This window comes from Coregonus lavaretus (genome assembly GCF_964263955.1).
Source record: "Coregonus lavaretus genome assembly, chromosome: 40".
Classification (NCBI taxonomy): Eukaryota; Metazoa; Chordata; class Actinopteri; order Salmoniformes; family Salmonidae; genus Coregonus; species Coregonus lavaretus.
The window spans coordinates 13,427,630-13,541,224 of NC_140027.1; the positions used below are offsets into that span (position 1 = coordinate 13,427,630).

Genomic DNA, 113,595 nt, shown 5'->3' on the forward strand with positions numbered 1-113,595 from the left:
CTATTGCTTGACCCAAAATAATAACGTTCTTACACTTTGCCACTGTCAGATATAGGCCTCCCTCTGTGCGCTAAAAGTGGACGGGACATTAGAATCCTCTAATTAATACTCCCTGTCCACTCGAAGTGGCTCATACTTTCTTACTAAATTGCATACTAAACATTTTTTGTTATATATAACACTACATGGAATGGGCCCATTTTAAGCGGATGTGGGTGGCTCTTAAAAGAGCCTTTGGGTTCGAGTCGGGGTGTTGAGGTTCCGAAGAGAGTGGGTTTAACCGCCGAAACCGTACAGGGTGCGTCCCTGACGTTTCAGAGCGTAGACCACGTCCATGGCGGTAACGGTCTTCCTCTTGGCGTGCTCGGTGTAGGTGACTGCGTCACGGATCACGTTCTCCAGGAACACCTTCAGGACACCGCGGGTCTCCTCGTAGATCAGACCGGAAATACGCTTCACGCCGCCGCGGCGAGCCAGACGGCGGATAGCGGGTTTGGTGATTCCCTGGATGTTATCGCGGAGAACTTTGCGGTGACGCTTTGCGCCTCCTTTTCCGAGTCCCTTGCCGCCTTTGCCTCTTCCGGACATGGTGTGTTCGCTAGTTGAGTTCAAGTGAATGAATGACTTCAGCGCCGGTGCGCTATTATCTGCGTTTGGTCGACCTGATTGAGGCCGGCGGCACAGAAAGCGCGCCTCTGTTATATGTTCGGAGGCGTTGCAAAGGGGAGGGCGCTCGTTCTAGGGGACTAGGGAGGAGCGATTTCAAAGATGACGTGAAAGCAACTAACGTGCGCGGGAAACATACTCAAATACTGATATAGGCTATGTGGAACACAAGGCCAAACTGTGACAACTGGGAGATCAGCTAGTACACTGTGTCCCTCTCCTCATATTGTTGTTGTTGTTGTTGTTGCACCTGATTCTACTCATTGAGGACTTGGTAATTTAGGTGACAGGTTGTTCAATCAGCTGTGGCTGTCCAGGCCTACAAGAAAAATGGGTCCTGTTGGGGGTAGGCTACTCTACCGCTGGAGTTGGGAAACACTGAACTAGTAGGATCAGTCTGTTTAGCTATGGAAGGACGTGTCGTATTGACTGTCATTAATAACATCGCTCTTCTTCTTTCTTCCCTAGACAGCACTCGGCCTGACAGTAAGGGGGCCAAGAGGACCTGGGGTGCGGATGGGAGGGGTGGTGATCCCTCTGAAAGCTGGAGCATTTAGAAAATAGTTGTCATCATCCTTATGCCTAATGTGTGTTGCAGCCAAACAACACACACTGTTTGTGTGACTCCCTGACATTACGCTATGATGTAAGCACATTTGGGAATGTCTTCTATTTTGTTGCATAAAGACGACCGTATGCATAAACGGTGAGGCCGAGAGTGGCGTACCTTTACACACACACCCACACCCACACCCACACACACACACACACACAATGAAGGGATTGATTTCCTACCCATACAGAGGTGATAGTGATGTGCCAATATTGTATGGTACCTTTCTTTGCAAACCAATAATAAAGCTTCTTATAATGGGGATTATTGTTATGATGTTGATCATTTGTATTCCCGCAGGATAGCCTCAGATGTGTCGTCAAAGGACGGCCACAGAAAGAGGGCCCATCTCAACTGTTCATTTCAAAAGGGACAAATTGGAGGGGGGCACTGATGCCATAAGGGCCCAAGAGCACAGACTGCCACTTTATCATTCAGTGCAGTTTAACATCTCAGATGTGACTAGCTTTCATAGGACAACTTATTGTTGCCATAATTGTCACTTACCTGTACTTACTGGCTGCCGGCCCTCGGTGGAGTATATCGAGGAACAGAGGGTGCCTTTTAGGATAAGGACTAACAAGGTTTTGACTAGGTGGGATACAGCTACGACCGGAAGTGACTTTTCCCTAGCGGGTTAGGAGAATTAGGCTAGAGTGCAGATACTTGACATGTACAGTACAACAACAAATCACAGAGGGCCTGTTACCACACCCTATAGGCTTGACAATAATAATATAATAACATATCGTAATAATAATCATATATAATCATCCAAAATCACCTTTGACTACAGTGACATTGGTAGTAAGTAGGCTACAGTATAATGGATAGCTACCCAACTGGGACAGAAAGTGGAAATGGAAGGGGGACACACTGAGGAAAACTCCTAACGACATAAAAACACAGACACTTCAGTGGAACACACAGGGCAAGACGGGAAGGAAGACGTGGAGAAGGACTATTGAAGAGGAGACGAAGAACACCGGAATCATCTGGAATCGAGTGAAGCAATGGGCCCGGAACAGGGTTCGGCCGAGATGCACTGTTGACGCCCTATGCTTCATTTAGGACCTCAAAGAAATGAGTCAACTCCTATAGGGACTAATTTCACCACCACCTGCTGGACCAGAAGTCATGTGGCCAACACTCTGCCTGAAATCATTAAGAGCTATAAGGAGTCCATCAACTACCTGGTCAGTCAAGTCATATAGGGGGGGATTTCATGGCCACCTGCTGGAGCAGAAGTAATGTTTGCCAACACTGGCCTTAAAATCATTAGGAGCTATAAGGAATAAATCAACTCATCATTCAAGTCATATAGGGAGGGATCTTAGCACCACCTGCTGGATCAGAAGTACCCTTCACCGTAGGCACAAGAGAGCCATCATCTCTCAACCGGTGCAATTTCCATAAGTATGTGGTAAAAAAAACAACAACAACAACTCATCGTATAGGCAGTGGTTTCAAAACTCTAAGCGCATGTTCAAGTAGAGCACACCAAATCGTACAGGTACTTGTTCACAACACTGAATCAGTGTTTCATCTAGAAATACATGCTTCGCATTGCAATACGTGTTCTTGTAAAGTCATTGCTTTCCACAATGCAATGCTCACATCACTTTCCGTGTGATATTGTTGTTCGTTTGTTCAAATATATTTGACTAGGACTTAATCCGACTGCTCTGAATTCATAATCACTTCACGGTTTGGTGTTAACCTACCGATTTTCAACTGCTTTGCCTACTGCAGATTAGGAACACTGTCATGAAAATGTATGGGTGGGAATTCTAAAATGAGGGTAACTCCCCTTAAGGTAAATGTCGGTGTTCTGAGTGGCAAAAAAATTAAATAAAATGTTTTATTACATTTAGATATGTGCATACTGGCTGTCCTTAGGCAAACGCATTTAGAAGGGAAAGAAGTGGAACCAAATCATACTTTTCTTGCTCTTCAATCAAAACAAAACCTTCACAAAGTGGTGCGTTTTGCCCCAAAATGACCCCTGAGGATTAGTGTGTTCTCATTTGTCAGTAATTGACCCTGACATACTCCCTTTAAATGGTACTATTTTACTCAAACATATACTGTAATGTACTACTATTATGATGATGACTATTATGATGTAACTTCACGTTAAGTAGAGCAAAATGCTGATATTGACAAGATCAGAGACGTAAGGTATGTCTCAAATGCATCCCCTATACCGTAAACATGGATCCAAAAGGAAGTTGCTGGGGTCTATTGGATGAGGGGTGTACTGAACTGTGCCTATAGCGTGTCAAAAGTCCCTCAAACGGGAAATATCCCTTGGCAACTGGGCAGAGGCGCTGTCCATTTCAGCACCACGGAGCTCCCCTATTACCCGTGTCGTGAGTGGAGATGCAGCACAAGCGATGTCCATACAACGGTGCTGAATACAGCTACGCATGCGCCGATCCTGCCTTTGTACTTCCTGATGGTGGCAAACTACCAGCCCTCCAGGAAACCTACAGCACCCGATGTCACAGGAAGGCCAAAAAGATAATCAAGGACAACAACCACCCGAGCCACTGCCTGTTCACCCTTCTATCATCCAGAAGGTGAGGTCAGTACAGGTGCATCAAAGCTGGGACCAAGAGACTGCAAAACAGCTTCACCAGCACATTAGAGGCTGCTGCCTATATACATAGATTAGAAATCACTGGCACTTTAATAAATGGAACACTAGTCACTTTAATAATGTTTACATATCTTGCATTACTCATCTCACATGTATATACTGTATTCTATACTATTCTACTGTATCTTAGTCTATGCCGCTCTGACATTACTCGTCCGTGTATTTATTTAGATATTCTTATAAATTCCATTGCTTTACTTTGATTTGTGTGTATTGGGTATATGTTGTGAAATTGTTAGATATTACTGTTAGATATCCCCAAAAATTGTAAAGTGGTTATCCCACTGGCTATAGGGTGAACGCACCAATTGGTGAGTCGTTCTGGATAAGAGCATCTGCTAAATGACGTAAATGTGCCCTTGAGCAAGGCACTTAACCCTAATTGCTCCTGTAAGTCGCTCTGGTTAAGAGCGTCTGCTAAATGACTAAAATGTAAATGTACTTGTTAGATATACTGCACTGTCGGAGCTAGAAACACAAGCATTTTGCTACACCCGCAATAACATCTGCTCAACACGTACAGTTGAAGTCGGAAGTTTACATACACGTTAGCCAAATACATTTAAACTCAGTTTTTCACAATTCCTGACATTTAATCCTAGTGTAAATTCCCCGTCTTAGGTCAGTTAGGATCACCACTTTATTTTAAGAATGTGAAATGTCAGAATAATAGAAGAGAGAATTATTTATTTCAGCTTTTATTTCTTTCATCACATTCCCAGCGGGTCAGAAGTTTACATACACTCAATTAGTATTTGGTAGCATTGCCTTTAAATTGTTTAACTTGGGTCACACATTTTGGGTAGCCTTCCACAAGCTTCCCACAATAAATTGGGTGAGCCTTCCACAAGCTCCTCCTGACAGAGCTGGTGTAACTGAGTCAGGTTAGTAGGCCTCCTTGCTTGCACAAGCTTTTTCAGTTCTGCCCACAACTTTTCTATAGGATTGAGGTCAAGGCTTTGTGATGGCAACTCCAATACCTTGACTTTGTTGTCCTTAAGCCATTTTGCCACAACTTTGGAAGTATGCTTGGGGTCATTGTCCATTTGGAATACCCATTTGCGACCAAGCTTTAACTTCCTGACTGATGTCTTGAGATGTTGCTTCAAATCTACACATAATTTTTCTTCCTCATGATGCCATCTATTTTGTGAAGTGCACCAGTCCCTCCTGCAGCAAAGCACCCCCACAGCATGATGCTGCCACCCCTGTGCTTCACGTTTGGGATGGTGTTCTTTGGCTTGCAAGCAACCTCCTTTTTCCTCCAAACATAACGATGGTCATTATGGCCAAACAATTATATTTTTGTTTCATCAGACCAGAGGACATTTCTCCAAAAAGTACGATCTTTGTCCCCATGTGCAGTTGCAAACCGTAGTCTGGCTTTTTATGGCGGTTTTGGAGCAGTGGCTTCTTCATTGCTAAGCGGCCTTTCAGGTTATGTCGATATAGGACTCGTTTTACTGTAGATACTTTTGTACCGGTTTCCTCCAGCATCTTCACAAGTTCCTTTGCTGTTGTTCTGGGATTGATTTGCACTTTTCGCACCAAAGTACGTTCATCTCTAGGAGACATAACGTGTCTCCTTCCTGACGGCTGTGTGGTCCCATGGTGTTTATACTTGTGTACTATTGTTTGTACAGATGAACGTGGTACTTTCAGGCATTTGGAAATTGCTCCTAAGGATGAACCAGACTTGTGGAGGTCTACCATTTTTTTTCTGAGGTCTTGGCTGATTTCTTTTGATTTTCCCATGATGTCAAGCAAAGAAGCACTGAGTTTGAAGGTAGGCCTTGAAATACATCCACAGGTACACCTCCAATTGACTCAAATAATGTCAATTAGCCTATCAGAAGCTTCTAAAGCCCTGACATCATTTTCTGGAATTTTCCAAGCTGTTTAAAGGCACAGTCAACTTAGTGTATGTAAACTTCTGACCCACTGGAATTGTGATACAGTGAATTATAAGTGAAATAATCTGTCTGTAAACAATTGTTGGAAAAATGACTTGTGTCATGCACAAAGTAGATGTCCTAACCGACTTGCCAAAACTATAGTTTGTTAACAAGAAATGTGTGGAGTGGTTGAAAAATTAGTTTTAATAACTCCAACCTAAGTGTATGTAAACTTCCAACTTCAACTGTATGTGACCAATAAAATTTCATTTAATTTGAAACATACACAACAACCATGTTTCCCACTCAGTTTCAACATGTTGAACTATTTACAAATTGATCAATCACAGTGAGGTGAGTTTTAAAAGCACATACTGTTTTGATAAGTATTTGATGTGATTTTCATTTGCATTGATGTCAGAGTGATTAGAGGGACAATAGAGCCTGAGTACCAGGCCATTGGCTACCTGATGATCGTTAGCGAGTTGGGTACCACTAACGCATGTCCAGAGTGCATAGATTACCATGACTCAACAGTCACAGATTTTTACTGCGGTCATGACTCATGACTGCCGGTGTGGTGATAATACGATCACCGCAACAGCCCTAGTTACAGCCTGAATTCAAAATGGATTAAATATTATTATTTTTTCTCACTCATCTACACACAATATCCCATAATGACAAAATGAAAACATGCTTTTGGAAATGTTTGCTAATTTATAAAAAAATGAAATGCATAAATCTCTCATTTACTTAATTATTCACACACCTTAGTCAATACATGATGGAATCACCTTTGGCAGCGTTTACAGCTGTGAATCTTTCTATGTAAGTCTAAGAGCTTTGCACACATGGTACAATATTTGCACATTCTTCTAAAGAAAAATCTTCAAGCTCTTTCAAGTCGGCTGTAGATCATTGCTAAACAGCTATTTGCAAGACTGGCCATAGATTTTCAAGCCAATTTAAGTCAAAACTAACTAGGCCACTCAGGATCATTCAATGTCATCTTGATAAGCAACTCCAGTGTATATTTGGCCTTGTGTTTCAGGTTATTGTCCTGCTGAAAGGTGAATTTATCTCCCAGGGTCTGTTGGAAAGCAGACTGAACCAGGTTTTCCTCCAGGATTTTGTGTGTTTGAAATTCACTGCTTGACTGAGGGACCTTAAAGATAATTGTATGCGTTGGGTATAGAGATGAGGTAGTAATTCAAAAATCATGTTTAACACTATTATTGCACACAGAGTGAGTCCATGCAACTTATGTGAGCTAAGCAAATGTTTAATACTGAACTTATTTAGGCTTGCCGTAACAAAGGGGTTGAATACCTATTGACTCACTACATTTTAGCTTTTCATTTTAAATTAATTTGTAAACATTTTGAAAAACATAATTCCACTGAAATTATGGGGTATTGTGTGCAGGCCAGTGACACAATATCTACATTTATTCCATTTTAAATTCAGGCTGTACACACAACAACATGTGGAAAAGGTCAAGGGGCGGGAATACTTTCTGAAGGCACAGTATGTCTAAATACAGACAAGGCAACAGACTATGGAGGGTTTTATGCACATCCAAACTGTTCACAGGAGCTGGATAAAGTTCCAACATAAAGAGAAAGGGGGAATGTCCACCCGTTATACTGCTCACAAATTGTATTGTATTGCATTCAAGCCATGGACCCATGGACAGTGGAATCTTTCTAATAAGTTTGGTTTTAAATCAAATTAAATGAAAAACAATCAGTTTTTTAAACCAACAACAATATTTCTAAACAGGTTCGGGTTAGAAGCACTATAGCATAAAATCACTTCTCTCGTTCCATGGCACCTTGTGCACACGTAGGCCTAAATGTCTTTACGCATAACATTTGCACGTCTATACCAAATACTAGGCACCTGTCAATTGCATCGTTGCCTAGAGCGAGGCAGATATATATTTTTAAAATCAGCTGTTGATATGTGAATTATAAAAGCATGAGGGCAAAAACCTCCAATATTTAAAAGCACTCTAAGTAGACCATCTAAAACCCTTTTAATCATAGGTTACGTTTGGCTAATGGCCAGCATAAAAAGACGCACCTATACGATGCTGCTAAACCAGCCTTGATTAAAAAGGAGGATAGGCTATGCTTGGTTTTTAATCAAATTAAAAGAAAAGGGGGAAAACCAATCGTTTATTTAGGTTTCTAAATACGAGATTCACCGGCACAAAAGGCACGTCTCTCCTTCCCTGGACACTGTACGTCATGGCTGGATAGGCTGCGTTTCCGCTCTAAAAATCCATGCCATTATCAACTGCGTTACCGTTAAGAACTACTTTTTGTGGATCTTAAAACTTCCCATTAGCGCTGCATGAAATATTCACTTTTGCACTTGTTTTTAAGGACACACCTCAAATATTGCCACCCCTCCTACCTCAGTGCAAGCGAGCGGATGTTAGACAGGTAAATTGCTGAACCTGGCGTTAGGGCTGGAAAATGCCAGTGCGGCAGTTTTTCCATGACGAAATTGCAAACTAACGTGCATTTGAAACTTGCGCCTCCTTAGCGCCAGCCAAAAAAGGGCCCAGGATGTTAAAAGGAAATTTATTGAACATTTTTATTTATTTTTTTAACTACAGGATGGTAGCTCTCCAGCAACAGGATTGGAAAGCCCTGCTCTATCCCAAATGTACATTGTATTATTCCAATGTTTACAAACAATAATTTCTGTAGCCCCATGCCATAGCCAGGTATACAAAAAAAGCGGTGGGGCTGCCATTTCGCTGAAAGATTAATCCCAGACTGTAGCCTTAAATCTTTGAACAGATGAGGGGCTCTAAATTGGAGGAGGACAGACTCTTTCATATGACTTGTGAGAGAACATAAACTTCTATGTTGCAACTGTGCTCTGCTTGACCATTTTCTGGCGGGCACCCCTGGCACCTGAGGCATCAACCACAGAGAAACCCCCTGCAGAGTTGGGGAATCCATGAGCTGCCACATATTTGCGGTAAGCTTCACGAATAATGCAAAAGGCTTGTGTGTTGGCATAGGGGATGTCTGTAACTGGGTCTTTGTACAGTGCAGCCTTGTGGGTGACAGGACAGACTTCCTGGGTGGGGGGCTGGGAGCCAGTCCGCACTGCCTGGGGGAAGGCAGCCTCAAAAGCCTCCTCGTCGCTAAAGGTGATGTAAGTGCGGGAGCAAAGACCTCCCATGGGCTGCTTGGAAGGCATGGGACTTGGTGCCACAGGAGCAACGGACTGCGGTGTGTCCTGGTCGAACCTTAAAAAAATACAAACAAATGAACTTTAGTTAATGCTACATACAGTGAGGGAAAAAAGTTTTTGATCCCCTGCTGATTTTGTACGTTTGCCCACTGACAAAGAAATGATCAGTCTATAATTTTAATGGTAGGTTTATTTGAACAGTGAGAGACAGAGTAACAACAAAAAAATCCAGAAAAATGCATGTCAAAAACGTTATTAATTGATTTGCATTTTAATGAGGGAAATAAGTATGACCCCCTCTCAATCAGAAAGATTTCTGGCTCCCAGGTGTCTTTTATACAGGTAACGAGCTGAGATTAGGCGCACACTCTTAAAGGGAGTGCTCCTAATCTCAGCTTGTTACCTGTATAAAAGACACCTGTCCACAGAAGCAATCAATCAATCAGATTCCAAACTCTCCACCATGGCCAAGACCAAAGAGCTCTCCAGGGATGTCAGGGACAAGATTGTAGACCTACACAAGGCTGGAATGGGCTACAAGACCATCGCCAAGCAGCTTGGTGAGAAGGTGACAACAGTTGGTGCGATTATTCGCAAATGGAAGAAACACAAAATAACTGTCAATCTCCCTCGGCCTGGGGCTCCATGCAAGATCTCACCTCGTGGAGTTGCAATGATCATGAGAACGGTGAGGAATCAGCCCAGAACTACACGGGAGGATCTTGTCAATGATCTCAAGGCAGCTGGGACCATAGTCACCAAGAAAACAATTGGTAACACACTACGCTGTGAAGGACTGAAATTCTGCAGCGCCCGCAAGGTCCCCCTGCTCAAGAAAGCACATATACATGCCCGTCTGAAGTTTGCCAATGAACATCTGAATCATTCAGAGGAGAACTGGGTGAAATTGTTGTGGTCAGATCAAAATCGAGCTCTTTGGCATCAACTCAACTCGCTGTGTTTGGAGGAGGAATGCTGCCTATGACCCCAAGAACACCATCACCACAGTCAAACATGGAGGTGGAAACATTATGCTTTGGGGGTGTTTTTCTGCTAAGGGGACAGGACAACTTCACCGCATCAAAGGGACGATGGACGGGGCCATGTACCGTCAAATCTTGGGTGAGAACCTCCTTCCCTCAGCCAGGGCATTGAAAATGGGTCGTGGATGAGTATTCCAGCATGACCCAAAACACATGGCCAAGGCAACAAAGGAGTGGCTCAAGAAGAAGCACATTACGGTCCTGGAGTGGGCTAGCCAGTCTCCAGACCTTAATCCCATAGAAAATCTGTGGAGGGAGCTGAAGGTTCGAGTTGCCAAACGTCAGCCTCGAAACCTTAATGACTTGGAGAAGATCTGCAAAGAGGAGTGGGACAAAATATTTTATTCCCTCACTGTAGACTCCCTGGCTAAATAAAGGTTCAATACAAATACTATTAAAATGTAATAAAATGTCAGCAACCATCACCCTACTAACAAAGGACAATAATAGCTTTATTGTAAACAATGCTGTACTCTACTCCAGGTTTATACTGTGGCCACTTGGGCATAATTAAGAATGAGACATTGCATGACTTCTTGTATTTTAAATCAATATATATTGTAAAAATAAAGAAAACCCCTTGAATGACTAGGTGCATTCTACATTGTAGAATACTAGTGAAGACATCAAAACTATGAAATAACACATATGGAATCATGTAGTAACCAAAAACATGTTAAACAAATCAAAATATATTTTATATTCTTCAAAGTAGCCAACCTTTGTCTTGATGACAGCTTTGCACACTCTTGGCATTCTCTCAACCAGCATCACCTGTAATGCTTTTCCAACAGTCTTTAAGGAGTTCCAATATCCTGAGCACTGTTTGGCTGCTTTTCCTTCACTCTGCGGTCCAACTCATCCCAAACCATTTTAGGTGGTTTGAGGTCAGATGATTGTGGAGGCCAGGTCATCTGATGGTCAAATAGCCCTTACACAGCCTGGAGGTGTGTTTTGGGTGATAGTCCCACTAAGCGCAAAACAGATGAGATGGCATATCAGTGCAGAATGTTGTGGTAGCCATGCTGGTAAAGTGTGCCTTGAATTCTAAATAAATCAGTGTCACCAGCAAAGCACCCCCATACCATCACACCTCCTCCATGCTTCACGGTGGGAACCACACATGCGGAGATCATACGTTCACCTACTCTACGTCTCACAAAGACACGACGGTTGGAACCAAAAATCTTACATTTGGACTCATCAGATTAAAGGACAGATTTCCACTGGTCTAATGTCCATTGCTCATTCTTGGCCCAAGCAAGTCTCTTTTTCTTATTGGTGTCCTTTAGTAGTGGTTTCTTTGCAGCAATTCGACCATGGAGGCCTGATTCACGCAGTCTCCTCTGAACAGTTGATGTTGAGATGTGTCTGTTACTTGAACTCTGTGAAGCATTTATTTGGGCTGCAATCTGAGGTGCAGTTAATTCTAATGAACGTATCCTCTGCAGCAGAGGTAAATCTGGGTCTTCCTTTCCTGTGGCGGTCCTCATGAGAGCCAGTTTCATCATAGCGCTTTTTGCGACTGCACTTGAAGAAACTTTCAAAGTTCTAGAAATTTTCCAGATTGACTGACCTTCATGTCTTAAAGTAATGATGGACTGTCGTTTCTCTTTGCTTATTTGAGATGTTCTTGCCACAATATGGACTTGGTATTTTAACAAATAGGTCTATCTTCTGTATACCACCTCTACCTTGTCACAAAAACTGATTGGCTGAAACGCATTAAGGAAAGAAATTCCACAAATTTACAAGGCACACCTGTTAATTGAAATGCATTCCAGGTGACTACCTCATGAAGCTGGTTGAGAGAATGCCAAGAGTGTGCAAAGCTGTCATCAAGGCAAAGGGTGGCTATTTGAAGAATCTCAAATATAAAATATATTTTGATTTGTTTAACACTTTTTTGGTTACTACATGACTCCATATGTGTTATTTCATAGTTTTGATGTAGAAAATAGTAAAAATAAAGAAAACCTCTGGAATGAGTAGGTGTCCAACCTTGACTGGTACTGTCATCTTTTCACTCCCTTCTCTACATTCTCTTCCTCTGATTCCGCTGCTAAAGACACTTTCTACCACTCTAAATTTCAAGCCTCTGCCTCTAACCCTAGGAAGCTCTTTGCCACTTTCTCCTCCCTGCTGAATCCTCCTCCTCCTCCTCCCCCTCCCTCTCTGTGGATGACTTCGTCAACCATTTTGAAAAGAAGGTTGACGACATCCGATCCTCATTTATTAAGTCAAATGACACCGCTGGTCCTGCTCACACTGCCCTACTCTATGCTTTGACTTCTTTCTCCCCTCTCTCTCCAGATGAAATCTTGCGACTTGTGACGGCCGGCCGCCCAACAACCTGCCCGCTTGACCCTATCCCCTCTTCTCTTCTCCAGACCATTTCCGGAGACCTTCTCCCTTACCTCACCTCGCTCATCAACTCATCCTTGACCGCTGGCCATGTCCCTTCCGTCTTCAAGAGAGCGAGAGTTGCACCCCTCCTCAAAAAACCTACACTCGATCCCTCCGATGTCAACAACTACAGACCAGTATCCCTTCTTTCTTTTCTCTCCAAAACTCTTGAGCGTGCCGTCTCTAGCCAACTATCCTGCTATCGCTCTCAGAATGACCTTCTTGATCCAAACCAGTCAGGTTTCAAGACTGGTCATTCAACTGAGACTGCTCTTCTCTGTGTCACAGAGGATCTCCGCACTGCTAAAGCTAACTCTCTCCTCTCTGCTCTTATCCTTCTAGACCTATCCGCTGCCTTTGATACTGTGAACCATCAGATCCTCCTCTCCACCCTCTCCGAGTTGGGCATCTCCGGTGTTGCTCACTCTTGGATTGCGTCCTACCTGACAGGTCCCTCCTACCAGGTGGCGTGGCGAGAATATGTCTCCGCACCACGTGCTCTCAGCACTGGTGTCCCCCAGGGCTCAGTTCTAGGCCCTCTCCTATTCTCTCTATACACCAAGTCACTTGGCTCTGTCATATCCTCACATGGTCTCTCCTATCATTGCTACGCAGACGACACACAATTAATTTTCTTCTTTCTGTCTGGCAGATATATCAGTGTGGATGTCGGTTCACCACCTCAAGCGGAACCTTGGCAAGACGAAGCTGCTCTTCCTCCCGGGGAAGGACTGCCCGCTCTGTGGTCCTCTGTAGCTCAGCTGGTAGAGCACAGCGCTTGTAACGCCAAGGTAGTGGGTTCGATCCCCGGGACCACCCATACACAAAAAATTTATGCACGCATGACTGTAAGTCGCTTTGGATAAAAGCGTCTGCTAAATGGCATATTATTATTATTATTATTATTATGATCTCGCCATCACGGTTGACAACTCCGTTGTGTCCTCCTCCCAGAGTGCAAAGAACCTTGGCGCGACCCTGGACAACACCCTGTCGTTCTCCGCTAACATCAAAGCGGTGACCCGATCCTGCAGGTTCATGCTCTACAACATTCGCAGAGTACGACCCTACCTTACACAGAAAGCGGCACAGGTCCTAATCCAGGCACTTGTCATCTCCCGTCTGGATTACTGCAACTCGCTGTTGGCTGGGCTCCCTGCCTGTGCCATTAAACTCCTACAACTTATCCAGAACGCTGCAGCCCATCTGGTGTTCAACCTTCCCAAGTTAACTCATGTCACCCCGCTCCTCCGCACACTCCACTGGCTTCCAGTGGAGGCTCGCATCTAATACAAGACCATGGTGCTTGCCTACGGAGCTGTGAGGGGAACGGCACCCCCATACCTTCAGGCTCTGATCAGACCCTACACCCAAACGAGGGCACTACGTTCATCCACCTCTGGCCTGCTAGCTCCCCTACCTCTACGGAAGCACAGGTCCCGCTCAGCCCAGTCAAAGCTATTCGCTGCTCTGGCATCCCAATGGTGGAACAAGCTCCCCCACGACAGCGAAGTCACTGACCACCTTCCGGAGACACTTGAAACCCTACCTCTTTAAGGAATACCTGGAATAGTATAAAGTAATCCTTCTTCCCCCACCCCCCATTAAAAAAAAAAATATTAAAAAAAGTGGTTGTCCCACTGGCTATCATAAGTTGAATGCACCAATTTGTAAGTCGCTCTGGATAAGAGCGTCTGCTAAATGATGTAAATGTACTGTGTAATATATATATAGTATAATGTGTATATTTATGTTGTATATACAGGACACATTTTGTAAAAGAGACCTACAGTGGAACAAGTATTTGATACACTGCTGATTTTGCAGGTTTTCCTACTTACAAAGCATGTAGAGGTCTGTAATTTTTATCATAGGTACACTTCAACTGTGAGAGACGGAATCTAAAACAAAAATCCAGAAAATCGCATTGTATGATTTTTAAGTAATTCATTAGCATTTTAATGCATGACATAAGTATTTGATACATCAGAAAAGCAGAACTTAATATTTGGTACAGAAACCTTTGTTTGCAATTACAGAGATCATACGTTTCCTGTAGGTCTTGACCAGGTTTGCACACACTGCAGCAGGGATTTTGGCCCACTCCTCCATACAGACCTTCTCCAGATCCTTCAGGTTTCGGGGCTGTCGCTGGGCAATACAGACTTTCAGCTCCCTCCAAAGATTTTCTATTGGGTTCAGGTCTGGAGACTGGCTAGGCCACTCCAGGACCTTGAGATGCTTCTTACGGAGCCACTCCTTAGTTGCCCTGGCTGTGTGTTTTGGGTCGTTGTCATGCTGGAAGACCCAGCCATGACCCATCTTCAATGCTCTTACTGAGGGAAGGAGGTTGTTGGCCAAGATCTCGCGATACATGGCCCCATCCATCCTCCCCTCAATACGGTGCAGTCGTCCTGTCCCCTTTGCAGAAAAGCATCCCCAAAGAATGATGTTTCCACCTCCATGCTTCACGGTTGGGATGGTGTTCATGGGGTTGTACTCATCCTTCTTCCTGCTGCTTGCCTATTGTCCTGTAGCCCATCCCAGCCTTGTGCAGGTCTACAATTTTATCCCTGATGTCCTTACACATCTCTCTGGTCTTGGCCATTGTGGAGAGGTTGGAGTCTGTTTGATTGAGTGTGTGGACAGGTGTCTTTTATACAGGTAACGAGTTCAAACAGGTGCAGTTAATACAGGTAATGAGTGGAGAACAGGAGGGCTTCTTATAGAAAAACTAACAGGTTTGTGAGAGCCGGAATTCTTACTGGTTGGTAGGTGATCAAATACTTATGTCATGCAATAAAATGCAAATTAATTACTTTAAAATCATACAATGTGATTTTCTGGATTTTTGTTTTAGATTCCATCTCTCACAGTTGAAGTGTACCTATGATAAAAATTACAGACCTCTACATGCTTTGTAAGTAAGAAAACCTGCAAAATCAGCAGTGTATCAAATACTTGTTCTCCCCACTGTACGTCTCAATATGTCTTCCATGTTAAAATAAAGGTTAAATAAAAACATCCAAATAGTACTTGATTTCAGCAACAAAGCTCCTAAATCCTGTCCGTGTGTTTGTTTGATTTAAGATAGCAAAGTTGCCTTTCATACTACTGTAAATATGATGTTCTAAAATCAGTGGAAATGGGGTATGCAGTACCTTGTAAAAAAAGAAATGGACCATTAAAATGCCTCCATTAAAACGTCTTAGATGTAAGGTCCCCTGCGTGGTTCTGGTACTGGTTCTGACCGACATTTCCACTTATAAATCAATCTGTGGATACCTTAGATCGAAATGACTTGCATTGAGCCCTGGTTCCCACGGACACGGTAGTATTTTTTTCTGAATCTGTGTGATGTAGGATGTGAAATCTGAAACCACTTGAAGCTGGGATGTCCCTCCTACCATTTCATTCACTCATCTGACTGTCCAACTCCTGGCTGAACCCTACATCACAGCCACTGACAAAGCACATGCCTGCAATTGTTACATCATAGCGCAGCATGAGAGCATGGTTTCATCAGGTAGTACATTCAGAGATCGATTTATAGCCATTAATCTAAAATAATTCATAGATTTGAAACAAAAAACACCTTCTGTTTGTCATAGACGGACATTAATATGAGATGAAAGGCGAGTTCCTAACAAGCTCAGGAAGCCAAGCTAGAGCTCATTGAGACATTTGTTGTGGCTGTTTAAAGAACACTGAACCCTGGATTACAGTTTCTCCTGGCCGAGGTTTCTCGGGTTCCAGGCAGGGCCTCGGGTACGGATGGACCTGTGAAAACTCCTTTCATGTAAATAAGTATTCATCAAATGCATTGTTAAAAATGCATCAAACTTTTGAAGAAAGTATTTTAAAACCATTTATCCAGTTACTGGAATGCTTTTAACAATCTGTTTACACTAGCATTGTTACATTCTCCAAAAATGCTAGCCAGATTGAGTTTCAGTATTTTTTACGAGACAATACTGACATTTTGTCAATTTCTCAATAAAGGAAAACAAAACACTCACACCCCTAAAACTGAGTCTCCTTACCCTTCCACATCCACATTTTCCTCTTTAAAGATGGAGTTGGGCACCAGGGGCATGAGGACAGAGTGGTAGCGGATGGTGGGGCCCTCAAATCGCCGCTTCTTATGGACCCGTTTTTTCTTGTCGGCCTCAAGACGCTCGTAGTTCTCTTTAAAAGAAAAACACATACAGAAAGTCAATTAATGTGACCCTGGCCAAGCTACGTCCATATTTTGTCCCATTGTTCAGTATGCACAACCATGTGTCATGTCTTTTAACACTAGGTCTTTTCTTTCTGTTAATTATTCGGGACGGGCATGAGACCCATAAACTGTGCATGGACAAATCTCCCATCTGTCTCATTCTGTGAGACATCTCATTTTCCTTCCCTGCTTTTGTCCTTGAACCTCTATTTTAAATAGATTTGTAGACAGGTTATTTCCCACCAACTTCACTAATATCAACTCATGTAATAGGGATTAATAGGAACCCATTGTAATCAAATCAGGTAACATGAGCTGTTAACTTGTATATTCAGGTGCCTGTGTCTAATTGCTATTGAGGTAGTCTAAACACCTGCAATTACAGTTTCTTGTTACTGTTTCACTGTGCCTATGTGTGATGGCCATTATGGACTGTAATGTTATGAATCAGTAAACTTAGTGTACCTTGAACCACGTCGCCGTTATTGGGAATTAACAGGGCAACTCTAGACTATTGAGATTCCCCCTTAAGTCTTACCCAGTGATCGGAGGTTGATCTCAGCAGTTATTTTGGCCTCAGCCAGCAACTCTTCCTGTGCCAGGGGTCGGTCGTGGTGGGCTCCCCTCCGCCGTCGTGGGGCATCCTGCCTTTCTTGCAGTCGCAGGTTGGTCTTCCGCGTATGCTCGCTGGTCGACTGGCGCACAGACTTCCGAGCTGGGGAAGAGTTGCCAGTCAGTGACTAGGCTTACAGGGATGTTCCACTCAATACAATTTAACATGTTTTTCCACTTACCGTGGCTGTAGGCAATTCCCCAATACGTGTCTGCATTAGATTCGACACTATTGGTTCAATCACAGAGTTAGAAAAGGTAGAGGACGCACATCCTATCTTTGCCATGAATCGCTTCTGTTACACCATGCTAGCAGATACCCATAGACTTCCAGTCATTGCGCTAACGCTAGTTAGCATTGGCTCACAAAACTACCTCTTAACTTCCTTCACACTAAACACAGACCTAAAAATGGTATCCACAAGTTCATCTGACTCTGGGGAAGTAGATAAAGGGACACATTGCCAAAATCCCAAAGTATCCCTTTAATGATTTATTGCCCACAGTAGTGCTGTACTGTTGCTCAGGCTGTTGCTGTAAGTCGCTCTGGATAAGAGTGTCTGCTAAATGACTCAAATGTATAATTAATTGGCTGTTCCCTCCTGGATGAAATTCTGTGATCCCCCATAACAAGTCCCACCCAGTTGTTGCATGCTATCAGTCTTTTGTCCCAATTGTGCCTTGTCCCCTTTCTACCTATGTGTTCTTATGATCCATTTTTTGTGATGCATCAAAACATCCAAATCAAAATTTGGATTTATTACATATGTGACTATTTAAAAAAATGCAATGTAGGCCCATTCTTCCAATTTTTTGTTTTGTTTTTAATACAAGTCTGATTGGAGTGTTCGTAAGGCGTTGTGCCAGTGGAAAAATCACATTAGGTTGAATTTTGAGTGGGACATCCCATTAAGAGACAGCACATAGTTAAAGAAAATTATTTATATTTCCTTTATTGAGATTATTTAAAAGCTACAATCTGTGATTGGTCCATCCATTTCTGGACCTTCAAATTAATGATTCTTAAAGCCATTGATTCTTGAAGAATATAGCTTATAAATTCCTTTTGAGTAAAATTGTCTTACCCCATTTAAACCAAAATATATGCATCTCTTAATCCATCATTTGTAAACAATGTATAACTTCAATAGGTGTTTTTTCAATAGTCACTCCCCTCAGCAGTTTACCTAAACACATGGCAGGGCAGCCGTTGTTTTTTTTTGGATCCCAGTAGCTTTAAGTGTGGCAACAGCACTTAACACAAGCTTTGTAATACCCTGAGGAAAGCATCATTGCTTCTTACAATGATTGAACTTACGGGGCTACATTGTGACAAACCACACACAATGGTAAATCTTGCAATGTCAATTGATGCCATAGCTCATTAAATATTTTCATGAATTAGTTCTGGGTATTCAAAAGTTACATTTTTAAAACTCCTTGCTCCAGCATACTACATTGTTAATGTGAAAAACTGTGATACCACGTTAAATAGCTATCATAGAAAGCTGAAATGATGTACAGTACCAGTCAAAGGTTTGGACACACCTACTCATTCAAGGGTTTTTCTTAAATTTTTAAAACTATTTTCTACATTGTAGAATAATAATGAAGTCATCAAAACGATAACACATATGGAATCATGTAGTAACCAAAAAAGTATTAAACAAATCAAAATATATGTTATATTTTAGATTCTTCAAAGTAGCCACCCTTTGCCTTGATGACAGCTTCGCACACTCTTGGCATTATCTCAACCAGCTTCATGAGGTAGTCACCTGGAATGCATTTCAATTAACAGGTGTGCCTTCATAAAAGTTAATTTGTGGAATTTATTTCCTTCTTAATGAGTTTGAGCCAATCAGTTGTGTTGTGACAAGTTAGGGGTGGTGTACAGAAGATAGCCCTATTTGGTAAAAGACCAAGTCCATATTATGGCAAGAACAGCTCAAATAAGCAAAGAGAAACAACAGTCCATCATTACTTTAAGACATGAAGGTCAGTCAATCTGGAAAATTTCAAGAACTTTGAACGTTTCTTCAAGTGCAGTCGCAAAAACCATCAAGCGCTATGATGAAACTGGCTTTCATGAGGACCGCCACAGGAAAGGAAGACCCAGAGATACCTCTGCTGCAGAGGATAAGTTCATTAGAGTTACCAGCCTCAGAAATTGCAGCCCAAATAAATGCTTCACAGAGTTCAAGTAACAGACACATCTCAACATCAACTGTTCAGAGGAGACTGCGTGAATCAGGCCTCCATGGTCGAATTGCTGCAAAGAAACCACTACTAAAGAACACCAATAAGAAGAAGAGACTTGCTTGGGCCAAGAAACACTAGCAATGGACATTAGACCGGTGGAAATATGTCCTTTGGTCTAATGAGTCCAAATTTGAGATTTTTCGTTCCAACCGCTGTGTCTTTGTGAGAAGCAGAGTGGGTGAATGGATGATCTCCGCATGTGTGGTTCCCACCGTGAAGCATGGAGGAGGAGGTGTGAACGTGCTTTGCTGGTGACACCGTCTGTGATTTATTTAGAATTCAAGGCACATGGCTACCACAGCATTCTGCAGTGATACACCATCCCATCTGGTTTGCGCTTAGTGGGACTATCATTTGTTTTTCAACAGGACAATGACCCAACACACCTCCAGGCTGTGTAAGGGCTATTTGAACAAGAAGGAGTGTGATGGAGTGCTGCATCAGATGACCTGGGCTCCACAATCACCCGACTTCAACCCAATTGAGATGGTTTGGGATGAGTTGGACCGCAGAGTGAAGGAAAAGCAGCCAACAAGTACTCAACATATGTGGGAACTCCTTCAAGACTGTTGGAAAAGCATTCCAGGTGAAGCTGGTTAAGAGAATGCCAACAGTATGCAAAGCTGTCATCAAGGTAAAGGGTGGCTACTTTGAAGAATCTAAAATATATGTTTTCTTTGGTTACTACATGATACCATTTACATTTTTAAAAACATTTTAGTCATTTAGCAGACGCTCTTATCCAGAGCGACTTACAGTTAGTTAGTGCATACATTTTTTCATACTGGCCCCCTGTGGGAAACGAACCCACAACCCAGGCGTTGCAAGCGCCATGCTCTACCAACTGAGCTACACGGGGCCATGTGTTATTTCATTATTTTTATGTCTTCACTATTATTCTACAATGTAGAAAATAGTAAAAATAAAGAAAAACCCTTGAATGAGTAGGTGTGTCCAAACTTTTGACTGGTCCTGTATATCAGAGATATCGGTTGTGTAGATCAAGCTATGGTGCAGGTGGTGACACCCGAATTTGAATCCAGTTGTTATGCAAATTAGCAAGGCGGGCAGTGGGCAAAACAACCAAGGAGGTGGGCAGAGCCAAGCACGAGCTAGCGAGATCCTATTGGCGCATAGATTTGCATGTGTGTATCAGCCCCAGGAGTTGACTGCTGGTAGTTTCGCTTCATAAGTAACTTCTGACAGTAAAAAAAAACAAAAAAACACTGCAATTGTTGTTGGTATTTGCGAAATTACCCATAGCTATGTCTCAAAATGTTTGCCAATAAATATTTATAATTTGGTCTCAAAATGACAATCGCTACCATGCTGTCATCAGAAACAGGCTTTTCAATAAGACATACAGTGCATTCGGAAAGTATTCAGACCCCTTAACTTTTTCCACATTTTGTTACTTTACAGCCTTATTCTAAAATTGATTAAAATTGTTTGTTTTTTCCTCATCAATCTACACACAATACCCCATAATGACAAAGTAAAAAAAATAGGTTTTAGAAATTTGTGCAAATGTACAAAAAAATACCAGGAATTTCACAAGTATTCAGACATTTTACTCAGTACTTTGTTGAAACACCTTTGGCAGCGATTACAGCCTCGAGTCTTCTGGGTATGACGCTGCACAGTTTTCTGGGAAGCGTCGCTGCACAGCTATTTTCAGGTCTCTCCAGAGATGTTAGGTTCAAGTCTGGGCTCTGGCTGGGCCACTCAAGGACACTCAGACTTGTCCTGAAGCCACTAATGCGTTGCCTTGGCTGTGTACTTATGGTCGTTGTCCTGTTGGAAAGTGAACCTTCGCCCCAGTCTGAGGTCCTGAGTGCTCTGGAGCAGATTTTCATCAAGGATCTCTCTGTACCTTGCTCCGTTCATATTTCCCTCGATCCTGACTAGTCTCCCAGTCCCTGCCGCTGAAAAACATCCACACAGCATGATGCTGCCATCACCATGCTTCACCGTAGGGATGGTGCCAGGTTTCCTCCAGACGTGACGGTTGGCATTCAGGCCAAAGAGTTCCATCTTGGTTTCATCAGACCAGAGAATCTTGTTTCTCATGGTAAGAGTCATTTAGGTGCCTTTTGGTAAACTCCAAGCGGGCTGACATGTGCCTTTTACTGAGGAGTGGCTTCCATCTGGACACGCTACCATAAAGGACTGATTGGTGGAGTGCTGCAGAGATGGTTGTCCTTCTGGTAGGTTCTCCCATCTCCACAGAAGAACTCAGGAGCTCTGGCAGAGTGACCATCGGGTTCTTTGTCACCTCCCTGACCAAGGCCCTTCTCCCCCGATTGCTCAGTTTGGCCAGCTCTAGGAAGAGTCTTGGTGGCTCCAAACTTCCTCCATTTAAGAATGATGGAAGCCACTGTGTTCAATGCAGCAGACATTTTTCGTACCCTTCCCCAGATCTGTGCCTCGACACAATCCTGTCTCGGAGCTCTACGGACAATTCCTTCGACCTCATGGCTTGGTTTTTGCTCTGACATGCACTGTCAACTGTGGGACCTTATATAGACAGGTGTGTGCGCCTTTCCAAATCATGTCCAATCAATTGAATTTAACACAGGTGGACTCCAATCAAGTTGTAGAAACATCTCAAGGATGATCAATGGAAACACGAAGCACCTGAGCTCAATTTCTCATAGCAAAGGGTCTGAATACTTATGTAAATAAGGTATTTCTAATAATAATGTTTCCGCTTTGTCATTATGGGGTATTGTGTGTAGATTGATGAGGAACAAAATGTATTTAAACCATTTTAGAATAAGGCTGTAACGTAACAAAATGTGGAAAAAGTCAAGGGGTCTGAATACTTTCCGAATGCACTGTATAGCCTAGATGTAGCTATCTTTATTAATTTACTGTATGCTTTCCACCATGCATCATATTTGCGACGTTTACACGGAATTCCATTTAAACATGAGATTTTCAATGAGATTAGCAATTTTCCATGGGCACTGCGCGCCACTGACTAAATTCCCTCCATTAACAACTAAATGTACGCTAAGCGATGCGTTGGTGAGTCTTAAATCTCCCCACTTGCACTGCCTGAAACTGGCACTTCAGCACACATTTTCAAGGACACACCTCAGGTAATGACAGCCCTCTCACCTCAGCTTGCTTATGTTATACTGGAAAATTGCCAATCCTTGCGTTATGGTAGGAAAATAGCCAATACTGTAAACCTGCTTAAGTTTGGGCAATATGTTACTTTGCTGAAAATACAGATAGAGCCCTCTTACTCTCTTCAAACTCCGGAAACTCTTGCGGGGCCCTCCTCTCCACTTTGGCTTTCTCAGTCTTCTTCAGCTCCTCCGAGGGCCTCTTTGGTTTAGGCTTGGTCACCTTCAGAGGTTCCTTGGAATAAAACAATTTTGGGACTCATCTATCAACATGTGCATGGAAAATGTGCATATAGTATGTGTATGAAAGATGCATGCAAAACCCACATGAGTTCATTCACCTCAGAACTTCATACTTCGATAAATCTCACTTTTCATAAATGCCATTATCTTTAAAACGATACCAAAATCAACCTATGCATGCATGAGGATACTGAGGTCTCATGGTAGGGTGGGGGTTCTAAAATGGGTCAACTTTGAGCACCTTCTGCTCCTGAGTTTTGTGCCAAGAAGATGTTCTATCAGTGGGTTTGCCAAAGTCTGCTAAACATACACGTGGTCCTGATTCCAACCATTTCAAAAGGTTGTTTGGTAGAAGTAGTGAGGATGCAAGTGCACTAAGTTACCTTATACGCTTTGGTGACAACTCGACTCTTCCTGCGAGGAGCATCGTCCTCCAGGTCACTATCAGGCTCGTCACCCTCATCTATGTCAAAGTCACTGTCGACCTCGTCCTCTGTGTCCGAGTGCTCCCCTCTGTACTCATCATCTCCTGATTCCTTGAGGGAGAATCCAAATCAAACATACATATTAATAATGTCCGATTGAAAATGGGGAACCAGCAGTACAGCCAAATACAGTATTGTATTTACTGTATGTCTTTTTTTCTTTGCTACGGCGGCCCACATGGTACAAATGCACCCATAAATCAACACATTCTACTTTTTAAGTTCTTAACATTTTCGGAGGCCGGGAGCTATAATTGGGACCATTCATACTCTGGTTCTCTGTTTTTGTATCTGCATTAGCAGAGAGCAATCTACAATACGGCAAAGTTAGCAAACAAGGCATTTGGGTTAAGTGCATGTAGGCCGCCATCTTTATGATCGTCCGCTAGTAGAAATAAGCTCAAAAGAGTGCAGTATATCACTCACTGACTCACTTACTGTCAGTAGTCCCCACAACACCATCTCCACAACACCGTCCCCAGTAGCCCCTACAACACTGTCCCCACAGAACATTGACTTGAATGGGAATGTCTGTTCTAATAATAAAAAATTTATTATTATTGTTTGGTGTGAAAATGTGAGCCAGCGACGTATACCCATATCTGTCCTGTGTAGCTTAAGGGCTTTCATTGGTTGCTGTAATCCATACTTTTTTTTAAAAATAAATGATGAACGAGGTCTCCACCAAAATTCCCATCAGATCTGTAAATGGCTGCCGTGCAACCAAACATGAAGCTCCATCTCAACAATTAAACATTTGATTGGACAAAAGTTCTGGTTTGGAACTCGATTAGATCTCTGATATGTGTTTTAGCAAAGGCCACCTGTAATGCATTTTTTATCAACAAGTATGGATTCCTGCAATCAATCATAGGATGTTTAAAAAAAGAAGACAGTGATAAAACAAGTCAAATCAGCCAATCTCTTTGTTAATGGGACTTTCGAAGCAAACGTCCCATTCTATATTTTCATCATACTTCGTCATTCTTATTATTATTATTTGGAATGCTACTCCTCCTACACCATTTAAGCTAGAAACATCATTAAAACGTGCAGATTGGTATGGAATAGTGTACTTGTATACAACTTTTTGATATCTTCTATACATCTAAAACTATTAAACTTTGTCCTTCATTCACTTTCATGGCATTTCCTCAAGATTCTAAAAGGCCCCATTGAGACGTCATCCCTTCCAACATTCCATTACCTATAAATGCAACAATGCAACTTTTGACACAAATCAGCTACTTTGACCACTTTCCCAACAACTTAAGACAAAAAGTTAGAGCATATTGACATTAGTCTACTTCTCTGCCATTCAAATATGTTCACGGAACAACAATATATTATACGGATCTAACAATACAGCTGTTTTAGTAACTCAACAGAACTAATAGGAGCTGGTAGGGTGAAAAATTCCCTAAAATGAGGCCTGTATTTTTCATGATTACTTCAAAACTATGACAAGCTGCTGGGACATGCGGTAATATTATGAAATTGGGCTCCATGTCGGATGCAATGAACTAATTTGAATCAGAAAAAAGCGCTAAAAATGTCATTTGCCCAGCCTACTTAATGAGTAACGACGGTAGGCTCCATCTTTGGCTACCAAGAGAGTTAGCTACTGCAGCAAGCTAAGTTACCTACTTACATCGTTGAATCCGCCGTAGGTGGTCTTGTAGAATTCATCTTCTTCAGCATCCAATAACTTCGACATGCGGTTCCCCGCCGTCTTACGGGGCTCTTTGCTAAATGCTAAACTCATTTTGATCTAACTCAGCTAGATAGATTAATAGGGAACGTGCTAACTAAAAAAACTGAACTTTGTTATTGTTAGCTACCACGAAATACTGTGCATGCATCTAATGACGTCAATATGGTGCGACCTGCTTTTTCTTCTTCAGGTTTGATGGCACACTGACTCCCTACAGCGTGTTGCCGCCACCAACTGGAGGAGAGTCTTCTTCTTCTTTGATATTGGGTTGGCAGATCGCATCCAACTTTGAAGGTGCATACACCGCCACCTACTGTACTGGAGTGTGAGGCCAATCACAGCCGACCCACATTAAATTCTCTTCATTAGTCCTGTTCCTCTAAGAAAGTGAAATAGAGCCCTAGACACCACTTCCCTCCCCTGTCCTCCCCCCACTACACCACCCAAACCCCAACCCTGTCCAACCTCTCTAACCCTTTCACACAATCTCTCCCTATCTACGTCATACAGTTCACAAAATATCAACACATGCTCCACAGTTTCCTCCACTCATCACACAGACCTGTTTCATGTCTCGCTAATATCCACAACGTGGCATTCAAACCTGTGTACCCAAACCGTAGTCTACTCCACACAACTTCCATACTCCCCACCTCTTCCTTAACTGACCGGTGCACGCAATAAAATTGCCTCCCCTTACTACTAGCATTCCACTCCCTTTGCCAAAGATCGAGCCCTTTTGCCCTGATCAAGGACTTGACTTCCCTGCGGCCCAACGCGACCTGAATATCTACCCCCGCTCTCCTCACCGCACTCTTAGCCACCACATCAGCCTTCTCATTACCCCCCACACCCCTATTGGTTGGAACCCATCAAAAGCTTACCACCCCTCCCATCCTCTCCAATCTCATTAACGGCACCATCATCTCCACAAACAAGTCTCCCCTATCCGACCTGCCCGTCTTCACACTACTCAACACTGCAGCCGAATCAGAGCAGATCACCACTAAGTGGTTTCACCTACTCCACCCATCTCAAACCTATAATCACGGCCATCAACTTGGCCGCACACGCTGACACTTAATCAGTTAACCACTTACATACTCTAACATTGAAATCTGGGATATACACCCCTGCCCCCACCCTAGCACTGACTGGATCCTTTGAGACATCTGTATATAACCTTAAAAACGAATAAACCGATCATCTATACATCTTCCTTAATTTATTTAACCTTTATTTATACAGGTTTTTCTCATTGAGATCAAATATATTTTTCAAGAGAGACCTGGTCCAACAGATCTCTCCACACACCGTCTCACCTCATTCTCTCCTGCCCTCGATCATGTCCACATCTACACTTGGTTTCGGAAAAAGCCACGGAGGAATATTCCCCAATGCAATTGCCGGCCCTCTCTCTCTCTCCCCCAGTCCATATTCAACCACTTTCTGCCCGACTGTCCACCCGTACACCCTCTGCTTACCCACTCCTCGCTCCCAGCATACCCCAGTTGCCGTGACCGCAGGATGTCCTTCTGAACTCCCTTTCATCCTTGCCCAGTATGCTAATGAAAGTTAGCCTGCAATGCCTCAACAGGTGTCGTCCTGAAGGATCCCACACACAACCTCAGGGCCCTTGACTGTATCCTATCCAGGTGCTGTAGTACCGTTTTGGCTGCCAATCCATATACAAAGCGCCCATAATCCAAAGATGACCTGATAAGTGCCTGAAACATACACAAGTGTTTGTCTATCCAACCCACAATCATATCCTGTCACTGCCCTCATGAGGTTCAGCACCTTCCTACACTTAATTTCAATATACTCAACATGTCTCTTCCACGTAAGCCTCTCATCAAACCACATACCTAAATACTTAAACTCAGACACCCTACCTATATCCTGACCGTATATTTGCAGCCTAACATCTTTAACCTTCCTCCTAGAAAACACCATAAAGAAGGACTTGGCCACAGACATTCTAAACCCCCATGTTAGAGACCTATCTTCCACTACTCTTGCATCTTCCTGATCACATATTTCACATTCCCACCTCTCTTCCATACAGCCCCATCATCAGCATACAGGGCCACACCCACTCCCATCTCCTTAAATATGTCATCTATCATCAGGGTGAACAACACCGGACTAACCACACTTCCCTGAGGAGTACTATTGTCCACTTCAAACCACATTGACAATTCTGACCCCACTCTCACCCATATGACCCGATCGAACAGGAAGTCCATGAACCAGTTATAGAGACGTTCCCCAGTGCACTCAACTTGGTCAACAACCCTTCCCTCCACATGGTATTGTAAGCTTTCTCAATGTCAAAATACACAACTCTCATCACTTATTTTATTGTCAGGGCTTTGGCTATCTCTGTGCTAACTGTCACCAGGGCATCCATGGCAGGCCTCCCTCTCCTGAACCCACTCTGTGCTTGGCGGGGAGTCCCATGATCAAATCAAGCTTTATACATTCACAATTCAAGCTCATAGTTTGTGAAGCAGGATTGCATTCTATCACCTATTCTGTTCTCTATAAAGATATCACATTGGCCATTGAAGCACTAGGGAAAAGTATTTGTGTGAACGATATCTGTTCAATTCAAAGGAGCTTTATTGGCATGGGAAATATGTTTACATTGCCAAAGCAATGATTATTGACATTGTACAAATTGAGGAAATTGAAGATCAACTACAACAATATATTAATAAATGGTGTGAACAATGTAAACTGAATATAATCTAAATGTAGACAAAACTACATTCAGGCAATCTCCATTTTGAAGTAGTCAATTATCTTCTTCTGCAACTTCAATGAGTTGGAAAACAAACTAAAAGGTGCATACTGCCACCTAGCGCAAAAGTATAACAATAAAAGTGTTTTAAAAAGTACAGCGTTATAAATGTGTCCCTATGCTCAATTTACCCCAGTTGTGCCAAGAGACCACTTTTTTGGACAAACAATGTTTTCAAAACTGTTATGTTTACATGAATTCTGATTATTTCCAGGGATACACAACATCCTGAAATATATGTACATATATTTGTTAGAAAGAGTACTATATTTGTATTTTGTGTTTTATTTGGTATCTTATTATGGATCCACAAGGCAGCAGCTACTCTTCCTGGGGTCCAAACACATTAAGGCACATTACATATAAAAATAAATAAAACAGTACGTCATATAACATTACTACACTACCACATATCCACAACACAAAATGTACAATATCCCCATTCAACAATACCTGCGTTGTTTCAAAAAGTGTAGTTTAATGTTTTTTAAATCTGATTTGACTGCTTGCATGAGCTACTTAATGTGGAATAGAGTTCCATGTAGTCATGGCTCTGTGTAGTACTGTGCGTTTCCTGGAGTCTGTTATGGACTTGGGGACTGTGAAGAGACCCCTGGTGGCATGTCTTGTGGGGTATGCATGGGTGTCTGAGCTGTGTGCTAGTCGTTTGAACAGATATCTCAGTGCTTTCGACATGTCAATACCTCTCACAAAGACCAGTAGTGATGCAGTCAGTCTCTTCTCTACTTTGAGCTAGAAGAGATTGATATACAGTGGGGGAAAAAAGTATTTAGTCAGCCACCAATTGTGAAAGTTCTCCCACTTGAAAAGATGAGAGAGGCCTGTAATTTTCATCATAGGTACACGTCAACTATGACAGACAAAATGAGAAAAAAAAATTCAGAAAATCCCATTGTAGGAATTTAATGAATTTATTTGCAAATTATGGTGGAAAATAAGTATTTGGTCAATAACAAAAGTTTCTCAATACTTTGTTATATACCCTTTGTTGGCAATGACACAGGTCAAACGTTTTCTGTAAGTCTTCACAAGGTTTTCACACACTGTTGCTGGTATTTTGGCCCATTCCTCCATGCAGATCTCCTCTAGAGCAGTGATGTTTTGGGGCTGTCGCTGGGCAACACAGACTTTAAACTCCCTCCAAAGATTTTCTATGGGGTTGAGATCTGGAGACTGGCTAGGCCACTCCAGGACCTTGAAATGCTTCTTACGAAGCCACTCCTTCGTTGCCCGGGCGGTGTGTTTGGGATCATTGTCATGCTGAAAGACCCAGCCACGTTTCATCTTCAATGCCCTTGCTGATGGAAGGAGGTTTTCACTCAAAATCTCACGATACTTGGCCCCATTCATTCTTTCCTTTACACGGATCAGTCGTCCTGGTCCCTTTGCAGAAAAACAGCCCCAAAGCATGATGTTTCCACCCCCATGCTTCACAGTAGGTATGGTGTTCTTTGGATGCAACTCAGCATTCTTTGTCCTCCAAACACGACGAGTTGAGTTTTTACCAAAAAGTTCTATTTTGGTTTAATCTGACCATATTACATTCTCCCAATCCTCTTCTGGATCATCCAAATGCACTCTAGCAAATTTCAGACGGGCCTGGACATGTACTGGCTTAAGCAGGGGGACACATCTGGCACTGCAGGATTTGAGTCCCTGGCGGCGTAGTGTGTTACTGATGGCAGGCTTTGTTACTTTGGTCCCAGCTCTCTGCAGGTCACTCACTAGGTCCCCCCGTGTGGTTCTGGGATTTTTGCTCACCGTTCTTGTGATAATTTTGCTCACCGTTCTTGTGATCATTTATACTGATAACAAGTTCAAACAGGTGCCATTAATACAGGTAACGAGTGGAGGACAGAGGAGCCTCTTAAAGAAGTTGTTACAGGTCTGTGAGAGCCAGAAATCTTGCTTGTTTGTAGGTGACCAAATACTTATTTTCCACCATAATTTGCAAATTAATTCATTAAAAATCCTACAATGTGATTTTCTGGATTTTTTTTCTTCAATTTGTCTGTCATAGTTGACGTGTACCTATGATGAAAATTATAGGCCTCTCTCATCTTTTTAAGTGGGAGAACTTGCACAATTGGTGGCTGACTAAAAACTTTTTTCCCCCACTGTACATGTCATTGATGTTAGCTCTCCGTGTACATTTAAGGGCCAGCTGTGCTGCTCTGTTCTTGTCCCTCTTTGTGGCACTTGACCATGACTGGGCAGTAGTCCAGGTGCGACAAAACTAGGGCCTGTAGGACTTGTTTTGTTGATAGCAATGTCAAGAAAGCAGAGCAGCGCTTTATTACGGACAAACCTCTACCCATCTTAGCTACCATTGCATCAATATGTTTTGACCATAACAGTTTACAATCCAGGGTTACACCAAGCAGTTTAGTCTCCTCAACTTGCTCAATTTCCACATTATTCATCCCAAGATTTAGTTGAGGTTTAGGGTTTAGTGAATGGTTTGTCCCAAAAACAATGCTTTTAGTTTTAGACATTTTTAGTACTAGCTTATTACTTGCCACCCATTCTAGAACTGACTGCAGCTCTTTGTTAAGTGTTGCAATGATTTCACATGCTGTGGTAGCTGACTTGTATAATGTTGAGTCATCGGCATACATAGACACACAGGCTTTACTCAGTGCCAGTGGCAGGTCATTAGTAAAGATTACTTTTCTCAAAGGGCCTAGACAACTGCCCTGGGGAATGCCCGACTCTACCTGGATTATGTTGGAGAGGCTTCCATTAAAGAACACCCTCTGTGTTCTATTAGACAGGTAACTCTCGATCCACGATATATCAGGGGATATAAAGCATAACACATAAGTTTTTCCAGCAGCAGATTATGATCGATAATGTCAAAAGCTGTACTGAAGTCTAACAAAACAGCTCCCACAAGCTTCTTATTATCAATTTCTTTCAGCCAGTCATCAGTCATTTGTGTAAGTGCCATACATGTTGAGTGCCCTTCCCAATAAGCATGCTGAAAGTCAGTTGTTAATTTGTTTACTGTGAAATAGCATTGTATCTGGTCAAACACATTTTCTTACCCAAAATGTACTAAGGGTTGGTAGCAGGCTGATTGATCAGCTGTTTAAACCAGTAAAAGGGTGCTTTGCTATTCTTGGGTAGCGGAATGACTTTTGCTTCCTCCAGGCCTGAGGGCACACTTTTCTGTAGGCTTAGATTGAAGAGATGTCAAATAGGAGTGGCAATATAGTCCGCTATCTTCCTCAGTAATTTTCCATCCAAGTTGTCAGACCCAGGTGGCTTGTCATTGTTGGCTTTGTGATGGCCACTCCAATATCTTGATTTTGTTGTCCTTAAGCCATTTTGCCACAACTTTCATGGTCCATTTGGAAGACCAAGCTTTAACTTCCTGACTGATGTCTTGAGATGTTGCTTCAATATATCCACATAATTTTCCTTCCTCATGATGCCATCTATTTTGTGAAGTGCACTAGTCCCTCCTGCAGCAAAGCACCCCCACAGCATGATGCTGCCACCCCCGTGCTTCACGGTTGGGATGGTGTTCTTCGGCTTGCAAGCATACCCCTTTTTCCTCCAAACATAACGATGGTCATTATGGCCAAACAGTTCTATTTTTGTTTCATCAGACCAAAGAACATTTCTCCAGAAAGTACGATCTTTATCCCCATTTGCAGTTGCAAACCGTAGTCTGGCTTTTTTATGGCAGTTTTTGGAGCAGTGGCTTCTTCCTTGCTGAGCGGCCTTTCAGGTTATGTCGATATAGGACTCGTTTTACTGTGGATATAGATACTTTTGTACCTGTTTCCTCCAGCATCTCCACAGGGTCCTTTGCTGTTGTTCTGGGATTGATTTGCACTTTTCGCACCAAAGTACGTTCGGCTGCGTGGTCCCATGGTGTTTATACTTGCGTACTATTGTTTGCACAGATGAACGTGGTACCTTCAGGCGTTTGAAAATTGCTCCCAAGGACGAACCAGACTTGTGGAGGTCTACACTTTTCTTTCTGAGGTCTTGGCTGATTTCTTTTGATTTTCCCATGATGTCAAGCAAAGAGGCACTGAGTTTGAAGGTAGGCCTTGAAATACATCCACAGGTACACCTCCAATTGACTCAAATGATGTCAATTAGCCTATCAGAAGCTTCTAAAGCCATGACATCATTTTCTGGAATTTTTCAAGCTGTTTAAAGGCACAGTCAACTTAGTGTATGTAAACTTCTGACCCACTGGAATTGTGATACAGTGAATTATAAGTGAAATAATCTGTCTGTAAACAATTGTTGGAAAAATGACTTGTGTCATGCACAAAGTAGATGTCCTAACCGACTTGCCAAAACCATAGTTTAACAAGAAATTTGTGGAGTGGTTGAAAAACAAGTTTTAATGACTCCAATCTAAGTGTATGTAAATTTCCGACTTCAACTGTACATGTTGAAATTACCTCGACTAACCTGTACTCCCGCCAAGCGTCACGTCTGGAGGAAACCTGGCACCCATCCCTCCGGTGAAGCATGGTGGTGGCAGCATCATGCTGTGGGGATATTTTTCAGCGGCAGGGACTGGGAGAATAGTCAGGATCGAGGGAAAGATGAACGGAGCAAAGTACAGAGAGCTCCTTGATGAAAACCTGCTCCAGAGTGCTCAGACTGGGGCGAAGGTTCACCTTCCAACAGGACAATTACCCTAAGCACACAGCCAACACAATGCAGGAATGGCTTCAGGACAAGTCTCTGAATGTCCTTGAGTGGCCCAGCCAGAGCCCGCACTTTAACCCGATCGAACATCTCTGGAGAGACCTGAAAATAGCTGTGCAGCAACGCTCCCCATCCAACCTGACAGAGCTTGAGAGGATCTGCAGAGAAGAATGGGAGAAACTCCCCAAATACAGGCGTGCCAAGCTGGTAGCGTCATACCCAAGAAGACTTGAGGCTGTAATCGCTGCCAAAGGTGCTTCAACAAAGTACTGAGTAAAGGGTCTGAATACTTACGTAAATGTGACATTTCAGTTTTTTATTTGTAATACATTTGCAAACATTTCTAAAAACCTGTTTTTGCATTGTCATTATGGGGTATTGTGTGTCGATTGATGAGAAAAACAAAATTTAATCAATTTTAGAATAAGGCTGTAACGTAACAAAATGTGGAAGTCTAGAGGTCTGAATACTTTCCGAATGCACTGTACTTCTTGAACTGTGTATCTGAGAATGGTTGGAATTGAATATTTATTAGGATCCCCAGTTAGCTGCTGCCGAGGCAGCTTTCTGTGGTCCAAACAGGAAACAACATAACAAATACAATACATAAATATACATAGCACTACATTTACATTACAATTTAGCCATTCAGCAGACGCTCCCATCCAGAACCACCCACAGCTACTGCATTCATCTTAAGATAGCCAGACGAGACAACCACATATCACATTCGTATCCCAACCCCGTATCACATACATAATACAATACATAATAAAATGCAAAATACAATACAAAATGCATAAAAATGTCTGTGTGACTCTTCATAGTCCCCGACGTGCCGTAAGGTGTTCTTATCTGTTTTTATTGCTATCTTGAGTTACCTGGGGTGTCAGAGAGTTCCATTTAGTCATGGCTCTAATACTCTGTGTTTCCCAGCCTCTGTTCTGGACCTGGGGACTGTGAAGAGATCTCTGGTTGCATGTCTGTGTGATACTGGTGAGTATCTTAACTGTGTGCCAGCTGCTTGAACAGACAGTTCGGTAGCTTCAACAACTCGCACATCTCTCCTCAACTTTGAACCAGGAGAGATTGACATTCGCCCTCCATGTGTAATACATGCTGCTTTGTTTTGGACCAACTGCAATTTGCCTATGTCCTTCTTTGCCACACCTGACCACACAACTAGTAGTCCAGGTGCGACAAAACTAGGCCCTGTAGGACCTGTCTGGTTGACTGAGCTATCAAGAAAGCAGAGCAACGCCTTATCATGGACAGACCTCTTCCCATTTTAGTAATCGTTGAATCTATATGTTCTGACCATGATAGCTTGCTATCTAGGGTGATAACCAGCAGTTGAGTCTCTTCAACTTCCTCAACAGCCACATTATTCAATAATAGATCCAGATGAGGTTTAGGGTTGAGTGTGATTTGTCCCAAAAATTATGCTAGTTACCCATTCTAAAACGGACTGGAGCTCTATGTTAAAGGTGTCAGTTAATTATTTTACTGTTGCAGCCGACGTGTATACGGTTGAATCGTCAGCGTACATGGACACATGTACGCTTTAAATCTAGCAGCCTTTTGGAAGGTAGTCAAATCTCTGAAACAAAACTCCACGTCTTCATTACCTCAGCAGGTTATGACAGTCTCTGGTCTCATAACAGATACAATGGACATTTGTGGTGCTTTTAATAACCACTTTACCTCAACAGGCCACGTATTTAATAAAATAGCTTCTGAAAACGCTGATCCCAGTAAAGGGAGTCCTTTACTCACCTCAAGCCAGGTTGCAGAGAATGGTACATTCCAGATACACATTCCTCATTTCAACCATTAGATGTCTATGATGTACTAAGTGCCTTATTGAAGATTGATGTAAAAAAAAAATCCACTGGGGCTGACTCACTTGATCCCTTTTTTGCCCCACTCATTGCAGAATCATTGACCAATATTTTTAACTTGACAATTAATTCTGGGGTTATCCCTAAGATCTGGAAAGAGTCTCAATACTTATGTAAATAAGGTATTTCTGTTTTTTATTTTAAATACATTAATAACAAAATGTGGAAAAAGGGAAGTGGTCCGAATACTTTCCGAATGCACTGTTTCCACAGCCATCGGAGGCTAGGAGGTTCCGCCTAGCTAACTTTGAATTAGCTGGTCTGACTCTACGTCAATTTGTGGCGTAAGGATAAGTCGCAGCCCCATATGCAGCACAGCGTTGGAAAGCTAAGAACCTTCTGCAACTAGTCCCATCTATGACAAACAAATGGTATTATATCTAATTTAATAAAAATAAAAACGTTAACATAATTTGTAGATGTGAAACAAAACCAGTGTTCCTCACAGACGGACAACATTTAGGAGAAGAAAGCTGAGACGGTAAAGAATTTGTTTAGTTGCTAGCCGCCTGTGTGGTTCAGGAGACGAAGAAGACAAGAACAAATGTAATCAGTGCCCCTGAAAATGAAGGCTACCTTTCCCTACCAACTAGTTAGATGATTAATTATTACAGTAATAAGGGAGCTGAAATCTTATAGGATGTCGTTTGTTCGTAGCATATTAACTCATATTTACTAAATCTTGGTGTGAAAAGTGAATACAAATAAATAATAAAGAAAGCTGAAGATCTGAGCTTTCTAGCAGTATACAGCATTACTAGGTACTTTTCATGGCCCTCATAATAATTGATTTATTCTGGCATAGCACTACAGGTGCGAACATTAGTCCACAATGTTTACAGTTGACTTTGAGCATTATAAAATGTCACCTCATATCCCAAAGAAGAAACAAGCAAGTTAGCAGGATGAATGCTTTATATTTTCTTAGTGCAGTAAACAGTTATGTTTATATACTTTTTTCCCAACACTTGAACAAAAAAATAGCACAAGACAATTTTTTACATGCATCTTCTCAAGTAACAGCTACTGAAATTGAAATAAATACACAATCACACAAGTATTCTCAGTACCAAAACATTGAGGTTACCAAAACAATAAATACAACAAACATCTGTGGACATTATACAATGTTTTGTTTTTAGAAAGAGGTTATTTGCAATTCACTTTTCCATTTTATAAATTAAATGCTCTTGCCGTGATCACGCATGAGAATACATCAGTACCTTTCAATAGGAAAGGAGTTACACTGCCTCCCATTGAATTGAAATGAAACAAACATACCATCACATGGTAAGCCATAGATACTCAGAGCCCTCACCTTCAGATTCTCTATACTGAAGGAGAAGAAACTGACATTAAATACATCTGACAGACATCTTTAAATCTCGTTTAGCTTTTCACAGGCTCTAGATCTTAATTTCGGCTGTACTCTATAGTTCTCTCGTACCATTATTCTTAAACATAAAAAGGCAGCGTATTTACTCTGCTTAATCCCAAATTTAGTGTGAGAAGAAGAGGAACAGAACAGCAGTTGCTGTGGCTGCATTGTATTCACCTTGCGTTAAGCCTAACTCACACTCACAGGTGCACGTGTCTTCTTGCTATGGAGGCCATTCAACTTTTCCTCGGCTAGACAAAGTCAAAGTTGAGTAGTTTGAGCCGGCGTTACCGCTGCTGGTGCTACTTTCCAGTCCCCAGGCTGAGTTGGAACTCCCTAGCGAAAAGTCTGGAACTGGAACACGGAGGGGAAGAGGGGGGAGGTTGGGCGAGATCGTGCCATCTGATGAATACAGAATAAAGAAGACTAATACAGTACGAACTACAGGCTTTTCAAAAACACACTTCACTTAAACATCTTAAAAAGGGGAATAAAAATGACATTGTCTCCCCTTCTGAACCCCCATTCTTCCAGACAAAAGAAATGGCAAGCTTTGACAGGGACGGTCCATGTTGACAGTCAGTTGAGTCATACCGTAAACGTCCCTTTAGGTTAGAGCTATTAGCAGAGCAACAGTAACTCGTCATCACTATTGGTCTCAGTCTTGCCTGTGGCCTCAAGACAGGTGTCTGGGATCTGTGCAGTGTGAACCATGCTACAGTGTTCACAGGGCCCGTCCCGGCCCAGGGACATCCGGCCTGACCTGAGAGAGGCTGGGAACAATAGGTGGCGGGCAGCCTGATCCAGGCCTACCTCCAGGTTGAGGAGCCTAGAGGTCTCGCTGGTGGAGTCAGTGTCCGAGGCGGCATCCGACACGGGGATGAGCAGCTCTACGTCATCTTCATCCTCCCTGGTCCCTGCTCCCTGCTCTAGGTGCCTCAGTGGGCTGTGGTTGTGGGTCACCCCACCTGAGGAGTCTCCAGAGCGGCCCAGGGAGAAACGTACCCAGCGCAGGGTGCGGGTGACCCGGCTCAGAGCACTGCTCAGCTGGCTCCTCCCGGCCAAAGCACACTGAGGGTCTGCTGCCTCTCCCCCTGGGGTGTCCATGGTGTGGGTCTCCACCACTCCTGGGCTGGCCCTGTGCCTGGCCCGGTGGCTGTCCCTGCTGCTGGTGCACGTAGACACTGAGACGATGGCCTCCACTGCGGTTGCTGGAGGGGTCTTTGTGGGGAGGGGGGCTACAAGGCCCCCCACGGCTCCGGGGATGTCCAGGCGCTCGCTCTCCGTATCAGTGTCGTCTGAATCGAGGGGCAGCAGCCCCCGGTGGGGTCCAGTCCTTTCGGGCTCGCGGGCCAGGCTGCCGCCGTTACCGCTGCCAGTGTTCTGATCCTCGGTGTCAGCAGACACCAGGGCCAGCGAGCCGGAGCGCCGTGAGCGTGTGAAGTTGAAGAGGCGTCGCAAGATGTTGCTGTGGCGACCGGAGGTGGGCAAGCGGATGGAGGTGAAACCCAGCTGGGAGCGAACCGCCAACCTCAGGTTCTCCAACACAGACGCCTGGACCACACACACAGGGAGAACAGCAAGACTGTTAGTATCAATCAATCAATCAATCAAATAATAAATCCCTTTTCAACAGTTGTGACAATGTCCTTTACAGTAACCCAGCGTATTACAGACGACAATAAACATCAAACTCCTCTAGGGCTGACCCCAACTAAAGAAAATCTTGGTTGACTGTTCTGTCGACCAATTTATTGGTTTAAATTTTAAAACGTGTATTTTTCCATATATACACACAGCCTATGTGTTTGAATAAAATGAACTATATGCACTGAGCTTGTCTGATGCTTTAAGCACACTGTTTGCTTAAATAACTAAGACACAAATTGATTCAAGAGGGCCACACTGTAAAAAAAAAAAAGACAGCGAATGCCTGTGTCACTGTCGCATGTTTTCTCACTCTCCTCCCTGCTGCAGCGAAAAGGCACCACAGCACAGCAAATGTTTATCGCGCTGTTCGTGCTGATGCTGCAACATCATTTCAGCCATTTAGTTTCTTACTTGTTTCTCTGACTGAAAAGTTATTATACCAAAATCCCTCATTTATTTAGGAAAAACATTCTCTATTCCCTCAACCCTTGCTCTCTTTACGTGAAACATGTATGCATCGAATGCACGTGACCAATAGGGCCTGACCTATAATCACATCAATAAATTGGTTATAACAAACTCCGAACATCGTAACACATGTGACAGCAAAGTGGATGTGGAGGACGTGAATGTTTACTGGTTGCTCAGGAGGGAAAGGGGAAGTCAGATCTGTGGAAGACATTTTACTTATTTGGGGAAACTACTGGAGACCAAGAAAAAGGAGGGTATAGGAGGAAGCGGTGCAGTCCCGAACTGCTTTAATCAACTCTTCATTTTCCCATAAAATCTTACTTTTCTTTCCTTTTTGTCTATATACTGTAATGTGAATGTGTACAAGTATTCAGACCCCTTGACTTTTTCCACATTTTGTTATGTTACAGCCTTATTCTAAAATTGATTAAATAGTTTTTTCCACCTCAATATATACACAATACCCCATAATGACAAAACAAAAAACGTTATGAAAATTGTGCAAATATATTACAAATAAAAACGGAAATATCACATTTACATAAGTATTCAGACCCTTTACTTAGTACTTTGTTGAAGTACCTTTAGCAGCGATTACATCCTCAAGTCTTTTTGGGTATGAGGCTACAAGCTTGGCACACCTGTATTTGGGGAGTTGCTCCCATTGTTCTCTGCTGATCCTCTTAAGCTCTGTCAGGTTGGACAGGGAGCATTGCTGCACAGTTATTTTCAGGTCTCTCCAGAGATGTTTGATCAGGTTAAAGTCCGGGCTCTGGCTGGGCCACTCAAGGACATTCAGAGACTTGTCCCGAAGCCACTCCTGCGTTGTCTTGGCTGTGTGCTTAGGGTCATTGTCCTGTTGGAAGGTGAACCTTCGCCCCAGTCTGAGGTCCTGAGCGCTCTGGAGCAGGTTTTCATCAAGGCTCTGTCTGTACTTTGATCCTGACTGGGGCGAAGGTCATCGTTCCCTCGATCCTGACTAGTCTCCCAGTCCCTGCCGCTGAAAAACATCCCCACAGCATGATGCTGCCACCACCATGGTTCACTGTATGGATGGGTGCCAGGTTTCCTCCAGACGTGACGCTTGGCATTCAGGCCAAAGAGTTCAATCTTGGTTTCATCAGACCAGAGAATCTTGTTTCTCATGGTCTGAGTAATTTAGGTGTCTTTTGGCAAACTCCAAGCGGGCTGTCATGTGCCTTTTACTGAGGAGTGGCTTCCGTCTGGCCACTCTACCATAAAGGCTTGATTTGTGGAGTGCTGCAGAGATGGTTGTCCTTCTGGAAGGTTCTCCCATCTCCACAGAGGAACTCTGGAGCTCTGTCAGAGTGACCATCAGGTTCTTGGTCACCTCCCTGACAAAAGCCCTTCTCCCCCGATTGCTCAGTTTGGCCGGGTGGCCAGCTCTAGGAAGAGTTTTGGTGGTTCCAAACTTCTTCCATTTAAGAATGATGGAGGCCACTGTGTTCAATGCTGCAGAAACGTTTTGGTACCCTTCATCAGATTTCTGCCTCGACACAATCCTGTCTCGGAGCTCTACGGACAATTCCTTTGACCTCATGGCTTGGTTTTTGCTCTGATATGCACTGTCAACTGTGGAACCTTATATAGACAGGTGTGTGTCCAATCAATTGCATTTACCACAGGTGGACTCCAAGCAAGTTGTAGAAACATCTCAAGGATGATCAATGGAAATTGGATGCACTTGAGCTGAATTTCGAGTCTCATAGCAAAGAGTCTGAATTCTTATGTAAATAAGGTATCTTTTTTTATTTATTTTTTATAAATGTGCATACATTTCTAAAAACCTGTTTTCGCTTTGTCATTATGGGGTATTGTGTGGTAGATTAATGAGGGAAATAATGTATTTATTCCATTTTAGAATAAGGCTGTAACGCAACTAAAATGTGGAAAAAGGGAAGGGTTCTGAATACTTTCCGAATGCACTGTATAAACCTTACTATATAGTGTAAACGGCCTAATGGTCCCCATAAAGCAGTTCATGTTCAAATAAACAATCACAGTCACTGAGTAACTCATTCACCGTGCTTCAGAAGTAAGTTCAAAAGAACTTCCTCACAGTGAATCACAGTTCAACTTCTTCAACATCTCTTGTTACCTGAGGTCAGTTTGTTAGACATTACACAGTTGATCCTTGGTGTCAACAATCCTATGACAAAGATAGGCATTCATGGCCGGACTTGAAATGTGCACTCTTAACACACAGACTTAAGCGTAAGTCATGCATGGACAAGAGGATCACATCTTCTGAGGAGAAGAAGAGAGGGCAGTGTGATCTAGATGTAGACTTGCCTGGTTGCCAGAGCAGACAGGGAAGTCCTCCACCGGGGGTATAAGGCCCTGGGCGATCAGCTGGCCATACGACGGGGGAGCCTCCCTCCTCAGGAGCTCAGCCTCAACCCTGGACAGCTGGGTCTCAAATGACCTGGGGAAACATAACCGGTTAGAGGGACTCAAAGGACTGGAGTAAACACACACACACACACACCAGATCAGTTAGAGGGACACAAGAAATGGCATTTCAAAGTTCATTCAGTGTCCTTTTTGATGAAGATCAAAGACAGAAATTAGAGCGCTAACTAGCTATATGAATCCAAAGAAAGCATTTATAAAAGCCTAAAGACTAGTCTGGATTACCAATCATCTCTCGAAGTAAGTGTGAGACATACTAAAGCTGTCGTAGCAAACCAAACAGACAGAAACAAAGTGTTATGACTTCTGTGGGCACCGTATAATTGTTTAACAACAAGAGTAATAGCACAGGGTCTAAGTTTATTACCTGCGCTCAAACATCCGGAGGGAGTAGAGTTTGCAGGTGCAGCCCAGGGCGATGACCAGCAGCAGGCCACAAATGAGACTTCCTATAACCGCCGCCGTGATGACCCGTGTGGGCACGATGACCGGGCAACTCTCCTCGTCGCTCCCGTCGCCGCAGTCGTCCTGCGCGTCGCACACCCAGCTCTCGAACACACAGCGGTTGTTCTTGCAGTGGAAGTTGCCCGGCTGGCAGAAGAAGCAGTTCTTCTCGTCTGAGCCGTTGGGGCAGCGGTTCTGGTAGTTGCAGCGGTCCGAGCGCGGGTAACAGGCGCCGTTCCTGGAGCAGGGGAACTCATCCACCTGGCAGGTGCTGCAGTTGACCTCGTCGCGGCCATTGGGGCAGTGCCAGTAACCGTCGCAGCGCTGCTGCTCCGTGTAGCAGCCCCAGTTGCCCCCACACGGGATCTCCCAAGGCAGACAGAAACCGTCCACCTGGCAGGAGAGATGAGGAAGATTTCATTAAATTAGTCAAATCGAGGGCGTCCGTAACGATTCCAAAATCAAGAAATCGAAAAAGCTTAGTGATATTTTCAAGGGAGTTTAAAAGGGACATTTCACTCAAATATGACTGGGTTTGTTTTGATCTTGTCCGACGCAGTTCTAGGTCAAAGGCGGCAGGTCTGGGTTTTGTGCGCCAAACGATACACCTGATGACAACAATACGGTGTATTGATGGGGTGGACAAGATCAGAAAATGAAAGTCGTCCTGCTTTATGGCATTTAGTCCTCTGTTATACCGATCGCACTAAAAATATTTGTGTGCGTGTAGATATGGTTGTCCTTGTTCGATAGAGCCATTACATTTACATTTTAGTCATTTAGCAGACGCTCTTATCCAGAGCGACTTACAGTTAGTGAGTGCATACATAAATTTTTTTTTTTTCTTCATTCTGGCCCCCCGTGGGAATCGAACCCACAACCCTGGCGTTGCAAACGCCATGCTCGACCAACTGAGCTACATCCCTGCCGGCCATTCCCTCCCCTACCCTGGACGACGCTGGGCCAATTGTGCGCCGCCCCATGGGTCTTTGGATGTCTTTCAGCAATGTTCCTAACGGCGGATTCATTGCTACATACACTGAGCACGAAAAGCTTTCCATGACATATACTAACCAGGTGAAAGCTATGATCCCTTATTGATGTTACCTGTTAAATCCACTTCAAATCAGTGTAGATGAAGGGGAGGAGACCGGTTAAAGAAGGATTTTAAAGCCTTGAGACAATTGAGACATGGATTGTGTATATGTGCCATTCAGAGGGTGAATGGGCAAGACAATAGATTTAAATTCCTTTGAAAGGGGTATGGTAGTAGGTGCCAGGCGCACCGGTTTGAGTATGTCAAGAAATGCAACGTTGCTGGGTTTTTCACACTCAACAGTTTCCTGTGTGTATCAATAATCCTCCACCACTCAAAAGACATCCAGCCAACTTGAAAACTGTGGGAAGCGTTGGAGTCAACATCCCTGTGGAATGCTTTTGACACCTTGTAGAGTCCATGCCCTGACAAATCGAGGCTGTTCTGAGGGCAAAAGGGGGTGCAAAGGTGTTCCTAATGTTTTGTACACTCAGTGTATACATACAAATACATTTTTTCCAGCCTCTGAAATAAACAGCTCAGTGTGGGGTGGTGCTTCCTGCTCTGGCCCCGTCGTGCATTCGCTATGACTGCCAGATCTTGTGGTACCCTATGAGCAGATGAATAGACAGAAAGTCGAAACTTCCTGATTCCATCTGTGAAATGAAAATGCGCTCGTTCTAGCTTGTGGTGAGGAGATTATGTTTATGACAAAACGTAACGTTGATAATATTGTTATGACTATATACAGTTGAAGTTGGAAGTTTACATACACTTAGGTTGGAGTCATTAAAACTTGTTTTTCAACCACTCCACAAATTTATTGTTAACAAACTATAGTTTTGGCAAGTTGCTTAGGACATCTACTTTGTGCATGACACAAGTACTTTTTTCAACAATTGTTTACAGACAGATTATTTCACTTATAATAATAATAATAATAATAATACAGTGGGGAAAAAAGTATTTAGTCAGCCACCAATTGTGCAAGTTCTCCCACTTGATGAGAGAGGCCTGTAATTTTCATCATAGGTACACGTCAACTATGACAGACAAATTGAGGAAAATCACATTGTAGGATTTTTTATGAATTTATTTGCAAATTATGGTGGAAAATAAGTATTTGGTCACCTACAAACAAGCAAGATTTCTGGCTCTCACAGACCTGTAACTTCTTCTTTAAGAGGCTCCTCTGTCCTCCACTCGTTACCTGTATTAATGGCACCTGTTTGAACTTGTTATCAGTATAAAAGACACCTGTCCACAACCTCAAACAGTCACACTCCAAACTCCACTATGGCCAAGACCAAAGAGCTGTCAAAGGACACCAGAAACAAAATTGTAGACCTGCACCAGGCTGAGAAGACTGAATCTAGAATAGTTAAGCAGCTTGGTTTGAGGAAATCAACTGTGGGAGCAATTATTAGAAAATGGAAGACATACAAGACCACTGATAATCTCCCTCGATCTGGGGCTTCACGCAAGATCTCACCCCGTGGGGTCAAAGTGATCACAAGAAGGTGAGCAAAAATCCCAGAACTACACGGGGGGACCTAGTGAATGACCTGCAGAGAGCTGGGACCAAAGTAACAAAGCCTACCATCAGTAACACACTACGCCGCCAGGGACTCAAATCCTGCAGTGCCAGATGTGTCCCCTTGCTTAAGCCAGTACATGTCCAGGCCCGTCTGAAGTTTGCTAGAGTGCATTTGGATGATCCAGAAGAGGATTGGGAGAATGTCATATGGTCAGATGAAACCAAAATATAACTTTTTGGTAAAAACTCAACTCGTCGTGTTTGGAGGACAAAGAATGCTGAGTTGCATCCAAAGAATACCATACCTACTGTGAAGCATGGGGGTGGAAACATCATGCTTTGGGGCTGTTTTTCTGCAAAGGGACCAGGACGACTGATCCGTGTAAAGGAAAAAATGAATGGGGCCATGTATCGTGAGATTTTGAGTGAAAACCTCCTTCCATCAGCAAGGGCATTGAAGATGAAACGTGGCTGGGTCTTTCAGCATGACAATGATCCCAAACACACCGCCCGGGCAACGAAGGAGTGGCTTCGTAAGAAGCATTTCAAGGTCCTGGAGTGGCCTAGCCAGTCTCCAGATCTCAACCCCATAGAAAATCTTTGGAGGGAGTTGAAAGTCCGTGTTGCCCAGCGACAGCCCCAAAACATCACTGCTCTAGAGAAGATCTCCATGGAGGAATGGGCCAAAATAATAATAATAATAATAATAATATGCCATTTAGCAGACGCTTTTATCCAAAGCGACTTACAGTCATGTGCGCATACATTTTTACGTATGGGTGGTCCGGGGATCGAACCCACTACCCTGGCGTTACAAGCGCCATGCTCTACCAATTGAGCTACAGAGGACCACCCAATTCACTGTATCACAATTCCAGTGGGTCAGAAGTTGACTGTGAATTTAAACAGCTTGGAAAATTCCAGAAAATGATGTCATGGCTTTATAAGCTTCTGATAGGCTAATTGACATCATTTGAGTCAATTGGAGGTGTATCTGTGGATGTATTTCAAGGCCTACCTTCAAACTCAGTGCCTCTTTGCTTGACATCATGGGAAATCAAAAGAAATCAGCCAAGACCTTAGAAAGAAAATTGTAGACCTCCACAAGTCTGGTTCATCCTTGGGAGCAATTTCCAAACGCCTGAAGGTACCACGTTCATCTGTACAAACAATAGTACGCAAGTATAAACACCATGGGACCACGCAGCCATCATACCGCTCAGGAAGGAGACGCATTCTGTCTCCTAGAGATAAACGTACTTTGGTGCGAAAAGTGCAAATCAATCCCAGAACAGCAAAGGACCTTGTGAAGATGCTGGAGGAAACAGGTACAAAAGTATCTATATCCACAGTAAAACGAGTCCTATATCAACATAACCTGAACGGCTGCTCAGCAAGGAAGAAGCCACTGCTCCAAAACCGCCATAAAAAAGCCAGACTACGGTTTGCACATGGGGACAAAGATCGTACTTTTTGGAGAAATGTCCTCTGGTCTGATGAAACAAAAATAGAACTGTTTGGCCATAATGACCATTGTTATGTTTGGAGGAAAAAGGGGGATGCTTGCAAGCCGAAGAACACCATCCCAACCGTGAAGCACGGGGGTGGCAGCATTATGCTGTGGGGGTGCTTTGCTGCAGGAGGGACTGTTGCACTTCACGAAATAGATGGCATCATGAGGAAGGAAAATTATGTGGATATATTGAAGCAACATTTCAAGACATCAGTCAGGAAGTTAAAGCTTGGTCGCAAATGGGTCTTCCAAATGGACAATGACCCCAAGCATCCTTCCAAAGTTGTGGCAAAATGGCTTAAGGACAACAAAGTCAAGGTATTGGAGTGGCCATCACAAAGCCCTGACCTCAATCCTATAGAAAATATGTGGGCAGAACTGAAAAAACGTGTACGAGCAAGGAGGCCTACAAACCTGACTCAGTTACACCAGCTCTGTCAGGAGGAATGGGCCAAAATCAATCAAACTTATTGTGGGAAGCTTGTGGAAGGCTACCCGAAACGTTTGACCCAAGTTAAACAATTTAAAGGCAATGCTAACAAATACTAATTGAGTGTATGTAAACTTCTGACCCACTGGGAATGTGATGAAATAAATAAATGCTGAAATAAATCATTCTCTCTACTATTATTCTGACATTTCACATTCTTAAAATAAAGTGGTGATCCTAACTGACCAAAGACTGGGAATTTTCACTAGGATTAAATGTCAAGAATTGTGAAAAACTGAGTTTAGAAGTATTTGGCTAAGGTGTATGTAAACTTCCGACTTCAACTGTACACTTAGGACACCTTCCTAATATGGAGTTGCACCCCCTTTTGCCCTCAGAAAAGACACAATTCATCAGAGCATGGACTCTACAAGGTGTCGAAAGCGTTCCACAGGGATGCTGGCCCATGTTGACTCCAAAGCTTCCCACAGTTGTGTCAAGCAACGCTGCACCTTAGATGTGGAACAATTTACAAAAAACTATTAGAATGGATGTTCTGGTAACTCTTGGGCAATTCAAAAAATTGATTTCTAATATTTTAAATGTTAATTGTGATAGTTTTTTTTAATGTGTATATACATTTACATTTTACATTTTAGTCATTTAGCAGACGCTCTTATCCAGAGCGACTTACAGGAGCAATTAGGGTTAAGTGCCTTGCTCAAGGGCACATTTACGTCATTTAGCAGACGCTCTTATCCAGAGCGACTTACAAATTGGTGCATTCACCCTATAGCCAGTGGGATAACCACTTTCCAAAATATTATTATTATTTTTATTTATTTTTTGGGGGGGGGGGGGTCTTGTGTACGTGTACATATGTCTTGTGTATGTGTACATATGTGCTTTTTTCTTTGTATTGAAAACAGGGCTCTACTGCAAATGAGACCTTGGTCTCAGTTGATCCCCTGTATAAATACAAGTATTTAAAAAAAATACATATATATCTACAGTACCAGTCAAACGTTTGGACACACCTACTCATTCAAGGGTTTTTCTTTATTTTTACTGTTTTCTACATTGTAGAATAATAGAAGACATCAAAACTATGAAATAACACATATGGAATCATCTAGTAACCAAAAAAGTATCTTCAAAGTAGCCACCCTTTGCCTTGATGGCAGCTTTGCACACTCTTGGCATTCTCTCAACCAGCTTCATGAGGTAGTCACCTGGAATGCAGGTGTGCCTTGTTGAAAGTTAATTTGTGGAATTTCTTTCTTTCTTAATGCATTTGAGCCAATCAGTTGTGTTGTGACAAGGTAGGGGGGTATACAGAAGATAGCCCTATTTGGTAAAAGACCAATTCCATATTATGGCAAGAACAGTTCAAATAAGCAAAGAGAAATGACAGTCCATCATTACTTTAAGAGATGAAGGTCAGTCAATATGGAACATTTCAAGAGCTTTGAAAGTTTCTTCAAGTGCAGTTGGAAAAACCATCAATCGCTATGATGAAACTGGCTCTCATGAGGACCGCCACAGGAACGGAAGACCCAGAGTTACCTCTGCTGCAGAGGATAAGTTAATTAGAGTTACCAACCTCAGAAATTGCAGCCCAGTTCAAGTAACAGACACATCAACATCAACTGTTCAAAGGAAACTGTGTGAATCAGGCCTTCATGGTCGAATTACTGCAAAGAAACCACTACTAAAGAACACCAATAAGAAGAAGAGACTTGCTTGGGCCAAGAAACACGAGCAATGGACATTAGACCGGTGGAAATCTGTCATTTGGTCTGATGAGTCCAAATTTGAGATTTTTGGTTCCAACCGCCGTGTCTTTGTGAGATGCAAAGTAGGTGAACGGATGATCTCCGCATGTGTAGTCCCCAACGTGAAGCATGGAGGAGAAGGTGTGATGGTGTGGGGGTGCTTTGCTGGTGACACAGTCAGTGATTTATTTAGAATTCAAGGCACACTTAACCAGCATGGCTACCACAGCATTCTGCAGTGATACGCCATCCCATCTGGTTTGCGCTTAGTAGGAATATAATTTGTTTTCAACAGGACAATGACCCAACACACCTCCAGGCTGTGTTAGGGCTATTTTACCAAGAACAAGTGCTCAGAATGTGGGAACGCCTTCAAGACTGTTGGAAAAGCATTCCAGGTGAAGCTGGTTGAGAGAATGCCAAGCGTGTGCAAAGCTGTCATCAAGGCAAAGGGTGGCTTTGGGTGGTGGACAATTCTTCATACACACAGGAAACTGTTGAGCGTGAAAAACCCAGCAGCGTTGCATTTCTTGACACACTCAAACCGGTGCGCCTGGCACCTACTACCATACCCCATTCAAAGGCACTTCAATCTTTTGTCTTACCCATTTACTCTCTGAATGGCACCTACTACTAGGGCTGTGGCGGTCATGACATTTTGTCAGACGGTGATCGTAAAGCAAATTTGTATTCGTATTTTATTATGGATCACCATTAGCTGCTGCTAAGGCAGTAGCTACTCTCTTCCTGGGGTCTGGCAAAATGAAGGCAGTTTTAAAAACATTACAAGACATTCATTACAGATTTCACATCGCACTAAGTGTATGCTCTCAGGCCCCTACTCCACTACCCCATATCTACAACACAAAATCCATGTGTGTGTGTATAGTGCGTTAGTTATCGTTTGTGTATGCATGTGTGTGTGCTTCACAGTCCCCGCCGTTCCATAAGCATTATTTTGATCTGTTTTTTAAATGTTATTCTACTGCTTGCATCAGTTGCCTGATGTGAAATAGAGTTCCATGTAGTTATGGCTGTATGTAGTACTGTGCGCCTCCCATAGTCTGTTCTGAACCTGGGGACGGAAGAGACCTCTGGTGGCATGTCTTGTGGTGTATGCATGGGTGTCTGAGCTGTGTGCTAGTTGTTTAAACAGACAGCTCAGTGCTTTCAACATGTCAATACCTCTCACAAATACAAGTAGTGATGAAGTCAATCTCTCCTCCACTTTGAGCAAGGAGAGATTGACATGCATATTATTAATGTTTGCTCTCTGTGTACATCAAAGGGCCAGCCGTGCTGCCCTGTTCTGAGCTAATTGCAATTTTCCTAAGTCCCTCTTTGTGGAACCTGACCACACGACTGAACAGTAGTCCAGGTGCGACAAAACTAGGGCCTGTAGGACCTGCCTTGTTGATAGTGCTGTTAAGAAGGTAGAGCAGTGCTTTATTATGGACATACTTTTCCCCATCTTAGCTACTGTTGTATCAATATGTTTTGACCATGACAGTTTACAATCCAGGGTTACTGCAAGCAGTTTAGTCACCTCAACTTGCTCAATTTCCACATTATTTATTACAAGATTTAGCTGAGGTTTAGGGTTTAGTGAATGATTTTTCCCAAATACAATGCTTTTAATTTTTGAAATATTTAGGACTAACTTATTCCTTGCAACTATTCTGAAACTAACTCAGCTCTTTGTTAAGTGTTGCTGTCATTTCAGTCGCTGTAGTAGCTGACGTGTATAGTGTTGAGTCAGCCAGTGGCGTGTCATTAGTAAAGATTTTAAAAACGAAGGGGCCTAGACAGCTGCCCTGGGGAATTCCTGATTCTACCTGGATTATGTTTGAGAGGCTTCCATTAAAGAACACCCTCTGTGTTCTGTTAGACAGGTAACTCTTTATCCACAATATAGCAGGGGGTGTAAAGCCATAACACATACGTTTTTCCAGCAGCAGACTATGATCAATAATGTCAAAAACCGCACTGAAGTCTAACAAAACAGACCCTACAATCTTTTTATCATCAATTTCTCTCAGCCAATCATCAGTCATTTGTGTAAGTGCTGTGCTTCTTGAATGCCCTTCCCTATAAGCGTGCTGAAAGTATTTTGTCAATTTGTTTACTGCCTTGTCTGGTCAAACACAATTTTTTCCAAAAATGTACTAAGGGTTGGTAACAGGCTGATTGGTCGGCTATTTGAGCCAGTAAATAACTGTCGGTAATTGACCGTTAATTAACAAAACACGTTTAGCATCTCCTGGCTTCTATGCATAGCCTACAAGCCACTGATGCAGACCTTTGGAACATCTACATTTAAAAAAGTATAATAAATCCATGTAATATAGCCTACACCATCACAATAAATCCATTATTTATTTTAGACTGGTCTAAAGAAACATGATATGATGAAAAGTGTGTCTATTTCAGAAGAACAGAATAGCATACTCTGAATTGTCCTTATGTTAGGCCCTGATATGGCTATGCCATATGACTGTGGGCTACACTAGTTCATTTAGCAGACAAGATTTGCTTAGAATTCCATGGCATTATTTTTTATTCTTTTAAAGTATGAAGAATACAATTGAACATAGCTGAATAAAAGAAAGTATATCGCCTCCAAATGATTTCCAAGGAAGTGCGCACATTCTATTCTGTGTTGCGCGGTTAACAAAGAAACAGGTCCTCCTATATGCTTAATTTAGAGTTATTTATGCAACTGTAGCTGTGATACAAACGTTGGGCTATATGTTTTCATTTTTAATACATTCTAAGACTGCATGATGCAACTTTAATTATGATTTTAAAGAAGTCACATGAAAGGCATGATCGTTGATTTGTTTCTTGTGCAGGCTGCACACACATCAGTCTCTCATCCACAATTTGACAAGCACTTGATCATATTCTCACCATCCTCCTTGTGTGGCAGTAATGCCCCCTAAAAAATCCATGTATTTTGCGGCCAAAGTGGCCGTTGTGCCCTTGGGCTGAATATAACAATTATCATTCTGTTCTCCCGGCTGCTGTGCTCTGAAGCACCTCTCACTCACATGGCTCTCTCAGATCTCAATTCTTATTAGCCAATGCCTGTCACGTGATCGGGTCCTTCTCACAGGCATCTCAGCTAAGAAGTAGGCTACAAGTAAAGACAGACACATCGGGTACGCAACTGTGCTCTTATCGAATTCCGAGGAAGAAGAAGATGTAAGAACTGTCCACATTTACTTTTCGTCAGCCAACAAGATGAGTAGGCCTAACGAACAGCAAAAGCACTAGCCTATGTCAATCTACTATCCCCCATAGTACAAAAGTTGGCCTATTCTACTGGTCAACTTGTCCTTCTGTGCAATAAATAAATCTTCCAAACATACTGTGGGACAGTTGTGGGATGCAATAGAGCCCAAATTAATACAACCAATCACATCAAAAAACATTTAAAAAGCAATGAGACTGATGCAACAGATCAGAACGTTTAGCTTAAAATGTTGATAAACTATTAGGCTATTTCTTCACATTATAAGCGCAACAATGCACACACAGCAGTAGGCTATTAGCACAAATGTCCCAAAATACAATCAATTAGCGGGAAAACACTGTTCTCAAAAGTGACCGCAAATGCGATTCTGCATGTTATGCCTTATTATAAAGGCGCATTTTTATGTTGAAAATGATCTTCCTCAAACTTGAAACTCACGCGCTGCCCATGAATGCCAGTTAGGCTCTACACCGTTTGTAAAGCGGATTAATGTGTTTAATTGTAAGAAATTATTTGGCCACTTCAATTATGATACAAAACGTATCAAAACATATAGACCTATGGGCTAGGCTACATGTGGTGTGCGACTATGATTTGAAAAAGTCGGCAAAAAAGGCATGTGCTGTTTCTTGCCTTACTGCACACGCTGGGCATCATTCACAAGTGATAGGCAAATGTTGTCACCCCATCACCCATATTCTTAATTTAATGTTGTCTTTACATATACTAAAAAATATATGTGTGACATTAGTTTTGATTTAGAATGGGACCATTATCATGCACCTGTTTATTTTTTATGTAATCTATGCACTTAAATAGCGAATGGAGGAGCTTTTCCCGTGGTTCACTCATGCCAGACAGGTAGGCTATGCTCCTGTTGTAAAGTGAAGCAATGTGCTTAATCTTAGGAAAGTTGATAAATAAATATAGTAGGCCTAGCCTATAGAAAGCTGATGGAGTCCTCTTCTTTTTAATAGAGGCCATCAATACTGTTTTCTCACGCAATCGCATAGCCTATAGGAATGTTGCGCAACGAGCTCATGGGCTCTCATGAAGTGCTTGACTTGATTTTCAAAAACATTTGCATTGATGTCAGGGTGATTAGAGGGACAATAGAGTGCTGAGTACCAGGCAGCTAGCAAGTTTGTCAGGCTACTAATATCCAGTAGCAACGCTTGGAGAAGCTTAGTTACCGTGACTAAATGGTCACGTGGAATTTGACTGCGGTCATGACTCGTGACTGCCGGTGTGGCGGTAATACGGTCATTGTAACAGACCTACCTACTACCATACCTCTACTACGATAACCCGTTCAAAGGCATTTCAATATTTTGTATTGCCCATTCACCCTCTAAATGGCACACACACAATCCATGTCTCAATTGTCTCGAGGCTTAAAAATTATTCTTTAACCTGTCCCCTCCTCTTCATCTACACTGATTTAAGTGGATTTAACAGGTGACATCAATAAGGGATCATAGCCGTCAACTGGATTCACCTGGTCAGTCTGTCATGGAAAGAGCTGTTCCTAATGTTTTGTGCACTCAGTGGTAAAGCTAAGGTGAAATTTCCCTTTAAATATACAGTGCATTCGGAAAGAATTCAGACTCCGACTTTTCTGATAAGGATTTGTTTTTGTAATTTTTTCCCTCATCAATCTATCAATCTACACACAATACCCCATAATGACTAAGTAAAAACAGGATGGTAATTTGTTTTCCAAATCTATAAACCCCCTCCCCAAATACAGCCTTGAGTCCTCTTTGGTATGACGCAACAAGTTTGGCACACCTGTATTTGGGGAGTTTCTCCCATTCTTCTCTGCAGATCCTCATAAGATCTGTCAGGTTGGATGGGGAGCATCGCTGCACAGCTATTTACAGGTCTCTCCAGAGATGTTCGATCGGGTTCAAGTCCGGGCTCTGGCTGGGCCACTCAAGGACATTCAGAGACTTGTCCCGAAGTCACTCCTGCGTTGTCTTGGCTGTGTGCTTAGGGTCGTTGTCTTGATGGAGGGTGAACCTTCGCTGCAGTCTGAGGTCCTGTGCGGTCTGGAGCAGGTTTTCATCAAGGATCTCTGTACTTTGCTCTGCTCATCTTTCCATTGATCCTGATTAGTCTCCCAGTCTCTGCAACTGAAAAACATCCCCACAGCATGATGCTGCCACCTCCATGCTTCACCGTAGGGATGGTGCCAGGTTTCCTCCAGACGTGACGGTTGGCATTCAGGCCAAAGAGTTCCATCTTGGTTTCATCAGACCAGAGAATCTTGGTTCTCATGGTCTGAGTCCTTTAGGTACCTTTTGGCAAACTCCAAGCGGGCTGTCATGTGCCTTTTACTGAGGAGAGGCTTGCATCTGGCCACTCTACCATAAAGGCCTGATTGGTGGAGTGCTGCAGAGATGGTTGTTCTTCTGGAAGGTTCTCCCATCTCCACAGAGGAACTCCCTGACCAAGGCCCTTCTCCCCCGATTGCTCAGTTTGGCCGGGCGGCCAGCTCTAGGAAGAGTTCCAACCTTCATCCATTTAAGAATGATTGAGGCCACTGTGTTCTTGGGGACCTTCAATGCTGCAGACATTTGTTGGTACCCTTCCCCAGATCTGTGCCTCGACACAATCCTGTCTCGGAGCTCTACGGACAATTCCTTCGACCTCATAGCTTGGTTTTTGCTCTGACATGCACTGCCAACTGTGGGACCTTATATAGACAGGTGTGTGCCTTTCCAAATCATGTCCAATCAATTGAATTTACTACAGGTGGACTCCAACCAAGTTGTAGAAACATCTCAAGGATGATCAATGGAAACAGGATGCACCGGAGCTCATTTCCGAGTCTCATAGCAAAGGGTCTGAATACTTATGTAAATAAGGTATCTGTTTTTTATTTTTAATACATTTGCTAAACTTTCTAAAAAAAGTTTGGCTTTGTCATTATGGGGTATTGTGTGTAGATTGCTGAGGAAAATATTTTACTTTATCCATTTTTAGAATAAGGCTGTAATGTAACAAAACGTGTAATTAAGTCAAGTGGTCTGAAAACTTTCCAAAGGCACTGTATATATTTGTATTTATTTATTATAAAAAAAACTGTAGCTTTTCTCCCCCTGCAATAAATAAGAAGCTAGTATGCAACGATGTAAGTACCTCTTACAATATTTTGCCGGACAACTATAGGACGAATCAATTAAAATCGGCCCTAGCAAACAAACCAATATAAATTAATTGATTCTGAGAAATTTCGGTTGAACTCATGCCTACCTGGTAGGTGACGTTGAAGCCCCTTGCCGCATTGATCTTGTCAGCATAGAAGTGAACGCGCAGCTGGCCCGAGGACGAGACCACGGCCACGGGGGCACGGGAGTCGAAGGCAGTGAGGACACGTAGTAGGCGGCGAGGGTTCTCCTCCAAGCCATCATACACCTTCACGTAGTCCCCGTAGCCCGTCCCGTCCAGCTTGAAGTCCATGAAACGCAGGATCACCTGGAATCAATCCATTAAAGAATGAATTATGTTTTATAAAATGTTAAATACATATAGTCTGCATCTGGTGAGCCCTTGTCAAAAATAGTTTACTATATACACACTACCGTTCAAAAGTTTGGGGTCACTTAGAAATGTCCTTGTTTTCGAAAGAAAAGCAATTTATTTGTCCATTAAAATAACATCAGTGTAGACATTGTTAATGTCGTAAATGGCTATTGTAGCTGGAACACAGCTGATTTTTAATGGAATATCTACATAGGCGTACAGAGGCCCATTATCAGCAACCATCAGTCCTGTGTTCCAATGGCACATTGTGTTTGCTAATCCACGTTTATCATTTTAAAAGGCGAATTGATCATTAGAAAACCCTTTTGCAATTATGTTAGCACAGCTGAAAACTGTTGTGCTGATTAAAGAAGCAATAAAATTGGCCTTCTTGAGACTAGTTGAGCATCTGGAGTGTCAGCAATTGTGGGTTTGATTACAGGCTCAAAATGTCCAAAAACAAAGAGCTTTCTTCTGAAACTCGTCAGTCTATTCTTGTTCTGAGAAATGAAGGCAATTCCATGCAAGAAATTGCCAAGAAACTGAAGATCTCGTACAACGCTGTGTACTACTCCCTTCACAGAACAGCGCAAACTGGCTCTAACCAAAATAAAAAGAGGAGTGGGAGGCCCCGGTGCGCAACTGAGCAAGAGGACAAATACATTAGAGTGTCTAGTTTGAGAAACAGACACCTCACAGGTCCTCAACTGGCAGCTTAATTAAATAGTACCTGCAAAACACCAGTCTCAACGTCAACAGTGAAGAGGCGATTCCGGGATGCTGACCTTCTAGGCAGAGTCGCAAAGAAAAAGCCATATCTCAGACTGGCCAATAAAAAGAAAATATTCAGATGGGCAGTCTGAGATATGGCTTTTTCTTTGCAACTCTGCCTAGAAGGTCAGCATCCCGGAGTCGCCTCTTTACTGTTGACGTTGAGACTGGTGTTTTGCAGGTACTATATAATGAAACTGCCAGTTGAGGACCTGTGAGGCGTCTGTTTCTCAAACTAGACACTAATGTATTTGTCCTCTTGCTCAGTTGTGCACCGGGGCCTCCCACTCTTCTTTCTATTCTGGTTAGAGCCAGAACTTCTGCAAGAACTTCTGTTTCTGTGAGCTGCCAAAATGAAAAACCCTGACTACCATTTCCCAAGTCACGTGAGGTTGACTGATCATCCATTGAGGCTGTATGTGAGCAGAACAGTCACTGACTGGTCAAGACCAGTATGACCACCATTTCTTTCAAATAGGAAACCAGCTGAGATAACATGCTGATTAAAAGCATCAAACATTTACTTTTTCAGTAATGATGCAGGAGTCTAAAACTACTTGCTTAGGCAGGGAAGTAGAGGAATTACCCCGCTTCAGTGAATTAACAATTTTCCTGAATTTCTGTCAGAGTCTGTCACAGCGCTAAGGAAGTAGTTTGATTTGGCCTGTTTAAAACGAGGCAGTGCACCGATTTCTCAATTGCCTAAATATACTGAACACAAATATAAAACGCAACATGTAAAGTGTTGGTCCTATGTTTCATGAGCTGAAATAAAAGATCCCAGAAATGTTCCATACGCATAAAAAGCTTATCTCTCAAATTGTGTGCAAAAATTAGTTTACATCCCTGTTAGTGAGCATTTCTCCTTTCAATCAATCAAATGTATAAATACCTTTTTACATCAGCAGATGTCACAAAGTGCTATACAGAAACCCAGCCTAAAACCCCCAAAAGCAAGCAATTCAGATGTAGAAGCACGGTGGCTAGGAAAAACTCCCTAGAAAGGCAGGAACCTAGGAAGAAACCTAGAGATGAACCAGGCTCTGAGGGGTGGCCAGTCCTCTTCTGGCTGTGCTGGGTGGAGATTATAAGAGCACATGGCGAATAAAGCCAGATTTGCCAAGATAATCCATCCACCTGACACGTGATTTGTATTTTTATTTATTATGGATCCCAAGGCAGCAGCTACTCTTCCTGGGGTCCAGCAAAATTAAGGCAGTTATACATTATAAAAACATTACAACACATTCATAACAGATTTCACAACATATTAAGTGTATGCCCTCAGACCTCTACTCTACTACCACATATCTATAACACAAAATCCATGTGTACATGTGTGTATAGTGCGTATGTTATTGTGTGTTTGTATGAATGTGTCTATGTTTGTGTTGCTTAACAGTCCCCGCTGTTCCATAAGGTGTATTTTTACCTGTTTTTTTTTATCTGATTCTACTGCTTGCATCAGTTACCTGATGTGGAATAGAGTTCCATGTAGTCATGGCTCTATGTAGTACTGTGCGCCTCCCATAATCTGTTCTGGACTTGGGGACTGTGAAGAGACCTCTGGTGGCATGTCTTGTGGGGTATGCATGGGTGTCTGAGCTGTGTGCCAGTATTCCAAACAGACAGCTCGGTACATTCAGTATGTCGACACCTTTTACAAAAACAAGCAGTGATGAAGTCGATCTCTCTTCCACTCTGAAACAGGAGAGATTGACATGCATGTCATTAATGTTAGCTCTCCATGTACTTTTAAGGGCCAGCCGTGCTGCCCTGTTCAGAGCCAACTGCAATTTTCCCAAGTCCCTCTTTGTGGCACCTGACCACACTACTGAACAGTAGTCTAGGTGCGACAAAACTAGGGCCTGTAGGACCTGCCTTGTTGATAGTGTTGTTAAGAAGGCAGAGCAGCGCTTAATTATGGACATACTTTTCCCCATCTTAGCTACTGTTGTATCAATATGTTTCGACCATGACAGTCTACAATCCAGGGCTACTCCAAGCAGTTTAGTCACCTCAACTTGCTCAATTTAAACATTATTCATTACGAGATGTAGTTGAGGTTTAGGGTTCGTTTAGTGAATGATTTGACCCAAATACAATGCTTTTAGTTTTGGAAATATTCAGGACTAACTTATTCCTTGCCACGCATTCCGAAACTAACTGCAACTCTTTGTTAAGTGTTGCAGTTATTTCAGTTGCTGTAGTAGCTGACGTGTATAGTCTTGAGTCATCCACATACATAGACACACTGGCTTTACTCAAAGCCAGTGGCATGTCATTAGTAAAGCTGGAAAAAAGCAAGGGGCCTAGACAGCTGCCCTGGGGAATTCCTGATTCTACCTGGATTATGTTTGAGAGGCTTCCATTATAGAATACCCTCTGTGTTCTGTTAGACAAGTAACTCTTTATCCACATTATAGCAAGGGGTGTAAAGCCATAACACATACATTTTTCCAGCAGCAGACTATGATCGATAATGTCGAAGGCCGCACTGAAGTCTAACAAAACAGCCCCTATAACATTTTAATCATCAATTTCTCTCAGCCAATCATCAGTAATTTGTGTAAGTGCTGTGCTTGTTGAATGTCCTTCTCTATAAGCATGCTGAAAGTTTGTCAATTTGTTTACAGGCACACCTGAACTTTGGGAGTTTCTCCCATTCTTCTCTGCAGAACCTCTCAAGCTCTGTCAGGTTAGATGCGGAGCGTCGCTGCACAGCTATTTTCAAGTCTCTCCAGAGATGTTCGATTGAGTTCAAGTCCGGGCTCTGGCTGGGCCACTCAAGGACATTCAGAGACTTGTCCCGAAGCCACTCCTGCGTTGTCTTGGCTGTGTGCTTAGGGTTGTTGTCCTGTTGGAAGGTGAACCTTTGCGCCAGTCTGAGGTAGGTCATGAGTGCACTGGAGCAGGTTTTCATCAAGGATCTCTCTGTACTTTGCTCCGTTCATCTTTCCCTCGATCCTGACTAGTCCCCCAGTCCCTGCCGCTGAAAAACATCCCCACAACATGATGCTGCCACCCCCATGCTTCACCGTAGGGATGGTGCCAGGTTTCCAACAGACGTGACGCTTGGCATTCAGGCCAAATAGTTCAATCTTGGTTTCATCAGACCAGTCAATCTTGTTTCTCATGGTCTGAGAGTCTATAGGTGCCTTTTGGCAAACTCCAAGCGGGCTGTCATGTGCCATTTACTGAGGAGTGGCTTCCGTCTGGCCACTCAACCATTACGGCTAGATTGGTGGAGTGCTGCAGAGATGGTTGTCCTTCTAGAAGTTTCTCCCATCCCCACAGAGGAACTCTGGAGCTCTGTCAGATTGACCATCGGGTTCTTGGTCACCTCCCTGACCAAGGCCATTCTCCCCCGATTGCTCAGTTTGGCCGGGCGGCCAGCTCTAGGAAGTGTCTTGGTGGTTCCAAATTAATTCCATTTAAGAATGATGGAGGCCACTGTGTTCTTGGGGAGCTTGAATGATGCAGAAATGTTTTGGTACCCTTCCCCAGATCTGTGCCTCGACACAATCTTGTCTCGGAGATCTACGGACAATTCCTTCGATATCATGGCTTGTTTTTTTCTCTGACATACACTGTCAACTGTCTGTGGGACCTTATATAAACAGGTGTGTGCCTTTCCAAATCATGTCCAATCAATTGAATTTACCACAGGTGGACTCTAAATCAAGTTGTAGAAACAGGATGCACTGGAGCTCAATTTCGAGTCTCATAGCAAAGGGTCTAAACACTTATGTAAATACGTTTTTTATTTTTTAAATACATTTGCTAAAATGTCTAAAAACCTGTTTTCGCTTTGTCATTATGGGGTATTGTGTGTAGATTGATGAAGAATTGTTTTTATTTAATCAATTTTAGAATAAGGCTGTAACAAAATGTCAAAAAGGGAATACTTTCCTAATGCAATGTACATTAATCCTTGTCGTTTGTCATTATCCGACTGGCCAGTGTTGCCCAGAGCTCCACCATCTGATAGCGCTGTCGAAGGAGCACAGCATGAGGAGGCAATCAACGTTGGTCGCATGTCACGAGCCGGGGAAGCCGAAGACAGTGACCTCCCGCAAAGCAGTCTACACTCCCAACGAGAGGCCCGGAGCGGATACAAACAACGAATAGTTCCGCCATACTGGAGCCTGATCTTCCTGCACCTTTTGTCGCTGGGGATGCCTGTGTCTGCGGCCGCAGTGCCTACTACTACGATTTCGAAGTCGGCAACCTTCCGTCCCCGCTCTGAATCGAGCGGGGATTCTCCATCTGTCGGAGGCCTGCATCCTGTGAAGTGTGGGAGTGGGGGAATTTCCTTGTCCTTCTCGCCTGCCGTGATTTTTCGGCAGCTCCATGGTAAGAAATGTGACCGTTCCTGGTGCAAAAACAATGTCCTATTATGGTAATATTTTATGTATCATTAAGGAAAATGTTGGGAAATGTCAAAGATAAAATATAGTAAACATGATTGACATTTTATAAGTCCAGATGCATGTCTAAATAAGGAATATAGTCAATACAATGTGTAAACATGCTTTGATGAATGTATGTATTTTATTTTTAAAAAGTGTTTGTGCCATGCCACCAATATAATGAGATAAGGGAAAGAGGCAAAAGTGCCCATGAACTTTTTGGAGTAAACAACATGTGTTATTGGACTTTCAAAGATAATAGTGGCGTGGCAGTTAAAGATGTTAATCAGTGATCTTAAGGGGAGTAGCTTTGTAAGCTATGTATACATGACTGTGCATTTGTGTGTGTATATAAGAGATCTCTAAGCCAAAGAGAGACAGTTGCTCCATGGAACAAGCTCGGCTTTATTATGCAATAAAGTCTAATTCTTGGATTCACAAGCTCCGGTCTCTTGAGAGATATTTTTGAGTTGACTAGCTTTTAGTCAAATATTTCTACGACACTATCCCAGAGCTCGAGCGAATGACATTACTAAGCTGCTCCCGAATGTACTATGTCAGGACATGGAAATCGATTCTATCGTAGTCCATGTGGGTTTTAATGACATTATGAAGGGCAGCTCTGAACAGTTGAAACTGGATTTTAAAAGAGCTGATTGACTCTCTGCTAGACACTAACAAAAAACCCACCATATCTGGCCCTGTGCCCTCTCTGAATGGTGGCTTTGAAAGCTTCAGCAGGATTCTTGCTCTTCACAACTGGCTACGTGATTATTGCAGCTCAATGGGTGTAACTTTTGTTGACATTTTCGATACCTTTTGGAAACAAAACACGTTATATAAGGAGGATGGGATTCACCCAAATAATTTGGGTTCCTGGATCCTTTCACAGCATTATAAGGCTGCGTTGAGACAATTATTTAGCAATGACCCAAGCCCAGCGCAGCTAATCCCTACCATTGTGACACGGAGTTGTCAAAATGCTTCAGCAAATGTACATCAGGTGCGTCAGTAGACACAATGTGGGTAACCTGGTTTGTGTCCCTCTAGCTGCCCTGGGTGCCTCTGCTGATCCTGCAGCTGTTGTGTGCAGTGATCATGTGCCTAGGTACCAGATTTATACTGTTAGCACTGAGGCTGTGTGCCCAAGGAGGCAGTCCACTGTGTGCTGCTCACCCTGCACTAACTGCTGCAAAGCTTCCCAGTAAAGCAATAAAAACAAGTAAGCATCCCAGAAGAAAAGTGCTCAAAATAGCCCACGTTAACATATGTAGCTTAAGAAACAAGGTTCATGAAATCAAAAATTTGCTAGTAACAGATGACATTCATATTCTGACTATCTCTGAAACTCACTTGGATAATACATTTGATGGTACAGTGGTAGCAATAAAAGGTTATAACATTTACAGAAAATATGGAAATGCCAATGGTGGAGGTGTTGCTGTTTATATTCAGAACCACATTCCTGTGAAGATTAGAGAAGATCTCATGTTAAATACTGTTGAAGTAATATGGCTACAGGTTCATCTGCCTCACCTAAAGCCAATTCTGGTGGGAAGCTGCTATTGACCACTAAGTGCTAACAGTCAGTATCTGGATAACATGTGTGAAATGCTTGATAATGTATGTGATATCAATAGAGAGGTATACTTTCTGGGTGATTTGAATATTGACTGGCTGTCATCAGGCTGCCAACTCAAGAGAAAGCTTCAAACTGTAACCAGTGCCTGCAATCTGGTTCAGGTTATCAGTCAACCTACCAGGGTGGTTACAAACAGTACAGGAATGAAATCATCAACATGTATTGATCATATCTTTACGAATGTTGTAGAGATTTGTTTGAAAGCAGTATCCACATCCCTTGGATGTAGTGCTCACAATATAGTAGCCATATCTAGGAAAACCAAAGTTCCGAAGGCTGGGCCTCATATTGTGTATAAGAGGTCATACAATACGTTTTGTAGTGATTCCTATGTTGTTGATGTAAAGAATATACTGTGGTCCATGGTGGGTAATGAGGAGCAAACAGACACTGCACATGACACATTTATGAAAATTGCTTATTCCAGTTACTAATAAGCATGCACCCATTAAGAAAATGACTGTAAAAACTATTAAATCCCCGTGGATTGATGAGGAATTGAAAAATTGTATGGTTGAGAGGGATGAGGCAAAAGGAATGGCAAATAAGTCTGGCTGCACAACTGATTGGCAAACGTATTGCAAATTGAGAAATCATGTGACTAAACTGAAGAAAAATAAGAAAAAAACAACACCATGAAACAAGGATAAATGACAAAGAATGATAGTAAAAAGCTTTGGAGCACCTTAAATGACATTTTGGGAAACAAGGCAAACTCAGCTCCATCATTCATTGAATCAGATGGCTCATTGATCACAAAACCGACTGATATTGCCAACTACTTTAATACTTTTTTCATTGGCAAGATTAGCAAACTTAGGCATGACATGCCAGCAACAATTGCTGACACTACACATCCAAGTTTATCTGACCAAATTATGAAAGACAAGCATTGTAATTTTGAATTCGTAAAGTGAGTGTGGAAGAGGTGAACAAATGATTGTTGTCTATTAACAATGACAAGCCACCAGGGTCTGACCATTTGGATGGAAAATTGCTGAGGATAATAGCGGACGATATTGCCACTCCTATTTGCCATATTTTCAATTTAAGCCTACTAGAATGTGTGTGCCCCCAGGCTGGGAGGGAAGCAAAAGTCATTCCACTACCTAAGAATAGTAAAGCCCCCTTTACTGGCTCAAACAGCCGACCAATTAGCCTGTTACCAACCCTTAGTAAACTATTGGGAAAAATTGTGTTTGACCAGATACAATGCTATTTTTCTGTAAACAAATTGACAACAAACTTTCAGCTTGTCTGTTTAAACGACTAGCACACAGCTCAGACACCCATACATACCCCACAAGACATGCCACCAGAGGTCCCCAAGTCCAGAACGGACTATGGAAGACGCACAGTACTACATAGAGCCATGACTACAAGGAACTCTATTCCACATCAGGTAACTGATGCAAGCAGTAGAATCAGATTTAAAAAACAGGTAAAAATACACCTTGTGGAACAGCGGGAACTGTTAAGAGACACACACAGGTACATACACACATACAGTGGGGAGAAGAAGTATTTGATACACTGCCGATTTTGCAGGTTTTCCTACTTACAAAGCATGTAGAGGTCTGTAATTTTTATCATAGGTACACTTCAACTGTGAGACAACAAAAATCCAGAAAATCACATTGTATGATTTTTAAGTAATTAATTTGCATTTTATTGCATGACATAAGTATTTGATACATCAGAAAAGCAGAACTTAATATTTGGTACAGAAACCTTTGTTTGCAATTACAGAGTTCATATGTTTCCTGTAGGTCTTGAGGTTTGCACACACTGCAGCAGGGATTTTGGCCCACTCCTCCATACAGACCTTCTCCAGATCCTTCAGGTTTCGGGGCTGTCGCTGGGCAATACGGACTTTCAGCTCCCTCCAAAGATGTTCTATTGGGTTCAGGTCTGGAGACTGGCTAGGCCACTCCAGGAACTTGAGATGCTTCTTACGGAGCCACTCCTTAGTTGCCCTGGCTGTGTGTTTCAGGTCGTTGTCATGCTGGAAGACCCAGCCACGACCCATCTTCTTACTGTGGGAAGGCGGTTGTTGGCCAAGATCTCGCGATACATGGCCGAATCCATCCTCCCCTCAATACGGTGCTGTCGTCCTGTCCCCTTTGCAGAAAAGCATCCCCAAATAATGATGTTTCCACCTCCATGCTTCACGGTTGGGATGGTGTTCTTGGGGTTGTACTCATCCTTCTTCTTCCTACAAACACGGCGAGTGGAGTTTAGACCAAAAAGCTCTAATTTTGTCTCATCAGACCACATGACCTTCTCCCATTCCTCCTTGGGATCATCCAGATGGTCATCGGCAAACTTCAGACGGGCCTGGACATGCGCTGGCTTGAGCAGGGGGACCTTGCGTGCGCTGCAGGATTTTAATCCATGACGGCGTAGTGTGTTACTAATGGTTTTCTTTGAGACTGTGGTCCCAGCTCTCTTCAGGTCATTGACCAGGTCCTGCCGTGTAGTTCTGGGCTGATCCCTCACCTTCCTCATGATCATTGATGCCCCACGAGGTGAGATCTTGCATGGAGCCCCAGACCGAGGGTGATTGACCGTCATCTTGAACTTCTTCCATTTTCTAATAATTGCGCCAACAGTTGTTGCCTTCTCACCAAGCTGCTTGCCTATTGTCCTGTAGCCCATCCCAGCCTTGTGCAGGTCTACAATTTTATCCCTGATGTCCTTACAAAGCTCTCTGGTCTTGGCCATTGTGGAGAGGTTGGAGTCTGTTTGATTGAGTGTGTGGACAGGTGTCTTTTATACAGGTAACGAGTTCAAACAGGTGCAGTTAATACAGGTAATGAGTGGAGAACAGGAGGGCTTCTTAAAGAAAAACTAACAGGTCTGTGAGAGCCGGAATTCTTACTGGTTGGTAGGTGATCAAATACTTATGTCATGCAATAAAATGCAAATTAATTACTTAAAAATCATACAATGTGATTTTCTGGAATTTTGTTTTAGATTCCGTCTCTCACAGTTGAAGTGTACCTATGATAAAAAGTACAGACCTCTACATGCTTTGTAAGTAGGAAAACCTGCAAAATCGGCAGTGTATCAAATACTTGTTCTCCCCACAGTGAGGGAAAAAAGTATTTGATCCCCTGCTGATTTTGTACGTTTGCCCACTGACAAAGACATGATCAGTCTATAATTTTAATGGTAGGTTTATTTGAACAGTGAGAGACAGAATAACAACAAAAAAATCCAGAAAAACACATGTCAAAAATGTTATAAATTGATTAGCATTTTAATGAGGGAAATAAGTATTTGACCCCTCTGCAAAACATTACTTAGTACTTGGTGGCAAAACCCTTGTTGGCAATCACAGAGATCAGACGTTTCTTGTAGTTGGCCACCAGGTTTGCACACATCTCAGGAGGGATTTTGTCCCACTCCTCTTTGCAGATCTTCTCCAAGTCATTAAGGTTTCGAGGCTGACGTTTGGCAACTCGAACCTTCAGCTCCCTCCACAGATTTTCTATGGGATTAAGGTCTGGAGACTGGCTAGGCCACTCCAGGACCTTAATGTGCTTCTTCTTGAGCCACTCCTTTGTTGCCTTGGCCGTGTGTTTTGGGTCATTGTCATGCTGGAATACCCATCCACGACGCATTTTCAATGCCCTGGCTGAGGGAAGGAGGTTCTCACCCAAGATTTGACGGTACATGGCCCCGTCCATCGTCCCTTTGATGCGGTGAAGTTGTCCTGTCCCCTTAGCAGAAAAACACCCCCAAAGCATAATGTTTCCACCTCCATGTTTGACAGTGGGGATGGTGTTCTTGGGGTCATAGGCAGCATTCCTCCTCCTCCAAACACGGCGAGTTGAGTTGATGCCAAAGAGCTCGATTTTGGTCTCAAATGACCACAACACTTTCACCCAGTTCTCCTCTGAATCATTCAGATGTTCATTGGCAAACTTCAGACGGCCCTGTATATGTGCTTTCTTGAGCAGGGGGACCTTGCGGGCGCTGCAGGATTTCAGTCCTTCACGGCGTAGTGTGTTACCAATTGTTTTCTTGGTGACTATGGTCCCAGCTGCCTTGAGATCATTGACAAGATCCTCCCGTGTAGTTCTGGGCTGATTCCTCACCGTTCTCATGATCATTGCAACTCCAGGAGGTGAGATCTTGCATGGAGCCCCAGACCGAGGGAGATTGACAGTTCTTTTGTGTTTCTTCCATTTGCGAATAATCGCACCAACTGTTGTCACCTTCTCACCAAGCTGCTTGGCGATGTCTTGTAGCCCATTCCAGCCTTGTGTAGGTCTACAATCTTGTCCTTGACATCCTTGGAATGCTCTTTGGTCTTGGCCATGGTGGAGAGTTTGGAATCTCATTGATTGATTGCTTCTGTGGACAGGTGTCTTTTATACAGGTAACAAGCTGAGATTAGGAGCACTCCCTTTAAGAGTGTGCTCCTAATCTCAGCTTGTTACCTGTATAAAAGACACCTGGGAGCCAGAAATCTTTCTGATTGAGAGGGGGTCAAATACTTATTTCCCTCACTGTATACTACTGATTGGAGAACATTTTATATCAAGTTATATGTGAATTGTTGGGGTTAAGTAATGTTATTTATATCTGAGTAATGTTACTTACCACAAAGAAAAAGAAAAAAAAGAGGATTGTTATGATTTCATTTCATAGCGTTGTGGGAGCCAGGTCAAATTTAGTAGATAAGTGATTCTGGGTGCCGCACAGTCTGAATACCAAGGATTCTATTATGTCGAGGGAGCTTACTGAGGTTTATCTTAGAATGATTGATGGACATGATATACTGACTTGGGGACAAAGTAATAACACAAGAAGAGTGCCCACTGATGGTTACCAGATGTTGTTGAAGAAACGTGTAACATGACGTATATAAACTGAGAGGTTTTCTTTGTCTGGTAGTTGATATGGCAAGAGGAGAAGCACGCGCCTTTTGTTAGACGAACCCAGTACCGAATCTATTAAATATTTGTATGAACTCTCCATCTAAGTGTTAAATATCTTCTTGCATCATGAATTACTTGATACCCGAGAAACTCATCATAACTCAATGCCATTGGATGAATCTCAGAACATATTCCAGTCTGTGCTAGCAAAACAGTCCTGTAGCATAGCATCCGTGTCATTTGACCACTTCCGTATTGCGCGAGTCACTGCTTTAATTTTTGCTTGTAAGCAGGAATCAGGAGGATAGAATTATGGTCAGATTTGCCAAATGGAGGGCGAGGGAGAGCTTTGTACGCGTCTCTGTGTGTGGAGTAAAGGTGGTCTTCAGGTTTTTTTCCTCTGGTTGCACGTGACATGCTGGTAGAAATGAGGTAAAACGGATTTAAGTTTGCCTGCATTCAAGTCCCCGGCCACTAGGAGCGCCACTTCTGGGTGAGCATTTTCTTTTTTGCTTATGGCCTTATACCAGCTGTTATTGACAAATAGACACACCCCCACCCCTCGTCTTACCAGACGTAGCTGTTCAGTCCTGCCGATGCACGGAAAACCCAGCCAACTGTATATAATCTGTGTCGTTTTTCAGCCACGACTCGGTGAAACATAAGATATTACAGTTTTTAATGTCCCGTTGGTAGGATAGTCTTGAACGGAGATCATCAAGTTAATTCTCCAGTGATTGCACGTTGGCCAATAGAACGGATGGTAGAGGCAGGTTACCCACTCTGCAACGAATTCTAACAAGGCACACCGTTCTCCACCCCCTGTATTTCCGTCTTTTCTTCACGCGAATGACAGGGATTTGGGCCTGGTCTCGGAGAAGCAGCATATCCATCGCGTCAGACTCATTAAAGAAAAAATCTTAGTCGAGTTCGAGTTGAGTAATCTCTGTTCTGATATCCAGAAGCTATTTTCGGTCATAAGAGACGGTAGCAGCAATATTATGTACAAAATAAGTTACAAACAACGCAAAAAAACACACAAAATAGCACAGTTGGTTAGGAGCCCGTAAAACGGCAGCCATCCCCTCCGGCGCCATTATCAACATGCTAACAGTAGAATTCAGGTAAATGTGCACAAGATTACTACCGACAATACCCCTATGCTTATGAGCATTATTATGGATCCCCATTAGCTGCTGCCAAGGCATTACCTACTCTTCGTGGGGTCCGGCAAAATTAAGGCAGCTATACAATTTTAAAAACATCACAATACATTCATAACCGATTTCACAAAACACTAAGTGTGTGCCCTCATGCCCCTACCCAACAAGGTACTTTAAGCATATGTTTTCGTTTCAGTCGCCTCCATCTCCTCTAACTGAAGCTAATTGTAGAGATTTTTTTTCTATTGATAATGTAAAATTAACAGCCAAACAGAAAGACTCATGTGAAGGTGAAATTACAGAGGAGGAACTTCTGGATGCAATTAAAAACTTTAAGTCTGGGAAAACTCCAGGGTTGGATGGCATACCAGTCGAAGTATACCAAACCTTTTTTGATATACTAAGAGGACCGCTATTAGCATGTTTTAACCACTCCTATGTAAATGGTAGATTATCTGACACTCAAGAAGAAGGTCTGATCTCATTATTACTGAAACAGGACACAAGTGGAAAATATAAAGATCCAGTCCATTAAAAAAATTGGAGGCCCCTTACACTTCAGTGTTGTAATGCAAAAATTATAGGAAAATGTATAGCGCATAGAATTAAAAAAGGTATTGTCGGATATTATTCATTCAGACAGGTTTTTTACATGGAAGATACATTGGAGATAATATAAGGCAAGTATTGGAAACAATAGAACATTATGGAAAATCGGAGAAACCAGGCTTGCTATTCATAGCAGACTTCGAAAAGGCATTTGATAAAGTACGACTGGGGTTTATATATAAATGCCTGGAGCATTTCAATTTTGGTGAATCTCTTATAAAATGGGTCAAAATCATGTATAGTAACCCTAGGTGTAAAATAGTAAATAATGGCTATTTCTCAGAAAGTTATAAACTGTCAATGGAGTAAATTTATTGTGGCCATCGAGATGTTAGCCATTAAAATCAGATCCAATAATAATATCAGGGGATTAGAAATCCAGGGCTTAAAAACAAAGGTGTCATTGTACGCTGATGATTCATGTTTTCTTTTAAATCCACAACTAGAATCAATCCACAGCCGCATAGAGGATCTAGATACATTTTCTAACCCCTCTGGATTACAACCAAATTATGACAAATGTACTATATTACGTATTGGATCAATAAAAAATAACAAAATGTACATTGCCATGTAGTTTACCAATAAAATGGTCTGATGGTGATGTGGATATACTCGGAATACATATCCCAAAGGAAATAAATGATCTCACTTCAATAAATTATAATAGAAAGTTAGCAAAAATAGATAAGATCTTGCTACCATGGAAAGGTGGGTGCCTGTCAATTTGTGGAAAAATCACCCTGATTAACTCTTTAGTATTATCCCAGTTTACCTATTTGCTTATGGTCTTGCCTACGCCTAGAGAACAGTTTTTAAATTATATGAGAAAAAAATATTCCATTTGATTTGGAACGGCAAGCCAGACAAAATTAAACGGACCTATTTATATAATGAATATGAATTCGGAGGACAGAAATTGTTATATATTAAAGCATTAGACCTATCACTAAAAGCTTCAGTCATACAAAAGTTATACTTAAATCCGAACTGGTTCACTAGCAAATTAGTAAGATTGTCTCACCCAATGTTCAAGAATGGCCTTTTTCCCCTTTATTCTGATTACAACCACTCACTTTCAGTTATTTGAAAAGGAAATCATCTCCCAGATATTACTATTTCTAAAACAAGCCATAGAAAGTTGGTTGCAATTTCAATTTAATCCTCCAGAAACGACAGAACAAATAATGCAACAAATATTGTGGTTAAACTCAATTATAATAATTGACAAAAAAACGTTTGTTTTGACAAAATATTTTAAAAAAGGTATAATCTTTGTAAATGATATCATCGGTAGGACTGGTGGTGTTATGTCGCACATGCAGCTAACAAAAACATATGGAAATGTCTGCTCTACCCAAAATTACAACCAAATAATTGCAGCCTTACCGCAAAAATTTAAGAGGAAAGTGGAAGGAGGAGAAAGTAAGGAACTTGTCTGTCGGCCTTGCATTAAAGAACATAATTGGTTAAGGAAAACTGTGATAAATAAAAAGGTTTATCAGTTTCATTTAAGGACCAAAGGATTGACAGCAGTCCCATATAGATTGCAAAATAGTTGGGAAGAGATTTTTGACGTACCGATCCCATGGCATAGTGTTTATGAACTGATACGCAAAACAACACCGGATTCAAAACTTAGAATCTTTCAATTTACATTATTATATACAATTCTTGCTACCAAGTAGAATGTTATTTATATGGGGGATACAATCTTCCCAGCTCTGCAGATTTTGCTGCGAAGAGACAGAATCATTAGATCATTTGTTTTGGTACTGTCCATTTGTAGCTTGTTTTTGGACACAGGTCCAGGAATGGCTAAAGGATTGCAATATTTACCTGGAGCTAACCCTGCGGATTTCTTTTGCTAATACTATTAGCAAATTTTTGTTATTTTCAATTCACAATCTGTAGAAACAATGAGAATAGAAAGGTTCAGAACTTTTGTAAGGCATCACAGTACAGTTGAAATATATATGGCAAATAGAAATCCTATATGGATGGTGTTAAAAGATAGATGGGAGGTGTTGAATGGAATTGAAGGATGGGACTAATAACAACCAACAACAAACAATAACAAGATAACTAATAATGTAGGCACGCTGTGTCCATAATAAGTGTATGGGTTGTAGGTTGAGAGCTTTTGTGAAGGAGCACAGTTAGAAAGATATGGCATATAGAAGCAAACCGGATGGACATCATGAAAATGATCGGAAAGGTTGAGAGTAGAAGAAGTTCAGGAGAAAGAACAAACAAAATGTAATTACTGTAAAATTGACTGTGTCCATAAAATGTAGATAGTGGGTATGGGCTGGAAGTAGTGGCCTAGGCGTTGTTGTTCACTAGTTTACTCCAGTTGGGGAAAGGGTGGCGGGGTTGGAAAGTAATAAAGGGGAATATATATATATTTTTTAAGGATATGTATGTATGTATGTATGTATGTATGTATGTATGTATGTATGTATGTATGTATGTATGTATATTTTTTTTTAAACATGGGGGATTGGAAGTGATGCAGACAATTACATTGATGGAAGTTATAATCTATCTGCAATATTAAGCTGATCTACCCCCCCCCCCCCCCCCCCCCCCCAAAAAAAACTGTAGAATTCAGGTAAATGTGCACAAGATTACTGCCGACAATACCCCTATGCTTATGAGCATTATTATGGATCCCCATTAGCTGCTGCCAAGGCATTACCTACTCTTCGTGGGGTTCGGCAAAATTAAGGCAGTTATACAATTTTTAAAACATCACAATACATTCATAAAAGATTTCACAACACACTAAGTGTGTGCCCTCAGGCCCCTACCCCACTACCACATATCTATAAACACAAAATCCATGTGTACGTGTGTGTATAGTGCGTATGTTATCGTGTGTGTGTATGCATCCGGGTAGCTTGCGAAAATAATTTAGACGAATACACTGAAACCGGTGACTGAGTTTATCAGGAAGTATATAGGTGATGTTGTGCCAACTGTGAGACTATTAAAACCTACCCTAACCAGACACCGTGGACAGATGGCAGCATTCACGCAAAACTGAAAGCGCGAACCACCGCATTTAACAATGGCAAGGTGACTGGGAATATGGCAGAATACAAACAGTGTAGCTACTCACTCCGCAAGGCAATTAACAGTGGTAGGCCTGATCACAGACAACAATGAGAGCCTATAGGGAGGAGGTCAGAGACCTGGCCATGTGGTGCCAAGATAACAACCTCTCCCTCAAAGTGATCAAGACAAAGGAGATGATTGTGGACTACAGAAAAAAAATAAAAGAGGACTGAGCACGCCCCCATTCTCATCGACGGGGCTGTAGTGGAACAGGTTGAGAGCTTCAAGTTCCTTGGTGTCCACATCACCAACAAACTATCATGGTCCAAACACACCAAGACAGTCGTGAAGAGGGCACGACAAAGCCAATTCCCCCTCAGGAGACTGAAAAGATTTGGCATGGGTCCTCAGATCCTCAAAAAGTTATACAGCTGCACCATCGAGAGCATCCTGACTGGTTGCATCACTGCCTGGTATGGCAACTGCTCTGCCTCCGACCGCAAGGCCCTACAGAGGGTAGTGCGTACGGCCCAGTACATCACTGGGGCTAAGCTTCCTGCCATCCAGGACTTCTATACCAGGTGGTGTCAGAGGAAGGCCCTACAAATGGTGAAAGACTCCAGCCACCCTAGTCATAGACTGTTCTCTCTGCTACCGAACGGCAAGCGGTACCGGAGCGCCAAGTCTAGGTCCAAAAGGCTTCTTAACAGCTTCTACCCCCAAGCCATAAGACTACTGAACAGCTAATAATGGCTACCCGGACTACTTGCATTGTCCCCCCACCCCCTTTTTTACGCTGTTGCTTCTCTGTTTATTATCTATGCATAGTCACTTTAACTCTACCCACATGTATATATTACCTCAACTACCTCGACTAACCGGTGCCCCCGCACATTGACTCTGTACCGGTACCCCCTGTATATAGCCTCCCTACTGTTATTTTATTGCTGCTCTTTAATTATTTTTTACTCATCTGTTTTTTACTTAACACTTTTTTTCTTAAAACTGCATTGTTGGTTAAGGGCTTGTAAGTAAGCGTTTCACTGTAAGGTCTACACCTGTTAAAATTTGATTTGAAGTCATTGTCTCAACGCCGCCATATAATGCTATGAAGGGATCCATGAACCCAAATGATTTGGGTGGATCCCATTCTCATTATAAAACGGGTTTTGTTTCCAAAAGGTATCGAAATTGTCAACAAAAGTTACACCCATTGACCTGCAATAATCACGTAGCCAGTTGTGAAGAGAAAGAATCATGCTAAAGCATTCAATGCCATTATTCAGAGAGGGCACAGGGCCAAATATGACAAGTCTTTTATTTGTCTAGCAGAGAGTCCATCAGCTCTTTAAAATCCAGTTTCAACTGTTCAGAGCTGCCCTTCATTATGTCATTAAAACCCACATGGACTACGATAGAATCGATTTCCATGTCCTGACGTAGTACATTCGGGAGCAGCTTAGTAATGTAATTTACTCGAGCTCCGGGATAGGACATTGTTTTTTATAAAACTACTGATAGCATAAAACTATTAATAGCATTAGGTGGCGCTAACAACAGTGGGTTCCTTAAGGAAGCTAAGAGAGCTATCAATGGAATTTAAATTAACAGGCACAGAATTACTATTTACAATACCCCCTATCAACATGGGAAGCTGTGGCGGAATGATATCGCTGCAATTTAAATGGGAGTAATACCTTTGAGGAGCTTGATTTGATCAGTCATTGCCTCAGCGCTGCCTTGTAGTGTTTGGACAGGATCCATCCACCCAAATGATTAGGGTGGATCCCATCCTCCTTACAGAGCATCCTCTGCTTCCAAAAGTTGTCAAAGTTTTCTACACAAGGTCACACCCAAGGAGCTGCAGTAGTCACGTAGCCAGTTGTGAAGTGCTAGTAGCTTGCTAAAATGTTCACTACCTTGACCCAGCGAGGGCACAGGGCCAGAAATGATAGGACGTTTTTTGGCATCCAGCAGAGACCCAATATATTCTTCTAAATCATGTTTCATCCGTTCCGAGCAACCATTCCTAACGTCATTAAATCCCCCATGGACTACAACCGCATCGATCTCTGTGTGCTGACGTAGAAAGGTGGAGAGCAGTCTAGTAATATCCTGTACTCGAGCCCCGGGGTAGCACAGGGTTTTTGCTCCAGAAACCAATACGTTTCTCACCATAGAGCTGCTTAAGACAACAGCCGGCAAAATGGAAGAGGAAATCCGCCCATTCCTACACCTCGCATGATTCGAGAGACCCATCAAGGATTTACCAGAGGTGGAACCTCGCACGCCAGCAGGTTCCGGGCGTGCGTGGTGCCAAGGCACCCAGTTCGAGCCTCCTATAACCAACAAAGCCTCATTCACCGTAGAAGCCACCGGAGAGGGAGTCAGAACAGGGGCCGAAGTTGCAGGTACCTCCGGATCCGATCTCGAAGCTGAAGCCCCCAGGGATGAAGGCGCCGGAACCTCTGGATCCAGGGTGGTGAATCTGAAGTCTTCCCACCGCCAAGGAGGCCCCAATTGCCAAAGGCCGCTGCTTTCGACTTCCACGGCGAGTGACTTGACTCCATGGCTGGTTGGCAGGGTCAAGAATAGGAACGTCCACTAAGTCCTCCAGAAGCATCCCACTAACTCCATTCACCAGGGAAGGCGGAGACCCCTTCGGGGGAGGGATCCCTGCAGAGCACCGGCCAATCGGTTATGGCGAGACGACACAGCGGCGACACTTCCATCAGGTCAGAATGGCGTCCAGCTACTGGAGTAGAAGAGAAACAGAAAGTTGGGCGGATGTGGATTCCCCAGTAGCTTGAGTAAGTTTGCTACTTGTTTGCTAAGAGTAGCCACTTCGCCTCTGTAGTCCTCCGCGAGCAAACAGCTGCTACATTGAAAGTCTGGACGGTGCACATTGTCCTCGAATTGAGCAAAATAAACACAGCTCCTGCAGCGTTGAAACCGTTTGTTAGCGACCTCCATTTGAAACTACAGGCTAGCTAGGCTAACTGGGCTTCCGTGTCGCTCTTCTTGACAGGAATTTACTACGAGTTTGCTATAAGCTACAGTGGGTTTGCAAATACAGGCCGCACCCAGCCTCCTGAAACAAGCACAGCCTGTGAAATGGCAAACACACAAGCAATACACACCTTAGTCACACACATAGACACTACGAGCGGGAGATGTCCAACTCGCAAGTTGGTGCTGTAGAAGCAAGCAATAAATTGCAGGGCAGTGAGCCAAAACACCAGTCAACAAGTTAAGAAGAGACAGGTAGCAGGAGCATTTGCTTACCAACGAGCAGCGTGGCGTGAAAGAGCAGCGTGGCGTGGAAATATAGGGATAGGGATATATAGGGATAAGGTGTCATTTTAGACAAACCCACAGTTGTCTCAGCCATGTGAATACTGTACAACAATACACAAACAAACAATACAATTAACAGTCCTAGCCACATCCATTTTGTTCGGTCCTCGTTCTCAGACAGGCAAAAGAATCAGAGTACCAACCTTGCGGTGGTCGCCCGTGTCGATGAGCCAGGTGCAGTTGCTGCCTGGTGGGTAGAAGTCAGGGTAGTTGGGCGAGCTGAAGGTGCCGTAGAAGTTCCGCAGCCAGTCGCCGCAGGTCGGCACATCGCAGTCAATCTCGTCACCAAGGTCCTGGCAGTCGATGCTGCCATCACATTTGAGCGACTCGGGCAGGCAGGTGTAGACACGGGTGTAGCGGGACAGGCAGGGAAACTGAATAAAGTAATGAAGGAATTTTATTTGACAAATTTAAAAAGACATATTGTTGCCTCGGCCATGGGAGTACAACAATACATTCAACAAAAATCGTAGGAGATTAAAAACACAATAAAGTCTACAAACCTATTTCCATTGTGGTCCTTGTTTTTATCAGGTGGCCAAAAGAATGGACAGCGCACAAGATTGGCTGTACATTTAACACCCCAAAGGCACTTTATATTCAATTAAATTGGAAAATACATACAATATATACAAATACACAATCCCCTTGACCTAGACTACACAAAGTCAGTAATCTCTACCTGGTTGAAGGCACAGGGCTGGAAGGAGAAGGCTGCGGAGGGGTTGGGCTGGACGCACAGCTCCTCGTCAGAGTTGTCACCACACTCGTCCATGGTGTTGCACTTCCACGACTTCGGGATGCACTTCCCGTTGGAGCAGTGGAACTGGTCCGAGTCACAGCTGATCATCTCCGATTTTCCTGAAATTGAGAGTATTAGGAAATACCACCATTTAATGCACTGAGTGACCACTTACAAATATTTTACCATTAGTGACAATCGAGGGGAAATAATGTGGGATCATTTAGTTTAATTATGTACAATGATAGTGCCTATTGTACAAGCTGTGCACCATCAACATTATATAAGCAGTGCTTCATACAGTCATTTATAGATGTTCACAGTCCATGAGCCTCTGAGCCTCTGTCACAGACACATTTGAAAAGCCAATGCTTGGAGACAACAGAGAGAGAAGGGCATAGTGAGAGAGAGCAGTACAAAAAAACAAAAGGCTGCTTCAAGTGCATAAAGTGCCAAGCGAGACAATTATTCATTTCCAGTTTTTCCAGAGGCCGCAGCGTTCGAGGAATAGAGGCTCACATTGCAGCTGTAAGCCATTTACAACCCGTCATCATTCTCTCCTCCGAGCTCGTTAGGATACAAATGTATATATATTTCCAGTTAAAGTGTGCGTGTCTCACTAGTGTTACAAATACATGACTAATTCAATTATTTGGTCAAGGTGCGCTGGTCACACATTGTTGCTCGGTCACATTGAATTAGTGTCTGGACTGCGGTGAAGGCGCACCTTGTGTGAGAGAGGGAATTGCACACAGTCAGGGAGAGAGAGAGAGAAAGACAGAGCGCGAGAGCGGGATGAGACAGGGATTTGAGAGACTACTGTACAGGAGCTCAGCTCAGCTGTCAGCCGCACTGCCTGGCCACGGCAAAATCATCACCACCACCACTAGACGTCCGTCCATATGACACCGGGTGTCATCGCTGACCAGACCGTACAGTAGCCCTCGCTGACAGATATAAATAAGATGACTCTGCGAGCTGTGCTACCTGTTATGTAAGACAGCCTGAAGCCCTTGCCGGTCATGATGTCGTCCGAGTGGAACTTGATCCACACGTGGTCCTGGGAAGAAATGTAGGGGGCTGGGATGGACGAGCCACATGCCCGGTAGCCATCCACGTTCTTGTAGGTGCCGATGGAAACCCAGTCCAGCCCGCAACGGTGAGAGTTCTGGATCTCGAAGTCCTGGAAGCTGGGGGGAGAAATGGCAAAGGGGTTAAATAAGGTTTACAGACAGTAAAAATGATTCATGTACTGTACATTTTACTAAGTTAAAGGACAAATCCGCATTTGGGGAAAGAGCACCACTGTTCGCCCCAGCGCCTTTATTGTTTTTCAGTAAATGTTCTGCTGTTCTATGATACGTGCATTGATGTTAGAGGGAAAAAAAGTGTTTGTTGTTTGCAGTAACTTCTTGTAATATCCCAAACGGACGTGGCAGTTTCACCAATTAAGGATTCTAGCTTTTGGACACTCTTATCCAGAGTGAATTACAATAAGTGCATTCAACTGAAGTAGGTAAGAAAACCACATCACATTAATTGCTAGTCGAAGTCTGTAAACTGGATGTCACCGATATGAGCGACTTTCATAGGGTACATGCTGGAAAAAAGCAAACAGTTGAAAGAAATTCCCCAACAATAAAGATGATCACTGGTAAGACTGAGTGACTTTCCTCCAGGGTTAGAGTACATTGGATGAGACTCAATGAAAACAGTTAAATCAATGACATAGCAAATAACTCAACTGCTTTTACTTAAAAGTAAAGCATAACCACTTATATTATTAATGTGCATAACCACCACTTGAGTATAAACACTTACTACTAACCTATTACTAACACATTCACTAATTTAGTGAATTTATCAAGTGTTTGTGTGCAAGCTCTGTTGCCCATTTTTGGTCATTGATAGATTGCGTTTTCGGTTTTCATCTTGCAATTAAATCACATCCTGTAGAAAAAACAACACAAACACAGAGGGTCTATTTCTGTGCTGGTAACCATGGACACAGCACTGGAATAAAGAAAAGGCGGGTTCCTTTCAGCGCTCTGGTCGGTCCAGACAGAAAACACAATACTTGTACTTGAGCTGATGCTTCGCGAACAAACAGGACACTACAAGCACAATGAAAGCCCATCTGAAGAGCATCATCAAAATGAATAAAAAACACATTACTTCAAATGGACACATTTAAACTGTATAAAACACACAATGAGTGTGAGAGAGGGCGTTGTCATGTGCAGTATACAGTACCTGAAGAAAGATCTCTGCACACTGACATTTCATGAGCGAAGCATTCGGTCTAAACAGACCTTCATCAGAGCATTACACAGCAGCACCTAGGCCTATAGTCTACAGTACCGCAAATCCAAGCCCTAACTGTTTCAGCTGAGCTGAGCTAGTACTCTGAGGAGAAGCTAGCACGCAGGGCCGGATTAACAAATCATAGGCCCCAGGGCTTTGGTTTTTTCTTAACAGTTTTAACAGAAAACCAATATAAAATAAAAAAAAAGGTCATTTAAATGTTATGAAAAATTGTCCATTTGTCATATCCTTACCAGCAATCTAAACTTGTAGTAATCATGGCCGAATACCGACTGGACACACAGGGCTCCAGTGGGCCCCCATTGATTTTGTTAATCGATCTCATTCAGACATCATTAACATGGCATGTCATGGCAAAATGTGTAGAATTGCTGGTAATTAGCTTTAAAACTGCTAAAATTACTCTCCCCCGACCTCCTCCCCCATCTGTTGATTTGCAGAGTGGCAGACTATCTACACTCATTGAGAGCGGGCTCCTGTGGTTGGTGGTTGCAGTAAAACAAAATTAAAGATACACATATTTATCTGCTCAAGGGCACCATACTGGCTTGGGCCCCGGGGCTTCAGCCTCTGCATTAATCAGGCCCTTTTAGCGCGTGGGAAGTGTGCGCAGCCAGCCAGGCTGATGACAGACTGAGGGAGGGAAGAGGAAGGGGAGAGATGGAGAGAAGTGCTGAGGGAGAGGAGGAAGAAGAAAGGAGGAGAGGTATAGATTGTGGAGAGGAGATGGTGTTCAGCTGTACCTGATGGTGATGATTTCCCCAGGGTTGGTCCTGATGTTCCAGCTGCAGTTGATCCTGGACGGGTACTGGAAGGGCCAGCCAGGGCTGGTTATCACTCCACTGGACGCCCTGATCTGCTCCGCCATATCTCCACAGGCTGGCCAGAGAGACACACACGGACACAGACAGGCGCGCACACACACACACAAATGAGCATTTCAAGTGATGTTAGAGGTTTTGAATTATTTTGGCCGGTAGTTTTGAAAGTAGTGCTCGCAAGCCAAAACGGGTCCCCGATTGGGAACCACCTTACATACACTACCAGTCAAAAGGTTTGGACACACCTACTCATTCCAGGGTTTTTCTTTATTTGTACTATTTTCTACATTGTAGAATAAGAGTGAAGATATCACAATTATGAAATAACACATATGGAATCATGTAGTAACCAAAAAAGTGTTAAACAAATCAAAATATATTTTATATTTGAGATTCTTCAAAGTAGCCACCCTTTGCCTTGATGACAGCTTTGCACACTCTTGGCATTCTCTCAATTTCACGAGTTAGTCACCTGGAATGCACTTCAACTAACAGGTGTGCCTTGCTAAAAGTTAATTTGTGGAATTCCTGTCCTTCTTAATGAGCTTGAGTCAATCAGTTGTGTTGTGACAAGGTAGGGGGGGTATACAGAAGAAAGCCCTATTTGGTAAAAGACCAAGTCCATATTATGGCAAGAACAGCTCAAATAAGCACATTGACTCTGTACCGGTATCCCTGTATATAGCCTCCCTATTGTTATTTTATTTTACTGCTGCTCCTTAATTATTTGTTACTTATCTATTTTGTACTTAACAATTATTTTTCTTAAAACTAGGGCTATATATCGTTTCAGCATTGACATTGCGATGTATGCATCCGCAATAGTCACGTCGCAGAACGTGCGATGTGATGAAATAATTAGCGAGGAACAGGCAAAAAAGACCGAAATGGAGAATTTCGAAATGCATCGTCAATTATGTGGAAATATTTTGGCTACAGACAGGATGATGTTGACCAAAAACAGGTACTTTGTCGAGAGTGCCTTGCAATTGTTGGCAAAACACGAGGCAACACGACCAATTTGTTTGATCATTTAAGGCGGCACCACAAATCTTCGTATGACGAGTGCAAAGCATCTCAATACCCTCCAATGCCCTCCAAAGCATTTCTTTTTGCAACCACATTATCCATTTCGGTCTTTTTTGCCTGTTCCTCGCTAATTATTTCGTCACACGCAAGCAGAGCCTGCATGTCAACTACGTGCAGCAACGAACTCAGTGTTTAAAATAATAATAATAATAATAATAATAATAATAATAATAATAATAAACTGTGTATCCAATAACCCATAAATCGGAGTAAATTACATTATATCAGACAGATATAATACTAGTTTAACATTTTAAAAATATATACATTGTAGACTGATATATGTTTACCTTACTAAATCGCACATTCTTTGATGTGACTATTGCGGATGCATACATCGCAATGTCGATGCTGAAACGATATATCGTGCAGACCTAATATATATATATAATATATTTAATGTATATATACAGTGAGGGAAAAAACTGACAAAGAAATGATCAGTCTATAATTTTAATGGTAGGTTTATTTGAACAGTGAGAGACAGAATAACAACAAATAAATCCAGAAAAACACATGTCAAAAATGTTATAAATTGATTTGCATTTTAATGAGGGAAATAAGTATTTGACCCCCTCTCAATCAGAAAGATTTCTGGCTCCCAGGTGTCTTTTATACAGGTAACGAGCTGAGATTAGGAGCACACTCTTAAAGGGAGTGCTCCTAATCTCAGCTTGTTACCTGTATAAAAGACACCTGTCCACAGAAGCAATCAATCAATCAGATTCCAAACTCTCCACCATGGCGAAGACCAAAGAGCTCTCCAAGGATGTCAGGGACAAGATTGTAGACCTACACAAGGCTGGAAAGGGCTACAAGACCATCGCCAAGCAGCTTGGTGAGAAGGTGACAACAGTTGGTGTGATTATTCGCAAATGGAAGAAACACAAATGAACTGTCAATCTCGGCCTGGGGCTCCATGCAAGATCTCACCTCGTGGAGTTGCAATGATCATGAGAACGGTGAGGAATCAGCCCAGAACTATACGGGAGGATCTTGTCAATGATCTCAAGGCAGCTGGGACCATAGTCACCAAGAAAACAATTGGTAACACACTACGCCGTGAAGGACTGAAATCCTGCAGCGACGCAAGGTCCCCCTGCTCAAGAAAGCACATATACAGGCCCGTCAGAAGTTTGCCAATGAACATCTGAATGATTCAGAGGAGAACTGGGTGAAAGTGTTGTGGTCAGATGAGAACAAAATCGAGCTCTTTGGCATCAACTCAACTCACCGTGTTTGGAGGAGGAGGAATGCTGCCTATGACCCCAAGAACACCATTCCCACCGTCAAACATGGAGGTGGAAACATTATGCTTTGGGGGTGTTTTTCTTCTAAGGGGACAGGACAACTTCACCGCATCAAAGGGACGATGGACGGGGCCATGTACCGTCAAATCTTGGGTGAGAACCTCCTTCCCTCAGCCAGGGCATTGAAAATGGGTCGTGGATGGGTATTCCAGCATGACAATGACCCAAAACACACGGCCAAGGCAACAAAGGAGTGGCTCAAGAATAAGCACATTAAGGTCCTGGAGTGGCCTAGCCAGTCTCCAGAAAATCTGTGGAGGGAGCTGAAGGTTCGAGTTGCCAAATGTCAGCCTCGAAACCTTAATGACTTGGAGAAGAGCGGGACAAAATCCCTCCTGAGATGTGTGCAAACCTGGTGGCCAACTACAAGAAACGTCTGACCTCTGTGATTGCCAACAAGGGTTTGCCACCAAGTACTAAGTCATGTTTTGCAGAGGGGTCAAATACTTATTTCCCTCATTAAAATGCAAATCAATTTATAACATTCTTTACATGCATTTTTCTGGATTTTGTTGTTGTTATTCTGTCTCTCACTGTTCAAATAAACCTACCATTAAAATTACAGACTGATCATGTCTTTGTCAGTGGGCAAATATACAAAATCAGCAGGGGATCAAATACTTTTTTCCCCTCACTGTATATATATATATATATATATATATATATATATATATATATATATATTATTTTTTTTCGAGAAAGAAAACATGGGGGATTGGAAGTGATGCAGACAATTACATTGAAGGAAGTTACAATCTATCTGCAATATTAAAGCTGATCTACCCCCTAAATTAAAAAAGATATATAATAATAATAATAATAATAATAATAATAAAGGACACTATGGAATCAGGAAGGTAGTCCACAATTTTCTTATCAATAGTGGGTGAAAGAAAACTGTTAGCTTCTGTAGCGTATACATTTATGGAGTGACTAAAAATGTGTCGTGGCCCTCCTGAGTGGCGCAGCGGTCTAAGGCACTGCATTGCAGTGTTAAGGCGTCACTACAGCCTGGGGATCCGGGAGTCCCATAGGGCGGTGCACAATTGGCCCAGCGTTGTCCGGGTTAGAAGAGGGTTTGGCCGGTGGGCTTTCCTTGGCTAAATGCACTCTAGCGACACCTTGTGGGGGACCGGGAGCCTGCAAGCTGACTTCTGTCGTCAGTTGAACAGTGTTTCCTCCGACACATTGGTGCGGCTGGCTTCCGGGTTAAGAAGCAGCGGGTCATGTTTCAGAGGACACATGACTCGCCTCTCCCGAGCCCGTTGGGGAGTTGCAGCGATGAGACAAGATTGGATCGCAATTGGATATCACAAAATTGGGGAGAAAAACAGGGTACAAAATACAAAATAGTAAGCTAAAATCCTTATGAAATAGTCCCCAAATTCAACAACGCACATCAGTGACACCATTTAGGAAATAGGATTGTGACCACTGTTTCTGCTCGGGTTGAAAATGATCAAATGTATTTGCGGCTGAAATGCCCACACATTTCACATCGATTGTTATTTCTGGTCCAGCCTAGGGATGTGACAAATGGACAATTGTTCTTAATGTTAAAACGCTAAGAAAAATTCATAAAATACATTGACAAGTCAAGCCGAAAACGGGAGGTTTAAATAAAAACATAAGTAGTTTTCAGGCTTCCGTAACGCCTCTTAAGAGAGTAGGCCTATCCCACTCTCCTGCCTAAAAACACAGTAGTAACTCAACACTGTCACACAAAATGCTATGTGTGAATGTCTTCCATTTTAGTCATTTAGCAGACGCTCTTATCCAGAGCGACTTACAGTTAGTGAGTGCATACATTACTGTTTTATTTTTCATACTGGCCCCCCGTGGGAAACGAACCCACAACCCTGGCGTTGCAAACGCCATGCTCTACCAACTGAGCTACATCCCTGCCGGCCAATCCCTCCCCTACCCTGGACGACGCTGGGCCAATTGTACGCCGCCCCATGGGTCTCCTGGTCGCGGCCGGCTACGACAGAGCCTGGATTCGAACCAGGATCTCTAGTGGAACAGCTAGCACTGCGATGCAATGCCTTAGACCACTGAGAGCTGAGAGATAGCCTAGATCAGATTATTTATGATGAAACCAACTTACCATTAGAAATCCCTGATACGTAAATGTTCTCGTTGTGCTGGGAGCAAACTGCATTTCCTAGAAAAGATAAGACAAAAATTCAATAAACAGGTTTTTATTTTTCTGATGAATGACCGTGGGATCACAAGATGGAGCTTTGGACACATATCTTTTGTGTAAAAATGATTTGGAACTTGGGCTTATTCATAACAACTCTGGCCCCTCGGAGGCAAGTCCACTGGTTCTAGGGAAAATATAAATGTTGACCTATTGAATCAATAAAACCTAAGACTGACTTTAGACATGGGCTAAAAACAACGGGTCGATCAACAGGCAACTGAAATTACATTTGTAGTCTTGCAGCGGGAGAATTTGAGAAGCTTTGAGACAGTGTGTAGGCTAATGTGTAAGGGAACAAAGGGCAGTTACAGAGGACGATTACACTAGCCCAAAATGTCACACGTAAACGTTGGTCAACAACTGAGTGAAAAAGGGTGGAAATGGAAAACAAGACTAAACATTCTTGCAGGTTACGAGGATCATACAAAATGAAGAAAAAAAATAACAAACACAACAGCTGGCTGGTGTGTTTATGGACATATTCAATCTCTCCCTTTCCCAGTCTGCTGTTCCCACATGCTTCAAGACGCCACCATTGTTCCAGTACCCAAGAAAGCAAAGGTAACTGAACTAAATGACTATCGCCCCGTAGCACTCACCTCTGTCATCATGAAGTGCTTTGAGAGACCAGTCAAGGATCATATCACCTCTACCTTACCTGCCACCCTAGACCCTCTTCAATTTGCTTACCGCCCCAATAGATCAACAGACGATGCAATCGCCATCAAACTGCACACTGTCCTATTCCAGCTGGACAAGAGGAATACCTATGTAAGAATGCTGTTCATTGACTATAGTTCAGCATTCAACACCATAGTACCCTCCAAGCTCGAGGCGCTGGGTCTGAACCCCGCCCTGTGCAACTGGGTCCTGTACTTCCTGACGGGCCGCCCCCAGGTGGTGAAGTTGGAAACAACATCTCCACTTCTCTAATCCTCAACACTGGGGCCCCACAAGGGTGCGTGCTCAGCCCCCTCCTGTACTCCCTGTTCACCCATGACTGCGTGGCCAAGCACATTTACATTTTAGTCATTTAGCAGACGCTCTTATCCAGAGCGACTTACAGTTAGTGAGTGCATACATTATTGTTTTATTTTTCATACTGGCCCCCCGTGGGAAACGAACCCACAACCCTGGCGTTGCAAACGCCATGCTCTACCAACTGAGCTACATCCCTGCCGGCCAATCCCTCCCCTACCCTGGACGACGCTGGGCCAATTGTACGCCGCCCCATGGGTCTCCCGGTCGCGGCCGGCTACGACAGAGCCTGGATTCGAACCAGGATCTCTAGTGGCACAGCTAGCACTGCGATGAAGTGCCTTAGACCACTGCGCCACTCGGGAGGCACGCTTCCAACTCAATCATCAAGTTTGCAGACGACACAACAGTAGTAGGCTTGATTACCAACAATAACGAGACCGCCTACAGGGAGGAGGTGAGGGCTCTGGGAGTGGAAAATAACCTCTCACTCAACATCAACAAAACAAAGGAGATGATCGTGGACTTCAGGAAACAGCAGAGGGTGCACCCCCCTATCCACATCGACGGGACCGCATTGGAGAAGGTGCAAAGTTTCAAGTTCCTTGGCGTACACATCACCAACAAACTGAAATGGTCCACCCACGCAGACAGTATGGTGAAGAAAGCGCAACAGAGCCTCTTCAACCTCAGGAGGCTGAAGAAATTCAGCTTGGCACCTAAAACCCTCACAAACTTTTACAGATGCACAACTGAGAGCATCCTGTCGGGCTGTATCACCACCTGGTACAGCAACTGCACCGCCCGCAACCGCAGAGCTCTCCATAGGGTGGTGCGGTCTGCCGAACGCATTATTGGGGGCAAACTACCCATCTCTAAGACACATCCATCACCCGATGTCACAGGAAGGCCAAAAATATAATCAAGGACATCAACCACCCAAGCCACTGCCTGTTCACCCCACTATTATCCAGAAGGCGAGGTCAGTACAGGTGCATCAAAGCTGGGACCGATAGAATGAAAAACAGCTTCTATCTCAAGGCCATCAGACTGTTAAATAGCCATCACTAGCACATTAGAGGCTGCTGCTGCCTATTGAAATCACTGGCCAATTTAAGAAATGGAACACTAGTCACTTTAATAATGTTTACATACAGTTGAAGTCGGAAGTGTACATACACTTAGGTTGGAGCTATTCAAACTCGTTTTTCAACCACTCCACAAATTTCTTGTTAACAAACTATAGTTTTGGCAAGTCGGTTAGGACATCTACTTTGTGCTTGACACAAGTAATTTTTCCAACAATTGTTTACAATTGTTTACAGATTATTTCAATGTATCACAATTCCAGTGGGTCAGAAGTTTACATACACTAAGTTGACTGTGCCTTTAAACGTCTTAGAAAATTCAAGAAAATGATTTCATGGCTTTAGAAGCTTCTGATAGGCTAATTGACATTATTTGAGTCAATTGGAGGTGTACCTGTGGATGCATTTCAAGGCCTACCTTCAAACTCAGTGCCTCTTTGCTTGACATCATGGGAAAATCAAAAGAAATCAGCCAAGACCTCAGAAAATAATTGTAGACCTCCACAAGTCTGGTTCATCCTTGGGAGCAATTTCCAAACGCCTGAAGGTACCACGTTCATCTGTGCAAACAATAGTATGCAAGTATAAACACCATGGGACCACGCAGCCGTCATACCGCTCAGGAAGGAGACGCGTTCTATCTCCTAGAGATAAACATACTTTGGTGCGAAAAGTGCAAATCAATCCCAGAACAACAGCAAAGGACCTTGTGTAGATGCTGGAGGAAACAGGTAAAAAAGTATCTATATAAAACAGTCAAACGAGTCATATATCGACATAAACTGAAAGGCCACTCAGCAAGGAAGAAGCCACTGCTCCAAAACCGCCATAAAAAAGCCAGACTACGGTTTGCAACTGCACATGGGGACAAAGATCGTACTTTTTGGTGAAATGTCCTCTGATCTGATGAAACAAAAATAGAACTGTTTGGCCATAATGACCATTGTTATGTTTGGAGGAAAAAGGGGCACGCTTGCAAGCCGAAGAACACCATCCCAACCGTGAAGCACGGGGTGGCAGCATCATGCTGTGGGGGTGCTTTGCTGCAGGAAGGACTGGTGCACTTCACAAAATAGATGGCATTATGAGGAAGGACTTTTATGTGGATATATTGAAGCAACATCTCAAGAAATCAGTCAGGAAGTTTAAGCTTGGTCACAAATGGGTTTTCCAAATTGACAATGACCCCAAGCATACTTCCAAAGTTGTGGCAAAATCGCTTAAGGACAACAAAGTCAACGTATTGGAGTGGCCATCACAAAGCCCTGCCCTCAATCCTATAGAAAATGTGTGGGCAGAACTGTAAAAGCGTGTGCGAGCAAGGAGGCCTACAAACCTGACTCAGTTACACCAGCTCTGTCAGGAGGAATGGGCCAAAATTCACCCAACTTATTGTGGGAACCTTGTGGAAGGCTACCCGAAACGTTTGATCCAAGTTAAACAATTTAAAGGCAATGCTACCAAATACTAATTGAGTGTATGTAAACTTCTGACCCACTGGGAATGTGATGAAAGAAATACAAGCTGTAATAAATCACTCTCTACTATTATTCTGACATTTCACATTCTTAAAATAAAGTGGTGATCCTAACTGACCTAAAACAGGGAATTTTTACTAGGATTAAATGTCAGGAATTGTGATAAACTGAGTTTAAATGTATTTGGCTAAGATGTATGTAAACTTCCGACTTCAACTCTATCTTGCACTACTCATCTCATATGTATATACTGCATTCTATTCTATAGTATCTTAGTCCATGCCGCTCTGTCATTACTTGTCCATATATGTATATTTTCTTAAATTCCATTCCTTACTAGTTTTGTGTGTATTAGGTATATGTTATGAAATTGTTAGATATTACTTGTTAGATATTACTGCACTGACAGAGCTAGAAGCACAAGCATTTCGCTATACCCGCTATAACATCTGCTAAACACGTGTATGTGACAAATAAAATGTGATTTGATTTAGGGCACACCGCCTCAGTGCTAACAGTAGAACTCCGGTTCTTGGCTTAATAGGTACGTTTACAGTATTTTGACTGAGGTTGGTGGTAATGGTTATTCATGTCATACTACACATACTAATGCCCTATGTCTCTGAATAGGCTAATGCTAAATTCTGAGAAGCACAACATTAGAGCTGCTCCCATGGCTTTCTCTCAACACTACACTGTGAAGCAGAAGTATTTGACAGTTTGGAGATGGTTTTCATTAACCGGAAGAGTGATGCTATTGTCACACTGTCACTAGATCACATCTGTCACACTTCTCAGGCTCATATCCCTCATTGAGATACACAGCTGCACGATTTCACATAGGCATAGGCTCTGAATAGGAGAAATAATTCAGTAAATCACAAACCAATTTCTACCTGTCTTTTCCACTGTGATTTGATGTATCCTAGAAGGAGAAAACAAATCCTGAATGCAATTCTCATATGGGCAATTCCACAGAAACAGAGGGATGTTGAGACTCATTTTTTCACTTTAAAATGTATTCCAAAAAAATAATTGATTGCAAAGTTTAACAAACCATACGCAAAAGTATACTTTAAACAATGCAGTGCAGATGCAAAGTTTGGTATCTACTCCAAATTAAGATTCAAAGATGTCTGCTGAAAGAATGGGGTGTCAGCTATGATATGACACATTTTACATTTTAGTCATTTAGCAGACGATCTTATCCAGAGCGATTAACAGTTAGTGAGTGCATACATTATTTGTTATTAATTTTTCAAAAAGCGTGCTCTACCAACTGAGCTACATCCCTGCCGGCCATTCCCTCCCCTACCCTGGACGATGCTGGGCCAATTGTGCGCCACCCCATGGGTCTCCCGGTCGCGGCCGGCTACGACAGAGATTCGAACCAGGATCTCTAGTGGCACAGCTAGCACTGTGATGCAGTGCCTTAGACCACTGCGCCACACTGACACCTTGAGTTAATTAAAAAATATATATTTGGGTTTTTGAATTACAGTAAGTAAAGTGGATCAGCACCCGGTAACAGAATGACATCATGGGTCCTTGATCTGTATTATAGAGAAATGCATAATTATGAATGTCATTCTCATCATGGTGATGTACAAAGGTAGAAAAATTTAATATCCTCCTTTGCATTTTTGGGTATTATTCTACACACTGGAGCTCAGCCCCTAAACAAGACCAAATTTGGTTGGTCCAGACAGGACCAAATCTCTACCAATCATAGATGTGAACACGTTTCACAAGTTTGGACATCACAGTTAGGGATGGCCATTTTACCTTTTTTGACTGTTTGAGTATTCACATTATTTTTCCCCAAGTATGACTACCCAAAAAAGTATTTAAAGTGTGCATTTGTCTATGCCAACAGTGAGCAACAATTACTAATTTATCATAACGATTGCAGATAGCAAATCCTAATTGCCTCATATATAGTCAATAAAAAAACGAATGCCTTTTAAGATTCATTTATTGAAACTGTAATATCAACCGGTTATATTATATCGTGGAAGACAATCTTCAAAAAGGTACTAACCTCAGCAGTGTGGCGCTTGCTTGTAGAAGCCTATGGCTGTGCAATGGCATAGCCTTGTTTTCTTAATTTAGCAGACAAGACACTTATTTCCCGAGCCCTTATCACAGTCAAGACACCTATTTTACAGTAAAAAAAACATGATGTAATATAACAGAATAAAATAGAACAGAATATTGCGATGTGATTCGCATCTCGCCTCTGGAACAGTTATTCTCAAAGAGTGATAACTTGAAACAGGGCCAAAAAAAATTCAGGGTAACAAAATACAATCTGTCTTCTTTTCGATATACAGACGTTCGATTTAGTTTAGGGCGGCAGGTAGCTTAGTGGGTAAGAGCGTTGTGCCAGTAACCGAAAGGTCGCTGGTTCTAATCCCCGAGCCGACTAGGTGAAAAATCTGTCGATGTGCCCTTGAGCAAGGCACTTAACCCTAATTGCTCCTGTAAGTCGCTCTGGATAAGAGCGTCTGCTAAATGACTAAAATGTAAAATGTAAAATGTAGTTTACTATGCCTATTCCTTGGAATTTTCTAAATGGATTAACAATTCTACATTGAACACTGCATGGGGATGAACTATGTCCAGGACATCCGTTTGTGAGTAGGCCTAGGCTTAATGATTCTTAATGAAAATACGCTGTCTTTTTCAAACTAATGTTTTTGCATATTTTCAGTGTGGAACCTGTTTATGTTTAGTGGGGTAATAGGCTAACCACGTCTAAATGCCACTAGCAGTTCGCAAAGTAGGGTCGCCACTAATGTTAGTTACCACAGCCGCAAAGTCATAACGCTGCCTATTTCTACAATTTAACTTCTTAAAATCTCATTTTAACCCTAACCACACTGCTAACCTTTAATATGCCTAAAAAGCTAACCTTAAATATGCCTAAATAGCAAATGTTTGTTTTTATGATTTTGACTTTGTGGATGTGGTAACTAGTGACAACCGCAAAGCAGCCAAAGCGGGAAATAACGCAATTATTCCAAAACTGCAGCTCATTGTTGGAACACATATTTCTCTACTTCAGTCAAAAAGTCCATTTGGCAAGGAATGTAGCTTGTGTATCCCATCAGTTAGATATGTTTTTATAGTCATTTGTTTCTGTAGGCGAACACAGCACCCGTGTGTAGAGGGAGCGTTCAGAACGCGAGTGAGTGAGACATGGAGGGCAAATACACGTAGAAATGGAACACTAGTCAAAGCAAATTAACGTTGTTTTCAAAACAGCATTTCCACCAAATAGTTTTACAGTATTCGATTTTAAAATATATATGTTGTAAAGATGGTGTTTTGACGTCAGTTCGAGTACTCAATTAATCATGCCCATCCCTAATCACAGTAGAGTAAAGTACAGCACAGTTGAGTACAGCAAGGCTCATATTAGCTTTCAGAAATCTGCGTTTTAAACTATGCGCTTTATATTAAAAGTCAGTTTTTTTTTTTTCTTCAATAGATGAAAAACTCATGTTCTCTCGTCTCTCTGCAGCAGACATATAGTGAGTAATATGTTTGGATCATCAAATCGCAATATCGAATCTCCCAAAAATATACTCAGCTTTCATTTGACACCAAATGTTATATGCTCCTATAAACTTCATGTTGGTGTTCATGGGTACTTTTAGATGGACATGACCATATCCTGCTGTGTGCTTGAGTGTGTTCGAGTTGCTGTGGTATAAATTGTATGCGAGTTCTAACGAATATTTAACCATTATCAAATACTTACCAGTGAATATGAAGAGGACCATGTGTAGAGATATCCATGATGACATCCCATTTGAGCCCAAAGTGTAGTAGTAGGCCATTATAGCTATTGAACTAGCCCTAATTATATTTGTTGCTACTTTGTTACTTGCTTCAGATAGTTACACTGTTCCCAAAAATATAACTAAGCAAGCTCTCTTCTTTGGGGTCCCAAAAACACATAAGCAGTGTCAAAAACAAAAAGCAACAAAATAGATTAATATGGATTTAAAGTTATTCTAGCTAACGTTAGCCAATTCCTTTCTGGCCAGACAACAGAAACTGATTGACAATCAATTATACAGCCAATACAGATCAAGTTATAATGCTAGCTAGATGACAATGTAAATGTAAATGTCTTGACAAAATACTGCAATCAAACGGTTAAACAAAACAATGCGTTGAAACTGTCTGGCTAGTTAGCTAGCATAACAACAAAGGAGCGAAATTGAATTCTAGCTAATCAAACTGTTAGCAACTATTACGCTAACGTAAGCTATCTATTCCTAGCCAATATTAATTTATCTTTACATTACATGTGTTGATATATGTCTGAGTGGATCTCCATCTCCTAGTATGAGATGAACCTTCGTGTTAAGCATTGTGCCAGAACAGAGGAAACGACAAAGGCATTGCTAGCAATACTCAACTTCCCGGTTAGCTAACCAGCTAGAACTCCCCTTTGTGTTAGCTAAATAACGTTAGTGATCAACGCTAACGTTAGGAATCGTTAACAAAGTTAGCTAGCTACGTTATCACAATTACGTTTCCTTCCCAACATTGTCACCAAATATAAACTAAATAAATAAATACAATATAACCGAAAGAAAACTGTGAACTAAAAAAACTAACGAGGGTTGCGTCTCTTCTCTCGTTTTAACGCATCTGGTCTCGCTAATGCTAGCTACAAGCTAGCCTGCTACCGTTAGCTAGCTTCCAAAGCAATGTCAGAACGGAACGAAAATATTCCTGAGAGGTATCCTTGAAATGTCACTTCACTGTCTTCTTCTAATGAAGGTGGCTAAAATGTTTAATCATCATTGAAAATGTTCTAAAGCATAAGTCCGTAACACTCCGGGCCCTAAACTGTATGTACACCCCGTGTAGCCACAACTAGCTTCGCATTGGCTGAATGTTGTTACAGCCATGGATAGGGTATCGTAAACCCTCCTCCTCTCCTTGCTGCGGCACATGGAACGCCCTGCCCCGCCCACCACGCGTTTTCATTGGTTTAGCTGCATTCGCATTGGGGAAGGGTGCAATTGCGGCCTGCAATTCGGGGTGTTCCTGCATGTGGGCATTCCTGCATCTGAGCTAGGACAGGCGGAAGGCGGGGGCGCTCCAGTAGAGGTATAACGTGGTCCAGGTTCCAAGGACATCACCGGATAGAAAATCCAATATGGCTGCCAACGCAATACCATATGTGGACATGTGTGTGACGTCAGCATTTAGTAGCTCTACTCTCATTGGTCGTAATAATCTGTTTACGTTTTCTGCATGTAGCTTGCGACACAAACGTCAATACATCATGGATGAGATCTATGGATCATCAGAAACTGCTACATATAGATAGCTAAGTGTATAGCTACATAGTTAGTGTACTGCAAAACATATTTCATTAAAAAAATATAAAAAAAATATCTGAATGGGATGCACACAAGTCCTATTCAGATAACGATCAGCTGGCAATTGTTTAGCTAACCGTGTGTACCAATACCCATACAAAAACAACACACCACAACAGGACATTTCCATAATCCCACCTGGCCTATCAGATGTCAAGATGGAGCTACACAACAAGTTTCAGGGATTAGTGGCAATGGACCAAGACCCTGGGCTCTGAGTCCAGGCCAGATCAACACTGCATTTATGTGGTCTAATGGCCAACACCACAATAACAAGAGACTGTCTGTGCTATTAAGTATAGTAAGCCTGCCTATACTAGGGTTAGTAGGGATCAGTCTTTCCTGACCTGTCATGGTATATATGCATTGCTCACCAACCCTGTTCCTGGAGAGCCACAGGGCATGCAGGCTTCTGTCCCAGCTAACACTATGAGGACTAATACACTGGAGGGTTTGTAAGTGTTGGGCTTGACCCCACTGCTTACCCCACAGCTCCACATGGTTAAATATTGTCTACTGTCCTGTTGCATGTAGGCATGCTATATAATTACTCTACAACATAGCTACAGGTATAAGAGCAGATATGGTAGACTATGCCTATTTATTATAGGCAGGGTTGGATGGTGACCACTTAGTACTCGCAGGGCAGGTCATAAGTTACCTTGGCTTTAAGGGGAGGGCAATATCTGCACTTGCATCGTCATCGTAAGTTAAAACTGATTCCTCAGTGTGTGCTAGCATTAATAACTGCATTAAAACCTGAAATGTTTAATTGTAAATATGTTGCATGATGTATCTGATAAATACATTGGGAGAAGATAAAGGCCATTCTCTTAAAGTTGTTGACCCTGTCATACTCTGATAGCAAGGGAGCCTTGTCCGCCGCATACGGCATGTGGATGACAAGCAATCTAGAAAACTTCTCAGGATGCTGTGGCTCATAGCAAATTCATGGCTAAAATTACACAGTGACATATCTATAAGACATGACTAGGGCTTTGTCCTTATTTTTCATGAGCTATTACAAGTTCAAATTCATTTAGTTCATTCAAATGGCAGAATACAATTGGATTCTGAATTGCATGATAGAACATTTAATAAAAAGACAACAAAACTAACATACATGTAACATAAGTTTAGGGAACTATTGTTGTGGATGTTATGAGTTGCCGTTCAATAATTGAGTCATGTACGGGATGGATGATCTTTTAGATCATTCAGTTCTTGCATTGACAGCTCTGAGTTTCCTGACTTCCAGAGGTTGTGATGATTGGTTGTGGTAGGAAGTTCCTGTTGCCAGACTGGAGGAGATGATGGGCAGACTGGGCAGAGATTGAGGGTTGAGTGTGCTGATGTGTAGCTGCTGTATCATGGTCCAAGGATATTCCAGCATGCTTGTTTCTTTATTCACTCCAATTGTCCAGTAATGGTTGAGGTGAGATACTAGTGCCGTGCAGGGGCACTGTATTCTAGTACAGGCCCAAAGTTGGTGGTGTAGATGGTTACTAGGCTGGGTTTGGGAATGAAACCCATCATCCCGGCGTTGCAACTGCAATGTCTACCAACTGAGCCACAGAGAACCACAAAGAGTTTCTGGTTACGCTTTTCCACTTGTTGGTCCAGCTCAGGTCATCCTGGATCCCAGCAGTTTAATATCAGATGTTGTTTGCAGAGTGTTCCCATTTAGGTACAAGGGTTCCAAAGGGGGTGGGTTGTGTGTAAAGCAAACATGCAGGACTTTGCACTTGTTTGGGTTGAGCTGCGTGGAGTTCTCATCTACCTAGGAGCACATATTTTCTAGACCATGTTGAAGGCTGGAGAGCTGCCTTACCCTAATGCACTCTGCAATGTTCATGTCATCAATGTATTTCCACCTGTGATCGAACTTCTGAAGTGCGCTGTCGATGAGGGCCAGGAAGATAAGGGGTCCAAGAAGTGTACCTTGAGTCACTCCACAGGTCAGATGTTGCCATGGTGAAAGGGTGCCTTAGTACCGCACCCTCTGCTTCCTTTTGGAGATGAAGCTGCTGTTATTATAGTGCATATGTAATGGTCTTACTTGCATTAGTGAATTTTACATTTCCATTTTTTACATTTTCGTCATTTAGCAGACGCTCTTATCCAGAGTGACTTACAGTTAGTGAGTGCATACATATTTCATACTGGCCCCCCGTGGGAAACGAACCCACAAACCTGGCGTTGCAAGCGCCATGCTCTACCAACTGAGCTACAGGGGACTTACATAATGGATAGGAGGGTGACCAAGACATCTGTCGTCGACCTGCCATTTTTGCATCCAAGCTGTCTTGGGTCAAGCTTGTGGCCAATGACTTCCAGCATCCAATCGGTGGCAAAACTCTCATCCACCTTAGCTCCGGTATTCCAGAATTGTTCCAGTGTTCTACATCTGTAATGCCTGTAGAACCATTCAGACTATGTTCATGGTGTTTCTTAATTATGTTTCTTAATTATATTTTCTGTCTCCAAGACACCCAAGTTCCGGCCGAGAAATGAGAACTATAAACAGTGGAGGTTCCATTTCTCATGCTGGCAGTCTATTGAAAAAAAGGTAAATGTCATTATGACCATTGAAATTCCACAGTAGCCTGTCAAGTACAATACTATTTTGTTATTTGACAGATATAGTGTCAATATAGGTCTGTAGAATAATTATAAATTAATGCTAACAGATCATTTTACCTTATCTAACTAAGAGTATGTTTAAATAGAATATAGCCTATATTTGTGACTTTATACGTGTATTTAGATCACATTGATAAAAAGACAGGATATCTTGTGGTTCACTGATCGGTGTCATGTATGTTACCTAGATAACTGCATGGTGTAAGGAGAGTGAGGAGAAGTATGGCCATTCACCTCATGTGCAGGTATGTTAATAACATTAATTAGATACACATTTCACATTGAAAGTGAAGTCAACATAACATAGTAATATTTTTCCCAAATAGCATACTTTTTACCCAAATAAATGCTGTAATAAATTGTATTTTCTTTCCATGTGAAATGACTTTATTTTGCAGTTGTTCATACTGCAATGTTCGATCTGTTCATGTTATTTTGTTAATCCAGGCGTTGTTCATGATAAACAGTGTCTTTGAATAAATTTTTTAAACATTTTTGGTAATGTAGAAAATAATAGCATTCACACATTTCTACAAATTCGGTTAGGCATGATATTCCTTGTCAGACTCATCAAAGCTACTTTTCTCAAAATCGAGTTAATAACATAAAATCCCACTTTTGTATCAACAATTTAACGTGACCTTATGGTGAGAGTGAGAGTGACAGATGTAATGATGATGTGAGACGATTTGATTTGATTTGATTATTATTTACATTCTTTAATTCAAGTTCTCTCTGTACACATACAATTGCTTGAAGAAACAACCCCAATATGAATGAAGAAAATATCCATGGAAGGGTGATCCAAAAGGCAATGTTAGTTGGTTGTATCTACACGGTGCTAAACATATCCACATTTGGCTTTGTATTCACACACATCTATTCCCTGCTCTTAAGCAAGAGGGCTGAGCTCATTACATCTTCCATGGTCTTAATAACTTAAATGGATTAAGCTTTGACCAGTTCAAAGCCAGGCTGAAACTCTACCCCAAAAGAGTCTTTATCAACAGAACCATATTGCCCTTTCATGTTAGAATGTGGTTTAAACATCAAGGAGTAAAACTGTGGGTTTACTGAGACCTATTCTTAGTTTTTCAAGGAACTGACTTGGATGTAAGTCCATCTTTCGTGAGGTATTAGCTACAATATCTGCAGTACAGAAACTATTCCACAATGGGTGGTACCACATGCACATAGTTCTGCAGTAGACTCCTTATGCTATAAAAACGCATGTTGCCAGTCAACATGCATGAGGACCTGTCTGCCTGTCCTCTGATCATGCAAGTAACATAAGTGGATCAATCCTCTATACATTGTCAAGGGGGGAGGATAATGACAATGAAAAAATGTACATGTATACAGCATGTACAGAAATAGAGAAAAAAAAAAGCAGACGTACAGTACCAGTCAAAAGGTTGGACACACCTACTCATTCAAGGGTTTTTCTTTATTTTTACTGTTTTCTACATTGTAAAATAATAGTGAAGACATCAAAACTTTGAAATAACACATATGGAATCATGTAGTAGTCAAAAAAGTGTTCAACAAATCAAAATATATTTTATATTTGAGATTCTTCAAATAGCCACCCTTTGCCTTGATGACAGCTTTGCACACTCTTGGCATTCTCTCAACCAGCTTCATGAGGTAGTCACCTGGAATGCATTTCAATTAACAGGTGTGCCTTCATAAAAGTTAATTTGTGGAATTTCTTTCCTTCTTAATGAATTTGAGCCAATCAGTTGTGTTGTGACAAGGTAGGGGGTTATACAGAAGATAGCCCTATTTGGTAAAAGACCAAGTCCATATTATGGCAAGAACAGCTCAAATAAGCAAAGAGAAATGACAGTCCATCATTACTTTAAGACATGAAGGTCAGTCAATCTGGAAAATGTCAGGAACCCTTAAAATGTATTCAAGTGCAGTCGTAAAAACCATCAATCGCTGTGATGAAACTGGCTCTCATGAGGACCGCCACAGGAATGGAAGACTCAGAGTTACCTCTGCTGCAGAGGATAAGTTCATTAGAGTTACCAGCCTCAGAAATTGCAGCCCAAATAAATGCTTCACAGAGTTCAAGTCACAGACACATCTCAACATCAACTGTTCAGAGGAGACTGTGTGAATCAGGCCTTCATGGTCGAATTGCTGCAAAGAAACCACTACTAAAGGACAACAATAAGAAGAGACCTGCTTGGGCCAAGAAACACGAGCAATGGACATTAGACCGGTGGAAATGTGTCCTTTGGTCTGGAGTCCAAGTTTGAGATTTTTGGTTCCAACCGCCGTGTCTTTGTGAGACACGGTGTGGGTGAACGGATGATCTCCGCATGTGTAGTTCCCACCGTAAAGCATGGAGGAGGAGGTGTTATGGTGTGGGGGTGCTTTGCTGGTGACACTGTCTGTGAATTATTTAGAATTCAAGGCACACTTAACCAGCATGGCTACCACAGCATTCTGCAGCGATACGCCATCCCATCTGGTTTGGGCTTAGTGGGACTGTCATTTGTTTTTCAACAGGACAATAATATATAATAATAATATATGCCATTTAGCAGACGCTTTTATCCAAAGCGACTTACATGGAGACAACCTTTGAAAAAGCCCATTAGTGCTCTATATATAGCCAGTAAATCAGTGACTCCTCCCTGTGAACCAGAGAGCTAGAACAGTAGAGATGAGGATTGTGGAACACACTCAACATGTAATATCATATAACACAAACACACACACACACACACACACACACACACACACACACACACACACACAGAGAGACACACACAGAGACACACACACACAGAGAGAGATAGATACAGACACAGTTTAGGTAGGCTTTTGATTGGTCCGCCCTATCCCTATTGGACAACACAACGGCTGAAATCTGAAGCTTGGAATTGTATTGGTTGGCACTTGTTTCTTTTTCATTTACATTTACATACAGTATATTTGACAATTAAAGAGCAACATTTAATAGGGTTTAAATCAAACCATGTCGAAAAAAAGCAGTTGGGAATTCCATCATATCCCTCTGGAAAAATGTAGGACCACTCCTGAGAAAGAGTCTTTGGATTCTCACAATGCACTTCAGACAGAGGAAAGTAGATGGATACATAGTGATAGTCTGTGTGAGAGAAATAGAGAGAGAAATAGATAGAGTGCAGTGGCTGTGTGCAGATGCTGATGCTTGAACATTGATATGTTTATATAGCAAAGCAAGAGTCGTCCCTCAGCATGGAAAACCCTGGGGGTGTGGTCATGTTGAGAGCCCCGCCCTCACCCATTAGTCCCTTCAGACCCAGTATGTCCAGTCCCGTGGTCCCATGAAGGACAAGGGGCACAGACTCTTCCTTTAACTGGCAGGAGGATGAAGTTGCCGTAGTGTCTACATTTTTCTATGGTTAAGGTTAGGATATGGGTAAGATGAGCTGACCCTAGATCTGTGGCTAAGGGACAACCTCTACCCATCTCCTTTAACTGGACCGTGATAGGCTGTCCTCTAAGAGGTCCTCTAGTGACCCCGCCCCCTCTGTGCTAGGCTCCTCCTTCTGCTCCATCTCGGTCTTCTTAATGGGGGGTTTGCTGAAGCGGGGCGGGGTGTCCTACGGCATCAACTCTTTGGCCAAGATGTTCGTCACTGCATGACCAGCTCTATGGTTGGCAGCTTGTCGTGGTCCTCTCTTCCTCCTGAAGGCAGCACCAGACTGCAGCGCCTCCATCAGGCCATCCATGATACCAGTCTCATCACCCTCTGCCTTGAGGTCCAGTTGTTGGCTTCTCTTCTGTTTCTCCTCCTTCTCCCTGTCAGCCTTCTCCTTGGCCAGCTTGGCTCTCTTCATCTTCTCCTCTGACTCCCTCCTCTTCGCATTCTCCTTCACTGCTTGCTGGAACATGTTCTTGAAGTTGTTGAGGTCAATGAAGAACTCTTCGACAGAAATCTTGCGAGGGAACACAAAGTATTCCCCCAGGTCAGAGTACTGCTTCTCCATGTTCTTATGCATCATGTCCAACTTCTCATGTTGCTCTCTGGCACTGGCACTGGCCACAAAGCTAGTCATTTTCTCTACGAACATGTCCCTATCACTCTGTGGAGGAGGGAAGGTCTCCAGGTCTTTGTCCAGAGTCTTCAGCGCACAGCCCATCTGCTCCAGGTTCTTCTGCAGGGTCTCAGCTGACACTCGGCTGGCCTTCTCGACAATGACCCAACACACCTCCAGGCTGTGTAAGGGCTATTTTACCAAGAAGGAGAGTGATGGAGTACTGCATCAGATGACCTGGCCTCCACAATCCCCCGACCTCAACCCAATTGAGATGGTTTGGGATGAGTAGGACGGCAGAGTGATGGAAAAGCAGCCAACAAGTGCTCAGCATATGTGGGAACTCTTTCAAGACTGTTAGAAAAGCATTCCAGGTGAAGCTGGTTGAGAAAATGCCAAGAGTGTGCAAAGCTGTCATCAAGGCAAAGGGTGGCTATTTGAAGAATCTCAAATATAAAATATATTTTGATTAACACTTTTTTGGTTACTACATGATTCCATATGTGTTATTTCATAGTGTTGATGTCTTCACTATTATTCTACAATGTAGACAATAGTAAAAATAAAGAAAAACCCTTGAATGAGTGTCACGACTTCCTCCGAAGCTGCCTCCCCTCCTTGTTCGGGCATGCTTTGACATTCGTCGTCACCAGCCTTCTATCCACTGCCGCTCCATATCTCATCATTCCATGTGTCTTGTCTTGTCAATTACACACACCTGGTTCATATTCCCCTCATTAGTACATGTATAAGTGTTCCCTCTGCCCCCTTGTTCTTGTGGGTGATTGTGTCATGTGAGATGAGTGTAGCTCGGTGGCGCTACCTGTACTTTGTATTGCCCGGGTATATTTTCCCTGTGTGCCTGTATTTGTTCCAGTGCGCCTGTTTTGCTCACTGGACTGTTCACGCTATCAAGCGTAACTGTGTACTACAGAAATAAACTCTGTATTCTGTGATTTACCCTCCTGCACCTGACTCCTTCAAATCACACTCTCACAGAATCACCCACCCGCTATGGAGTCAGCGGGAGAGGAGTGCATGCCTGGAGTCGTGGCACGGGTCCAGGAGCATTCAACGATGCTAGCCAGCTTGGGAGAAGCGATGGATCGGGTTCTTCAGGTCGTCCAACGCCTGGAGAGGACAGGACCCGTCTGTCGAGACCAGCTGGGCAACCCGATCCAGCCACCCACACTCCAGCACCCAGAGGGATCCATATATCCCGAACACGGGAGTTCGACGGGACAGCTGCTCTCTGCCAAGGATTCCTCCTCCAACTGGAGCTCTACTTCTCCAGCATCAGGCTGGTCCCATCAGAGCGGGAGAAGGTGTCCGCCCTCGTCTCCTGCCTCTCGGGGAAAGCCCTGGAGTGGGCCAACGCGGTCTGGAACGAAGGAGGAGCCGCGTTGGACAACTACGGGGAGTTCGCTCGCCTCTTTCGAGCTGTCTTCGATCACCCGCCCGAAGGTCGAGAGGCAGGCGAGCAGCTGGTCCGTCTGAGGCAGGGGATGAGGACTGCGCAGGACTTCACCTTGGAGTTTCGGACTCTAGCAGCTGGGTCCGGGTGGAACGAGCGGGCCCTTATCGACCACTTCCGGTGCCATCTGCGGGAGGACGTCCGAAGTAGGCTAGCCTGCCAGGACACCATGTTGTCCTTCACACAACTGGTGGACATGGCCATCCGTTTGGACAACCTGCTGGCAGCCAGAGGATGTCCTGGAGGGGGTCTGCCCGTTCCCACCCCGGCCGACTCGGATCCCGAGCTGATGGAGCTGGGTGGAACCACGATCTGAGAGAGTGGAGGATGACAGCGCCAGTGTCACTCTGGTGGCACGAAGGGACATTACACCGCACGTTGTCGTCAGCATTCTTTTGGTTCTGGACGCGGCAGGCAGGGCACTCTTGCATCACCCCAGGTATCGAACACCCACACTCGTTCAGAGCCCTCTGCTGCGCACTGTACCCTACCCATCTACTTTCCTGATCACATGGTAGTTCCCCAGTGTAAGGCACTAGTCGATTCAGGCGCAGCTGGGAACTTTATGGACAGGGCATTCTCACACAGTCTAGGCATTTCATTGGTTCCCCTATCCATTCCACTCCCCATCAGAGCACTTGATAGTCGACCATTAGGGTCCGGGTTTGTTAGGGAAGTTACAGCACCAGTCATCATGATTACCCATGAGATATATTGCAAGCAAGTCACTTTTTATTATTATTGAGTCTCCTGCTTTCCCTGTGGTATTAGGTATCCCTTGGTTAGCACTCCACAACCCCACCTTCTCATGGCCGCAGAGGGTTCTCACGGGGTGGTCGCGAGAGTGTCAGGGTAGGTGTCTAGGTGTTTCCGTTGGTGCAACCACGGTGGAAAGTCCAGACAGTACCTCCACCGTGCGCATTCCCCCCGAATACCTTGAATTGGTGCACAAGTTTTCTAGAACGCGGGCGACCAAGTTACCACCTCATCGGGCGGGGGATTGCGCGATAAACCTCCGGGTAGACGCTGTGCCTCCCAGGAGTCATGTGTATCCCCTGTCACAGGCTGAAACGGAGGCTATGGAAACATACGTCACTGAGTCCCTGCGCCAGGGGTACATACGTTCCTCCACTTCACCCGCTTCCTCAAGTTTCTTTTTTTGTGAAGAACAAAGACGGCAGTCTGCGCCTTTGCATTGATTATCGACCACTGAACAAGGAGACAATAAGATTTAGTTATCCTCTCCCCCTCATTCCTTCAGTGATTGAGTCAATGCATGGGGCGCTGTCACGGTTTCGGCCGAGGCTGCTCCTCCTCCTTGTTCGGGCAGGTTTCGGCGGTCGTCGTCCCCGGAGTACTAGCTGCCACCGATCTATGTTTCATGTTCGTTTGGTTTTGTCTTGATGTTGTACACCTGTGTCTAGTTAGTCCTCATTAGTGTTCTATTTAGTTCTCGTTGTGTGTGTTTGGTGTTGTGTGTGATTGCTCTTCTGTTTGGTGTTCTGAGCTACGTACTTCCCTCCGTTGTTTGGAGAGGTTTTCGCACATGTTAGTGCGCCTTTTGTTTGACGCCTGTGTGCGCCTTTATTTCGCCTCTGGGCTTATTGTGCTCGTGTACTACGTGAATAATTCACTAAAGTCTTTTGGACTTAGCTTCTGCGTCCTGCGCTTAATTCCTGCACCACACCCACCTTCAGCACCCCTGACAGAATCACACACCTTTATGAATGGAATCAGCAGGAGCAACAGTCACGCCTGAGTCGCTGGAGGAGCATGTCCGCGGCCAGGATGACCAGATCAGACAACTGGGGACCGCTCTACAGGACGTCATCAACACCCTGCACCGATGGGAGTCCAGAGGGGTACCCACACCTCCACCTACCCTGCCACCCCCATCGGCCTGTCCACCAGTCCCAGGTCCGGAACCCAGTGGGATTCGGCTCTCGCTCCCGAGGGCGTATGACGGAACAGCTGCCGGGTGTCAGGGGTTCCTCCTGCCGAGTGGAGGAGGATGGACGCCACCACCATCTCCTACGCCGAGTTCTCCCGTCGCTTCAAGGCCGTGTTCGACCATCCACCTGAGGGCAAAGCGGCGGGGGAGCGTCTATTCCACCTGAGACAGGGGAGGAGGAGCGCACAGGCGTTCGTGCTGGAGTTCCGGACTCTAGCGGCAGACGCAGGGTGGAATGAACGGGCCCTCATCGACCAATTTCGATGTAGCCTACGGGAGGACGTTCAACGTGAGTTGGCCTGCAGGGACACCAATTTCACCTTCGACCAGTTGGTCGATATGTCCATCCGTCTGGACACCCTGCTGGCCACCCGTGGACGTCCCGAGTGGGGTCCATCCATTCCACCCTCCGGCACCTCCGAGCCGAGCCCTATGGAGCTCGGGGGTGCCGGCGCTAGAGAAAGGAGGAGGAGGAGCCCGAGGGGGCCTGTCCCCTGCACCAAGTGCGGTCGTGGAGGGCACACTGCGGCCAGGTGCTGGGGAGGGTTCCCCGAGGGAGGAGAAAACAGGCCACGCACTGGGGAGCCTGCCCAGGTGAGTAGACGCCCCACTTACCCAGAGCTCTCTGTTGCGCACTTTTGTATACCTGTTTGTTTTCCACAGGTTGCACCTCATTCCCAGCATAAGGCGCTAGTAGATTCAGGCGCAGCTGGGAATTTTGTTGATCGGAAGTTCTGTTTAGATTTAGGGGTCCCTCTCCTGCCTGTTGACAAACCTTTTCCCGTTCATGCTTTAGATAGCCGCCCGTTGGGGTCGGGGTTGATTAGGGAAGTCACAGCGCCACTTAGGATGTGTGCGCAGGGGGGTCATGAGGAAACTATACAGTTGTATCTGATCGACTCTCCTGCGTACCCGGTGGTGCTGGGAATTCCCTGGTTAAGCACCCATAACCCTGCTATTTCGTGGCAACAGAGGGCTCTCAATGGGTGGTCTGCTCAGTGTGAGGGGCGATGTCTGGGTGTTTCCGTAGGGGCGACTTCGGTGGAAAGTCCAAACCAAGTGCCCGCACTGCACATTCCGCCTGAATATGGGGATTTAGCTCTCGTGTTTAGTAAAGCTAGGGCGACGCAGTTGCCTCCTCATAGACAGGGGGATTGTGCGATTGATCTCCAGGCAGGAGCAGCGCTCCCACGGAGCCACGTGTATCCTTTGTCTCAAGAGGAGAGAAAAGCTATGGAAACTTACATAGCCGAATCTTTGAGACAGGGATACATACGGCCCTCCACTTCTCCCGCCTCCTCGAGCTTCTTTTTTGTGAAGAAAAAAGATGGAGGGTTGCGCCTGTGCATCGATTACCGTGGTCTCAATCAGATTACTGTGAAATACAGTTATCCACTCCCTCTGATTGCGACCATGACGGAGTCATTGCATGGAGCGCGGTTTTTCACAAAACTGGATCTCAGGAGCGCGTATAACTTGGTGTCCCCACGGCCCTGCAAACTGCGGAGACCCTGTTTACACACGTCTTCCGGCACTATGGGGTACCAGAGGATATAGTGTCTGACCGAGGTCCACAGTTCACATCCAATGTCTGGAAGGCGTTCATGGAACGTCTGGGGGTCTCGGTCAGCCTGACCTCTGGTTTCCACCCCGAGTCTAATGGGCAGGTGGAACGGGTAAATCAGGATGTGGGTAGGTTCCTGCGGTCCTACTGTCAGGATCGGCCGGGGGAGTGGTCGGTGTTCTTGCCATGGGCCGAATATGCCCAGAACTCTCTCCGTCACTCCTCCACTAACCTAACGCCATTCCAATGTGTTACCAACCGGTTCTGGCACCGTGGCACCAGAGCCAGACTGAGGCTCCTGCGGTGGATGACTGGTTTCGGTGCGCGGAGGAGACATGGGACGCTGCCCACGTCCACCTCCAATGTGCCATGCGTCGTCAGAAGGCCAACGCTGACTGATACAGGGTGATCGGGTCTGGCTCTCGACCCGGAATCTGCCCCTCCGCCTGCCCTGCCGGAAGCTGAGCCCGCGGTTTGTGGGGCCGTTCAAAGTCCTGAGGAGAATCAACGAGGTTATTACTCCCCCATGATTACCGTATTAAACCCTCGTTTCATGTGTCTCTCCTCAGGCCGGTGGTGGCTGGTCCGCTCCAGGAGTCTGAAGTGCGGGAGGTCCCTCCGCCTCCTCTGGACATCGAGGGGGCCCCGGCGTACTCCGTCTGTTCCATCCTGGATTTGAGGAGTCGGTGTGGGGCCTTCAGTACCTCGTGGAGTGGGAGGGGTACTGTCCGGAGGAATGGTGCTGGGGTCCCGGTGAGGGATATCCTCGATCCCTCCCTGTTGCGGGATTTCCACCGTTGCCATCATGCTCGCCCTGCTCCGCGTCCTTCTGGCCGTCCCCAAGGCCGGGGTCGGCGCACTGCTGGAGCTGCGCGTCAAGGGGGGGGGGGGGGGGGGGGGGGGGGGGGGGGTACTGTCACGACTTCCTCCAAAGCTGCCTCCCCTCCTTGTTTGGGCAGGCTTCGGTGTTCGTCGTCACCGGACTTCTAGCCACTGCTGCTCCATATCTCATCATTCCATTTGTCTTGTCTTGTCAATTACACACACCTGGTTCATATTCCCCTCATTAGTACATGTACATCCTCCTGTAGCTCAGTTGGTAGAGCATGGCACTTGCAGCGCCAGGGTTGTGGGTTCAATTCCCACAGGGGGCCAGTATGAAAAATGTATGCACTCACTAACTGTAAGTCGCTCTGGATAAGAGCGTCTGCTAAATGACTAAAATGTAATGTAAATGTATAATTGCCCCCTTGTGGGTGATTGTTTCATGTGATATGAGTGTAGCTCGATGGAGCTACCTTTACTTTGTATTGCCGGGGTATATTTTCTCTGTGTGCCTATATTTGTTCCAGTGCGCCTGTTTTGCGCACTGGACTGTTGATGCTATCCAGCATAACTGTGTACTACGGAATAAACTCTGTATTCTGTGATTTACCCTCCTGCGCCTGACTCCTTCAAATCACACTCTCACAATGAGTAGGTGTGTCCAAACTTTTGACTGGTACTGTACATTTAAAAAAAGCATAATTAAAAACCCTTTCCAAACTCTGTCCCACTCCCAAACTAATATCACCCAGGAATACACTGGGTACGACACCTCTCCTTCAGCTCTCCTTTCCTTTCCTCTCTTCTCCTCTCCTCTCTCAGTTCATCCTCCACTCTCACCCCAATGTAGGTCAAGTGGCCTTCTCTGTTGGCAATGGCATCATGGATTCCCTCTTCCCTCCTTCTCGGCGCTGGAACAACAACTCTGTGTTCCGGGCCAGACTGGGAAGTTTCTCTGGACTCCACAGGTAAATTGTGGGAAAGTTATTGGTTGGCCACACTCAGGTGGCCGGGGGATCAGATGCAGTGGTAGGTACAGTTGGTCTCATTCTGCCCCGCCGGTCCGCACTCTAGGAGCAGCCCCCCTCAACTGGAAAAGAGTTCAGGACCAGACACACTGTGATCTTGGAAATCAAGGCACTTTACTAAAACATTATTAATTTTAGTGAGTGAGAACTATCATAGTTTTAGTAAGTGAGACACTTCTTTTGCTGTGAGCACTGACCTGTGTGTTTCTCCTCAGCATCAGGAGGCAGCAGGTGGTTTATACAGGCGATGGTCTGGCTGGGAGCCTTTTCTACAGGGGCTGGGCAGGGTGGTCTGGCTGGGAGCCACTTCTACAGGGGCTGGGCAGGGTGGTCTGGCTGGGAGCCGCTTCTACAGGGGCTGGGCAGGGTGGTCTGGCTGGGAGCCGCTTCTACAGGGGCTGGGCAGGGTGGTCTGGCTGGGAGCCGCTTCTACAGGGGCTGGGCAGGGAGCCTCCTGATCTAGTCCCAGCTGGAGACGCCTCATGTGACGGACCACCGCTGTGGCATTAAACGTTTGCTGCATGACCAAACATAATCCCATCAGAGACGTATGCATGAATAAACCCCTTGTAAAGGGACCCTTATTGTAAAATTCTATTTTGCACCATAAAGCTCACAAAATGTTACATGAAGTCATAATAGTTGATGGTAGGACAGCATAATAAGAATAACCCACCCTCCATTTGCTCTTGGGGAGCTCTGTTGGGGGGGCACAAGAATATGTGCAAGAAGGTGTGCGTGTGTGTGAGTTCATGCATGCGGGTGCACTGTACCAGGGGTGCTGAAGAGCCTCGTCACATGTGTAGCGTACCCTTGGGTCCTTCTCTATCAGGTGGACTATAAGGTCTTTAGCTAAAAAAACACCACAGGGACACACGATTTATGTCACTCTCATCTGAGAGTGGAGGACCTGAGTCGAAGATATCGTCAAGAAAGGGGGTGGAGAGAGAGGAACATGTGAAATGTCAAAATAATGACAGACGAATACTGCCAGTTAAACAAGATGTAAAAGACTGAAGACTGGAAATACTTAAACCAGGAGTATTATGTATTAAGTATTATTTGATGTATTATTATATTTTTTGATAATTACATATCGGGATATTATTTTTGATGATATATCGTATCGTTTTGAAAATATTGCAATATCATTTTTGCGCTAGTTTGCTGTACTTACACCAAAACTCCAGTATTTTTCCTTCATAGCTTGTTGTCCATCTTGTTTTTAAATAGGGAGCCAATTTGTTTTCAGCACTTTTATTTCCATGACTGCTTAAAACGTGTTTCTCATGGCTCTCTCTTGTCCCTCTGCAGCAGACATACATATGGTGAGCAATATGTTTGGAACATCGAATCGAAATAAAATCACAGTATCGAATCGCAATACATATAGAATTGTGAGAATTGCAATACGTATCGTATTGGCACCTAAGTATTGTGATAATATCGCCTCGTGAAGTCCCTGGCAATTCCCAGCCCTAACCAGGAATGGACAGTCCCCATTTATGACTAGTCCATAATGTAATAACTGCCAATAATGTAATAGCTTTTTCATTTCTAACATAATAACCAGTCTCCTGGATCCTAGCGATAGATAGAGAGAAAGAGAGATCTAGAGATAGATAGAAGGTAGTAACCCTGTCACTATAGTCCACACCAGTCTCCTGGCCAGCATCACAGTGAGATGGAAGTTCTGCAGAGAGATGAGACAATATAAACAGATTGAAGGAATGAGTGTGTGTGTTTGTTTGTGTGTGTGCGTGTATGTACATTTGCTCACCAGAGAGGTAGAGGCAGCAGGTGGCTGTGTGTGTGTGTATGTGTGTCTGCGTGCAGTTGTGAGTGCGAGTGTTTGTCTATATTACTACTAACCAGAGACGTTGAGGCTGCTGGACGACTATAGGGTTACGGCGTTTATGGTCACCGGCGTCTGTCGTCCTCCGTGTGTGGGGTAGCCTTCAAAATAAAAGTCCCTCGTTGAAAGTGATGCAAACGGATACAAGTAATGGAATCATCCCATATTTTGACTGGGTAAGGCTAAACAAGGTTGGAATGTTCTTACATAATTAGTTTCACAATAAACAGAAAACATTGTTGAATTCCCACTGTGGATGTATTAGGCGGCAGGTAGCCTAGCGGTTAAGAGTGTTGAGTCAGTAACCGAAAGGTCTCTGGTTCGAATCCCTGAGCCGGTAAGGTGGAAAAATCTGCTGTTCTGCCCTTGAGCAAGGCAGTTAACCCCCAACAACAACTGCTCCCTGGTCGCCGATGATGTGGACGTTGATTAAGGCAGCCCCCAACGGACCCAGCTGGGCTAGCTAGGAGCATCTGACCAATGACAGGATGTATGGATCGATATCTCTCAGGTGGGGGAGAGCTAGACTATGTGCTGTAGAACAAATTTCCAGCGTGTGTATGTTGTTGTTTACATCTGGCTGGCGCCACATAGTCTAGCTCTCCCCCATGTGAGAGATATCGATCCATGTGCACTGGCCAGTCGGGTCCGTCGCATGCTCTCTCAAGCATGGAAATATTAGCCGGGCCTGAACTGTGTTTTTTCCAGTGTCAGAGTGTGGGGACATACGTGCATGGGATACGTGATTACAAAGTAATTTGTTGTTGTTATTTATCTCCATATAGCTATTACTATGTTATATGCTGAAGCTGAAGTTGTTACTAGTATTGGCTATTATTACCTCTAGTGTAATTTCTATGTATAATACTTGCTGTTTATGTTGCCCATTTGTATAGTCAAATTCAATCACATTTATTTATAAAGCCCTTTTTACATCAGCAGATGTCACAAAGTCCTTATATAGAAACCTAGCCTAAAACCCTAAAGAGCAAGCAATGCAGATGTAGAAGCACGGTGGTTAGGAAAAACTCCCTAGAAAGGCATGAACCTAGGAAGAAACTTAGAGAGGAACCAGGCTCTGAGGGGTGGCCAGTCCTCTTCTGGCAGTGCCGGTGGAGATTGTAAGAGTACATGGCCATTAAGGCTAGACTGTTCTCCAAGATGTTCAAACGTTCATAGATGACCAGCAGGGTCAAATAATAATCACAGTGGTTATAGAGGGTGCAACAGGTCAGCACCTCAGGAGTAAATGCCAGTTGGCTTTTCATAGCCGAGCATTCAGAGGTCAAGGCAGCCGGTGAGGTAAAAAGAGAGAGAGCGAGAGAGAGAGAGAGAGCGAACGAGAGGGAGAGAGAGAGGGTCAAAACAGAAGGTCCGGGATAAGGTAACAGGTCCGGTGAACAGGTCAGGGTTCCATAGCCGCAGGCAGAACAGCAGAAATTGGATCAGCAGCACGACAAGGTAGCACATCCGGTGAACAGGTCAGGGTTCAATAGCCTCATCATATGGTATTAGGTAACCTGTTTACACATGCTAATTCATTGTTCCTGTATTACTGTGTAATAGCTGGTTATTAGATACAGTCCTTACCTATTGTGCTATTGCAGTTCTGTTCCAGTTCTATTCAATGTTGTATCCCATTTAATATGCATACATTCATCCTGCTCTATTCATTGCATTCCATGTGTATATTCATTATTCCTTTCATTTCTGTATTAGAGAACTATCTCCATGTACATCCCAATGTTCATCTTCCTCAGTGTGTTTAAATAAAGTTCCTGTGTGTGTCAACTCTTGGACTGCCTTATTCTCCTTTAACCGGGGGCGGTGTCAGTGGGTCACAAATCAGTACAATCAAATAAAATAAAATAAAATTGTATTTGTCACATGCGCCGAATACAATAGGTGTAGACCTTACCGTGAAATGCTTACTTACAAGCCCTTAACCAACAATGCAGTTCAAGAAATAGAGTTAAGTAAATATTTACTAAATTAACTAAAGTAAAAAATAAAATAAAAAGTAACACAATAAAAGAACAATAACGAGGCTATATACAGGGGGTACCTGTCACGCCCTGACTCAGGGGACGGTTATTTGTTGAGTCAGGGTGTGTATATTTCATGTTGTGTTTATTTCTATGTTTAGTTTCTAGATCGTTTAGATCTATGTTGGCCAGGGTGGTTCCCAATCAGAGGCAGCTGTAGCTCGTTGTCTCTGATTGGGGACCATACTTAGGCAGCCGTTTGACACCAGTCTGTGTGGGATCTTGTTCCGTGTAAGGTATGTTGTTTGTGTGCTATCTTGGACTTCACGTTTCGTTTGTTGTTTTGTCGTGTGTTCAGTACGTGAATAAATATGAATACATATCACGCTGCGCCTTGGTCCTTCTCGTTAATGAACGATCGTGACAGAAGATCCCACCAATCCTGGATCAAGCAGCATGATGAGGAGAGAGGATGGACTTGGGAGGAGATGAGCGAGAGTCTGGCAAGAGGGATGGAGGCCATGAGCACGGGGGAGAGACAAGCCCAAAACATTTTTAGGGGGGGCTCACGCCGTGGACGACGAGGCAGCAGGAGGCCGCGATAGAGCGGTTCAGCCGTTTAGCAGAGGCCGCCAGGAACCCAGTCCCGCTCCTCGCACCAATCGAGTGGTGCGTGTCGCCAGTCCGGTCCGGCCCGTTCCTGATTCCCGCACTAAGCCAGTGGTGGGTGTTCCCAGTTTGGATCGGCCCGTTCCTGCTCCTCGCATCAAGCCAGTGGTGCGCATCGCCAGCCCGGTCCGGCCTGTTCCTGTCCCTCGCACCAAGTCAGTGGTGCGCGTCGCCAGCCCGGTCCGACCTGTTCCTGTCCCTCGCACCAAGCCAGTGGTGCGCGTCGCCAGCCCGGTCCGACCTGTTCCTGTCCCTTGCACCAAGCCAGTGGTGCACGTCGCCAGCCCGGCCCGGCCTGTTCCTGCTCCCCGCACCAGGCCAGTGGTGCGCGTCGCCAGTCCGGTACGGCCCGTTCCTGCTCCCTGCACCAAGCCAGTGGTGCGCGTCGTCAGCCCAGTCTGGCCCGTTCCTGCTCCCCGCACCAGGCCAGTGGTGCGCGTTGCCAGTCCGGTACGGCCCGTTCCTGCTCCCCGCACCAAGCCAGTGGTGCGCGTCGTCAGTCCAGTCCGGCACGGCCCGTGCCTGTTCCACCGGTGCCTGGTCCGGCACCGGTCAGCTGTTCCACTCCGGAGCCAGAGCAATCCGCTCCACCGGGGTCCAGTCCTGATTGGGGACCATACTTAGGCAGCCGTTTGGCACCAGTCTGTGTGGGATCTTGTTCCGTGTAAGGTATGTTGTTTGTGTGCTACCTTGGACTTCATGTTTCGTTTGTTGTTTTGTTGTGTGTTCAGTACGTGAATAAATATGAATACATATCACGCTGCGCCTTGGTCCTTCTCGTTAATGAACGATCGTGACAGTACCGGTTCCAAATCAATGTGCAGGGGTACAGGTTAGTCAAGGTAATTTGTACATGTAGGTAGGGGTAAAGTGACTATGCATAGATAATAAACAGCGAGTAGCAGCAGTGAAAAACAAAGGGGGGGCGGGTCCGGTACCGCTTGTCGTGCGGTAGCAGAGAGAACAGTCTATGACTTGGGTGACTGGAGTCTTTGACAATTTTTTGGGCCTTCCTCTGACACCGCCTAGTATATAGGTCCTGGATGGCAGGAAGCTTGGCCCCAGTGATGTACTGGGCCGTACGCACTACCCTCTGTACCGCCTTACGGTCAGAGGCCGAGCAGTTGGCATACCAGATGCTGATGCAACCGGCCAGGATGCTCTCGATGGTGCAGCTGTACAACTTTTTGAGGATCTGAGGACCCATGCCAAATCTTTTCAGTCTCCTGTGGGGGAATAGGCTTTGTCGTGCCCTCTTCACGACGGTCTTGGTGTGTTTGGACCATGATAGTTTGTTGGTGACGTTGACACCAAGGAACTTGAAGCTCTCAACTTGCTCGACTACAGCCCCGTCAATGAGAATGGGGGCGTGCTGGGTCCTTATTTTCCCGTAGTCCACAATCATCTCCTTTGTCTTGATCACGTTGAGGGAGAGGTTGTTATAATGGCACCACATGGCCAGGTCTCTGACCTCCTCCCTATAGGCTGTCTCATCGTTGTCGGTGATCAGGCCTACCACTGTTGTGTCTTCGGCAAACTTAATGATGGTGTTGGAGTCATGCCTGGCCATGCAGTCATGGGTGAACAGGGAGTACAGGAGGGGACTGAGCATGCACCGCTGAGGGGCCCCCGTGTTGAGGATCAGCGTGGCAGATGTGTTGTTACCTACCCTTACCATCTGGGGGTGGCCCGTCAGGAAGTCCAGGATCCAGTTGCAGAGGGAGGTGTTTAGTCCCAGGGTCCTTAGCTTAGTGATGAGCCTTGAGGGCACTATGGTGTTGAACACTGAGCTGTAGTCAATGAATAGCATTCTCACATAGGTGTTCCTTTTGTCCAGGTGGGAAAGGGCAGTGTGGAGTGCAATAGAGATTGCATAATCTGTGGACATGTTGGGGCGGTATGCAAATTGGAGTGGGTCTAGGGTTTCTGGGATAATGGTGTTGATGTGAGCCATGACCAGCCTTTCAAAGCACTTCATGGCTACAGACGTGAGTTCTATGGATCTGTAGTCATTTAGGCAGGATACTTTAGTGTTCTTGGGCACAGGAACTATGGTGGTCTGCTTGAAACTTGTTGGTATTACAGACTCAGTCAGGGACAGGTTGAAAGTGTCAGTGAAGACACTTGCCAGTTGGTCAGCGCATGCTTGGAGTACACGTCCTGGTAATCCGTCTGGCCCTGCGGCGTTGTGAATGTTGACCTGTTTAAAGGTCTTACTCACATCGGCTACGTAGAGCGTGATCACACAGTCGTCCGGAACAGCTGATGCTCTCATGCATGCTTTAGTGTTGCTTGCCTCGAAGCGAGCATAGAAGTGATTTAGCTTCGTGTAACTGGGCAGCTCGCAGCTGTGCTTCCCTTTGTAGTCTGTAATAGTTTGCAAGCCCTGCCACATCCGACTAGTGTCGGAGCCGGAGTAGTAATTTTCAATCTTAGTCCTGTTTTGACGCTTTGCCTGTTTGATGGTTCGTGGGAGGGCATAGCAGGATTTCTTATAAGCGTCCGGGTTAGAGTCCCGCTCCTTAAAAGCGGCAGCTCTACCCTTTAGCTCAGTGGTGATGTTGCCTGTAATCCATGGCTTCTGGTTGGGGTATGTACGTATGGTCGCTGTGGGGACGACATCATCAATGCACTTATTGATGAAGCCAGTGACTGATGTGGTGTACTCCTCAATGCCATCGGAAGAATCCCGGAACATATTCCAGTCTTTTCTATTAAAACAGTCCTGTAGCTTAGCATCTGCGTCATCTGACCACTTTTTTATTGACCGAGTCACTGGTGCTTCCTGCTTTAGTTTTTGCTTTTAAGTAGGAATCAGGAGGATAGAATTATGGTCAGATTTGCCAAATGGAGGGCGAGGGAGAGCTTTGTATGCGTCTCTGTGTGTGGAGTAAAGGTGTTTAGAGTTTTTTTTCCCTCTGGTTGCACATGTGCATGCTGGTAGAAATGAGGTAAAACGGATTTAGGTTGGCCTGAAATTAGGTAAAACAGATTTAAATTTGCCTGCATTAAAGTCCCCGGCCACTAAGCGCACCGCTTCTGGATGAGCAATTTCTTGTTTGATTGTGGCCTTATTCAGCTCGCCTTATTCAGGCGGGAAGTACCTCGAGACTTCCTTAATATTAGACATCGCGCACCAGCTGTTAGTGACAAATAGACACACACCCCCACCCCTCGTCTTACCAGACGTAGCTGTTCTGTCCTGCCGATGCACGGAAAACCCAGCCAGCTGTATATTATCCGTGTTGTCGTTCAGCCACGACTCGGTGAAACATAGAAGACCATTTTCAATGTCCCGTTGGTAGGATAGTCTCAAATGGAGATCATCCAGATTATACTCCAGTAATTGCACGTTGGCCAATAGAACGGATGGTTGAGGCGGGTTACCCACTTGTCGACAAATTCTCACAAGGCACCCCGATCTCTGCTCCCTGTATACAGAAGATAGCCCTATTTGCTGGTGACACTGTCTGTGATTTATTCAGAATTCAAGGCACACTTAACCAGCATGGCTACCACAGCATTCTGCAGCAATACGCCATCCCATCTGGTTTGGGCTTAGTGGGACTATCATTTGTTTTTCAACAGGACAATGACCCAACACACCTCTAGGCTGTGTAAGGGCTATTTTACCAAGAAGGAGAGTGATGGAGTACTGCATCAAATGACCTGGCCTCCACAATCCCCTGACCTCAACCAAATTGAGATGGTTTGGAACGAGTCGGACCGCAGGGTGAAGGAAAAGCAACCAACAAGTGCTCAGCATATGTGGGAACTCCTTCAAGACTGTTGGAAAAGCATTCCTCATGAAGCTGGTTGAGAGAATGCCAAGAGTGTGCAAATCTGTCTCAAATTCAAAATAGATTTTGATTTGTTTAACACTTTTTTGGTTACTACATGATTCCATATGTGCTATTTCATAGTTTTGATGTCTTCACTATTATTCTACATGTAGAAAATAGTAAAAATAAAGAAAAACCCTTGAAGGAGTAGGTGTTCTAAAACTTTTGACCAGTTAAATGGATTAAGTTGTTTTTTTCCCTCATCAATCATCTAGACACAATATCCTATAATAACAAAGCAAAAACAGGTTTTTAAAAATGTTTGCAAATATATAAAAAAACGGAAATATCACATTTACATAAGTATTCAGACCCCTTACTCAGTACTTTGTTGAACCA

At 43.7% G+C, this 113,595-nt stretch overlaps 4 protein-coding genes and 1 long non-coding RNA gene across 5 annotated transcripts; 1 reads left to right on the top strand and 4 right to left on the bottom strand.

The window, feature by feature from the left end:
• Positions 1–276: 276 nt before the first annotated feature.
• Positions 277–588, bottom strand: LOC311113708 (histone H4; the record flags this gene model as incomplete). The annotated part of the gene is made up of 1 exon (XM_084157009.1): positions 277–588. The coding sequence occupies one exon, from the start codon at positions 586–588 to the stop codon at positions 277–279; it is 312 nt and encodes a 103-aa protein (XP_084013135.1).
• A 7,828-nt stretch (positions 589–8,416) lies between these two features.
• LOC311113330 (vacuolar protein sorting-associated protein 72 homolog) lies at positions 8,417–25,343 on the bottom strand. Its single transcript, XM_084156551.1, has 6 exons — positions 25,114–25,343; positions 23,361–23,513; positions 22,855–22,969; positions 17,265–17,441; positions 16,548–16,692; positions 8,417–9,110 (listed from the first exon to the last, which is right to left on the bottom strand). The coding sequence occupies exons 1-6, from the start codon at positions 25,225–25,227 to the stop codon at positions 8,717–8,719; spliced, it is 1,098 nt and encodes a 365-aa protein (XP_084012677.1). The 5' UTR covers positions 25,228–25,343; the 3' UTR covers positions 8,417–8,716.
• A 10,138-nt stretch (positions 25,344–35,481) lies between these two features.
• LOC311113522 (low-density lipoprotein receptor-related protein 12-like) lies at positions 35,482–90,029 on the bottom strand. The gene is made up of 10 exons (XM_084156763.1): positions 89,742–90,029; positions 82,333–82,389; positions 77,749–77,884; positions 75,668–75,870; positions 74,621–74,799; positions 74,082–74,312; positions 53,766–53,987; positions 40,884–41,353; positions 40,397–40,529; positions 35,482–37,516 (listed from the first exon to the last, which is right to left on the bottom strand). Exons 1-10 carry the CDS (start codon positions 89,818–89,820, stop codon positions 36,584–36,586), a joined length of 2,643 nt encoding a protein of 880 aa, XP_084012889.1. The 5' UTR covers positions 89,821–90,029; the 3' UTR covers positions 35,482–36,583.
• Positions 90,030–93,160: 3,131 nt separating this feature from the next.
• On the top strand, positions 93,161–105,208 carry LOC311113302. Its single transcript, XR_014611003.1, has 4 exons — positions 93,161–93,760; positions 93,872–93,952; positions 94,215–94,271; positions 104,728–105,208. It is a non-coding gene; the product is annotated as an uncharacterized lncRNA (long non-coding RNA).
• On the bottom strand, positions 96,550–99,968 carry LOC311113338 (protein diaphanous homolog 1-like; the record flags this gene model as incomplete). Its single annotated transcript, XM_084156555.1, has 3 exons — positions 96,550–97,057; positions 97,325–98,255; positions 99,915–99,968. The coding sequence occupies 2 exons, from the start codon at positions 99,966–99,968 to the stop codon at positions 97,629–97,631; spliced, it is 681 nt and encodes a 226-aa protein (XP_084012681.1). The 3' UTR covers positions 96,550–97,057; positions 97,325–97,628.
• Positions 105,209–113,595: the final 8,387 nt, after the last annotated feature.

Excerpts from the sequence above, each read along its gene's own strand:
- LOC311113522 (XM_084156763.1), bottom strand. The coding sequence starts at position 89,820 with ATGGCCTACTACTACACTTTGGGCTCAAATGGGATGTCATCATGGATA. Across the intron at positions 74,800-75,667 it reads CAGGCTGTCTTACATAACAG|GAAAATCGGAGATGATCAGC; the intron begins GTAGCACAGCTC and ends TCTCAATTTCAG. Across the intron at positions 41,354-53,765 it reads GCTTCAACGTCACCTACCAG|GTGGACGGTTTCTGTCTGCC; the intron begins GTAGGCATGAGT and ends CTCTCCTGCCAG.
- LOC311113330 (XM_084156551.1), bottom strand. The coding sequence starts at position 25,227 with ATGAGTTTAGCATTTAGCAAAGAGCCCCGTAAGACGGCGGGGAACCGC. Across the intron at positions 23,514-25,113 it reads CCTACGGCGGATTCAACGAT|GAATCAGGAGATGATGAGTA; the intron begins GTAAGTAGGTAA and ends TTCTCCCTCAAG. Across the intron at positions 9,111-16,547 it reads GAAAATGTGGATGTGGAAGG|GTTCGACCAGGACACACCGC; the intron begins GTAAGGAGACTC and ends TATTTTTTTAAG.